Here is a 144,179-nt window from a genome sequence, read left to right on the forward strand (position 1 = left end):
TGATTACTTCCTCATGAGTTTTCATTAGAAGTTAGGCTCTTTCATCATTAGTGAGCTTTGAAAAAAAAAATATGTGAATGGCAAAAAAAAAAGAAAAAAAGATCATTATCACTCATTATATACTCCAATAGGTCGTTTAGGGAAAACCTCTCCTCATCAAACATGAAAATAACTTGATCTACTTGTATGATACAAGCTAAGGATGACCTCAGTCAGGAAAAATGCCTTGATATAATGGAAACATACTTTTACCTATACATGAAAAGAGATAAAAAATTTTATCCTTTAAAGACCTAAGGGGCTCACGGAAGGCAGAAGAGGCTCCCATATTGATAGTTCTTCTGCACCCCCTCACAACCCTATATCCACAGAATAGTTTATTCACCCCATCTTTCTCCTGGACAGGTAAGGGCCACGTGTCCATGCGACTATTTTTCTTATCTTGAAAATGTTAAAAGTAAAAAAGAATTGTTTGCCCTAACCCTCGTCGCCAGGGGATTCTGGAGGAAAGTAAAGCATCTTTTTTGTTTCTTATTATTTTTTGAACTTTTTTAAATGTCCCAAGAAAACCCTGAAATACCACATATAACCCGTTAATAGGTGCGGTTTTTGGAAGACAGCAGCCATGTTTTATTGGCAGACTAGGGGGCTAATAACACTTATGGGAGAACTGTGGCAACCACCAGGGATCGGATAAACAGTTTGGCTCCTTCAAGCTTTGCTCTCAAATTTTCTGGTCTTCACACATGTTCCTCATGTCTTTATAGTTTTGATTCCTTTTTGTAGTAAGTACGGGTGGTCTAACTAGGGCCAATTGCCTGGGAACAGGCAAAGTAAGGGAACTCCCCTCCCCCTATTTGTCACATTTAGAGAAAAGAAAATAATACTTTTATACAACCGGTGGTTTTGGGCAGTAATGGGGTAGAGTCTCTGATGTTTCAGGGAAGTGAAGGTTTTTCTCAGGTTGCTTCTAGGATCCCAGGTTAGCAGGCCAGATTTTTACCCTTCAAAGCCTACCAAGAGACTCATTATTTATTTTATGCACTTATATAGCGCTACTATATTCCGCAGTGCTTTAAGACATCACACTGCCCCCAATGGGGCTCACAATCTAAGGTCCCTATCAGTCTGTCTTTGAAGTTTGGGAGGAAACCGGAGAACCCGGAGGAAACCCACGCAAACACAGGGAGAACATACAAACTCCATGCAGATGTTGTCCTTGGTCAGATTTGACCCCAGGACCCCAGCGCTGCAAGGCAGCAGTACTAACCACTGAACATCTGCAGATTTCCTAAACAATACTCCCTTGTCTACAAAGCAAAAAATTGCAGACAAGCTGCACAGGACTGTGGCAAGAGCTGCTGTACATTCCCACTATTACAGCACACGCTCAGGGAAAGGAGCCGCGTACACCTCGCGTCACCTGGAAGGTATCAGATCCCTCACAGATCAGTGACATCTGTTGTATGAATGGATTGGGTTACCTGCCCCCCTGTGTGAAAGGATTAACATGACTTTAGATTCATCGCTTTGTGCTGCACCTTGTTCTATGGCAGTGTTTCTGTAAATAACTGTGCCTATTGGCATAGGGTTACATGGGTATTTGTGCCACGTGGTGCCCTGTGCGAGACGCTCATGGGAAAACTTTTACTCAACTCCACTTTCATTGAGTGGCCAATAAATATTTGCCACGTGGGACATTGTTGTCGTCACTTAAGGGCCCTTCACACAGGCCGACAATTGAACAGATTATGTAGTAATTTTCATTAGCAATGATATGACGGTGTAAATGCACCGCCGATTACTGGATGAACAAGCGGAACGCTTCTTCTTTGGGTAATTGGATCTTGTGTGCAGCACAAAAGATCATCGTTTCCTAGTGGCAGATCGTGCTGCGTAATCATGATCTGCTGCTGGGAAGCAACGAGATAGTATGGGGAAGAACGATGGCATTAGCGATCGCTCCTCCCATACTCTGGAGGACTTGGAGGAGATCGCTACATGGAAATGCACCAGTCTGCACGCTAGCGATCAGCAGATTGTCGGGAAGGAAGCGTTCCTTCCCGACAATCTGCTAGATCGTCATTCCGCTTAAAGGGACTATTACATATAGTGCATAAATAAAACTTAAAGGGGTTGTTCACCCCTGGAAACCTTTTCTGCAGACCCCACGGTGAAGCTGGATCTGTGGTGGGAATCATACTTACCTGATTCCCGCAGCTGGTTTCTGGCTCTGCTGCAGCTCCTTGGCTTCCCTGTCTCAACATCCAGATTGACACAGGTCATGTGGCCGCTGCATCCTATGCAGTGATGAAGTCACCCATGTGTCATGTTCCTGGGTCACCTGATGCATGGGAGACACATCACTGCTGCAGCCAGTCGTTGCACTGGATGTTGACGCAGGGAGCTGCAGGAGCTGCAGTGGAGCAAAGCAAGTGGAACCAGTTGTGATTACGTAAGTATAATTCCCACCGTGGGTTCGGCCATGCTGGACGGTCTGCAGAAAAGATCTCCAGGGGGTGAAAAACCCTATAAATTGTAAAAACTTCCCACCATTTTCTGAACGGAAAACTAGTTATAGGCTATTAGTGCAGGCACACAGTGCACTAAGATTCCATAGAGTAGCTATAGGGGGTGCACCAGTAGCAGTTGAAAGTCTGAGGGGTGCACATGGAAATCCTTAGGAAAGGTCATCAAAACTTGATTGTGGGAGTGTGACCTCCTGAACCCCTCTCAATAACTAGAAAATTCAAGGGGCCACCCCCTTCCTTGTTTACACAGCAACAGTGCCATATGTATGAGTGTGGTTATGTCTGGTACTGCAGCTCAGTCCAATTATTTTGAAACTTCACTCTCCTGACCAGAGTTGAGAAGTTAAATGTGGTCATGGTGATTAAGAGGACCACATAAGGAGACATCAGTATGATACATGGACAATCCTTAGAATACTTTGGAGGGCCATCAATATTGGACTATCCTCCACAACCCCCGCTGATTAGCAGAATGAAGAGGCCTCCACTTCATTCTTACTGTTTTCACACCTAAACTCTGGAATATTTCCAGATTATCAGGTCTGGAGATTTACCAGAGGTGGCCTTTCACACATGTAGCTATCACCCCGGAGATGTTCCATGTCGGGTGCGCTCTCACTACAGAGGAAACGTTCCAGGTACCTAGGCAAGGAGCGGGAACTTTAGGCATGGCCACTGTGATTTTCTGGAACATTTACTGCTGTTTTCACACATGTGCTCACTCGGACATAAACCGGAGTTAGTACTTGGTCTCTGGGTAAAGTCCGGGACACATATTACGGATGTTTGCATTCACACATACAGTCCCTCTGGGTAAACTCCAGAAAATGTCTGGATTCCACTGTAAGGCCTCTTTCACACAGGAGTTGCGGGTGACTTGCGGGAAAAGATGCGGGAAAATGCACGATTTTTCCCCGCGAGTGCAAAGCGTTTTAATGCGTTTTGCACACGCGTGGCAAAAATCGGCATGTTTGGTACCCAGACCCGAACCCGAACTTCTTCATAGATGGTGATGGGCCATGTGATGAGCGCAGTGATGTCACCAAAGGTCCTTTTCCTCCCAGGTCATCAAAGAAGAAGAAAGAAGAGAAGCTGGGCTTCGCGAATAAGTGGATGAGGTGAGTTTAATTTTTATTTATTTTTTAATCCCTCCATACCTAATGTTCTTAGAATTCTGTATTCAGAATGCTATTATTTTCCCTTATAACCATGTTATAAGGGAAAATAATAAAGATCGGGTCCCCATTCCGATCATCTCATAGCAACCATGCGTGAAAATCACACAGCATCCGCACTTGCTTGCGGATGCTTGCGATTTTCACGCAGCCCCTTTCACTTCTATAGGGCCTGCGTTGCGTGAAAAATATAGAGCATGCTGCGATTTTCACGCAACGCACAAGTGATGCTTGAATATCACCGCATATGTGCACAGCCCCATAGAAATGAATGGGTCCGGATTCAGTGCGGGCGCAATGCGTTCACCTCACGCATTGCACCCGCGCGGAAAACTCGCCCGTGTGAAAGAGGCCTAAGTGTGAAAGGGGATTTAGGCCCCCTTCACACGGGCATCGAGGGTGAAGGCCGGATGCGATGCAGGTGCGTTCAGGGAAAATCGTGCGAGTAGGCACGCAATTTTAGTCAGTTTTGTCTGCGATTGCGTTCAGTTGTTCAGTTTTTTCTGCGTGGGTGCAATGCGTTTTGATGTGTTTTTTTACACGCGTGATAAAAAACTGAAGGTTTACAAACAACATCTCCTAGCAACCATCAGTGAAAAACGCACTTTTTTTTCACTGAAACCCCTTTCATGTCTATAGGGCCAGGGCTGCGTGAAAAACGCAGAATATAGAACATGCTGCGTTTTTCACGCAACGCAGAACTGATGCGTGAAAAAAAAAAAAGCTCATTTACACAGACCCACTGAAATGAATGGGTCAGGATTCAGTGCGGGTGCTGTGCGTTCATGTCAGGCATTGCACCCGCGCGGGAAAGCTCGCTCGTGTGAAAGGGGTCTTAGTTAAGGGGATCTTGAGGGACAGATCTCTTCTGATGAAATATCAATGGTGTATCCAGAGTCAAAGCCAGGCTTTCCTTCACCCAGGACAGAGATTCGGTTTGCTCCCCTAGCCCTGTATCTAAATATTGTGGCCAAGGCTTAGTGGCTTGTTGTTGGTCCTCCCTCCATCCCCGGCACAGGCCACTTGGGGCACATGCCCCGCCAGCCCCTTCCCCAGCAACTATAAAGTCAAAATAATAAGATAATAGACTCAAAGCTTTTGTCTGAAGAACGCTGAGTCGGTTTTCTCTTTCCATTTGATCAATTCTCCGACTCCAACTGCCGCTCCGGAGTACTACAGTGATGGACTGCACAGTCTTTGGGGAGCTTGTGTCAGAATCTAAAAGCAAATTCTTCATTGTGAACGCAAGATCACTCAATGCGGCGCATCCTGGGGGCCCGGGAATGTTGTGAACAAGGGCTGAGGAGATCGCCTGCTGAGAGCAGAACAAAGGAGCAAAGAGCAGACACTTAACAAAGAGCAGACTTACTTGGTTAAATGACGTCCTCATCTCTATTGTCAGCAAGAGGAAAAGCAATTTTACTAGCAGATCATCCAGCAAGTGGGTAATTCATTCACCGTCCACCTGGAAGAAGCTGAAAGGAGATAACACTTTTCATTACATGCAACATGTTGCTGTGAACAACACGCAGAAAAATTTCAAAACAGCTGTGAAATTTTGCCTTTTGTCGGGTTGACATCAGACATGGATCTACTTGTAGACATGGTTCCCTTAGGGGATATGTATACTTTTGCAAACAACCTGCTCCAATGCATGCAACTTTGCAACTAGTTAAAAAAAAAATCCCCTACTGTTTTGTGTATACGGCTTCTGTGAATGGTTATGTGTCTCCATGGTTACAGACTACAAACAGACCTTGTGTGTAGTCTGATCCTGCACTCATTGGGCCAGATCTATCATTACACTTACATCTTACTCCACCTTTACATGTGTCCAAAGTCAGATTTATTAATAGTCCTTTAATACTGGGATAAATGTGGTTTGAAGGTAGCAGTTTATCCTTCAGTAAGCGGCTTTGCAGAAGTCGCACATCTTTACAAAAAAGTCGCATGTTCTATTAAAAAGTCGCATAAAATAAGCATGGTCCTCACTGGAGTGAAATTGCATAAAAAAATTGCGCCTTTTTAAATGGTCGCAATAGTAAATCTGTCTAGAGATTCATTTACATAAGAAAACACACCCACTTTCAGAAAACTGGCGAGCATAGCGCAGAGCCAATAAAAGTCGCAAATTTTTGCGCAGTTTTAGCGATTGCGCAAAAATTTGCCACTTTTTCATTCCATTATTTTGACTTGACCTAATGATATATCTGGCCCATGGACTCTACTCTTTTGTCTTGTCAAAGTACCCTTCTGAGGAGCCAGGACAGTAATCAATGTGATGCTGCAACCTACGGGGCAACCACATTTGCAGTATCACTGCTGGAACATACTAAGTCAACAAGTTGGCTATATAACTGTTTTTAGGCCTTGTTCACACTTCAGTGTTTGGTCAGTGATTTCTATCAGTGATTTGTGAGCCAAAACCAGAAGTGAAGCCTAAACAGAGATAAAGTATAATGGAAAGACCTGCACCTGTTTAGTGGTTTTGACCTACACCTGGTTTTGGCTCACAAATCACTGACCAAACACTGAAGTGTGAACGAGGCCTTATGTTGATATCAAGGGTGTAGCTTAAGCCTAATGCTACCAATGAACATAGAATCTAGAAGCAGGTAGATTCGCCAATTATCTAAAGTCTGGGGCCATGCAGACTCTAAAGGGGGGGCTGACATTGAGGACATATTGGTCAGATAGGATGTCCAGTCTTATTATTCCATCAGGAGATAACTGGTTCCTAAAATACCTGGCAGACCAATAACCCCCTGACAATGCTGGAATAACGCGCCCACTGGGGGTTGATAGCTGTTGGCCATTTAAAGTACATGGTTGCCTCACCGGTCTATCCATGCAAACCCATGGTATATGCAAAGAGGTATCTCCAAAGAAGGAGAACCATCTCGCCAGCGACACAGGCCTTGAGATTTGACAATGGACTATAGCCATCCAGATATCCATCTGTTTTGGGGTGCTTGCCCCTCGTCAGTACGGAGTAGGATTCTGTCTGGCTCCGTGCGATGCCTTGGAAGCGGCTTAGGCTGGTGTGCTGAACCTTTTTATAGAGACCAGTCCAGTATGGAGACTTACTGGAGGCACTCCATGGCATGGAGACTTTTTGGCAATGCTCTATGGGAAATTAATTTTCAAAGAGGTATCTCCCAAGAAAGAGAACCATCTCACCAGCGCCCCCTATTGGAAGCATCTCCCTTTGAGTCAAGATCCATGGGACAAAATTTAAACCAAGGCTACGCAGGCAACTTTCCTTACAACACTGCTTGCCATTGCGGCATTGGCTATAGTTAGTTCCCCAACTTTCTATGGCATGGCCCGTTGATGCCAGTGGTACTTGGGCATACATCCTATTTTAAGGGTAGTGATATTAGTGGAGCCATAGAGCGGGGATGCAGGTGTAGTGAAGTAGGCTACTTGACGTGTAAAGAGTGCATGTGCTTCCAACATAATGCACGCATACCTCCCAACTTTTTGGACCTTCAAAGAGGAACACTTATGGTTCTTGTGTGAAAGATCCATTTTTCGGGCATATTTATACACTTCACTAGATTTCTTTTACTCAATAGCACAAAAATTATCTGAATACAGAAGCTTCTAAAATGCAAATTTCATCAAATAATGAAATAATATACAAGGTGGGGTCTATCATACAGGGAGGAACCAGACAACCCTTTATGGAACTATTATCGATACCCAATTGATACTTTTGTACAGGTATCGATTCGATACTGGGATTTGCCTTTTACCGATACTAGGCGGTGCTAATGTGCAGCCTAGTATCAGAGAACATGGAGCGCGCTGCTCTCAGCGCGCACCAAGTTCTCCTCAGCAGCACTGGGGAGAAGGCAGCAGTCCCTTCCCCCTGCCACCAATGACAGGAGAGAGGGGAGGAGGAGGGGAGGGGCTGTGGCCCCTGTGCCACCAATGATGATAACTAAACCAATAATACAAATACAGGAGGCGGGTGCCGGCGGCAGAATCACATAGCGGGCACCTGACCTCTATGACAGGGAGCTACAATCAGCGGCAGTTAACCCCTGAGGTGCCGCACCTAGGGGGTTAACTGCTGCTGATCGCAGCTCCCTGTCATAGAGGTCGGTTGCCGGCTATGTGATTCTGCCGCCGACATCCACCTCCTGTATCTGTATTAAACGTTAATTATCTTCATTGTTGGCACAGCGCGCCCCCCCAACATTAAAAACATTGGTGGCGCAGGGCGCTCTCCCCCTCACTATTAAAGTCATTGGTGGTGCAGTGCGCCCCCCCTTTCAACCCACCCAGTATTATAATCATTGGTGGCAGTGGCCATAGGGTCCCCTCCACCCTCTTTGGTGGTGCAGTGGCAGTTGTGATCGGAGCCCCAGCAGTGAAGTCGCCGGGCTCCGATCAGTTACCATGGCAGCCAGGACACTGCTGAAGCCCTGGCTGCCATGGTAACCTCCCTGCTGCCTTGTGCACAAAGCCCAGGGCAGCAGGGAGAGTGTGAGGTCCTATTGACCCTAATAGATCTCTATTAGGGTGAATAGTACAAGGGATTAAAAGATCCCAGGTTCTAGTCCCTAAGGGGGAAATAGTAATTAAATAAAAAGTAAAAAAAAAAAAAGTTTAAAAAACCCCCCACTAAAATATAAAGTGTAAATCACCCCCTTTCCCACTTTTACATATAAAATATATAAACAATAAATAAATAAACATATCACATATCACCATGTCCGAAAAGTTCAAGCTATTAAAATAAAATAAAAATCTCCTATGCGGGAAACGCCGTAACAGAAAAAAAAAGAAATAAAAACTGCGCAATTTGCCATTTTTTTAGTCACCTTGTCCCCCCCAAAATATAGGATAGGACTGTTCGATTATGGGCCGGACGTTCCATAAAATGCGGAATGCAAGCAGCATTTTTGGTGTTTTATTTTTTTCGCGTGGTATCGAGTATCGCAATACTTTTTATGGTATCGAAACCGAATCAAAATTTTGGTATCGTGACAACATCGTAAATGTAATACTGCAAATCTAACCTCAGATCAAAAAGAGGCACATTTAAGGAGCAAAGAGGGACAGAGGGACTAAGGTCAAAAGTGGCGACTGTCCCTCCAAAAGAGGGACACTTGGGAGGTATGTGCATGGGAGGTGAATGATCACAGTCACGATCGTTACTCCCAGTTTACTTTCCATAGGTCGGTGTAAATGCCCTTAAGATGAGCACTGAACGACTGGTTTTAACGTCGTTGGGCGCTTGTAATGGCCTTGAATCAGGGTGTGTAAAAGGTCTCTATGAAAGGGGCATTTGCTGGTGGTCTGGAAACTAGTAGACGGAGGAATTTGGAGCTGATTTAGTAGCCTGGGGTGGAGGAAGTGATGCAACATAATTCGGGTGTCCAGAAGTTTAGACCCAAGGTTTAGGTAGATTTGAGCAATTTCTTCTTATCTTACAGGTTGCAGTTTGGGTGCACCGGATGACCTCTGTTGTCTATGTCCTTGGAGAGACATGGAGGCATTTTTAAGCGGAGTATTAAAATGATAAGTTGGTCCTCCTGGTGGTGACTCTGGGCCCCTAGAGTTAGACAGTGCAATATGCTAGAAGACGGCAGCTAATGCAGAAGAAACACCGGAGCTGGCTCATAACCTTCCTTCCAGTCTCTGTTTACCGAGCTCCATCAGTGCTGCGTCGACATGTGACCGCTGCAGTCAGTCACAGCCCATAGAGGTGACACGTCGACACCTCTGAGGTCACCGCTGCGCTCAGTGATGGACTGCAGTGGTCTCATGTCAACACGTCATCACTGGAGTCTGGTGAACAGAGACTGGCAGGGGACCAGGGAAGTGTCCGCACAGGAGCGGCAGGGGATTGGTAGGGTGATAACTACTCCTTTTTATACCATTTTGGAGACACTTGGAAACAATGTCATGGGGTTTTAAAACCTGTCAACAACCCCTTTAAAGAGCATCTGTCAGCAGTTTTGTACCTATGAAACTGGCTGTCCTGTTACATGTGCACTTGGCAGCTGAAGACATCTGTGTTGGTCCCATGTCCATATCTGCCCGCATTGCTGGGAAAAATGAAATTTTAAAATATGCAAATAAGCCTCTAGGAGCAACGGGGGGGGGGTTGTCATTACACCTAGAGGCTCTGCTCTCTCTGCAACTGCTGTGCCCTCTGCACTTTGATTGATAGGCCCAGGCGTTAAGATGCTTTCACTGCCTGGTCCTGTCAATCAAAGTGCAGAGGGCTCGGCAGTTGCAGAGAGAGCTGAGCCTCTAGGTGTAATGGTAACGCCCCCGTTGCTCCTAGAGGCTCATTTGCATATACTAAAACATCATTTTTCTCAGCAATGCGGGCACATAGGAACATTGGACCAACACAGATGTCTTCAGCTGCCAAGCGCACATGGAACAGGTCAGCCAGTGTCATAGGAACAATACTGCTGACAGATGCCCTTTAAGCCACCAATGGCTTCCTCCACTGTATGAAGATTCCTGGTCCTCTTGACCTCAAGAAATAGAAAGGACAAAAATAAATAAATCACACTGCAGGCTTTTGCTGATATGATGTTTAAGCAGATGACATTCCCCGCATGCCAATGTGCTTTCCTTGGAGCATGGTGACACCCTTCTCTCCTAATCGAAACCAGAAGTCCTGTCTCCTAGCACAAGCAGTTCATATTGTGCTCTTAGATCACTTGGCTGACAGCGTAGAGTTACACCCTCCAGGGACGCTGGCACGCTACAGTTTAGAGGCTGTACTAATTATTGGCTAATTAACCAATTAAAGGGAAACCAACACCATTTTATCATTATGACATGACTTCCCCTAGTGTTTGATGGAAAATGTATCCAGCACTCTAATGGTTAAAAATAAAATGTAAATTTTATTCCAACATGGTTGAAAAGTTGTCACAGTGCGTCCATGTACAGACAAACACTATCTATGATTAAGGCCTCATGCACACGGCCGTTGTTTTGGCGGCTCGGATGCGGACCCATTCACTTCAATGGGGCCGCGAAAGACGTGGACAGCGGACAAGAATAGGCAGTTATATTAAAGGCTGTCCGTGCCGTTCCGCAAATTGCGGGACGCACACGGACGCCATCCGTGTTTTGCGGATCCGCGGTTTGCGGAACGCAAAACACACAACTGTCGTGTGCATGTAGCCTAAGGACAATGTTGGGTCGGAAATGTGTCAGTTTGGCGCTGCTTTGTCTGTACATGGACGCACTGTAACAACTTTTTAACCATGTTGAAATAAAAGTTACTTTTTAATTTTTAACCATTGGAGTGCTGGATCAATTTTTCATCAAGTACTTTTCCACGGCTGAAGTGGCTGGGATGTAAGCTGACCGATTGCTTACCTGCGTCTACCCCTAGTGTTGGCAACTTTGGTGAGGACAAGGTATTAATGAAACGAGGCCGCCAATACTCTTCGGCCTTAGAACCAAGGAGTGTTGGTGAAGGAAGACGCATCGCAGCGGGGGGGGGGGGGGGGGGGAAGGGGGCTTGGGGGGGGGGGGTTAAAGGAAAATATGATGACAAATGTTAATAATGATATCTTTATATAACGCTTATTGTTGGATAATTAATAAAGTGTTTAAAAAAATAAAAAATAAAAAACGAGGCCCCATGTAAAAGATGGCAATCTGCTGCCATTTTCCACTAATATACTTTTTTATTTTACTCACTTATACAACGTCTGTCCCCATGAGCTCACAATCTAAGTTCCCTATCAGTATGTCTTTGGGTGTGGGAGGAAACTGGAGAACCCGGTGGAAACCCATGCAAACACAGGGAGAACATACAAACTCCATGCAGATGTTGTCCTTGGTCGGATTCAAACCCAGGACCCCAGCGCTGAGATGATATAAGGGTACTTTCACACTAGCGTTATTCTTTTCTGGCATAGAGTTCCGTGCTAGGGGCTCTATACCGGAAAAGTACTGATCAGTTTTAGGCCTCATGCACACGGCCGTTGTTTGGGTCCGCATCCGAGCCGCCGTTTTGGCACGGTCGTGTGCATGTAGCCTTATCCTAATGCATTCTGAATGGAGAGCAATCCGTTCAGGATGCATCAGGACGTCTTCAGTTCAGTCTTTTTGACTGATCAGGCAAAAGATAAAAGCGCAGCATGTTACGGTTTTATCTCTGGCCAAAAAAACTGAAGACTTGCCTGAATGCATTTTTTTCTATAGGAATGTATTAGTGCATTCAAAATACCGGAATGCCGGATCCGTCCTTCCGGTCTGTGCATGCGCAGACCGAAAAAAAGGTGAAAAAAATAAATGCCGGATCCGTTTTGCTGGATGACACCAGAAAGACGGATCCGGCATTTCAATGCCTTTTTCTGACTGATCAGGCATTTTTCAGACTGGTCAGGATCCTGATCAGTCTTACAAATGCCATCGGATGGCATACGTTTTGCCAGATCCGGCAGGCAGTTCCAGTGACGGAACTGCTTGCCGGATCACTCTGCCGCAAGTGTGAAAGTAGCCTAAGGGAGGTATTAATTAACCTGTGGTCAGTCATTAGTCTCTACATACGTCACATTTGTGCCCTGTTGCGATTTTTTGAGGCTCTTGACACGTTCCCAGAAAGTGAGAGGAGCTTAGCAAGAACCTCAAAACTGGGATCAATTATAGCGCAAATCTACATCAGCTCATAGATGGTATAGAATGAGACTCGGACTGGCCCACCAGAGTACCAGAGGATCCTCCGGTGGGCCCAAGTTCTGACAATAATGGACCCCTTTAAAGGTCCTATACACAAAAAATTTTTTTTTAAAAACAAATAAAATCGGCCAAACTAGAGAACGAGAGATTAATTGCCAAAGAGAGTAAAACTAACCCTAAAATGTTCTTCAATTATATAAATGTTAAAAAGTATAAATCTGAAGGTGTCGGCCCTTTAAAGAGTAATGAGGGGGGAGTCGCAGAGAGCGACGAGGAGAAAGCAAAGCTGTTAAATATTTTTTTCTCCAATGTATTCACTGAGGAAAATAAACTGTCAGACGACATGCAGAATGTAAAAATAAATTCCCCATTAAAAGTGTCCTCTCTGACCCAGGAAGAAGTACATCAGCGACTTAAAAAGATTAAAATAGACAAATCGCCAGGGCCAGATGGCATACACCCCCGTATCCTAAGGGAATTAAGTAATGTCATAGCCTTATTTCTGATATTTGCAGACTCTATACTGACAGGGAATGTCCCACAGGATTGGCGCATAGCAAATGTCGTGCTAATATTCAAAAAGGGTCCAAAAACAGAGCCTGGAAACTATAGGCCGGTAAGTTTAATCTGTTGTGGGTAAACTGTTTGAAGGTTTTCTAAGAGATGCTATCTTAGAGCATCTCAACGGAAATAAGCAAATAACGCCATATCAGCATGGCTTCATGAGGGATCGGTCATGCCAAACTAATTTAATCAGTTTCTATGAGGAGGTAAGATCTAGACTTGACAGCGTCGAATCAATGGCACTGTACCGCATAAAAGGTTAGTATATAAAATGAGAATGCTCGGACTGGGAGAAAACGTCTGTATGTGGGTAAGTAACTGGCTGAGGGATAGAAAACAGAGGGTGGTTATTAACGGTACACATTCAGATTGGGTCACTGTCACTAGTGGAGTACCTCAGGGGTCAGTACTGGGCCCTATTCTCTTCAATATATTTATTAATGATCTTGTAGAAGGCTTTCAGTAATTTATAGTAAAGTATACATTTTCGCAGATGACACTAAACTATGTAAAGTAATTAACACTGAAGACGACAGTATACTGTATATATATACTACAGAGGACAGTATATGGCTGCAGATGGATCTGGATAGATTAGAGGCTTGGGCAGATAAGTGGCAGATGAGGTTTAACACTGACAAATGTAAAGTTATGCACATGGGAAGGAATAATGCAAGTCACCCGTACATACTAAATGGTAAAACACTGGGTAACACTGACATGGAAAAGGATCTAGGAATTTTAATAAACAGCAAACTAAGCTGTAGAAACCAGTGTCAGGCAGCTGCTGCCAAGGCCAATAAGATAATGGGTTGCATCAAAAGGGGCATAGATGCCCGTGATAAGAACATAGTCCTACCACTTTACAAATCGCTAGTCAGACCACACATGGAGGACTGTGTACAGTTCTGGGCTCCTGTGAACAAGGCAGACATAGCAGAGCTGGAGAGGGTCCAGAGGAGGGCAACTAAAGTAATAACTGGAATGGGGCAACTACAGTACCCTGAAAGATTATCAGAAAAAAGACGACTGAGGGGAGATCTAATTACTATGTATAAATATATCAGGGGTCAGTACAGAGATCTCTCCCATCATCTATTTATTCCCAGGACTGTGACTATGATGAGGGGACATCCTCTGCGTCTGGAGGAAAGAAGGTTTGTACACAAACATAGAAGAGGATTCTTTACGGTAAGAGCAGTGAGACTATGGAGCTCTCTGCCTGAGGAGGTGGTGATGGGGAGATCACTAAAAGAGTCCAAGAGGGGCCTGGATGTATTTCTGGAGTGTAATAATATTACAGGCTATAGCTACTAGAGGGGGTCGTTGATCCAGGGAGATATTCTGATTGCCTGATTGGAGTCGGGAAGGAATTTTTGCCTTCCTCTGGATCAACTTGCAGGATAACAGGCTGAACTGGATGGACAAATGTCTTTTTTCGGCCTTTTGTACTATATTACTATGTTACATAGAGGGTGGGCCCTCAGAATCATTTCCTCTGATGGGCTCAAGGGACTTCCGTCCAACGCTGTATAGATTCGCTTTTCAGGTGCCTGGACTGTCAGAAGATAAGAGGCCTGCACCTGTTAATAAATTTGGAGCATCTTCTGATTAAGGCCGGAAAAAACGGATCCGCCAAATATACGGATGATGTCTGTGTGCATTCCGTTTTTTGCGGAACAGAACAGCTGGCCCCTGATAGAACAGTACTACCCTTGTCTGTTATGCGGACAATAATAAGACATGTTCTATCTTTGAACGGAAAAACGGAGATACGGAAACGGAAGGCATACGGAGTACTTCCGTTTTTTTAATGCTGATCTATTGAAATTAATGATTCTGTATACGGTCCGTATACGGAACGCAAAAAACGAAACGTAAATGGAAAAAAAAACGTTCGTGTGCAAGACGCCTAAGACTGGCAAGTGAAACACCAATCTTAAGAAAGCCTTCCTCCTAAGGTTCTCAATGATAAAATAACTTTTACAATTATGACAATTGAGGCCACAGTGAAGGTAGGATGGTGGAGGTCACTGGTTCATCACCCTAGTCCCCTGGCGAGAGAATACCACATTACCACTCAAAAAGCACTCAAAACCACATTACCACTGTTTCAAGTGGAATACATTATATGTGAGTAGTGGAAGGACTAGTTGAGGAGATCAGGCTGGCGAACCTACAGGGTGCATTCGCATCACTATTGGTTTTGCAAAAAACATGGCTGCCGTCATGATGAATAGAAGGTCTATCGGACCGAGGGGCAGATTTATGACAACTGTCTAAAAAAACCTAAAAAAAACTGCTGCCCATAGTGACCAATCACAGCACGGCTTTCATATTTCAGAAAGGAAAAATAAATGAAAGCTGCACTCTGATTGGTTGCTAGGGGTGACTGACTCTCTTTTACCGTTGGACCTTTTGATAAACGAGGCTTATGAACTTTCAGCAAAAAACTAAAAATACCCAAAATATATTAGTTTTACTCTAAAATCGGGCTGTAGGGTTGTAGGAGTCGGCTTCAACTTGTTGTGACAGGTGGATCGCTTATGACACAGCGGGTAGAGTCAACGCACATCATATTCGGGCTGAATTCCAATATAAACCCGTTCCAATCGTTTACATGGAATGATTCATATATTACACGGCAGTAAAATATAAAGATTTGCCTTTGAGGAGAAGCCAGAAAGAAATAAGAGGACGCCATGAGGCTAAGAACCTCCTGAACCTTCTCCTTCCAAGGTGCTCCAGCTCTAAAATCTGACTTTAAAGTGCAGGAAGGACAATACGGACCCTCACTGTAGGCTCCACCTTCGTTTTCCATGTTAATTATAATGGCTAAGCTATGTGTTTATGACATCTGATGGGAGTTTTAGTTGATTAGGTGTCCTTGTGACTTCTGGAAGATCTACTCATATTCGTAAAGCTACTGAAACTTGGCAATAGGGTACTTAGAGAGTGCCAACATGCAGGCCCCATTCATACCGGTTTCTCTTGTTCTGCTCCTATATACACACGTGGACAAATTTGTTGGTACTCAGGGGCATAGCTATAGGGGAAGCAGCTGCTATGGGGCCCTAGCTCAGAAGGGGCCCATGCAGGGGGAGAACTAAAACTTTTTATTGTCAGGGCCCACTCAACAGTATCATACAATGACATTATATACAGTATATACGTGTAGGAAACAGACGGAGCGGCTGCAGCGCCTCATCTGAGAGAGCGATCTTGACTAGTCACAAGAGTGGGGGTAGCATGGGAGTAGGGGGATGCAAAGAAGTTCCTGGGGGGTGGCCCGTTCAAAAATTTGCTATGGGGCCCAGTCATTTCTAGTGACGCCACTGTTGGTACCCGTTAAAGACCCCACTGAAATAACTCAAAACTGACAAAAGTACTAATAAATAAACATTTTACGACAGGTTTGGGGCATTCCCAGGGGTGGGGTTTTGGATGCCTTGATTTTACTAACCTACTAAACGTTGGTAGGTAAGTGTTTTTGACAGGCTCTGCAACAGAGACCCTTAACTGAGCCTCCGATACAGATGTGAACAAGTCGTTATGTAGCCCTACTGTACTCCGGTGGGCTCACAATCTTTTTCCCATAGCTCCCACACCTATTAGGTGGATGGAAAAAATCTGCGTAGGCTCTCACCCGGGCTGAAGATGCGCATGAGCCTTCGGTTTGTTTAGGAAAACTTGCGGCATGTCCTATGTTTATCCATTCTTCACGCAGGACTGATCCATGGGCAATGGGTTGGTGAAAACTGACGGCACACTGACGGCATCCATTTGCGGTTCATTTTTCACTGATGGTGGCTAGGAGGTATCTTATGTTATTCTTACGTTTTTGTTTTTTTCATGCACACAAAAAACGGACGCAATCCAAGTGGAAAAGACTAACACGCTGAATGCAATCACAGACAATGCTGATTCAACTTGCAGGAAAATTTGTCTATTTTTCACTGAACACGCTGACTTTCCATATGGCACGTGTGAAAGAGGCCTTAAAGGCGTTGTCCATTTTCTGTCACCCCCTTTCATTTAATCTACTGTGTGCCCATCTTTTACTTTGTAATGTATTGTAATCACCCGATTGCATGCTATCTCCTAAACTGGAAATGCAGTCACATGACCCTGTCCGCTCTTCCCCTGCAACTTCCCGTGATGTCAAGTCCATTGGTTTCCAGCCAGGTATTCTGCTCTGTGCTGTGCCCTGTAGTGTGAACCCCCATCAAATTAGCATTGGCGGGGCCCTAGGATCCTCAGCATCCTCAAGTCGCAAATTTCCAGCACATGCGCTTCACTAGCAGACACTGTAGAGAAGCAGGGTGCAGCCTCCACCTGCGCTATCAACCTGCCAGCACCAACTATGTCTGTGCCTGCGCTGGAAGACTGACGGTTTGCTACTGAGGATGCGCAGAATCGTAGGATCCCGACAATACTAGTTAGAGTGCCATTCACATTACAGGACAAGGCAGAGAAAGGAAGACCAGGCTGGAAACAAAAGGAAGTGACTTCACAGGAAGTTGCAGGGGAAGAAAGGACAGGGTCATGTGACTGCATTCAGGGTCATGTGACTGCATTACTAATCGGGAGAGAGCATGCATTTGGGTAATTACGATACATTACAAAGTGAAAGATGGGTACACTGTAGAGTAAATGAAAGGGGGTTGATAGAAACTGGACAACCCCTTTAAGCTATCTATCGGGATTTTTAGAGAGAGAGAATAAACATATACAGTGAGCTCCAGAAAAGCCGGAGCGGAGGATGGGAGTGGTAGTGACTTTGGCTGTCACAGTCCTAGTGGCTTTCCACACGTCCTTTCTCCCTAGGGCCGTGCAGTAAAAGGAGGGTGCACCCTTTTTTCCCCTCAGGGCATATGCTGGTCCTGGGGCTCCTGTGTGATGGTAGTTGAGGTGCCCTTGATGTTAAGGTGTTTGGATGGGTGTAAGGGAGGGTGTGTGGAAAGCAATGGCCAGCGTATGGTGTAGGAGTCAGAAAACCAGGTCAGTGGTATAAGAATAAATATCTCTCTTTACTCGAGTGCAAAATGAGAGTTGTAGTACATCCAATCATAGCGGACACAGTGCAATTCTTTCCCAGATAGCAGTGTATGGCTTTAGTCAAGGATGAGAGATATAGTCAAGATAGGATCCTCTCTATCTTGCTAAAGTCTCAGTTTAATCTATGGCTGACAACAGTATCTTGGCAATAATGGCTGTAGTGTCCACTGTGGGATACAGGGTTTTGAAGGCATGGCTGGTCAGGATGTGTCTAGGTGTGAAGGGTGTCTTAATGGTGTCCCTCACAGAAGTTACGTTTTAGCAGCTTTAGGTAGCAAATTACATTACTGACTCCAATGCTTGGCCATACAGATTCTAAGTTCTCTTTCTCTCCTTCTGTAGGTCTTGCAGAGATCAGTAAGTCTCTGTAGCTTTTTGGGCCTGAGAAGAGGTAGCATGAGTCAACAGCTTCCTCTCTCTTCCAAACTCTAGTATGGACTCTCTCAAGCCACCACCTAACCTTCTGCAAGGGCTGAGCCAGCAAACGTTTGGGCAACCCTGGTCAAAATTACTGTTACTGTGAACAGTTAAGCAAGTTGAAGATGAAATGATCTCCAAAAGGCATAAAGTTAAAATGACACATTTCCTTTGTATTTTAAGCAAAAAACTATTTTTATTTTCATCTTTTACATTTTCAAAATAACAAAAAAGGAAAAAGGCCTGAAGCAAAACTTTGGGCATCCAGCATGGTTAGTACCTAGTAGCACCCCCTTTGGCAAGTTTCACAGCTTGTAATCACTTTTTGTAGCCAGCTTGTTTGAGGAATTTTTTATCCATTCTTCCTTGCAAAAGTCTTCAAATTCTGTCAGTTTCTTGGGCCATCTTGCATGCTCTGCTCTTTTGAGATCCATCCACAGATTTTCAATGATGTTCAGATCAGTGTGAGGGCAATAGTAACATTTTCAGCTTGCGTCTTCTGAGGTCGTCTATTGTGGATTTTGAAGTGTATTTATGATCATTATCTATTAGTAGAAGCCATCCTCTTTTCAACTTCAGCAGTTGGTGTTATGTTTGCTTCCAGAATTTGCTGGAATTTCATTGAATCCATTCATCCCTTTACCCATGAAATGTTCCCAGTGAACTTGGCTGCAACACAACCCCAAAGCATGATTGAGCCACCTCCATGCTTAAAGGTTGGAGAGGTGTTTTTTTCATGAAATTTTGTTTCCAAAATGCATCAATCTTGTTTAGATGTTTCTTTTGCAAACTTCTGATGCTGGATTTCCTGGTGGCGATGCAGGAGAGGTTTTCTTATGATGACTCATCCATGAAGGCCCTATTTGTGCAGGTGTCGCTGAATAAAAAAAACAATGTACCACAACTCCAGAGCCTGCTAGATCTTCCTGAAGGTCTTTTGCAGTCAAGCGGGGGTTCTAGCAATCCTACAAGCCGCTGTCTCTGAAATTTTCTTGGTCTTCCAGACCTTTTCTTGACCTCCACTGTTCCTGTTAACTGCCATTTCTTAAATACCTTTCGAACTGAGGAAATGGCAACCTGAAAATGCTTTGCCATCTTCTTCTCCTGCTTTGTGTGCCTCAACCATTTTCAGAGTGTTAGGCTAGTTTCACACTAGCGTTTGTGCTGGATCTGGCAGGGTTCAGCAAAAATGCTTCAGTTACTGATAATACAACCATCTGCTTCCGTTATAAACAAATCCGGTTGTATTATCTTTAACATAGCCAAGACGGATCAGTCATGAACTCCATTGAAAGTCAATGGGGGACGGATCAGATTTCTACTGTGTCTACTTGCATTGTGGGTCATGACGGATCCATTTTGTTCCCATACCAGGACGGAAAGCAAACTGCCGCATGCTCTCCGGTTTGAGTAGGGTGGCCAGACGTCCGGTTTTAGGCTGGACAGTCCGGTTTTCTGGCTCCCTGTCCTCCGTCTGGTGCAGGGCCTGGACGGACACAGGGATGTCCACCCTTGCAGTAGCTCACACTCAGACAGCAGCACTGCGCTATCTGAGTGTGAGCTGCAGCAACTGACTGAGGCTTCTCTCACCCCCAGTCAGTCACTAGAGCCGCAGACATGGCTCCCTGTGGCTGACTGAGGGGGAGAGAAGCCCCCCGGCTGCCCCCAGCAGAAACTTCTTCCCCCCCCCCCGGCGGTGATGGGGATGTGGCTTCATGGGGGTGGGGCGTGGCTTCACGACGATGGGCGTGGTTTATCAGTTTGGGGGCGTGGTCTGCGAGGTCCGGCTTTCTAAGGTGAAGCCAGTGGCCACCCTAGGTATGAGAACGGAACGGAATTAATTTTGGAGCACTCCTTTCTGTTCAGTTACGTTTTGTCCCCATTGACAATAAATAGGGACAAAACGGAAGCGTTTTTTTCCGATATTGGGACCCTATGACGGATCTCAATACCGGAAAATATTAACGCTAGTGTGAAAGTAGCCTTAGGCAACAGCTTAGAAGAACCCATGGCTGCTGTTTTCTGGGACAAGATTTGAGGAGTCTGGGCATTTAAAAAGTTGTGACATTTCCACCATCTGTTTTTTCCTAATGATGATCGTGAAGGGCTCATGCACACAAACGTTCTTTGCGTTCAGTATACTTAGTTCAGTATGCGTTACTTATACTGAACCTTTCATTTCAATGGGTCAGCAAAAAAACTGAAGTGTCTCCGCGTGCATTCCGTTTCCGTATTTCCGTTCCATTCAAAGATAGAACATGTCCTGTTATTGCCCTCAAATCACGTTCCGTGTCTCCATTCAAGTCAATGGGTCCGCAAAAAAAACAGAACACATACGGAATGTACTCCGTATGTCTTCCGTATCCGTTCCGTTTTTGCGGAACCATCTATTGGAAATTTTATGCACAGCCCAATTTTTTCTATGTAATTACTGTATACTGTATATGTCATACGGAAAAAGGGAACGGAACCGGAAAAACACTACTGACTCCAGCGCTACAAGACAATGAGTTACCCTGCATTAGAAAACAGAGCCTTCTATGTTCAAGAAACAGCACCACTTGTGTTATGTATCTGGAGCTGTATTGCTGCTCTGCCCCCTGGCTGCAATACCAGACACAAACAACAGACAAGGGTCGCGCTGTTTCTCAAAAAACTAAAACTAAAAAAGCAGACCCCATTTCCTAATTCCAGACAATTCCAGATTTGTTCTCATGAAGAAATAAACGACAAGACAGGATTTGGATTACGCTACCAGCATGTGGGCAACCAAACATCTTGCAAATGAAGTGGGTATGATTTCTGTAAATTGCATTTATTGACATTAGGATTAGGAAGGTTTCGGAGCACAATAGACACAGATTCATAGATTAACAATGTCAAACAATTAGCATGACAAACGGCTCATTGTAGTGATAAATGTCCTTGTCACGTGTATTAGTGTGGCTTCCCAGTGGCTGCAAAATGACTACAACTGCCAGCAAGCCCTGACAGCTGCTGGTGATAGTGCTGAGCTGCAGGGTTAGACATAGCCTATGGCCCAGAGGGGCGCCGTTTCTGGTACAATTGGTTTCCTATGAAAATGATTCAGTGTGTGCCATACACATAAGGCCTCATGCACACAGCCGTATCCGATCAGGAAAAATGGATCCTTGAAAGATGGATAGCTTCTGTGTGCATTCAGTTTTGTTATTACTTCCATTAATAAAAAGGGCTAGTCTTGTCTGGAAAAATGGACCTGCTGCCACTCTGCCATCCGGGGTGGACATGGACACTGCGTCCCTGCCCTTCAGAGTCCTCCCTGCCTTCCAGTAGCAGAGCTGTCCTCGGGGGTCCCGATCAGAAATAGTGTGGCAGCTGGTGCCCCCATTAATCATGAGAAGTCCCTGATAGGTGGAGATCCTGGGTTCCTCGCCGATCACGAGAACAGAGGCCCATGCTCCCCGGGTCCACCACTCCATTTAACTCTATGGGACTGTCGACTTGTACTCGGCTATCTCCGGCACTCCCATAGAGTTGAAAGGAGTGGTGCTCCATTCAAACGGGAGAACATGGCTCTCCACCCTTGTGTTTGGCAGAGATTCCAGTTGTCAGACCCCCATCAATCAGATACTTATTCCCTATCCTGTAAAGTTGGGATATGTTCTTGTAATGGGACAATCCCTTTAAAAGGAGTTGTCTACTTTAGGTAGCGAGCAAAGAATGGCTGTTGTTTCGAAGGACCATAGATGTTGGGCATGTGAAGCCCAACTCCCACCCCACAATAGCATTTAATCATGGTTGGTCCCAGGATCAATACTCCCAATTCTACTGGACCTGTAACATGGCCAAAGCGGACAACTCCTTTAAGGTCACAGACCTACCCATAGGGGCAGTAGAAACTACTGAGGAGGCCTCACAGATGTACAATAAGATGCCTTGAGCTGGATGAATGAGCGCCCATCTCCACGTCTTGCTGCTGCTTCTACAGACCTGATCCGAATACCTGGGCCAGGTAGGAGATCAGCGCTCACCATCCGTTGTGCAATAGAAATTCTTCACTCTGCCCATGTCGTGGGACATTTACGTATCCTTCCTCCAATGCAGGCGATAAAGCAGATCTATAATCTCCTGTTGTCGTCCCCGGCGCGTTTTGTGTTCTTATCACCCTAGTATTGCTTACCTGCTTTTGTGTAGCAGCAGTCACACTTAATTAGCTAATTCTTCTAATTACCTAATTAACTGAAATTACTAACAGCAACGTAACTTAATTAGGCTTAGCCAGTAGTGGGTCATTTAACTTTACGTACGTCAAGGCAGTTAAGGTAAGGATTGTATAACTGAGGGCGCTATACGGCATTCTTCTCCAAGATTAAGCAAATCAATTGAGTTTGCACAGCAGCAGACCCCGTCCTGCAATATCGCTTTTGGGATAATAAGATTATCTTCGCCAAGGTGTTGTTTTTTTAATAGCTTTAGGTTGATATTATGTAATGTGATTGTTTATGGTACACGCTGGTGCTTCCCGCTCCCATCAGTTATAATGCTGCTATAAACTTCTGGATTTTGGACCACAGTAGATACCGGGGCTTGGGTACCGCCGCAATTTCAGTGGAAAAAGCAACTAGAATGCAAAAAACATCAGCAGTATGAACAGCGCCATTACAGCACCCTCAACCATCTGAAGAAGCCCTCTTTCATTGGCCAAATTTACAGACTTTCAGCTGTTTGCAATGACCCAATCAAGCAAGAACCATTTGGGCACAGCCACCCATTCAGGTTTTCTGATGCCGTTTTTGAAGCCAGAACCTGGCATGGATTAAAAAATATATATTAAAAGTCCCATCTGTCCTTAAAGGTTAGGACATCAATATGAGAGCGGTGGGGGTCCGACTCCCAGGACCCCAGCCGATCAGCTGTATGAAGAGCCTGTGGCCCACCATGAACGCTGAAGCCAGTGATGTCACCATGCATCAGCTGTTAGAGGAAGCTGCTCACCAGAGCTATGGTGAGTGTCACGGCCTCCTCACAGCTCACCAAGAACAGCGCCATCCACTGTATAGTGGCCGAGCTTAGTATCACAGCTTCACTTGAATAGGGCTGAGCTGCGTCTAGGCCATGTGATCGATGTACGGTGATGTCAAAGGCCTAGGCACTCATGGAGGGCCACAGCCTCTTCATACAGCTGATTGCTGGGGTGCCAGGAATCAGACCCTTGCGGAATCTGATATAGGTCATCAATATGTAATTCCCAGATAACCCTTTAATAATTTTGGCTTAAAAAATGGCATAAAAAGACTGATCCCTTTAAATGGCTCAACACAACTAATATAACAAGTGGTTTCTCCAAATTTAACACAAAATACCACTTGTAATGACTACTGCAGTCTCAGAATTCAACCTCTTCCCGACGAACGTCTTTAGTATGTGTGGAGAATCCTTTTGCCATTCTGACCTGCTGCAAACATGATGCATAGCCAGATACCAGCTTCTGGTAGCGTTCCTGAGGAATATTAGCCGATCCCTCATTGGCAATGGCCTCCGGTTCACTAATATTCTTGGGCTTGTGTGCTGCAATCACCTACTTCAAATCCTCCCAAAGGTTTTCTAGGGGGTTCAAGTCAGGCGAATGTAATAATAGCCACTCCAGAATCTTCCAAGACTTCTTCTGAAACCAAGCCTTGGTGGACTTTGAGGTATGATTGGGGTCATTGTCCTACTGGAAGGTCCAAGGACAAGCTTCAGCTTCTTCACAGAAGGCATGAGAAAAGGCATAACAGAATTTCCTGGTACTTGACTGAATCCACCTTGCCCTCCATACACTGCAGGTTTCCAGGCGTTGAATAATTTCTATTGCAACTGTAGGTGTTTTGAATAGAAGAGCCTGACCGTGAAGGATGCTCTGTCACTCAAAAAAAATCTCGGTTATATCTTTCCATCCACGCATGAAGATGTCATCATGAGTCCAGGGGTGGGATTCAAATTTTTAACAACAGGTTCCCTACTCAACGGCAGATACGCGGCGTCACGACACATGTTTACATATAAATACTGTACACCATAAATTTGCAACACACATAAATACACCATATACATGGTACACATACATAAATACACCATGTATACACTACACACACATACCATACAACTTTTAAAAAGCCTAAGGAACTAAACTATTAGTGTCGCACAAAGTTTTTTTTACAGCGCTGGCCCAGACCTCTAACTCCTACCAATGTCTATCTGTACATGTCCCAACCCTGTTTAGTCTCCATTGTGCCCCCCACACAGTAGTTATGCCAGATCTGGGATGGTTGGGAGGTATGCATACACAGACTACATAGACACTACACTCATATAATCACATATACAATATACACCATACAGTATATAAATGACCCCTAGGCTACACTTACAGTAGATTTACCTACACCATATACATTTTATACACATTTCTACCTAGCACTAAATACATATATTATATTCTGTGCTATCCAGAATACAGCACCACATACCTCTGACATCCAGTGACTTCTCCTCTGATGCAGACCTTCTCTTTCTTCATCTTCTCCTTTGAGAACAGACCGCCATGATGATTTTTCACCCATCTCTCGTCTCTGCAGTTTGACAAAAGACATCTTAGGCTTCTACTTTTCCATCATCCTCCTACCTTCTTAACAACTCACCTGCCACCTTCAATAATAATAATAATAATAATAATGTGCACTAGTTCAAAAATGCTCCCGTTCTGTGTGCCAGTACACAAAAAATTCCCTCAGTGCCCCCAGTTGAACTAATGTTCCCATAGTGCCCCCATAATGTGTGCAAGTATAAAATGCCCCTAGTAAATGCCCCTAGTAAATGCCCACATAGTGCTCCTCTCCTCTTCCCCATAGTGCCCCCATAATGTGCCAGTATAAGATTCCCCATAGTGTCCCCCAGAATGTGCCAGTGTAAATGCCCCTTCTTAGTGCCCCCATAATGTGCCTATATAATATGCCCCCAAAGTGTTCTTCCCCCCTTCAACACCATAGTGTCCCCATAATGTGCCAGTATAATATGCACCCATATTGTCCCCCATGATGTGCCAGTAATGCCCCCATAGTGTCCCCCATGTGCCAGCAATGCCCCCAGTAGATGCCCCCATGTGCCAGCAATGCCCCCAGTAGATGCCCCCCCATATACCAGCAATTCCCCCAGTAGATGCCCCCATAGTGTCCCACATGTAACAGCAATGCCCCTAGTAGATGCCCCCATGTGCCAGCAATGCCCCCAGTAGATGCCCCCATATGCCAGCAATTCCCCCAGTAGATGTCCCCCTAGTGTCCCTATGTGCCAGCAATTCCCCCAGTAGATGCCCCCATAGTGTCCCTATGTGCCAGCAATGACCCCATAGTGTCCCCCATGTGCCAGCAATGTCCCCAGTAGATGCCCCCTATAGTGTCCCCAAGGATGTGCCAATAGAAGCCCCTATAGTGTCCCCCATGTGCTAGCAATGCCCCAGTAGATGCCCACAGTGTCCCCCATATGCCAGTAATGCCCCCAGTAGATACCCCCATAGTGTCCCCCATGTGCCTACAATGCCCCCAGCGCTCAACAGAAAAGAAAAAGAACACTTACCTCCACGCTGTCAGCGATGCGATGCAGGCCTCTTCCGGCCTAGTGTCTGCAGCCTATCAGAGGAACAGGGAAGGGAGACGCCTCTCTCTTGCCCTGCTGCAGTGTTCATCTGCATCGCAGTCCTGAGGACGGTGATACACATGAATGTAGGGAGATGAGCACTTCCACAATGCAAGCGCTCATCTCCCGCCGCACCGGATCGGGATTCAGCCGGTAACACAGTTCTCCGATCCGGCTGTAATTTTAACAATCGGATCTGGAGAACCGGAGGGAACTGGCTGAATCCCATGCCTGCATGTGTCATAATTTAGTGGCCACAGCCATTTTTAGATGTTTGGTAGTAAGGGGTTTACCATTTACCAGGAATCTGTGGCCCCAAAAATGACATTGTTCTGTTTTGTTTTATTTGATACTATTTTTTTTTTAAAGAAATGTTGGAGACTTGAGGGCATTTATGGTTTACAGATATCCGAGTAGAGCCCAGTGTATATCGGATCATGGTCCTGAAATGGTGGCCAAGGACAAGCGGACACGTTCCATGCACAATCATTAATGATCTTAAAGCGTTTATCTGGCTCTTTAAAACTTTTAAAGAAAAGCTCGGCAGCAGGTCAACCATGCAGAGCATTTTTTACTAAATTTTAACTGGCCGGAAAACTCCTCTAAGATGGCCATACATCTCAGAAAGCTTCCGGCTCACTCAAGGGAAACTAATTTCTTCCAGCTACCCTATAAAACATTCAGGGTTCATTTCAACAGGAGAAGGTACAGATACTTCTCATCTCCCACTGCAACACTGATTGGGCACATTGAAATCCAAAGTGCTTGAACTCCCGAGCAGATTTCAAGGGGCAACACTATATCAGATCATTGGTCGACCAGATTGATATTAGTTACTTTGGCCAACTTTGATCTTAGGTGTACTGTATATGGCATGACCCAGTGTGTTCTGTTCATGATCCTTGATTTTTCATAGACAACTTGTGTTTTTTTAAATAGAAGTGTGTTTTCCAACCATGGCTCTGTGGAACCTAGTGAGGAACCTCTCAGAGGACACCAGTAGTCACACTATTGATGGAGTAGTTCTTGGAGTTCTACAGGAGATAAAACAATTTCAGGGGTTCTCCCATGGTGAAAATGTTGGGAGTCATTGTACTGGATCAATCAAATTCTTTGGATTGACCAGGATACGGTTTGCTTTATAGTTTGCATGGAAAATAACTTTGGCTTTGCTAGGAGTTCTGAGAAATTCACCTGCTGATAAAAGTCTGGTTCACCTCTAATGTCTCAGTCACCTTTATGCCTCAGACTAAGTGCACAGAGCCTGTACAGAAGTGTATGGCAAAATTTAGAATGGGGGCCTCTCTTAGTCTTCAGCAGAACATAGAAGCTTGGTCTTCAGTGCTTCAATGCTGGAAAGCAGCAGTACAGCCTCTTTAGGAAGAGGAGTGGTGCTGCCACTCCAATGATGGAAGCGTTAGCCCCTAGTTGCCAAGTGTGATATAATATTGGCTAAGCATGTCACTGTTCTGAACAGAGGAAGGACGGCTCTGATAAAAGCCACTGTTTCTGCAGTGTGCATGGCATGTGCCACATGGTGTGATGATGTGATGCCATCCCCAGGCTGGGGGTGGGAGTGAAGTGGGCCCTGTTGCAGCAGGGAAGAGCAGTCACAATGATAAAAATGGCTGCTCTGGTGTAATGGTAGCCTGCCACGGAAGAAAGTATCCCTCTCTGAGAACTGGCACATCCTCCTTCTGGGGATGCACCAGAAGACTAGACCAACTGTTGTGGAAGTGGCGCTGGTGCACCAGAAGAAGGGCACATTTCCCTGCCTAGGGTGCACTGAAGATGAGGTCACAGACCAGGCACAGAAGCGAGCTAGCTGACTAGGACACTGTGGCACTAGTGACCAGAAGATGCCCACAGCGGTGTCTACAGGAATATGGACCAGAATGTCTGGAATGCTGCAGTGAAATAAGTGAGGAGCAGAGCTGGTAACATACCTCTAGTCGGCCCCTCCGGATGCCATAAATAGCTACATGGGGATGGGCGCCACAGAGCAGGGCTGGTGGAAGTGCTGCCGACAGGAACTGCCATCGCTGTATAGGCCATAATATCGGCCCTGAACCAGGGAGATGCCCTTGAGTACCACTATAAGTGTTGTGACTGGAGCTTTACTGTGACTGGAGCCATTGTGTCCGTAACCACCAAGCGTAGGTCCCCTCTATTTGTGAGAGATTTTAACCATTATACATGTGTGCCTCTACTGGAGAAAAAGTAAAGCTTATGTTGTTTGAAAGTGTAGGTGCCTCTGCCTGCCTTTATCCTATATGCCATCAAACCAACTTCCAGTGACCTACCTTTCATATAGTACTGCCCCTATCCACAATGTCCACTTTATGGTGGCCTCCATGTGGCACCATAATCTACCCTTAAAACAATGCCCCTATTGGGAAGATTGCTCCATAATATGGTGTCTGGTTGTCAGATTCATATGGAATTCAAGAGACAAGAACCTCTATAGACCTCCAAAGTCCACGGAAATAGAGTTGAGCCCTATAGATCTCTATAGGTGCCATAGCATGGCTCCAAACTTGGGAATGTGCAAAAGCCCCTAGCCTTCTCCCCTTCAAGCTAATCAAAAATTTCTCAGAGAACGGCAACGTGGGGTATTTCAGACAAATAGGGTCTGCCCCCGAGCGAGGACGTCTTCACTTGATGTCCTATTGTAACCTCCACATGACATTTGATGGCTTATTTCCAGGGCAATTCTGAAATTCTCAGTCACCATGCTGCAGAGGAGCCTCCCACCGCTTAACATATTGTAGTGATTGCATCGGGCATAGGAAATATATTGCCGTTCAAGGTTAAAGCATTCAGGCTCCCTGCTCCCAGCAATCATAAAGCCGAGGCACAATTAAACCTCTTGAATAAAAAGCTTTTTTCCCCCCTTTTTTTCCCTTTCTTTCACCGGCAGAAGGACGGAGGCGAAAGAAGAGAATGTGTCTGACACACACGCTGTCTGGTTGCCACAGAGACAACCAATACTATGGCAGAACCCTGCTCCGGTTCTTCAAGAGCTCCCTAGCTAAGACGCTTATCCCTCTAAGCGCCGATCTGTGTATTTAGCATGCTCAATAGGTGTCATGAACGACAGGTGGCAGGAGATCGGTGAGACTGGCAATACGTGGTTTGATATGACATGTTTTCCATTTGGATCAAATGACGTCTGTGTTGTTTCTCTGGTGCTTGCCGCACCTTCTTTTCCCAGGTGTAGCTATTATGGTCATTTAACCCTCTCTATTTATTGTTGTTTGTCCCACCATGCTGTGCGGTTTGTAGCTTCAGTTTGAGTTGTGGATAGCTGGTGTCTGGATCTCGGCTGAGTTCCTGGTGCTGACATAGCCACTTGAAGTTAAGTTTTTCCTTTCCCTTTTGTATTTTGTTTGGGTTATTTTGTGTGTTGCATTTCCCGGTCATTTGTATTAAGGCCTGAGGGAGACTCCTGTTCGTCCTTACTTTTGGAGGAACAGGTTGTCTCAGTCCTGACATTAGTACCAGGGTCCTATAGGGTGAGTTAGGACATTAGGTATTCCTGTGTATGAGCTCACCTACCTCTGGGGTCTGTTCATACTGATAGTCAGGACTTTGATTAGGGTTTTACTAGGAGGTGTCCATCTCCTTTTCCTAGTTTCCAGGCCTTAGTCCCTCACCCCTTTCCCTCCTATGCTCGGTGTGGTGTTTCCCTCCCGCACCCGAATGTGACATTATAAACCGCCAAAACAGTCTTTTTTTTTTTGCTGGTTTCAGTACAGCCATGGATCCTATTGCTGCACTGGCCGTACAGCTGCAGGGGCTGTCTTTGGAGGTAGCTGACCACCGTACGAATGTCTCACAGATCCATAGACCACAGGCTGCTGGTCCTAGTGGTGGTTACCAGGCCTGTCTCGAACCTAAAGTTGCCCTCCTGGACAGATTCTATGGGGGAAGTGACAATTTCATTTTGTTTAGGGAGGCGTGCAAATTTTTACGTCCACACTCATCTGGGGATAAGATTCAGAGAGTTGGTGTGGTTATTTCGTTGCTTAAAGGGGACGCTCAGTCATGGGCTTTTTCTCTGCCGACCAGATCACAGTCTCTCCGGTCGGTGGATGAAGTTTTCAAAGCTCTGGGTCTCATCTATGATGACCCGGATCGGACCTCCCTGGCTAAGACCAAGCTAAGTGGCCCTCGTCAGGGAGAGCATTCTGCTGAGATCTATTGCTAGAAGTTTAGGAGGTAGGCTACTGATACTGAGTGGAACAATCCGGCTCTCAGTAGTCAGTTTTGTCAGGGATTATCAGAGAGGCTGAAGGACGCTTTGGACTTTCACGAGAACCTGAGTCTCTGGAAGCCGCTAGGTCTCTTGCAGTACACATTGATAGACACCTGAGAGGTCTAGGGGCCCCCACTTTCAGGATGTACTATCACATAACGTATCGTCTTCCTCTGACACTTTGGGTGAAGATACTCCTGGGTTTATGTCTGGGGACGAACCCATGCAATTCGGGAGAGCTACTCCTGGATCTGCTTTTAAGCGTATTAGTCGTAGGAACGGAGTGTGTTTTTTCTGCGGACAAAAGGGACATTTTATCGATGTATGTTCATGCATTAAGTGTCAAAAAGAAAAAAAAAGGGGACATCTAATTCCCATCTGACTCTTGGAGGGGTGAGAGAGGAGTCAGAGAACGTGCATTTGTCTTTGACTAGTAGTACCCGATTTCTCCTGACTGCCGAGGTGGCGCTAGAGTCCAAGACTGTAGGGATTGAGGTGTTTATCGACAGCGGGGCCGGGGTGAACCTGATTGATGCTCAGTTAGTCCGTATGCACGGGTTGTCATCGAGTGCATTAGAGAAAAACATTTCCATTTTTGCTATTGATTCTGCACTTCTAACTCAGAAGTGTTTATCTCAGATGGTCCATGACATCCGATTAAGAGTGAGTGACTTTCACCAAGAATTCATCTCGTGTTTTATGTTGGAGGGTCTCCCTGCTCCGTTGGTTCTGGGTTTACCGTGGCTAAGCAGGCACAATCCGACCATCGATTGGCAAGCTAGGCAGATTCTGGATTAAGGTGATTATTGCATTGACAATTGTCTGAATGCATATTTTTCTGTATTAACCACTAAAACATTACCCTCTTTTATATCTGATTTTGCCGATGTATTTTCTGAGAGTGGATGCCAGGATTTACCTCTGCATCGGGAAGATAATTGTCCTATCAACCTTATTCCCAGAGCTAAATTGCCCAATCTAGGTTGTATAACCTTTCTGGACCTGAAAGATCGGCCATGAGAGAATATATTGCTGAAGGACACATAAGACCTTCCAAATCTCCAGTGGAAGCAGGGTTTTTCTTTGTTAAAAAAAAGGACGGAACTGTCCGTGATCTTTACCCCCTTCCTTTGATTCCTGGTTTGTTTAACCAGATTGTTGATGCCAAGGTGTTCTCCAAGATGGACTTAGGGGGGGGGGGGGGGGGGGGGGGGGGGGCATATAATCTGGTCAGGATCAAGGAAGGGGAGGAATGGAAGATGGCTTTTAATACCCCAGAGGGTCACTTTGAGAACCTGGTCATGGCTTTTGGGTTGACAAATGCTCCTGCGGTTTTCCAGCATTTTGTGAATGACATTTTTCATCACCTGGTGGGGAGGTTTGTAGTCGTATATTTGACGAAATGTACTGATCCCCTAGGGGACAAAGGGGTAAAACTTAGCATTTAATGCTATATCTAAAAAAGTGAAGCACTAACATAAAGCACCAGCCCAGAGGGCCTCTAAACAGACTAACATAAAGACAGCCCAATGGGGCCAGGACACACAAACACTGATAGGTAACACAGATGGGAAGCAAGCAAAAAGAAGGAACGTTCTCACCCATCAGATGCTGTAGGCGTAGATGGTGTAGTCACTAGAGTGCGTGCAGCCTCCCATACGATGGATTACATTGATGTGTTACCATACGGAGATGATTCCAACATAAAAACCTCAGCAAAGGCAGCAGACGGGAGCATGAAATCCCTAATGAACCCTGGTGAAGGGGCAGGGACTAGATGACCCTACCTGCCTATACGAGGTACTTGCCCCGCAAGGAGCGTCCCCGTCCGGATACCTATTCCTAATAGCGGGCGGAATCCCTAGTACACCCTATAAAGGTAGACTCCTGACGTGTCACGTTTCATTCAGGACGAACTCATCAGGGGAGATGAACCAATGCAATGCCAGGTTGAGGGTGAAGCCTGCATTGCAAAAAAACAAAAAGTGGGGGAAAGGGGAGGATTGTAGGAACAAGCATACGGTGGTTAAAGCTGGTATACAAATGTTCCAGCAAATATAGAAGGGGCCAGGCCAGTGGAGCCAAGACCACCAGAAACCACAAGTAGCTTGAGCACAGGCTCACCAGTGGGTGATGCCTGCGAGAGTCCAAATATGACCCAGGATATAAATTATCCAAATCGGCTGTCAGCAGAGGACGCTTACTTGTCAGCGCTTTTGAATACACAGACCAGCGCGCCAGTGTCCCGGACCCGCCCCACTTCTGACCACGTGACTCCGAGTAGAGGAAATCACGCGACCGGTGGAACGCAGGGAGGGGCGGCGCAGGCGCAACGATGCGTTTCAGGGTCCGCAATGCCATCTGGTGACGCCGCGGGTCACGCGACTACATCACGCGATCGGACGCCATCTAGTGACGCCGCAGGTCACGTGACTACATCACGTGATAGGAACAAACCGACCCAAGGGACCCAGCGCCGCAAACAGGCCGCACCCTCCAAGCACATGCGTGCCAAAGCACATGCTTGAATGAACAACTTAATTTTAGTTGTTATATTTGAAAACCTCTTTTTTGTTCCATATATGTATTGCTCTGGGTTCCCCCCCCCCCCCCTTTTTTTGGTGCTCTGGTGGTCCCCATAGTGCATTTCAGCTAACTAGTTTTCTGATTGAGGCTGGTGTCTTCTCAGCCAGCCATTTATAGCTCTGTATCATGATTATTCTATTTTAGTTACTAGGGGCTTTGTTACACTACATGCCCCAATTGCCACCCATGACGCCCGGCTCTGCTGCCTTTGCTGAGGTTTTTATGTTGGAATCATCTCCGTATGGTAACACATCAATGTAATCCATCGTATGGGAAGCTGCACGCACTCAAGTGACTACACCATCTACGCCTACAGCATCTGATGGGTGAGAACGTTCCTTCTTTTTGCTTGCTTCCCATCTGTGTTACCTATCAGTGTTTGTGTGTCCTGGCCCCATTGGGCTGTCTTTATGTTAGTCTGTTTAGAGGCCCTCTGGGCTGGTGCTTTATGTTAGTGCTTCACTTTTTTAGATATAGCATTAAATGTTAAGTTTTACCCTTTTTTCCCTTAGGGGATCGGTACATTTCGTCACTTATTATTGGGATTATTTGTCAAGTCAAGTTACTTGGCGTTATAGATACGGTTTAGTCGTGTATTTGGACGACATTCTAATTCATTCTCCAGACGTGGAGACTTATCAGGATCACGTTAGAGAGGTGTTACAGATCCTAAGAGATAATAAATTGTACGCAAAATTAGAGAAGTGTGTTTTTGCTGTCCATGATGTGCAAATCTTGGGCTACCTGCTGTCATCTTCAGGTTTTCGAATGGATCCAGAGAAAGTCCGTGCTGTATTGGACTGGGATTAACCCGAAAATCAGAAGGCTCTTATGTGGTTTTTGAGGTTCACCAACTATTATTCAACAGTGGTGAAACCCTTAACTGGCATGACTAAGACAGGGACGGATGTCTCTGTATGGTCTGATTCGGCGTTGAGAGCCTTTTCTGAGATTAAGGAATGCTTCTCTTCTGCCCCTATATTGGTGCAGCCAGATGTATCACAACCTTTCATTGTGGAAGTTGATGCGTCCGAGGTGGGGGTAGAAAGCAGTTTTGTCACAGGGCCCGTCACCTGGTAAATGGTGCCCATGTGCATTTTTCTTTAAAAAATCTCTCTCCCGCAGAGAGAAATTACAATGTGGGTAACAGAGAATTACTGGCCATTAATGGCTTTTGAGGAGTGGCGTCATTGGTTGGAAGGGGTGATTCATCCGATCACGGTGTTCACAGATCACAACAATCTGGCTTACCTGGAATCGTCTAAACGACTGAACCCGAGACAAGCCAGATGGTCTTTGTTTTTCACCAGATTTAATTTCATTGTCACTTATCGTCCTGGGGTTAAGAACGTCAAGGCAGATGCCTTGTCACGTAGCTTTCCTGGAGGTGGCGATTTTGAAGATCCGAGTCCGATACTATCGGAAGGGGTGGTGATATCCGCTCTATACCCTGACCTAGAGGTGAAGGTGTTAGAGGCTCAGGGAGACACATCGGAGTCTGGCACCTCTGGGAAATTGTTTGTCCCATCAGAGTTGCGTCATAAGGTTTTTGAGGAACATCACTGTACGGTTCTTACAGGACACCCTCGGAGTAGATCTACTGCTGACCTCATCTCGTAGATTCTGGTGGCCGGGGTTGCGTAAGTGTGTTGAGGACTATGTGTTGGCCTGTAGTATCTGTGCACGCGCTAAGGTGACACATACTCGGCCTTCCGGATCTCTAAGGTGACACATACTCGTCCTTATGGATTTTATTACTGATCTGCCTAATTCGTCTGGAAAAACAGTTATTCTGGTGGTAGTTGATCATTTTAGTAAAATGGTGCACTTTATAGCATTGCCGGGCCTACCTAATGCTAAAATACTTGCGCAAGTGTTTGTTGACAACATTGTAAAACTTCATGGCATTCCCTCTGACGTGGCCTCGGATCGTGGGACTTAGTTTGTGTCCAGATTCTGGAAGGCCTTCTGTACTTGGCTGGGGGTACAACTGTGTTTTTCTTCTGCTTTTCATCCTCAGTCTAACGGACAGATGGAGCGCACTCATCAGAGTTTGAAGACTTACTTAAGATGTTTTGGCTCTGAGTACCAGGAGGAATGGTCCTAGTTTTTGTCTTTGGCAGAGTTCGCCATAAACAATTGTAGACAGGAGCCCACTGGTAAGTCGCCATTTTTTGGGGCATATGGGTTCCACCCGCAATTTGGCACATTCTCTGGTTCGGATACTTCCGGTATCCCAGAGGAGTAACGTTTTTTGTCATCATTGTCTTCTATATGGTGGAAAATTCTAAATAACTTGAATCTGGGCAACAAATATAAACATGTGGCTGACAGGAAACGTATGAATGGTCCAGACCTAAGAGTGGGCGATTCTGTGTGGCTGTCCACAAGAAACATTAAGTTGAAGGTCCCTTCTTGGAAGTTGGGTCTAAGGTTTATTGGTTCATATAAGATCACTACCATTATTAATCCTGTAGCTTTTCGTCTTAAATTTCCTCAGGCCCTGAAAATTCATAATGTGTTTCATAAATTTTTGTTGAAGAGATATGTTGGACCTTTGGAGTCGCCCCCCTTGCCACCCGCTCTGGTCATGGTGGATGGCAGTTTGGAATTCCAAATCGCCAAGATTATTGACTCTCGAGTTCTCCGTAGATCTCTTCAGTATCTTGTTCACTGGAAGGGTTATGGACCAGAGGAGAGGATGTGGGTACCGGCATCTGACGTGAATGCCAGTCGTTTGGTGAAAGCCTTTCACAGGTCTCAACCGGATAAGGTTGGTCCTGGGTGCCCGGAGGTCACCCGTAAAAGGGGGGGACTGTCACGGACGTTCCCGCGACAGGTGGCAGGAGATCGGTGAGATTGGCAACACGTGGTTTGATCGGATATGTTTTCTGTTTGGATCAAATGACGTGTGTTGTTTCTGGTGCTTGCCGCACCTTCTTTCCCCAGGTGTGGCTATTAGGGTCATTTAACCCTCTCTATTTATTGCTGTTTCTCCCACTATGCTATGCGGTTTATAGCTTCAGTTTGAGTTGTGGATAGCTGGTGTGTGGATCTCGGCTGAGTTCCGGGTGCTGCCATAGCCACTTGAAGTTACCGTAAGTGTTTCCTTTCCCCTTTGTATTTTGTTTGGGTTATTTTGTGTGTTGCATTTCCCTGTCATTTGTATTAAGGCCTGAGGAAGACTCCTAGTAGTCTTTCCTTCTGGAGGAACAGGTTGTCTCAGTCCTGACATTAGTACCAGGGTCCTATAGGGTGAGTTAGGACATTAGGTATTCCTGTGTATGAACTCACCTACCTCTGGGGTCTGTTCATAGTGGTATTTAGTCAGAACTTTGATTCTGGTTTTACTAGGAGGTGTCCATCTCCTTTCCCTATTTTCCAGGCCTTACTCCCTCACCCCTTTCCCTCCTATGTTCAGAGTGGTGTTTCCCTCCCCCACCCGAACGTGACAATAGGCGCCGCACCATTCTCTTGTGTCTGATAAGTGGACGGCGAAGGAACGCTTGAGCGGTTTTGAAGATCCTTAGCGTTTTCAATGTTGGGCACTTGCCATTTTCTTTTTCTGGAGATTTTCTAGAGATCATAAGAACAAACCTGAAGAGCAATTGTCAAGTGCAATCTGTGTGCCAGCTGGAGATCGACTTGATGAAGAAATCAGCCTTCCTTGTGTTTTAAGGCATTCCTGTGATGGCCTCGGCCATGTTTTGCTGGTCACTATGAGTAACAGATTGTATACACACTACGGGATCCTCTATGAACTGGGACTGGGTGCAAGGTCGCTATGCCTTTAGGAGAAATGTATATGCATGAGGAAGGGCCGTAGGGTGTGGAGCATGACATGGAGATTTCAAGAACATGAAAGAGACATCCCTGGTTCATGCTCTGCTCACTCCAGCCGTGCATTTGACATAAGACAATGTCTAGTCTCTATGGGGAAACAGTGACTGTTACTTTTATGAGGACACTGAGGGTGGTACGCATGGACACTTTGTGATACTTAATAATTGGGAACCACTGACTGGAACTTGAAGACAAGGGTGACGGACTCATACCAGTGACATTGCAGTTGGCACCTATGGCCAGATTTTGGCTGGCACTCATAGGCACACTGTGGCTGCTAATCATACCAGGGACAATGATGCTGGTACATATGGGGGACAATGCTGCTGGCACATATCAGGGAACAGCTGGTACAAATGAGGACACTGCAACTGGTACATATGGTGGACAATACTGCTGTACAAATGGGGACACTGCAGCTAGTACTAGCAGAGGACACTGAAGACAGTACATATGAGGACACTACCGCTGGTACATAAGGGGACACAGCAGCTAATACATATGAGGACACTGCAGCTGGTACCTATTGGGGACACTGCAGCTAGTATATATGAGAACACTGCAGTTGGTACATATAGGGACACTGCAGCTGGTACATATGGCAGACACTGCAGGTGCTGCTTATGGGTGACATTGCAGTTGACACATATGGGGACACTGCAGTTGGTACATATGGGGACATGGCAGCTGATACATATGGGGACACTGAAGCTGGTAAATATGAGGACACTGCAGCTGGTGCATATGGGAACACTACAGCTGGTACATAAGGGGACACAGCAGCTAATACATATGAGGACACTGCAGCTGGTCCATATGGGGGACACTGCAGCTATTATATAGGAGAACACTGCAGCTGGTCCATATGGGGATACTGTCGCTAGTACATATGAGGACACTGCAGCTGCTGCATGTGAGGACACTGCAGCTGGTACAAATAGGAAAACACTGCAGCCGATGCATATAGGGACACTAAAGCTGGTGCATATTGAGAAACTGCAACTGGTGCATATGGGGACACTGCAGGTTATATATAGGGGGACACTGAGCAGGGCCAGCGTCATAACCCGGCAAACCCGGGCAAGTGCCGGGGCCCATTGCTCCTGGGGGGGCCCACTGAGCTGCTATGAGCACTTCCATTCATACAGATGGAAGCTCTCATTGCTGTCATTTCACTTACGCAGTACCGCTTTAGTGGGTCCTCTGAGTCACATGAGGCTGGCTGCTGCAGAGACTCAGACACGCCCCTTCTACACAGGACATGCTGCCTGAGGAGAGAGACTGGCAGGGCTGGAGCAGAAGTGTGAACATAGGTTGTCAGTGAGTCTGCACTGTAACTCTCTCTTCTCTGTGGGACGGGGGGACGGGGGGGGGGGGGGGGGGACTCTTCGATCTGCTGCTGGATGCTGCTTCATTCTATTTAGTTGTTTTACTGTTTCATTAAGCAGTTTGCCTCCATGACACCTGCCCCCCTTCCCCCGTATCCTGTCCTATCTCATCCTCATGGAGCCCCTTCTGTCTCCTTTCCTCCCCCATGTATCCAGAGCTTCTGTTCCACCCTCCTATCTCCTATTGCTGCCCTGCACAGACCTCCTGCCACTACTTGTTGTATGAATCCCCCTCAGAGCCCCTTCCACCTACTTGCTGTGTCCACCCCTCCTGTACATCCAGGGCCCCTGTCTCACTCCTCTGCCTCTCATTATGGAGGCATCTGAACCGCATTCACCATGAGGACCTTCCAACGTCACAGGGTCATGTGACTGTGCCCCCCACCCAGTACTGTGCCCCTCACCCCGTACTGTGCCTCTTAATACCCTGCATTGTGCCCTCTTACCACACCCTGTGCAGTGCCCCTAGTCATTCCCTGTACTGTGCCCTCTTATACCCTTTTATCCGGTCACTATATGGCGGTTTTAACACTGTATGGCGGTGGTATCCAATATCTGTATGGCCATAACTGTATCCCTTTCCCTGCCCACGCCACTTTTAATAGACCTGGCATGAGCGGGAAAAGATACAGATTGTGGTGCTAAGGACCTTTGCGCCACTTCTGTGTCAGAAATACGCCTAATATAGACGTATTTCTATATAATAAATGAGCCCCTAATTTTATTATTATTCGGGGGTAGGGCTAATATCTTTATATTATATAGATTCTAGTGTATTATACTTTGCCCTGTATTTCCCAATAGATAAATGATCCTTGGGAAACACAGTCCTCATCCCTGACCACCAGGACCAGGTAGCACACATGGCGGTCTCCCCTCTCTGCCACTCCGCTGTGTACTGGTGCTTATTCTGACACCAGGGCTGGGTTCAGATCCCATTTTTGCCATCCATTTAATGTATACCAATGTATGCGCTAACAGATGCCTCAGACTGATGCCGTACAGTGGCGTCCGTTCACCATACAGTTCCATTGTAACGTAACGTATGCGTTTTTTACTGGACTCTGCAGGATAGAAAAACGTGGAGTACTACACATTTGTATACATCAAACCAATAGGAAAAACGTGATGTGAACCCACTGGGGAAGGGGGGGGGGGGAGCGTACTAAAATTTGCTGTGGGGCCCAGTCAGTTCTAGCTACATCACTGCACATCTCCTTCTGTCCTCCAGGCTCGGCCCAGTGACATCATGACGTGTGTCTCACTGCTGCAGCGGGCCTGAGGAGAGAAGGAGAGAAGGAGCGCAGGGAGCTGCAGTTAGTAAATGACAGGACCGCCGACTCCCCTGCGCTCCGGAAATGATAGGTATGTGAGGGGGACACTGCGGGGTCATTACACTGTGAGGGCCCCTTACACAATATAATGACCCCCAGTGCCCCCCATTTAGTATAATGATCCCCACTGAACCTCTATTTGGTATAATGACCACCAGAGCCCCCATTCAATATAATGACCCCCAGTGCCCCCTCCATACAGTAGAACCCCCAGTGTGGGGGTGACTGGGGGTCATTATTCTGAATGGAGGGCAACTGTGGGGTCATTATACTGTGAGGGCCCCTTACACAATATAATGACTCCCAGTGCCCCATATTTAGTATAATGACCACCAGAGCCCCCATTCAATATAATGACCACCATACAGTATAATGACCCCCAGTGCCCCCTCCATACAGTATTCCCCCAGTGTGGGGGCTACTGGGGGTCATTATTCTGAATGGGGGGCCCACTGTGGGGTCATTATACTGTGAGGGCCCTTTACATAGTATAATGACCCCCAGTGTCCGCCATTTAGTATAATGATCCCCAGAGCCCCCATTCAATATATTGACCCGCAGTGACCACCATACAGTATAATGACCCGCAGTGGCCCCTCCATGCAGTATTCCCCCAGTGTGGGGGCTACTGGGGGTCATTATTCTGAATGGGGGGCGACTGGGGATTATTATTCTAAATGGAGGGCCGCTGTGGGGTCATTATACTGTATGAAGGGCCACTAGTGGTCATTATACTGTATAGGGGCCACTGGGGGTCATTATACCGTGTGGAAGCCACAGGGGGACATGTAAATGTAAAAAAATGCCTCAAGGAGGCCCACTGGGATTTATCGCCCAAGGGCCCACATGAACCTGGAGCCGGCCCTGACACTGAGGCTGACATTGTTTTGGGAGCACTGAAAAATAGGCTTATGAGGAATGGGTGGAACTCTGTGTTTCCTCCTTTTTGGTGTGGCATCTGTACATGAAGGACATAAGACATAGAAGGATCTGCTCACACATTAATCATTTGCTCAAGCTGAGTTTCTGCAGTCATACCTAGAAGGTGCATTTGTCCACAGCAACCAATCAGATTTCAGCTCTCATTTTTCTTAGGCCCTTTGGAAAATGAAAGCCGCAATCTGATTGGTTGCCAAGGGCAACTACATCTCTTTTTTCCCTGGTTTTACTAAATATACTCCACTAAAGTGGTGATCCAGGAATTGTATTCAGGAATTTTTGCCTACGCCATTTTTCTTTATGCGTAAGGCCTGAGAGACATATGAGTCCATATATGTATTTGTATAAGGGTTTTTACTATCACTTCAGGGCGTGATATTTAGTGACAGTTGGACCACATACTGACTATAAACGGTCATCTCCCCAACCATGAGGAGATCCAGGTAAGACTTGTATTAAATTGCTGTACATTAAAAGGGTATTCCGATTATAGCACGTTATCCACTGGATAGGCAATAACTATTAGATCACGGGGATCCCCATTCATCATGACAACAAGGCTCCATATCTGGCAGCGCCCCCCAAAATGAATGAAGTGGTAGATTGAGCATGCCCACTACTGCTTCATTTATCTATGGAGTGCAGCACATACCGTAATAATGTCACTAGCGGAGTGCAGCATATACTGTAATAATGTCACCAGCGGAGTGCAGCACATACTGTAAATAATGTCACCAGCGGAGTGCAGCACATACCGTAATAATGTCACTAGCGGAGTGCAGCATATACTGTAATAATGTCACCAGCGGAGTGCAGCACATACTGTAAATAATGTCACCAGCGGAGTGCAGCATATACTGTAATAATGTCACCAGCGGAGTGCAGCACATACCGTAATAATGTCACCAGCGGAGTGCAGCATATACTGTAATAATGTCACCAGCGGAGTGCAGCACATACTGTAATAATGTCACCAGCGGAGTGCAGCACATACTGTAATAATGTCACCAGCGGAGTGCAGCATATACTGTAATAATGTCACCAGCGGAGTGCAGCACATACTGTAAATAATGTCACCAGCGGAGTGCAGCACATACCGTAATAATGTCACCAGCGGAGTGCAGCACATACCGTAATAATGTCACCAGCGGAGTGCAGCACATACCGTAATAATGTCACTAGCGGAGTGCAGCATATACTGTAATAATGTCACCAGCGGAGTGCAGCACATACTGTAAATAATGTCACCAGCGGAGTGCAGCATATACTGTAATAATGTCACCAGCGGAGTGCAGCACATACCGTAATAATGTCACCAGCGGAGTGCAGCATATACTGTAATAATGTCACCAGCGGAGTGCAGCACATACTGTAATAATGTCACCAGCGGAGTGCAACACATACTGTAATAATGTCACCAGCGGAGTGCAGCATATACTGTAATAATGTCACCAGCGGAGTGCAGCACATACTGTAAATAATGTCACCAGCGGAGTGCAGCACATACCGTAATAATGTCACCAGCGGAGTGCAGCACATACCGTAATAATGTCACCAGCGGAGTGCAGCACATACCGTAATAATGTCACCGGCGGAGTGCAGCACATACCGTAATAATGTCACCGGCGGAGTGCAGCACAGACCATAATAATGTCACCAGCGGAGTGCAGCACATACAGTAATAATGTCACCGGCGGAGTGCAGCACATACCGTAAATAATGTCACCAGCGGAGTGCAGCACATACCGTAATAATGTCACCAGCGGAGTGCAGCACATACCGTAATAATGCGCTTCCGAGTCCGTGCCTACATGCCGCAAAAGACAGAACATGTCCTATCTTTTGCCGCATCTTGAGGATCAGGAAGCCATTGAAGTCAATGGGTCTGCACTGTGATACGGGGCACACCCGGCCGGGGCCTGTGTTTTGTGGATCCGCAACACGAGCACGGCTGCCACATGGTCACACGTTCATGTGAATGCACCCTAATACTACATCTCCCCCAGTTATTTTCTAGAAGCAAGACCATAGGTGATTAGCTGATCTGCCCGGCAGCCACATTTTGTCTTTAATGGGACAACCCCATTATTGGGAGGAATCCCTCATTTGGGACCCCTATCAACAGTGGCGTACATAGAGAAGTAAGGGCCCCATAGCAAGGATCAAACCAGGCCCCCCACACAGGACAGAAGGGTTTCTGCCTAAACCCTTTTAATGACCCTTGGGCCATTTTTCCCACTGCTTCATTTTCTAAAAGTTGTTCCTTTATAGGGTAGAGTCCTGACCAAGTTTTCACCCCAGTAGAAGAGGAGATGATCCCAACTGGGCTCCCTCTTGCCCTGGGCCCCATAGCAGTTGCATGGTCTGCCGCTATGGTAGTTACGCCCCTGCCTATCAATTAGCCAGTCCCAAAAAGCTCTCCTCTTTCTGGAGGATCCAACACATCTGTGTGTTAATCAATGTGCTGTCCACATTGGACTTGTGTAATGCTTTGTTTGCCCTGCGGAGGCAGTGCAGGGGAATTGAACACCTGCTGCCAAGTTAATCTGATCGCCAGGGTTCCCAGCGGCGAACTTCTAAAAAAAAAAATTACAAAAAAATTGGGATTTCCAAAGTGGTCAGGCTCTAAACTTCTCTCTTTACTTCCCCCTTAGCTCTTGATGTCTTCTTCCTGTCCAGGCACGTGCCCGGTGATCTCTGCATCCTCTTTTCGTCATCTTATCCATGAGCCTCTCTCATCGTCCTCAATCTATCCCCGGTTCCTGTTCCATCCGCTCACACTTACATCCTCTTTTCTCTGCGTATCCCTTGTAACTTCCTATACCAGTAGTCTCCGCTGCCCTCCAGCATCCTCTAAGGTGTTTTTTTTGCCATGTTTCTATAGGCTTTGCTCACACGTGATCATTTTACATTTCAAGGCAAGCAAGAGAAACCCCATAGCAACCATTCAGATCTTTGCATTATCTCTAAGGTAGTGTTTTCCAACCTGTGGTTCTCCGGCTTTTGCAAAACTACAACTCCCAGCGTGTCCTTAGAGCCTGCAGCAGATAAGCCTCATTATACACTAAGGTGTGAATATGTATGGGTTGGCCGTTCTAGTGTATGGTCACACCCAGTCAGAAAGGGCTCAGTCACCAAACAGTGAGGAGTCGGTGCCGACTCACCAAAATGATATAACAAAGCGCACAGCCAGTATAATAAAAGATACATCTTAATTAAAGAATTCATATTAAGAAACATAGATAGTAATCATACAGACACATAAATAATGCCAGTGACATAAACAGTATCAATATAATATGTCAAATTGGCAATGAACATTCAATAATACGAAAAAAACAAAACAATCAATACTACCAAACCAGTGATAAAAATACAATAATAGTACAAATAAGCCCAAGACACAGTATCAAATAAATACACACCAGTATCGTGGCACACAGAAACACCCCACTCAGGGGTCCTAGGAAATGACTGCAAACCACGCGTGTGTGCCATCTATCATCGGAGTTGTAGTTTGGTGCAGACCCCCCCCCCCCCAATTGTCAAGAAGGGACATAAAATCGGGCTAACCTCCAAGATTCCAAACACAGCAGGTTGAAGGGGTTGTTGGGTGACCCCTGAGCAGGCATTCCTTCTCTGCAGCGTGGATTCCCATTGAAAACAATGTAAGGCCTCATGCACACGGCCGTTATTTGGGTCCGCATCCGAGCTCAGATGCGGACCCATTCACTTCAATGGGGCCGCAAAAGATGCGGACAGCACTCCGTGTGCCGTCCGCATCCGTTGCTCCGTTCCGTGGCCCCGCTAAAAAAATATAACATGTCCTATTCTTGTTCGCGCTTTGCGGACAAGAATAGGCATTTTCATTGAAGGCTGCCCATGCCGTTCCGCAAATTGGGGAACGCGCACGGACGCAACCTGCGTTTTGCGGATCCGCGATTTGCGCACCGCAAAACACACCAAGGTCGTGTGCATGAGGCCCAAGGTGGATTTTGAATGGATTTCGGTGCTTTGTGAACAAACCCTCCAGCAATAGAACATTTGCTGCTGTCTCCAAAACAGCTCCACCCCTGAACACAGGTCTTCTGTGGAATTACAGCTCAGCCCCATATTTCTTACAGCCGTGGACAGGTGCGGCGCTGAAAACGGCCATGCTTTTCTCATCCTGGTTCACACGAGGGATGTGACCACCGCATATCCCATGGCAGAAACCGCTGCGTTTTCTGACGCGGGTTTTCATTTTGAATGACGCGTTCTGCTTAGCTCCACTGATTGGAACTAAGCCGCAAGCAGGGGTCCACGCGGTGACCGTGCCCAGAATGGACCTTAACATTTTGCCGCACAACGAAAATCCTCGGCCACGCGAACTGCGGGGTGGCCACAACGGGAGGCGGTTTCAGCTTCGATTCGGGGAGGTTTTCGGCACAATATCTGCACTGAAACCTGAGCCAAAAAAAACAGCGTGTGAACATATCCTTACAAAGCTGAGGAGTGACCATCACTGATCCACTCTCTTGATGGCTGCCATTATGCTTTGTGTGGGCACTCCCTGGATGGCAGGGGTTATGATAGCCCTTTGTTACTCTTTATGTGGGCGTCATCCTTGGCATAGTTGGGGGTTGGAGAGCTTTCAATTGGGGGATAAGCGGCTGCCAGGCGCCACTGGCACCGTTCATGATGAGTTTGCATGGGTTTTATCCTACACTCCAGGGTGGTAGATGGAGCACGGAGTGCGGACATGTCTGAACATGAATAAGCATTACCTAATTCTACTGCTGAGAATCTGGCATCAAAAGGGTGCACCGGTGTACTGGGACTTGTAGTTCCACAGCTCATGGTAACTAGAAATACTTGACAGGCTGTCTCTGTGTGCTGGGACCTATAGTTCTACAACATCTAGAGCGGTAAAGGATGACAGATCTTCCTAAATTTTCAATAAGAACCTATGGGACAAGAATCCACTGTTGTAAAATGCGGAGACAAAGACTGTCTTTGTATGCTGGGACCTGTAGTTCCATGGAGTCTGGGACAACTTCTAGCTTGGACAGCTGGGTCTTGTAGTTCCACAACATTTAGAAAGACATAGGATGTACAAACTTTCTCCGTTGGCAACAAAAACATTTAAAGGGGCTGACCGAAACTATGAAATTTGAACCCAGAGTTGGTATGTGAATGCTGGGAGTTGTAGTCATACAGTACAGGTTGTTCAAACCTGAGACAAACCTTCTTAAACTAGTAAGGTGTAAACTGAGGCTGGTCAGACAGGTGAGCCCTGACATCACAAACCACCTGTAGCTGCTGCAGAACTTCTTTGCCAGCAGAGCTATCAACCATTCCTCTCGTCTGTCAAGTCCTATGGATCTCATAGCTCCAGGATATTCCAGATCACGAATTGGCTTTGCTCTAGTTCCAAGATGTTCTGTAGCAGCTGATGCACCATAGTCAAAAACCACCTGTAGCTGCTGCAGAACTTCTTTGCCAGCAGAGCTATCAATCATTCCTCTGCTATGTCAAGTGACATGGACCTCATAGCTCCACAAACATCTCCCAGGTCATAATTTTTTCCTGCTCTGGTTCAAAGATGTTCTGCAGCAGTCCAAAAAAACACCACCACCTGTAGTTTCTGCAGAACTTCTTTGTCATCACAGTTATGAACCAGTTCTCTTCATCAGGTCATAGGGACCTCACAGTTCCAAGAACACCCCAGATCACGAACCGCCTGTGCTCTGATCCCAAGAGGTTCTGCAGCAACTGACACTCTATAGTCCAAAGAACCACCTGTAGCTGTTGCAGAACTTCTTTGCCATCACGGCTATCAGTCATAACTTTGGTCTGTCAAGTCATATAGACCTCATAGCTTCAGGAATATTCCAGATCATGGATTGGCTGTGCTCTATCTCCAAGATGTTCTGCAGCAGCTGACAGACCATTGTCAAAAAACCACCTGTAGCTGCCACAAAACGTCTTTGCCTGCAGAGCTATCAGCTATTCCTCTTCTCTATCACGTCATATGGTCCTCATAACTTCAGTAATATTCCAGATCACGAATTATCTTTGCTCTGCTTCCATGATGTTCTGCAGCAGCTGACACTCCACCTGTAGTGGCTGCAGAATTTCTTTGTCATCACAGTTATCAATCATTTCTCTATCCTCATAGCTCCACGAACATCTCCCAGGTCACGAATTTGCCCTTCTCTGGTCCCAAGATGTTCTGCAGCAGCTTACACCCTATAGTTAAAAACCAACCGGAGCTGCTGCAGAACTTCTTTGTCATCACAGTTATCAACCATTCCTCTATCAAGTCATGGGGACCTCATAGCTCCATGAACATTCCAGATCACGAATAGTCTTTGCTCTGGTCCAAAGATGTTCTGCAGCAGCTGACACACCATAGTGAAAAACCACCTGTAGCTGCTGCAGAACTTCTTTGCCGTCATAGCTATCACTCATTCCTCTGGTCTGTCGAGTCCTATGGGCTCCAGGAATATTCCAGATCACGAACCGGCTCTGCTCTGGTCCCAAGAGGTTCTGCAGCAGCAGCTTCCCCACCCACCCTTTAAGCTGCACCCACATGTCCCATCCTCCTGATCCCCCGGCACCCACCATCCAGCCTTGAACCTCATCCAATTAAACCCCCCAAGACATAAAAAGAATCTTTCACCTTCCCCACTTGCTGGACTTTTAAATCCCCCACGGTCGGCGATTGGCTGGCGGTGTCTGTGACGTCACGCCGCCGCGCCCCGCCCTTCCTTCCGTCCCTGAGTGTCTGTGCAGTCTGGCAGCGGATCGGCGAAGGAGAGAGAGCAAGGCTGGGGCTGCTCCCGGACCTACCGAGGAGGACCAGCCAGCCTGCCAGCCTCCCCACCTCTCCCCACAAGCCCACCATACCTTCACAGCTATACCCCCTTCACCTCCAACCCATCCACCTCCCCCCCTGGACCCTCCCTTTAAATCCCTATTTATTTATAGGTGTTGGGAGGGGGGGTTCCCTGCAGAACACAAGAGGGGGGAGGGTGCACCAGGCGTGCAGCAGGATTTTACCTTCATGATTATGGGCGACAAGAAGAGCCCGACCAGGTACAGTGCAGCAGGGGATGGTGTGGGGGGAGGGGGGTATAATAATAATCAGCCTTAAAGGGGAGGGGGTAGGTTTATTTATATACCCCCCCCCCCCCCCATTACCATGTAGACAGATGGAGACATAATCCCCCCCCCCTCTCCCAATCATGTCCCTTTCCTGCAGTGCCCACCACCCTGTAGCCCCCCTCCCCATTAGCTGCTATATTGTCTATGGGACGTATAGATGATGTATATAGGGAGCTGTGCATGCGCTGGGGAGGAAGTGCACAGCTCTGCTATGGCGGCTGATCCTCTCTCAGACACATAACACACACTCCCTGCACAGAGCCTCAGACAAAGAGAATATTTACCAGGAGAGAGAGGAAAAAAAAAAAAAAGAGGGCAGGGTGGAGAGAGAAAGAGACGCCTCCGCTACCCTTAAAATCTAAATAAGTCATTACCCCCCCCCCCAAATATCCTTCAGTATTATTTCATTATTGATAGGTGAACGGGGAGGGAATGGGAGACGGTGGGTGGCAGGGACGTCTTGTGTTGGCCACGGCTTGCTTTGTCTTTTGTGCGTTATTTTCACAGTGGGGTGTGTTGTGTTTTTATAATGCTTTATTCTTTTGCAATCTCTTCCCCCCCCCCCCCCCTTTCCCCCTCTTTCCTTTCCATGATCCTCTCATTGCTATATGTCAGCAGGGCCCTATAGGGGAATGAAGGGTTAAATGGAATGGTGACGGCTGTAGAAGGCGAAGGGAGGGGAGGAGTGTAGGGGGGGGGGGTTTCTGTTGTTGGAATGGCTGCATGTCATAATGGGGGGGGGGGGGGGAGTTCATTGGCGGAGATGCTGTGGGTGTTTTCAGTGACCGGGTGCTGGCACAAGGTGGTGGTTTGAAGGGGGGGGGGGGGGGGGGGGGGGGTAAGGTGAGGGCATAGCAGCTCCCAGTGGCAAAAAGGCTGCCAGGGTAGGAGCCGAAACGCGTGGCTCTCCTTTAGACGTTAGGGGCTGATTAACCCCTTCCTGGACTTGCTTGGCTACGTAAAGGTTAATTTCAAGGGCAGGGAGTTCGATCTCGGCGACGGCGATTCTTGGTGCCCCCTGCAGTCGTCGAATTGACATCCTGCACCGTTGTGCTTTTTTTTTTTTTTTTTTTTTCTTTCTAGATTGTAGAACATTTGGGGTTTTGATACATTTTGGGGGGGGGGGGGGTTCGTGTGTGAGTGATTGACAGGTCTGCAAACATGTGATTCTGATATCGGCTGTCCTTGCTTTCCAGGCCAAAACGGCAAGCTAAGCCTGCAGCGGACGAGGGATATTGGGATTGTAGCGTGTGCACTTTTAGGAACAGTGCCGAAGCCTTTAAATGCAGTATATGCGATGTCCGGAAGGGAACGTCCACCAGGTACGGTACCGGCTGCCAGGTTACAGCACCTTCCTCAAACAAGACAGTGTTGCGTTTCTCCTATGTAAATATTGACTTGATACGTTTTATTGTTTGTTAACTTTTCCTGATACGTTTGCTTATTGTTTACACCTGATGGCGTCTGAGGATGGAGACCTGTCTTGTGGTGCCGCCGTCCACCTTTCGTGCCGCCATGCTGCTTTCTACATGGCGTTCGCCCATCCAAGCCTGCGCAAAAGTTCCAAGAAGTAGCATATGTTTTATGTCTTATAAATTGCCCTTGTCAAGCTGTTCTAATAATGGGCTACACTTGGATGTAGCAGAGCTAAAGTTGTCATTTAACTCTGTCATTAACTTGCTTTTACACGGCCGCATGCGGTCCGTGTGGCGGCCGTATTTCCGGCACGGACTGTGGCCGAACTCACTGCATTGTAGTAATCTAGTTGGGTCAGATGAGTCACTGTCAGACGGACAGCATTTCATTGACCAAATGAAAGCGGCCTAAGGCCTCATGCACACGACTATATTTTCGGTCTGCCTCAGATCTGCATTTTTTGCGTGTCGAATGTGGACGGCACACAGAGGCCACATCTGTGTGGCCGTGCCGAACGTGTCCAATTCTTGTTGGTATTGCGGACAAGAATAGGCATTTCTACTGTGTCTGATGCACATGGTCCGCATTCGTATTTTGTGGATCTGCTATTTGCCGACTGCAAAACGGATACAGAGGTGTTCAGGAGGCCTAAGGCAATGGAGTAGGTTTACCAACCAAATGTGGTATCGTAAATATGTTGTGACATGTGACAAATTCATCATGACTACATCGATAAACCTTGCTCTGCTACGTCAGTACTTCACGGTTAAGGCTACTTTCACATTAGCGTTTTTTGCGGATCCGTCATGCTTCCGTTACAATAATAAAACCTCATGCTTCCATCATGAACGAATCCGGTTGTATTATGTCTTCTATAGCCATGACGGATCCGTCTTGAACACCATTGAAAGTCAATGGGGGACTGATCCGTTTTCTATTGTGTCAGAGAAAACTGATCCGTCCCCATTGACTTACATTGATCCGTTTGGCTCCGCATCACATCATGGACAGAAAAACGCTGCAGGCAGCGTTTTGGTGTCCGCCTCGGAGGCAAACTGATGCATTCTGAGCGGATCCTTTTCCATTCAGAATGTATTAGGGCAAAACTGATCCGTTTTGGACCGCTCGTGAGAGCCCTGAACAGATCTCGCAAACGGAAAGCCAAAGCGCGAGAGTGAAAGTAGCCTTAGTGTGCGAGGTATGTGCTGACATGTTATGGGTCATGTCTGTCTAGCAGCATCTTATGTGACATGTAGAATTTGATGGCAGGTGAGGAGCAGGTGACTTGTCTAGACATTGGAGAGAACTCCCTCCAGACCTCTTCGTCTTGGGGAGGATTTGCTACAAAATGATTATATTCCGTAGGTATTAATGTATCGTTATTACGGTGGAATTGCCTTGCGATATGGGAAAAATATTTTTGCAAAATGTAACTTTTTTATTTTATTTTTTATTTTTTTTAAGTGCAAATATTTACTTTCTGACGTATTTGTTTTGTGTCTGATTTAAGAAGCATTAACCCCATGAAAGCCTGCATTCAGGGGCGTAACTACCATAGCGGCAGACCATGCAACTGCTATGGGGCCCCAGGGCAAGAGGGGGGCCCAGTTGGGATTATCTCCTCTTCTACTGGGGATGAAAACTTGGTCAGGACTCTAAAGGAAGAACTTTTAGCAAACGATGCATTGGTAAAAATGGTCTAAGGGTCATTGAAAGGGGTTTCGGCGGAAACCCTTCTGTCCTGTGTGGGGGCCTGGTTTAATCCTTGCTATGGGGCCCTTACTTCTCTATGTACGCCACTGCCTGCATTGTACAACGCCTGCTTTTTAATAGGTCAATGATGCATGTGTGTAGCTCATTGATACAGAATAATGATGAACTGCAGTATACCATGAGCTGTGGAATATGCTGGGAGTTGTGGTCGTCCACAGTGACAGTCTTGCTTGGTAGAGTTACAGTATATGAGATGGTTCTTGTTTGCCCATGAATCTGCTTGACAATTACGAGCCGGTGCTACTTGTACATAAATATTCTTCCATTACTTTCAGTGCTGGCATTGGCCGTAGATGAGATGGTAAATCACTGGTCTGACCCATGACAGGTGGTTGAGGCAATAATGGGGGCGTCTGAGGTGACGGAAAGATCGTTATTGGATTAGAAACCATCAAATTTCGTTCCTTCAGCACCCCGTGGGGCCCGGGCGTTGCAGCCGCATTGTGGACGCCTAAGTGTTGCGGTGTTATGGCTTTCTGGAGAAGGCTTACTAGAATATGTACGATCGCAGGGGCCAGCGACCTCCAGCACGCCAGCTGTTGTGAAACTACAACTCTCAGCATACACTTCTGGGAGGGTTCCTAGAACAGCATCAAAGGCATGTATGCTGGGAGTTGTAGTTTCACAACAGCTGGAGTGCCGAAGGTTGCCGATCCCTGTCCTAGGCAGTTCTGGGCTGTACTGGTCCTCCAGTAAGGACATCCCACTGGTGGATGGAGTCGTACAGGCAGCTATACCAGTTGGGTCTCCTCTGGTTGTCTTCCTTCTGGAGGAGAGCTAATTTGTAAGGCAACTGTCATAGTGATCAATGTGCCCGTGATTATCTTAAAGGGGTATTCCAACCATAACCTGACTTGGAGGCTGTTTGTGCAGTTGGATTTCAGCATGCCCCATCCGTGGTCAGAAGAGATGAGCCACCACCAGAGACCAGAGGTGTTCTAGCCCCCAGCTTGGCCAAACTTGCATATGTATGGTGGGGACAGCAAAATGACAGCTATCTAATTGTCTGACCAGCCCAGCACTTCTCCATTGGGGGTCTGACAACTTTCATGTTTCGTTGCGCTCTGCTATGTATCTGATGACATTAAATTAATTTTAAAAGAATTAACAACATGGAATTTTCTTTTATGGAACTTTTTTTGTTGTCAAAACAGAAAGCGTGTACTTGATTTCAGTCTTATGTGGGATAGTTCAAAGATGTGTCATTGAGGACAGCGCACCCCTCCCCCCCCCCCCCCATCACGGGCGTACCTCCTCGTGCCTTTTTCATGCTGAATCGTCATAATATCTTGATGTTGCTTGACGAGACATCAGGAGTTCTCTACCGACCGAATGATTCATCTCTTAACGTGAAACTTCCAGTGTGCGGCTAAGAGTTCTTTGAACGTGCGGCGAGTATTTCCTGCACGTGATTGACAGTTAATAATGAACAAGGTGCTGTTTGCGAGCGCTCGTCGGCTCTGAGCGGAGATACCGAAAGTGTGTCAGGGTTGTGTTTGTACAGAGCGACGACAGCGCTCACAAATGTCCTGCCCTTCGTCGCTTAGGACGGTTCTAATTGTTGGGTGTAATGTAGTTGTTTTGTGAGATAATATCTAAAAAAAATTTAAAAAAAATAATAAAAATGATGCAATGTTCTCTCCACTCATGGAGACTGGCGGCCATCTTCCTTTAGGGTATGTTCACACAGCAGCTTTTGAAAGTGGAATTTTAGCAGATTCCATGCCAAAAATGCTGCTGACTGCATGGAACCCGGCTCCCATTGCTCCCAGTGGGGATGGCTTTGTCCACACCAGGAACGGACATGGTTGTCTGCACGGTCGTGGCCACCCATTGAAAACAATGAGAAATGGATTCCGGCGAGGCCGTCTGATGGATATTTGACATGGAATCTGGCTCCCATTGCTTTCAGTAGGATGCCGCACTGCAGTATAGTTTATGGCTTCGTCCACACCAGGAATGGACATGTTGGTTGTCGGGACGGTCGTGGCCATCCATTGAAAAACCATAAGAAATGGATTCTGGCGAGGCCGTCTGATGGATTTTTGACAAGGAGTCTGCTCCGAATTCTTTCCTTGTGTTATTGGAGTATGAGGGATGAACAATGGAGAAATATCAACCACTTGGTGGCGTTGCCTGTCCTATGACTAAAGTTGGATACCAAAGTGATAGCTGAAGTTGGTCTGACCTTATTTTCGGTGTACAACAAGATACGCTTTTCAGGACCCAACCGGTTCCTTCCTCAGGCAATTACACTTCGTGGGGCTGGTTGACAGAGCTGAATCTCCATGAAAGTGCGTTGGCCTCCAGCATGTAGGTTGTTAACCAATGGCCCAAACCTACATGAACTCCTGAAAACATAGTGAAGGTCTATGGATATAGACGGATCCCAGAGAGACCTGATTGTCTCTGTTCCATGACCACCCTAGGCAATGTCAACCAGCCCAACCTATGATAACCTTTCAGGATGTCCATTGAAGAGTTTCCCATGTGGTGCAGTGTAGAGGGTAAAATTGTACTGAGCTTTGCTGTGACCAGATGGATAGAAGAGGTGGTGGTCATAGTCAGCTGGTCAATGTCTTTGGTGAACGGTCACTTTTCTGTGATGGAAGTTGGGTAACGAGGGGAACGTGCCACCCTAGTTCTTTGGGACTAGACTAGAGGATAAGAGCCATCAGGTTTTTGGAGGTCGTTTTGGTAGCTCCTCACCATTCAAGCTTGGTTGTCAGCACCAAGGAGAGCAGGCTTGGGGTATTTGATTTGGGCAGCGAAAGGTAAACGACCTCCTAAACATTGGTTGGTTTTGATTTCCCTCTTTCACCCCCCTTGAATAGAAAACCTCTCCGTTCACTGAAAGACCCCAGGCATATTGAAATGGCTCTCAGTAAATGGGATTCCTTCTCGCGACGTCTTGCTCGGAGGGTAAAGTGTTTGTCTAATGAGTGAAAGCCCTCAGGGACCTATTCATGTTTCAAGGTCATAATGTAATTTTCGAAGCAGGTTTACGAAAATTGACATTTCGGGTTATTTACCAAGATGGGTTGTCCAGAGGGTAGGACTGTTGGTTACAGGTGTCCCTTGTCACCATTTACTACAGTCCATTATTTGACTATGGAGGACAATAGGATTTCAGGTTCATAATCTTTAACTCATTGAGAACTTTGTATCTATTGTGCTTGTGTGGACGAACATTGCCAGATTATAGGGAGGGAAAAGGGGCAGTTGACCAGGAGCTTCCACCATTTTTTTGTTGTTGAAGGCTTGGTATGGTGCTATTTTTTTGGAAATATTACTTTTTCACCATCAGGTGTGCACTACATTTTATTTTTTATTTTTTCCCTGCTCCAAATACCATCATACTTGTAGCACACCAAAGGAAAAACCTGAGAACTAATAGACAGGAACTCCTAGATGGAATACCAGGGGCATTGCTCAGTGTTTCTGTTTGGCGAGTTCCTGGAAAGTGCAGCGTACAGGTTTGGGGCATGTGCCGGATATATTGGCCGCGAAGTGTCCACGTGATATCACGTGTTATAATTAGAGAGGGCCCGTCCCACTCTCCTGTCACTTTTTAGTAAATTATCGTATTCCCCATAGCAAACCATTTCTGGGTCATGTCTTAGAACTCTGCACTGTGCCGTCCCTCTTTTATCACTACTAGAAATGATTATAAAAATGTTGACAACTGGGTGAGGCTACTTTCACACTAGCGTTTTAGTTTTCTGGGGGCTCAATACCGGGAAAAAAAAAAAAAACTCTTCAGTTTTGTCACCATTCATTGTCAATGGGGACAAAACTGAACAGAACGCAGTGCTCCAAAATGCATTCCGTTCCGTTTAGTTGCGTTCCCATACCGGAGAGCAGACCGCAACATGTTGTAGTTTGCTTTCCGTCCTGGGATGCGGAGCAAGACAGATTCGGCATGACCCCCAATGCAAGTCATTGGGTACGGATCCGTTTTCTCTGCCACAATAGAAAACTGATCCGTCCCCTATTTGCTTTAAAATGGAGTTCATGACGGAACTGTCTTGGCTATGTTAAAGATAATACAACCGGATCCGTTCATAACGGCTGCAGACGGTTGTATTATCAGTAATGGAAGCGATTTTGCTGAACCCTGCCGGATCCAGTAAAAACGCCAGTGTGAGTAGGTAGCCCGATACCAGTTGGTGGTGTCTCTAACACTTACCATGTCCTGTCTGTGCTGACGGCGGAAGATTACGCAGGGATACTCCCCTTTGACAGAATAATGGTAACACCTATTCAAAGTTTCTAAGAGGAGTAACTGAGGAGCAGCACTACGTAGAGGCTTAAGACTAGATGCTCTAGGATTGTTTTATGACTAATGCAAGTATTTGCTAAAATAGGTCAGAAATGGTGACAGGTCCCCTTTAAACGGCCTGTTTCATGTTTCTTGGGTTACCCTTGTGTGTACCCATCTCCGCTATTTAAAGGGGTTGTCTGAGATTTTTTATACTGATGGCCTATCCTATCCTCAGGATAGGTCATCAATATCTGATTAGTGGGGGTCCGACTCCCGGAACTCCCGCCAATCAGCTGTTTGACGAGATTGTGACATTCCTGTGATTGCTGTTGTTATTATTTATTATAGCGCCATTCGTTCCGTAGCGCTGTACATATGAAACGGGGTATACATACATAATACAGACAATTGCACTAAGCATAAACCAGACTAGTTACAAACTGGTACAGAAGGAGAGACCCATCCTGAGGATAGGCCATCTGTATAAAAATTCTGGACATCCCCTTTAAAATCCGGAAAAGATGCAGAACAGCAGATTCCTGGGGACATTTATAAAACTGGCGAAAAGAAAGAAAATTGGATCCGATGGTCGTACTCGCAACCCACACAGAATAGTGACTTCGGTGACTATCAAGAATATTGATTACCTGCAGCATTTTCTATGGAATCCTAACCAATAATCAATCGCAGAATCCTCTTTACTCAGGAGTTCTCAGACTGGGCCCTTGCAACCTAGGGGCCAACATGGCGTCTCATGGGTAAAGCTAAGTACTAATGCAAGTGCATCCTATTGATGTATCCTAAATCTGTGAGGTGCAAAGACGACATTTGGACACATGGCGGTTGTGGTTAAATTGCAGGATGCGAGCTGAATATTTCTCTAGACGAGATAGGGCGAGATTGAATGCCAACATGCCCAATCCTTGAAGTGGCCATAGACTTTAGAGGAATGTCAGGGGAACCCGCCAATTTCGATCAAGTCTTTTATGGGTATATCCCGACTCTCCTTAGATGGCGGATCTCGGAGGAAAGCACGGTTCAGTATGTTGGATTTCAACATGCCCAATCCTTTTCTTCTCAAGGGAAATAAGCCGCCATCAGACGAGTCTCGCAGCGGCTTATTCCCTTCTCCCCAATGAGAGGACACGGCCCTCTGCTGAATTTCTCGCTGCAGCTTCTGTGCATTCAGTGGCCAGGCAGCTGTTTCCTTTTGATACATTGTAGCAAGCCCTCAGGTCAGGATAGATATTCATGCTGCGGATGCATCAAATTCACAGAGGATTGTCTAGAATGGATACAATTGTAGCAAACGCTCAGCTGTGTAGCTAGCTCTGTATGGATCTTAAAGGGAATCTGTCACCAGTGAACTGCTCGCATAGACACACAGCTGTGGTTCACTAGAGTAAAACGCAGTTTTTCTTTTGTAGCTCCAAAGCTCTGTTCCCGAGTTATGATACATTTTTTTTCTTAATATGCAAATGAAGCCTTTGGTGCAATGAGGGAGTCACCATTGCTCTTGTTGCACCCAAGTTCCGCTCCTTTCTGTGACTAATCCCTCCCTGGTTGCCTTGCCACTGTCTGCCCCTGCCAATCAGAGCAGTGAGGGAGAGGCTGGCCATAGAAAGGAGCGGAGCTTGGGGGCAGCAAGAGCAATGGTGACTCCCTCATTGCACCAAAAGCCTAACTTGCATGTTAAGAAAAAAATGTTATAACTTTGTAACAGAGACTTGGATAAAAAAAAAAACGGCTTTTTAATCATGTGACCCGCGGCTCTGTGTCTGCTAACAGTTTGATAGGGAGGTCACTGGGACAGGTTCCCTTTAAGCCTCTGGATGTTAAAGGGGGTTTCCAGCTGGAAAAAAAAATACTGTATGTTCATAACTGATCCCGATGGTGTTCAAAAACCGACTGCTATCCCCTCCACTCCTGTGCCAATGTTGCTCAGTCCACCTCCTGATCCAGTGGTGACGCCGCCTGCACGGGGCCAGCTGCAGCATTTCCATAAGTTCCCATTCACTGATGGCAAGCAGAGATCTTAAAAATGATGGCAGATTTATTTAGGAAGACCGTGAACCATAGATGATGATAGATCAAGCAGCTGCCTCCATTGAGTTCTTCCACCGATGGTTTTCACCGATCTTAAATTTAGGATTTTTTTCTTTTTTTTCTTTCCGCCTTGTACATTCGAATTTTTCAGAGTTGTCACAATGATTGATGAACGTTTAGGCTGAGAAGATGCCGCGCCTCAGACACCTGTATGTTTTATTCAGATGGTGTTGCTGGTGGCGTTCGCGGTGTTTGAGTTCCTGCTTGTTCGGTGTCTTGTTAACACTTCGTCTCCCTGTCTAGTTAGATTATGTGTTAATACAGGGATGCCCAACCTGCGGCCCCCTCCAGCTGTTGCCAAACTACAACTCCCAGCATGCCTGGACAGCCTACAGCTATTGGGGCATGCTGGGGGTTGTAGTTTTGCAACAGCTGGAGGGCCGCAGGTTGAGCATCCCTGCGTGTTAAGCCTCTTGCACACAAACATTTTTTTTTTTCCGTTCCGTTTTTTTTTTTTTGCGTTCTGTATATGGAACCATTCATTTCAATAGATCCGCAAAAAACGGAAGGTACTCCATATGCCTTCCGTTTCCGTTGTTCCGTTCAAAGATTTTAGGGGCCAGCTGTTCCGTTCCGCCAAAAACAGAACGCACACGGACGTCGTCCGTATTATTTGCGGGTCCGTTTTTTTGAGGACCGCAAAATACTGAAAAAGCCATACGGTCGTGCGTGTGCAAGAGGCCTTAATCTAAGGCTACTTTCACACTGGCGTTTTGGCTTTCCGTTTGTGAGATCCGTTCAGGGCTCAGCGGTCCAAAACGGATCAGTTTTGCCCTAATGCATTCTGAATGGAAAAGGATCCGCACAGAATGCATCAGTTTGCCTCCGTTCCGTCTCCATTCCGCTCTGAAGGCGGACACCAAAACGCTGCTTGCAGTCTGACGAAACTGAGCCAATCTGGCGCAATTAAAAAACGGATCCGTCTTGGCTGTGTTAAAGATGATACAAATGGATGCGTCCTGACACACAATGTAAGTCAATGGGGACGGATCAGTTTTCTATGACACAATCTGGCACAATAGAAAACGGATCCGTCTTGGCTATGTTTAAAGATAATACAAACGGATCCGTTCTGAGCGGATGCGGGCGGTTGTATTTGAACAGATCCGTCTGTGCAGATCCATGACAGGTCCGCACCAAACGCAAGTGTGAAAGTAGCCAAAATGCAGAGGTCACTCCCTTGGATTAGAGGTTGGGGAGCAATAATAAGCTACTGTTCTTTATGATGGCAATTTAGGTATGTCCCTAAAAATTCGGAGGATTTTCTATGTATTTGGCGGTGTTTGGCTTTTACAAGAATTCTTTAATTCTCTGCACCCCCAGAGGGCGTTGTTAACATCTATGTAAATCTGTCTTTATTAATTTTTACAATTAAAGCCGTCTTTTTTCCATATTGCGTGTTATTAGACTCCGCTTTTGTGCTGCCTTTTACCCTTTCAATCACACGCGCCGAGCCAGCTGCACTTGGTCGCTTCACACCGTCGGAGGTGCTGGCAGCAAACGCTGTATGACAAGGGCAAACGAGGTGATGAAAAGATGATGCATTGGGTGAGACTCTCGAACCATTCTGATAGAAAATCGCTTTAATTTCTTCCAGTCGAGCGCTCCGCTTGTTAATTGATCTGTGGACGCGGCATGCGTCGCCTCCATCGAGTGCTTACCCTTCCGCGTTGGCTGTCTATTGGTTACGATTCCTTTCCTCGGAGTTTGAGCTTTTATGCAATGAGGCTAGGGACCCTACCCATTTCATGAAGGTTGCCCAGGCACGAATGCCTCCTTCCAAAAATTTGTGCAGTATGGCTGGGTCATCCCTAAGCTGCAATATGGGACAGAATCTGTGAACAGGTGTGGCGCTGTTTTTGGAAGGAAGCTGCCATGTTTTTTGTTTTTTCTCTAATCTATACAACCCTTTTAAAGGAGTTTTCCCATCTTGGACATTGGCGGCACATCGCTAGGATAGGCCATCAATGTCAGATAGGTGCGGGTCCCACCTCTGGAACCTGCTCCTATCTTCAGGGTGGGGCTTCCAATGTGAAGGAGAGGGCACCATGCATGCGCGGCCACCTTTCCATCCGCTGTTCTGGAATTTCTGAAAATATCCGAGTGAGCGCTCTTCGTTATTTTCAGAACTCTCATAGCGGTAAATGGAGAGCTCACTGCGCATGCACGGCCACCTCTCCATTAACTGTTATGGGACTGCCGGAAATGGCCAAACCAGTACTCGACTATTTTCAGAATCCCCGTAGTGTTGAAGGGAGGGTGGCCACCTTGCTCAATGTGTTCTCCTTCACGTTATGGAGATAGGAGCGGGTCCCAGAGATGAAACCTGTACCTATCGGACATTGATGGCATATCTTAGAGATATGCAATCTGTGTTTGAGATGAGAAAACCCCTTTAATCCTATCTATCAGTCCTATCTAAAGCTTCGTAAACCTTCATTTAAGGCTCCTCCAGGCTGAATTCTTGCTCCTTTTTCACAAATCCCGTTGATTCTTAAATTTCAGTCTTGGGTTTCTCAGCTCTGTTTTATCTGGCCCCTGGCAAGACTAGCATAACCCCTAAATCCCCAATGTCCTCTTCATACGTTGGTACAACACTCTCCCTTTCTTGACTTGCTCTAGTTAACAGGAATCCTCAATACCTTGTGATGTTCTCCTGTGCCTGAGGGCCTACAAGCCTCATAAGGCCTAAATTCACTTCAAGAGCCAAAGTAGGGAAAGGCTTGAAGGCAACATGGCTTTAACCTGAGATTATTATTATTTTTATTAATTTTTTTGCATTCTGTCAGGGATTGTATTGCTTTCTGTGGTTATTGGTTTAGTCGAGGACTTGGGACATCTGTATCATTTTTAACTTTTTTTTATCCCATGATAAGTTCATTGATCTATGTGTTTTGGGTGGCTTCCAGTCTGCCTCATGACAGTAGTTCAATGGCTGCACATATGAAAACAGCCCTTTGTGACCACTGCTGGCCAGAGGGTTTCCACCCATGGGCACTCATGTAATTAAATAGATTCCAGTGTTTTTTTTCGAAAGTTTGAAGATAACAGCTCTCATCCATGCGATTACTATCTGCAACATGATGTGTCCTGGTGAATTCGAGTCGTGGAGCCCTATAGCAAATCTCCAGAATTGGGCAGCAAGTGACCTCACCTCCTTGATTTTTCAGTGATCTATCTTCAATTTTCTACTGTCCCTTCCACTCTCTTTCCGTCTTCCACAGTGTACCCTGATCCCTAGGGTAGGGTGCGTACTATGCACAGATCTTCCGTAATGTAATATGCTACCAGCTAAGTAGATGAGATTTGCAAAATCCTGTGTACGCGGGGCGGAAATTGACCTGCAGTGCAGATTTTGAGATCTACAGCATGTCAATTGGTTGTGCCGATTTGGTGCGGAAACCTTAGTAAATCCACAAACTCCATGGTTGTGTACAGCACAGGGAGGGGGTCCCCATGTTACAGAGCGTTAGACCCTTAGCAGTGTTCCTCTGGAAGAGTGCATCTGTAAAAGAGCGTGTAATGTGCCTTGAAACCGGCGCTACAACATGGGCCAGTCCTCTTAAATTTGGCCATACTCCTTACATAGCTACAGTGCCTTGTAAAAGTATTCACCCCCCTTCACTTTTTCCGTATTTTGTTACATTACAGCCTTAAGTTCAATGTTTTGTTAATCTGAATTGTATGTGATGGATCAGAACACAATAGTCTAAGTCGGTGAAGTGAAATGAGAAAAATATATAAATAAAACTATTTAGAAATAGAAAACAGAAAATTGTCCTGTGCGTATGTATTCACCCCCTTTGTTAGAAGCCTATAAAAAGCTCTGGTGCAACCAATCACCTTCAGAAGTCACATAATTAGTGACATGATGTCACCTGTGTGCAATCTAAGTGTCACATCATCTGTCATTACATATACACACCTTTTTTTGAAAGGCCCCAGAGGCTGCAACACCTAAGCAAGAGGCAACACTAACCAAACACTGCCATGAAGACCAAGGAACTCTCCAAACAAGTAAGGGACAATGTTGTTGAGAAGTACAAGTCAGGGTTAGGTTATAAAAAAATATCCAAATCTTTGATGATCCCTAGGAGCACCATCAAGTCTATCATAACCAAATGGAAAGAACATGGCACCACAGCAAACCTGCCAAGAGACGGCCGCCCACCAAAACTCATGGACTGGGCAAGGAGGGCATTAATCAGAGAGGCAGCACAGAGACCTAAGATAACCCTGGAGGAGCTGCAGAGTTCCACAGCAGAGACTGGAGTATCTGTACATAGGACGACAATAAGTCGTACGCTCCAAAGACTTAGGCTTTATGGCAGAGCGGCCAGAAGAAAGCTATTACTTTCAGCTAAAAACAAAAAGGCGCGTTGCGAGTTTGCGAAAAGTCATGTGGGAGACTCCCAAAATGTATGGAGGAAGGTGCTCTGGTCTGAGGAGACTAAAATTGAACTTTTCGGCCATCAAAAAAAAACGCTATGTCTGGCGCAAACCCAACACCTCACATGACCCAAAGAACACCATCCCCACAGTGAGACAAATGCTGGGGGGATGGGACTGGGAAACTGGTCAGAGTGGAGGGAGAGATGGATGGTGCTAAATACAGGGATATTCTTCAGAAGAACCTGTCCCACTCTGTGCGTGATCTGAGGCTCGGACGGAGGTTCACCTTCCAGCAGGACAATGACCCCAAACACACGGCTAAAGCAACACTTGGGTGGTTTAAGGGGAAAACATGTAAATGTGTTGGAATGGCCGAGTCACAGCCCAGATCTCAATCCAATAGAACATCTGTGGTCAGACTTAAAGATTGCTGTTCACGAGCGCAAACATCCAACCTGAAGGAGCTGGAGCAGTTCTGCAAGGAGGAACGGGCAAAAATCCCGGCGGTAAGATGTGGCGACTGCTCATAGAGACTTATCCAAAGCGACTGGAGCTGTTATTGCTGCAAAAGGCGGCTCTACAAAGTACTGACTTTAGGGGGGTGAATAGTTCTGCACATTGACTTTTTCTGTTATTTTGTCCTATTTGTTTATTATTAAAAAAACAACAACATCTTCATAGTTGTCGGCCTGTTCTGTAAATTACATGATGCAAATCCTCAAACAATCCATGTTAATTACAGGTCAAGGGGGTGAATACTTTTGCAATGCACTGTACTTCTCCTGACCCACCTCCCTCTCCCCCAATCCTCTATTTCCCAAGTGGGTGAGAGAGTAAGTCATTTTAAGACATTTCTGCAGCTCATCTCCCACAAAGGATTAGGCATTATTGAAATCCAGCATGCCGATCCATCTGTCCCCCCCAATACTTGTTGTTAAGGAGCAGTTGGGACACCCCCTTGAGTGGGCCCCTGCTGTATACTGGATACTTACGAGATGACTCTGTAATATGGCCATGTGCTTTGGCCCCTAAGCAGACCCTGGGGTATGATGATCCTCATTTAGGTAGGTAAACATTTGTAAATTGTTCCTTTCATGATCCCATGGCCGACCATGCATAGGACCGTAAATGATGAAAGCTTGCCTTTGTTTCCTATTCACCCTAGACCATGATGGTACTCCTGCCCTGCACCACAGAAGCCATGGTTTCCACATGAGGACTATCAAGGCTCTGCTGCCTGGGCTCATGACTGAAGATTTATGGCGTTCTGGCTGGGGTCGGCAGTGTCTTCCCTAAGGGCTTTGACCTCCCAGATCAGGTTGAAAGGTCAGGAGAAAATGTTAGATAAGATCAAGGAAACTGCAAATTGAACAGGAAAGATAAAAGATGAGGTTATAACATCCTTTCTACAGCCTAGACCCCTGTGTACTGCAGGTGGTGGGCAGTCAGGTCTCTTATTCCTGACCCCACCTCCATAATAACCGCCGTCTGTTAATTGTGATGGAGATTTAAGAAATTCTGGAAAAATGACAACGACTGAACTTTATAGATCCTTTCCAAGATCCTGGTGATTGACTGGCGATCAACTATGTTGTTCCCCCTTCACGGCCAGCGGTACCTGTGAAGAAATCCATATTTACCTGCTCCCCTCCAGCTCCATGGCTACCAGGCTCACTTCACTGCGCTTCTGGTTCCCATCTGTTAAGTTCCGCATGGGCGGGGTCATGTGCTCCTCTGCAGCCAATGTCTTCCATCTCCTCTGCATTAATTCTTTTGTTCTTCCCTTGTTTCTGTTGGTTTCGACTTCTCTGGTTTGTTCTCACACTTCAGAACCATACTTGGGGGAGTAAGGCTACTTTCACACTGGCGTTTTGGCTTTCCGTTCGGGAGATCCGTTCAGGGCTCTCACAAGCGGTCTAAAACGGATCGGTTTTGCCCTAATGCATTCTGAACGGAAAAGGATCCGCTCAGAATGCATCAGTTTGCCTCCGTTGACGAAACTGAGCCAAACTGATCCGTCCTGGCACACAATGTAAGTCAATGGGGACGGATCCGTTTTCTCTGGCACAATAGAAAACTGATCCGTCCTCCATTGACTTTCAATGCTGTTCAAGACGGATCTGTCTTGGCTATGTTAAAGATAATACAAACGGATCCGTTCTGAACGGATGCAGACGGTTCTATTATCTGAACGGATCCGTCTGTGCAGATCCATGACGGATCCGCACCAAACGCGAGTGTGAAAGTAGCCCAATCGAGTTCTATCACATTTGACTAGTGAACCCCTTTTGGGGTGCTAATCTTTGCAGAGAACTGCCAAATATGTTGATGTTGTGTAGGCATCAGTGGGGGCCCCTGTCCCCCCGCACTCTCAGATCAGTCGGGCCCCAGCGGTAGAAGCGCAGCCTGTATATAGCAGAAGGCGACCATATACGTGAGGTTACATCCAGACTACTCCTATCAAATACTTTTTAAGGAATTTTCATAAGTTTAATCTCTTGAGGAGAACTATTTTCCCATTTCAGGGGCTAAGGGCCACAGCCTTCTGGGGCTGCACAGCAGCCAAGTATCGCAATGTAGCAGTGCACCTATAGAAATGAATGGGGTCACGCTACAACTCTCCAAGAATCCAGCAGGATTGGATTTTTGGGAATTGTGCTCATGATCTCCTCAAACTTGCATGTCGTGCTACACTCTGCCTAATGGCCGCTCTTCATGGTCAATGGTTGCCTCCACTTTTTTAATATATTTTTTTTTAAATCTAAGATATTTCTCTAAATATGAGCTGTGAATCTTGCGTCTTTTATGAAATTTTTTCACCAATGTGTCCCCAGATAACACATAACCATTACACTCATTGCCAGAAACAGTAGATCAGCGTTGTTCGTGCGCCTCTAATTCGTGCTTTTAATGCATCCCTTGCCAGAGACATATTGATCCAAGAAGAGAAGAATTTAAAAAAAGTAGAGTTTGGCCAGACTGCCCTGATTTTTGCCTTTGAATAGGTGTCGTCCAATATAAACACTTCCCATTGTCCTACATGGTGAGGTTACTGTCTGTAAGGTTAATGTATAGCCACCCGGGACGTATGGAGCTGAAATCTGCAGGAATACCTCCACCGGATAGGGGATAACTATCAGATCTGTGGGGTGTCTTACCGCTGGGACCCTCACCGATCATCTGGAGGCCCCATGCCCCCTTCTGCTCCCCTGAAATGACCGGAGCTTCATTCATTTCTATGGGAGTTCTGGAGATAGTGGAGCGCTGTACTCGGAGCAACAAGGTCGGTGCCGTTGCACCTCCTTGCTTCCAGAGGCTCCACTCACTGAAATTATGCTGTGACCCCACCACCAGGTGGTGAAGATATACTCAAACCTGGCCCTTTAAGTCTCGTTTGGTGCACCCACTGTACTGGAATGAAGGCCTTCTGGGAGCACCATCCTTGCTGCTCCTAGGACCTCTTTTGCATCTTTAAGAATGAGGGCACCTAGGAAGATGGGACCAAGACCATGATGCGTAACTGTCAAGACTAGTGTCGAGCGAACTTGTTTTAAGTTCGGCGTCTAAAGTTCGGGTTATCGAAGAATCGCGTTATGGATTCCACTACCATGGACCATAACGGAATTTAGAATCCATAACGTGATTCTTCGATAACCCGAAGACTAACTTTAGACGCCGACCTTGAAACACAAGTTGGCTCAACACTAGTGAAGAGAACATGTCGCAGGTGAGACTGTTTGTTTTATTGCAATGTATCTGATGACCGGACCCCTTTTAATTCCGCAGTGGAACACCGCTCAGGGATTGACACACTTCTGTAGGATAACATGGAGAAAATATTTGTTGTGGATTTTCTGGCGCTGTTTTCTCACCGCGTGAGGGGGACCCTTAGGGGTGGATAACATTACTGTAGACCAGGGGGTCAGCCACTTCCGGCACGCCAGCTGTTGTATAACTACATCTCCCAGCATGCTCCATTCTGAAAACAGCCAACAAGTGTGCATAATTGGGGGTCATAGCTTCTCCACAGCTGCAGTGCCGGATGTGGCTAATCCCTGTATTTCGGGCATGGGGTGCATCAATAAAAGAGTAAGGAGGCTCTAGGGGTTTTGGCTAGTCATTAGTTTGACTGGCTCCATGTAATACTACTTCTTTCCAGTAGTGGCCGCTGCAGGGAAAATGAGCGTCTGGATCTGCTGCGATCAGGGTGTGATCTAGTTGTATTAGTGGACGGTTGGAAAAGACTTTAAAGGGATGAGCTATGTTAAAATTGATAGAATATACCGAATTCTGTCCGTCCTGTACTTTCAGATGGATTGACCTTTTTTTTTTTTTTTTTTTTTTTTTTTTTATAGTGAGTGTTGTGCAGAGAGACGGGAAATATGGCGCATGCTTAATCTGTCTCAATAAAAATGTGTACGGCACTGTAGCCGCGTGCTCCCGGAGCCTGCACCGCATGCCATAACCGAGATACATTTGCAGTGTATGGAGCAATTAGAATAGTGACAAATTCTCACCTCCGCAGCACATTCGGCTCATTTATCTGCGGTTATGTTTGCAGTCTCTAATGCACACTAGATTACATTTTCCACAATTTCCCGATCATTCATCTGGATTAAATTTAAATATATGCGCAGCTTGAGAAGCGTAGATGGAAGCATCCGTGTAAATCCACACCGTGATGCATGAGTGTCGTGTGCCAATAACTCCTAAAGCTGTAGGTTAAAACATGGACTACATGTACCACTCAGACCTCTTCTACTTAAAGGGGCGTCTGGCATGAGGGACGGTTTAAAGGTGGCACACTCAGTCGGTCTAGCAGGGCCTGAGGGGGGGCGGACACATAGGTTCCATTACAATGTCGGGCAGTTTGTGAATACACCTCGTATATCCATTTCTCATGTTTTTTAAGATCCCTGCTTGTAGTCTTTGAATGGTAACCTTCCTTATTTGCTTGCGGAGGGTGAGACTACTGGTCATGTAATGATCACACAGGTGCATGCTATGATAAGGGTCTATTTACATGTTGCCGTTGCTCAAAAACACAGTTCAAACCACGGGTGTGCATATGCGACCCTCTGATGTTATATGGGGGTTGCCGCCCCCCCCCCCCCCCCCAAAAAAAAATTGGGCGATACAGGTAGTACAGAGCTTCTGGGACTCTATATGCATGGGTGGTTTTGCAGCTAGAGTCCAGTTTTGTGCTGCGCCACTACCTCAGCTTCTGCGAATACAGCTGCCGTCAGTATGCACGGTGCTGATTATAGATATGCACCTCTCTCAGCCGCTAACTGACTTCCCTTGGCCAAATTTCCTGGTAATAATTGCAGCTCCATAGAGATGGCGATGAAGGAGTTAACAGACTGTCGGAGTCATTCCTCCCGCTCTCCATCTCTGGAGGACTGAGGCGCAGCATATTATTAGTCTGTAAAGTGCCTCTCATACCATGTAGTGTTTCCAGAGGCCCCAGACTCTCCGTTCTCATCTACAATAGCAGATAATTCCATTTGGCTCGTGTCGCCTATTACTGGGAGACAATCTCGCTGCTCTTAAACTATTACATTAGTGGCACGATCTGTTCAATTACCGGCCAAATCCATAGATCAGCCAAATTGCAATATTGTTAAGTTTATTTTTTTTGGGTTTTTTTTTCCCTCCCGCACCTGTGTAGCGAGCGAGGAACATATAATGTAGAGAGCACGCTGAAGAATCGGCGTCATTATTTGTGGCGACTTTTCCCCACGGGCCCCAGTGACAATCATTCGAAGCGTGAAGCCGGACCGTGAAATGAAATGCGCTTTGATTTCATTAGAAAGAGGCCGCGTCACGAATTAGGCTGAAACGCTAAGAAATGGAATGGAAATAGTTTAGATTTTCCTGCTCCTCTCTCCTGTGTAAAGTGCAGAATAGGCGAAGAAGGGTCATAGTCCTCCTCAGACGTGATTTGGCCGACGCTCCGCTTGGCGGCTGTCTTCGTGGTTTGTCGTCATGAGCTCTGGAAAATAAAAGGGCAGAATCGTTGCTATATATGATACATTGTTGCAAAGGAGTCAGGAGTCCAGAGGATTGACTGGATACAATTGTAACAGAAGCTCAGCTGTTCAGGTCTTCGGCTTCCCGGAGAGGTTGGTGGGCTTCTCCTTAGTAAGGCTACTTTCACACTAGCGGCAGGACGGATCCGACAGGCTGTTCACCCTGTCAGATCCGTCCTGCCGCGCTTTTGCCGGACTGCCGCTCCGTCTCCATTGACTATAATGGGGACAGGGGCGGAGCTCCGGCGCAGCACGGAAGTGCACGGTGAAAGGCCGTCGGACTAAAAGTACTGCATGTCCGACTTTTTAGTCCGGCGGCCTCTCACCGCGCACTGCCGTGCTGCGCCGGAACTCCGCCCCTGTCCCCATTATAGTCAATAGGGACGGAGCGGCAGTCCGGCGAAATAGCGGCAGGACGGATCCGACAGGGTGAACAGCCTGTCGGATCCGTCCTGCCGCTAGTGTGAAAGTAGCCTAAGGTCTTATTCACATGTCCATGCCCTTGATGAGGTCTGTGAGATAATGGACAGTGTTTCATCCGTGAAGATGCCTGTGAAGGGCGAGTGTTTGGTCCATGAGCCCGTTTTTTGCCCTCTGTGTGTCTTCTGAGTTCCACTTAGGCCGAAAAACGGATTTCCAGCGCTACCGATGGTCCGTGACAGAATACGGGTGCTATTAGAGGTTTTTCACGGACCCGTAGACTTCAAAGGGCATGTTTGGTCCACAACAGGGACCAAACGAGTGCATGGTTCCATGATTTTTCCGCTAACGAGCTGTCAGTAGAAAACGACCGACGCGTGGACAGACTCATTACGTTGAATGGATCTGAGTGCTGTCGGTGTTCTCCAGACTTTACTGATGTCTGAGTAAGGCCTCGTTCGCATTTCTGTGTCCGTTTGACGTCTGTGGAAAAAAAAGTGTCCTTTTTTTCATCTGTGAAGGATCCGTGTTTGGTCCATGGGTCTGTTTTTACCGTCTGTGTGTCCTCTCTATTCCACTGACATTGCTCAGCTGAAAATGAATTTCCAAAGCATCTATCGGTCTTCAGTGACAAACGGACGCAGCACGGATGCCATCCGCGTTGTGTCTGCGATTTCCACGGACCCATAGACTTCAAAGGGTGTGTTTGGTCTGCATCGTGGACCAAAGTATGGCTTTTTTGCTGACCCATTCAAATTGTTTGGTCAGTGTTTAGTCCGTGTTTAGTCAGTGATTCTGAGCCAAAACCAGGAGAAGAGCCTACACCGAGATTAGGTAATATGGAAAGATTTGCACCTGTTTTCTGTGTTTTTGAAACCGCACCTGGTTTTAAGTGACAATCACTGATCAAACACTGAAGTGTAAACTAGGCCTAAGGCCGTTTTCACACAGTCAGTGTTTGATCAGTGATTTCATAAATTTATGCATAAAGGTGGATCTGTCTGATCTTATTTGGGTGGACCAGTCCGTTGTCTTCAGTATATTGACCCCTCGGTGCCGCGGTCTTGGTTTTCATGCTGTTTTGTGGTCGCCCTCTTCCGCTTTGTAATGTTACATGAGGTTGTCGGCTGACGCTGTTGCTGGGAATCCTCGCACCTCTCTGCAGCCGCCTCCTTGTCTGTCACTAGAAACAAGCAACGGGCTGGAGGAACGTCTTGCGGTGACGACTGTCATTGTGACACGCAGTCTCGCCGATGCTGTTTCCCTAAATGGCAGTCTCATTTTCTCCGGCTTAAAGGGAACCTGTCACCGGGATTTTGGGTATAGAGCTGAGGACATGGGTTGCTAGATGGCCGCTAGCACATCCGCAATACCCAGTCCCCATAGCTCTGTGTGCTTTTATTGTTTAAAAAAAACTATTTGATACATATGCAAATTAACCTAAGAGTCATATCTTACTTGTGTGACCAGAGAAGAGTCATATTTTCAAGCTCTGACTCATCTCGGGTTAATTTGCATATGTATCAAATAGGTTTTTTTACACAATAAAAGCACACAGAGCTATGGGGACTGGGTATTGTAGATGTGCTAGCGGCCATCTAGCAACCCATGTCCCGGTGACCGGTTCCCTTTAACATCTCATTGGCTGCGCTGTTTCCCCAGCTCAACTGCTTTGCAATGAGGATTCAAAACTGTCAGCTTTTCGGGCCACCCTCTTCACCTCTCCTGACATGTCTGTTTCCCCATGCAATAACCATTCTGGAGCATTTATTCATGTAACTCTGTTGTGCTATTCCTCTGCTATTCCTACTAGAAGCTCATGAATGAGAGGTCTACTGAGTGTCACCAGTTAGGGGTGTCTCTGGTCACTAATGGCGCTGATTGGGTATTGTCAGACGGTGCAGGCACACTCCCCCAACCCAGCTGGCAATTCATTCGTAAGCTGCTAGTAGGAATAATAGAAGCCGAGTGCAACATACTTGACTGGCGGCTCCGTGAAGTTGGGTAGAGCGCAGTGCGCATACCCGTCCAATTCTTAATTCACAAGGGGACTTGTGATCAGTGGGGGTCTGATCACTGGGACCATGAACAATCGTGAAGACGGGGCTGTGGATACATGATGGAGAGATGCCAAGTTTCAATCTTGGACCAATCCCTTTAAGAGAGTTCTTGTTTGCCTTAATTAATTGGCATTTTGGGCTCGCTGGCCTTTTCCAGTTTATATTTAGAAAATATATTGAAGTTTTGGACGCCGGAGCAGAACTCGCTGTACTCTGCACCCAGAGGGTCTAAACAAAGTGAGTCACCCGGGAAAGTTTACATTTTTATCATCGCTTAGTCTTGAGCTGAAAGTGTCTCCAAGTTTGGGAAGACCTCATGCACACAACTGTGTTTTTGGTACGTGTTGCGGGTCGCCCCAGGACGTAATCCGTGCGCTGTCCGCATCCGTTCAAAATGTCCTATTCTTGTCCATTTTGCAGACAAGAATAAAGAGTAGGTGTTTTAACAATGGGGTCCGCAGAAAGTGCGGGTAGCGCGCGGCCAGTATACGCATTTTGTGGATCTGCCGTTTGCTGACCTCAAAATGGATACGGTTGTGTGCCTGAGGCCTAAGGCTGGGTTCACACTTGAGCGTTTTACAGCGCGTTCAAACGCCCTGTAAAACGCTCAACGCATGAAAACCAATGCTTCCCTATGGCCCTGGTTCTCACTTGAGCGTTTTACAGCGCTGAAAAACGCGCTGTAAAACGCCCTACGCTCAAACAAGTACTTGAGCTTCTTTGGGGCGTTTTGACGCGCGTTTGTGGCCATAGGACATTGCAGTCAATCACACAAACGCGCGTCAAACGTGCGTTTACTATTGCAAAAAACGCGCGTCAAAAACGCGCGTTAAACGCGCATATCAAAGACGCTCAGGTCTGAACCCAGCCTAAAGGCGTGTGTGTGTGTGTGTATAGCTCTATATAGATATATATGATAGAGGGGGGGGGGGGGGGGGAGCGATGGAGAGAGATGGAGGGGGGTGGAGAGAGATGGAAGGGGGTGGGGAGCGATGGAGAGAGATGGAGGGGGGTGGGGAGAGATGGAGGGGGGTGGGGAGAGATGGAGGGGGGTGGGGAGAGATGGAGGGGGGTGGGGAGAGATGGAGGGGGGTGGGGAGAGATGGAGGGGGGTGGGGAGCGATGGAGGGGAGAGATGGAGGGGGGTGGGGAGCGATGGAGGGGAGAGATGGAGGGGGGTGGGGAGAGATGGAGGGGGGTGGGGAGCGATGGAGGGGAGAGATGGAGGGGGGTGGGGAGCGATGGAGGGGAGAGATGAAGGGGGGTGGGGAGCGATGGAGGGGAGAGATGGAGGGGGGTGGGGAGCGATGGAGGGGGGTGGGGAGCGATGGAGGGGGGGTGGGGAGCGATGGAGGGGGGGTGGGGAGCGATGGAGGGGGGGTGGGGAGCGATGGAGAGAGATGGAGGGGGGTGGGGAGCGATGGAGAGAGATGGAGGGGGGTGGGGAGCGATGGAGGGGAGAGATGGAGGGGGGTGGGGAGAGATGGAGGGGGGTGGGGAGCGATGGAGGGGGTGGGGAGCGATGGAGGGGAGAGATGGAGGGGGGTGGGGAGCGATGGAGAGATACAGCCTCTGCCTCTCTTGTATGTTTCCGGAGTCGCCGCGTGTAGTAGGCTGGAGCTGCATTTACAGTTCTGCCAGTTGCTACTGGAAACTGTAAAATTCTTGATTTGTGGAATCTTTCCAATTCTGTTATATTTGTGTTATGATCGGTAATTGCAGAAAAGGACCTACAATTCCGCTGTGAAACAGTTTTTTTTTTTTTCGCTTTCCTTATGTGAACGGCCGCCTGTCAAAAAGTGGATAAGAAATTCTCGTTTTTTTCAGCACTTCTTTTTTTTTACGCTCCCTAAAGCTGGAGATGACAGTTTTAATATAAAATGTATTTTTGAAATGGCGTCCGTGTATGGGGGTAATCTTATTTTATGGCAGATGTTGGGGAGAGGAAGAAGGATCAGATATGTTGAAATCTAACAGCCCTACCCTTCTTTCCCCATCATCGGCCATTGCGGGAAAGTTGGGTTACCCCCATACACGTTAGACGGTTCGCCGTTCCCCCTGGCAGGTTTGGTTGATTTTAAGATAATTTGTCCTCAGAGGAGGCAAGCCGCCGCCAGCTTTTAGGGTCTTGTTACATGGGCAGATCAGGCAAACGATTGCTTAATCCCAATCACTGCCTCATGTCAAGGTGCTATTCAACAAATGAGCAAATGTTTGGCGCCTAATCGGCCATGAAAACGATCGTTTGCCGGCAGCACATTGCTCTAGGGCATGTGCTACCGGCAATAATAGGAACAAACAGAGGTGCGAATAATCTATATGTCAGAGGAAAAGAACAGTCGGGCCATGTGGTCGTTGGTTCAGGCAATTGCAGCTGCCCTGGAGGAGTCGGAGCGGAGGATGGGAATGGTAATGGCTCTAGCTGTTAGTCAATCACAGTGGCTTTCCTCACACCATTGCTCCCTAAGGCTGTGCCCTGAAAGGAGGGCCCCATTTCTTCCCCCAGAGCACACTCTGATGTTCGGGCACCTGGAGTGACCTCGATGTTGAGTGTTTGTATGGACGCAAGGTGGGGCGTGTAGAGTGCAATGGCTTGGCTGGAAATCCCGCTTTTGCAATCGTGCCTGTAATTTGCAACTGAGACGTACAGGTTTTTGGATACGACTGGCCAAGTCATGTCTAAGTGTGCAGGGTGTCTTATCGGTAATCTCCTCACTGCAGTAAAGTCTAAATAGCACAGGTAGCAGGATACCTTACTGCCCAGACGTGCACATTTCTTAACCTTCTTGTCCGTTTGTTCCTTTCTGTAGATCATGCAGAGATTGGTGAGTCTCTGTAGCTTTTTGAGGAATGGAGTACATGGAATTGCTTCCTCACTCTTCCTCTACTTGTTGGAACTCTTTAGACTCCAGGATTGACACCCAAGCTTCCTGTCGGGCATTGGGTATACCATAATATGACGAGCATATTTGCAAGTCCCCCCTTCTCTGGGTTGCTATGCAATTATCTGCCTGTGTTTTTAGCGAGCACCGATCTGCTTGATATATACAGGGTCATTAGCGCGCCATGGACACGTTGGCTCTGCTGGCCGGTCATTCTGTCTGATGCCCGGTGTGGATGATCTTTGGCTGTATACCCCTAGGATGACATGTCTCACCTCTCCTGCAATCTACTTCATCAAAACAATTGATTTTAGAGGACAAATAAACCAGTCCGAACTGTCAGGATTACTTCAATCGCTGCTCGCGGCAAAGTTTTAGATATTGCATGACAGCAGAACGCGGCCGATCACAGAGAGCACATGACGTTCATGAAACTGGCGGCAGTAAAACGGACACCGTTGCGGCTTCTTGTTGACAGCTGTAAACATCTACATCTGATAGAAGCCTTTTCTCCAGGCGGTCAGGGAAACAACCCGAAATTCAAACAAATGTGTATCTTCTCCCAGATGAGGAGTCAGACAGCAATCCTCCCCTCCACTTCTCGCTCTGATCTCCGGCAGAACAGCAGACTCGTAACCGGTCACCAGGGGCTGATCCTGACAGCCGCCTGTCACGTTCCATAGCCTAGCATCCTGGAAGCCGCAGAATCTGTGCTCTACCTGCTGCAGTACAACCGTCTTCTGGGTAAACGGAGGATCCTCTCCGAGATGTCTTTACATCTAGTGCCTAAACTTCGGCGGGACGTGAGGAGGAGCGACAGAAGCCATAATACGAGCTGCAGACAAGTCCTAAGCTACTAAGGGAGCCCCTCAGTCATCGCTTCTCCATATCCTGCTGGGTGGTTTATAGACGACATGGACCCTCTTAACACCCCCCGTGGTGTCGTCTTGTGAGCTGCTAGGCGCGTTATTCTTTTTTGTGAGCTCTACGAAAGTGAAACCTTTTTAAAGGGGAAATCCTCTTTAGACTGATAGGAGTGGGGATTTTGGGGTCTAACCATTGACTACCTCCGATCCCAAGGGCAAGGGGGTTCTTATTCTGTGCACATCTACGTGGCTGTGAATAGGAGATATAGGGATAGTCGGCTGGGTTGATAGAGGGCCCCCCCCCCCCCCCCTAGCGTGTGGATAACTGGGGTAAAGAGGCTAGATGAGACAAGTTTGATGGGAGGGTGCAAAGTTTTGTAGCCCCATTTTACTACAGAATAGAGGCTGGAGAGTTACCCTAATTTTTGGTTGTAATGACTGAATAATTGGTGGTTTTGGGGCCCCCTTGAGCCTGTGAATGGTTACTTTTAGCGAAGTACAGTAAAATCTAGAATCTGATGGTCCAGAAACGTTGGTCGTCTGATGCTTGTTACTGGCACTGAACTACAAGGTCATTTACCAAAAAAGAATACCGATCATGGTAATAAAAGGGGTTGTCCAGTTTCAACCCATAGTTATACAGGGAATTCTGAGTTAACAGGTTGGGTTGGGGGTCCTCTGTTCTGGATCCTCATCTCTTGGCCAGAGGGGAGAGCGTCCTTGCTCTGGAGGACCTGTCACATCCTATATTGCAAAGAAAACCCATTGAGTTGTATGGACAATGTGTAATGCTTTTTTGCCACCTGTGGTGGCGCTGCAGCGAAATTAAACACTTACTACCAGGTTTTCCACAGATGATTTCCTCACATGATTGCTGGGGATGCCAGCAGGACGACACTGCGATTTACCGTATCGTCAAGGGATTGTCCAAAGCAGAAAGGACTTGCTTGGTTATGTTACATAAGCCGTAGTTGAGGATATACTGTGACTTATTCTTGGACTCGTGTTTCCCGGTTGCGGTGTTCTGGTCTGTGTCACCATACTTTTGTATAATGGATTGTTTCCGCCGCCTCCCTCCCAGACGGCTAAAGACTCGTGTCTCTGTTATCACACTGATTAAAAAGCTGCTGATATTGGGCAAAAAAGTGGAAACGCTACAAAACATACTGGGGCTGTTCTGTGTCGCTCCTAGCCACGTGAATTTACATAAAAATTATATATAAAATAAATATATGTACCATCTGACTGGGGGGGTAGTCATATGGGCAGTTCATTCAAGGTTGCCCAAAGACCGTTTTAAGCTGTGGTCTACTCAAGAGACCATTTTTGATGGTCAACTTTTAGGATTAGAGGTAGAATTAGGTGCCATCACCAAAGTACACTTAAGCCCCCACCCCGTAGACTGGCCGACACTCTAATGGCTATGGGGAGCTCCTGACTCAACAGAGGATGTTGGGGCAGAGAGGGATCGTGAAAACTTATTTTGCCTGATCCATTTGTTCTCCTTGGAGATGAGCCACCAACAGAGATGTCTTGCAGAGGTTCCCTCCCCTTTTGAAAATGCGCAAGGGCTCGGCCGAACTGGACATGTACATGTATTAGGGAGTTGGGAAGGATAGCCGTCTGTCAAAGGAGCGTTTGCCCAGCAGCTATTGAAAAGGGATATCTGGGATTTTGATATTGATGGCCTGTCCTCTTGGACTCGTGTTTCCCGGTTGCGGTGTTCTGGTCTGTGTCACCATACTTTTGTATAATGGATTGTTTCCGCCGCCTCCCTCCCAGACAGCTAAAGACTCGTGTCTCTGTTATCACACTGATTAAAAAGCTGCTGATATTGGGCAAAAAAGTGGAAACGCTACAAAACATACTGGGGCTGTTCTGTGTCGCTCCTAGCCACGTGAATTTACATAAAAATTATATATAAAATAAATATATGTACCATCTGACTGGGGGGGTAGTCATATGGGCAGTTCATTCAAGGTTGCCCAAAGACCGTTTTAAGCTGAGGTCTACTCAAGAGACCATTTTTGATGGTCAACTTTTAGGATTAGAGGTAGAATTAGGTGCCATCACCAAAGTACACTTAAGCCCCCACCCCGTAGACTGGCCGACACTCTAATGGCTATGGGGAGCTCCTGACTCAACAGAGGATGTTGGGGCAGAGAGGGATCGTGAAAACTTATTTTGCCTGATCCATTTGTTCTCCTTGGAGATGAGCCACCAACAGAGATGTCTTGCAGAGGTTCCCTCCCCTTTTGAAAATGCGCAAGGGCTCGGCCGAACTGGACATGTACATGTATTAGGGAGTTGGGAAGGATAGCCGTCTGTCAAAGGAGCGTTTGCCCAGCAGCTATTGAAAAGGGATATCTGGGATTTTGATATTGATGGCCTGTCCTCAGGATAGGTCATCAATATCAGATCGGTGGGGGTCCGGCTCTGAAGAGGCTGCAGCCCTTAGGCCTATTCTAGGCCGGGGATGTCACTGTACATCAGTCACGTGGCCTAGGCGCAGCTCAGTACCATTCAAGAGAGTGGGGCTAAGCTACGATACCGAGCACAGTTGCTATCCAATGGACGGTGCTGTGCTTGCAAAGCTGCAAGGAGGCCACAGCGCCCTCCGAAGCTCAGCAGCCTCTTCAAACCGACTGGAGTCAGACCCCTGCCGATCCTATCCTGAGGATAGGCCATCAATATTAAAATCCCAGATAACCCTTCGATGGTATGCAGGCATTTTTAAGATGGATCTCGGCCAAAGGCTTATTGGACTGACAACATTCTCTCCTGAGGAGGACCTACACAATGATGAGGCTCCTCTCCGCTGACCCCTGCTATTGTGAACTTCACAGACTATAAAAATAGGTTAAGATTTAAGATCACCCTCTATTTTGTGGTCAGCGTCTCAGACCGCCACTTACAGTTATGGTTATTGTTGGGAAGGAGCCAGCCTACTGGAAGAGGGCCATGTGAAACTAGAGTAAGAGATATTACTTTACTGGTTTCAGTACTTGGATGATCTGATGGAGGTGACAGGCAGGAATGTACCGAGTAATAGACTTTGCTTTCTGTTTCACCACGGTCTGGAATAGAGCTGCTTTACTTGTTCAAGCAAATAATAATCCATTCTCTCCAAAAAAAAAAAATCAATGTCCCTTTTATAGAAAATAAATGGTCCGAGAATACTGTTTCTCCTAATGCAGAGATCGTAAATGATGGGTGGGTGGTGATGGTTGTCCTACAGGGTCACTGACTTTAGATGTTTGCCAATCCAGCATGTCTGTAGCTTACTGTGGACCCCACAATCTCTCAGCAGATGCCACCAAATGTGGCCAGGTCTTCCCAAACATCTAATTTCTAAGGTAACCCAGTGTCCACAGCGACCCCCACAACACGCTGCCTCTTTGCCTCCTGTGGTGGCCCATATTAAGGTAGCCATACTTATTAGACTATAGTGGGCAGGACCAGCTGATATCATCTCCTATTTGATGTTCAGCCTTCCTAATACTTTCATGTACGGCATATGACCATTGAGGCAATGATTGGCTGCATCAGCCACATGAAGGCTGTACCTGCCGGCATTGCTGCAGGACATTAGGGGACTGCGGGAGTGGAGTGATAGGGAGTAGTGTTGAGCGAACTTCTGTTTTAAGTTCGGCGTCTAAAGTTCGGCTTCCGGTTAGCGGAGAATCCCGATATGGATTCCGAATTCCGTTGTGGTCCGTGGTAGCGGAATCAATAATTGGCCATTATTGATTCCGCTACCACGGACCACAACGGAATTCGGAATCCATATCTGGATTCTCCGCTAACCGGAAGCCGAACTTTAGACGCCGAACTTAAAACAGAAGTTCGCTCAACACTAATAGGGAGTATTATAAAGAGGGCTAATGGCTAGTTTTTTGGTTTATACCATTTCTTGCTTTCAGGCAACTTTCTTAAAATGTAAAGGAGCTGAAACTCCTAAACCCTTCATACAATTTTAATGTGGATACCCTCAAATGAAAGCTAAAAGTCTGGACTCCATGTCCATGATAGAACTTGAATAGGTTTTAGTAAACGGGTAAAAAAATTAAAAAAGATTGTGTCAGTGTCCAAATATATATGGACCTGACGGTATGTGAAGAATTTGTAGTAAAGACTAGCCCTATGATGGCTATCCTCCGGCACTCCAGCTGTGGTAAAACTACGACTCCCAAGATGCACACTTGCTTGGCTGTTCTCAGAACTCCATAGAAATGAATGGAGCATGCTGGGAGTTGTAGTTTCCACCACAGCTGGAGTGCCCGAGGTTAGCCACCACTGGACTAGCCTCTTCTATTCTACTGACTGATTTCTATCATGAATATTCATTCATTCCCATCTACCCCGTCCCAGGTGGAGGAAATGTCCCTGAGACGCACATAAAGGGCAGTGCTACGCCTGTGACCAGAGGAGAAATCTGCTGGTATATCAGACAGAAAATCCATGGTCGGAGCTGAGCCCACGGCCCCCGCGCTGCGTGGCGGTAGTATTAACCACGGTGCTCCCCCCCACCCCCGTGCCTCCCTTGTGAGTGACATTTAAATTGCTAGTGGCTGCAGACTCTCAAACCCCGGGGGCTACTCTGAAAGCGACAATGCCTAGATGGACTCCAGCTTCCCAGATGACACACGGCGCTGGCTGCACAATTCCACACATGTCGTGGGTCAGGCAAACCGCCAGCAGTTCTGTGTTTAGCCAGCAGGAAAAAATAAGCATTAGGATTCCCAGTAAGCCTCACATCCGTCTGCGTGTGCCTCACGGTCAGAGCCGCCCGAGCCAGCGCACTGCGGGGAGATTGCCGGTATTAAGTGGGATGGGTAATGAAAGGCTTCCTCCGCTCCAGTGTGACAATTTTTTTCTTTTTTTTCTTTTAGTTTTTGAAAATCACTTTTAAATGCCGCTATCAGGGCGACGTCTGTTCTCTTTCTACCTGTACGGCTGTCTGTGACACAATAGAGGGGCCCCAGCCGCCAGACTGTCGCCCTTTCCCTGGTGGGAATGTAAGGAGAGCTGTCTTTTTTTCTGTGCTATAAGATGGTTTTGAGGGAAAGAAATGCCCCCCTGACCCAGGCTGGTGGGTGTGAGCCTGCACTTTTTGTCTATGGTGGCCCCCATTCCTCTTTTTCATATAGGAGCAGGGCTGCAGAGCAAAAATCAGAATGAAGACTACCCCATCCGCTTTTCAGGTGCGTTGCTCTCCACCAGATTTACGTTGTGTGGAGAGTACCCATGTGCATGGCTAAAACTGGCCTTACTGGCCAACACCTGTTCCTCCTGATTTTACGCCCACCACCTCCCTGTACATGCGTACTGGGCAAGAGAAGGCTAGGGAGTACGCAGCTGCTAGATACTTCTTCTTCTTCTGGCGTCAAATCTCCTCCGAGAACAATAAGATTGGACATGTTGAAGTCCAACTGCCCGATCCTTCTGTTTCCCGACATCCAGCTGGTCAGCCAGTCCCACCAGGTTCAGACGACAATCTAATGTGCATGGCCAACTTTACCGAAATAAGGAACACCCCAATCTTGGAGTTAAGGCGGGCTGTTCTTTTAGACCCCCAGCAACCTGACACATCTATGTGCTGGAAATGTTGAGACCCCACTTTATTAGCTAAAGACAAGGGCATCATCCAGGGCAGCCCCAGGATTTGGAGGGGGCTGCAGGTATCTTTGACATCAAGAGGAAGGAAGGGGGGACTACTCCCAGCCGTGACATCTCTTGGTCTCAGAGGAGTAGGGAATATACATAGCAGTTAATTAGGCAGTAATTAGACTGAAAAGCCCTAGGTTGAAGCAGTGAGTGATTAGCTATGGCCTGGTAAGGGTTAATCAAGCGCTGCATTATCATCGTTTATCCTGAAATTATAAGGCTTTGATTTATTCTCCAATGACTTTTCCGGAGCTTAAACGTGAAATCCTACATCACTAATTGGTTTTCTAGAGAACGCAAAAGTGCAAGAAAGGGAGAAATTCATGGCGGAGATGAAACCTGCAAGTCTCTGCCCGTCCTTTACCCCTCGGGTCCATGGTTAAACAGCCTGTAAAAATAGGTGACTTTTTTTTTTTTTTTTGTGTGTTATCATTTTACAGCTCCCAGTAAATGCTGGCCATGAGTTCTTATCTGTACATGGAGCTATAGACATGGATGACTTAAAATCTTTATCATTCAATATGGTTTTCCAATTTGTCTGTGAAAAATGTTGGCTGTCCGTGATTTTGGGATAAGTTGTCCAGAAAAAAAGAAAAATTCTGGTTGGCAACCCTGCTCGGGTCCGAAAATGTTGGGACAATCACCTGGTGAAATGTGCGTTGGGAAAATGTATTTAGATGTAGCAGAGCTTAAAGTGTGCGTTCTATAAAGTCGAGGGATGATGCACAAATCCCAGTCCCTGCAGGTCTGGATTACTAAAACTCCGTTCACATTCATTATACTAAGATTCATTGCAGAAAAGTCTACAAATCCTCCACGACCAAATGTGGCTAAAGAGGTTGACTCTTGAAGGCAGCCCCCATTGTAAATGGCAGCTGCTCCAGAGATCACCTGGCCCGCCGAGGGTCCGGGCTGGAGGTCCTACTGACCCGCCGAGGGTCCAGCTCCTGTAACTCCCAAGGAAAACATCTAATCACTGAGAGCATGACCTGTTCAGGGGGCGAGCGGGAGACCTTCTTTATTATCTGGATGCCCTAACGGTATGTCAGAATAACATGACTGCCTCTAGAAGCAGCGCCACATTTGTCCATGGGCTGCTTCTGGTATTGCAGCGAGGTTCCATTGAATGGAATGGGGCTTAGCTGTGATTCCCCATGCAGCCTGTTGACAGGTGTGGCGCTGGTTTAGAAAGAAAGCAGCCATGTTTTTACAACCCCTTCTACATTGTCCTCTGTACAGCCAAGAGTAGAACCAAACGACAAACCTACTACATTAGAAAAGCTCTGCTCGCTAAAGCTGCCCATTCTCTGTATGTGGGCGTTTTGAGATGTCCGTTTAAATATTGTAAAGGGGTTTTTACACTTGTATACATTGCATGATGCTCCTGTTGGGAAGGGGTTTTTACACTTGCCTGCTGCCCCCTTTTTTATCGGTACCCTACAAAGCAAATAGGATGCAGGGAGAATTTAGTGAGGTGGCTGGTTCTCTGCCTGAGCTTGTTATACATTGCGTGCTGCCGCTATCGGGACGGGGTTTTTGCACTTATACATTGCGTGCTGCCCCCAAGTGCAAAAACCCCATCCCGATGGGGGCAGCACCCAATGTATAACAAGCTCAGGCAGAGAACCAGCCACCTCACTAAATTCTCCCTGCATCCTATTTGGTTCTTAGGGTACCCATTAAAAAAAGTGCAAAAACCCCTTCCTGATAGGGGCAGCACGCAATGTATATCGGGAAGGGGTTTTTGCACTCATACATTGCATGCTGCCCCTATCGGGACGGTGTTTTTGCACTTATACATTGCGTGCTGCCCCTATCGGGAAGGGGTTTTTGCACTTAGGGGCAGCACGCAATGTATATCGGGAAGGGGTTTTTGCACTCATACATTGCATGCTGCCCCTATCGGGACGGTGTTTTTGCACTTAGGGGCAGCACGCAATGTATAAGTGCAAAAACCCCGTCCTGATAGGGGCAGCACGCAATGTATATCGGGAAGGGGTTTTTGCACTTATACATTGCGTGCTGCCCCTATCGGGAAGTGGTTTTTGCACTTTTTTTAATGGGTACCCTAAGAAACAAATACGATGCAGGGAGAATTTAGTGAAGCGGCCGGTTCTCTGCCAGCGTGCGCTTGTTCTTTGCGGCCTGTGTCCTTTGTCCTTTTAATACCAGAGGTTCTGAATGATTAGCCAGCCCCGGAGCAGCGCTCATCTAATAAGCCGGAGAGCAGATCAAGTAACAGGAAATTCTCCTTCTCTCAGTGTAAGGGTCAGGCGAGGACAGCAGAAGAATACTAAGAGGTTTCACACCCAGACTGCCTGTGTGCAGGATGCAGCAAAGGCCCGGGCTCATTCGGCGTACACGGCCTGCATTCTTCCAGGGCTCGCATGTATTGTGCGCCGCAGCACGCTTGTGAAGTGGTATCGGCCTGCACCCCTCCCCCACGCCTTCCGTAGCACGTACTCAGCCTTTGCAGCACACGCAGCGTAATACAGGTCGGCATCTCAGAAGATTGCCGTAGGAATATTACTCCGCTCTGAGCTGCCACCCCCTATTTGTTTTTTATGTTTTGTTTTTTAGGTTTTTCTTGCTTATGAATGGATCAATCTAAAAATATAAAAACCCCTCCTTGTTTGCATAGACCCTACAGGAAATAGGGTCACGTGACGATTATCGCAGGGCTATGTCCCCCTGATGTTAATTCACACCTCAGTTTAACTGCGTGCAACCGGATTCCATTATAGTCAATGGGGTCCGGTGGTGAGCGGCAGAAACTGGCTCGGCCGGATCCGGTGAACCCCAGCAGGCTGTTCTCTGCCGGACAGATCCGTTTAACGCAAATGTGAACCTACCTTTTACCTGATCAGCAGTGGCGTAGCTAGAAATGACTGGGCCCCACAGCATATTTTTGAATGGGGCCCCCCTCCCCCAGTAATTTTTTCACAACCCCTTCCTTTCATGCCGCCCCCGTTCCTGTAGCTAGTAAAGATCGCTCTCTCAGACCAGGCCCGGCAGCCGTTCCATCCGTCTATACTGTCGCTGTATATCATTTCATTGTGTAATACTGTTGAGGGGGCCCCGACAAAATCTTTTAGTCCTCCTCCTGCTGGATGGGCCCCTTCAGGGTCAGGGCCCCAAAGCAGCCGCTTCCCCTATAGTTACGCCCCTGCTGATCAGCTGTGATCCATGAGGAAACCTGGCAGTAAGGGCTCATGCACGCGGCCGTTTGCGGTCCCCAACATCCGTGTGGCTGCCGCAGATGGATCCATTCAACGTTCGTCGGGTTCCGTGTCTCCGCTCCGCACCGCACCTTCAAGTGAATGGGTCCGCATCTGTGATGCAATGAGCACACGGGCGGTGCCCATTTATTGAGGACCCACTGTTTGCGGGCCGCGGGCATGGGCTCCAAGTGTTCAGTTTCCCTGTAGCGCCACCATAAGGCAAGTTAAGCATTACACTGTGCCCATGCCGGTTTCCGGCAGAAATGCCGGCTTTCAGACAAAGTACTGCATGGCTTATCTCCACTGAGAACAAAAAGGATGGGACATGTTGAAACCCAACTGCCTGATCCTCCACTCACATCTGCTGTTAGCGGCAACCCCATAGACATGAGATGCTCAGCAGTTCTGGCAACATTCAGCTATTGTGTGTGGCCACCTTGTATGATTGGGTGGCTCTGGTGCCTTCAAGCTCTGACATATCAGCAATAATATTTAGGTCGACGTGCGGTTGATATGGATCCTCTCCCCACCAGGGCTAATCTGGTCCGGATTAGAAAAAAGGATGGCACGTTTGTCCATGGCAGTGTCTGGAACTGCAGCTGAGCCTTGTTCCCTGGGTTGTTGCAGTACCAGGCAGAGCCTATTGCGCAAGAGTGGCGCCGTTTTCCCTTTTTAAGCATGTTGGGACAAGGTTGTTTTTTTTTGTTTTTGTTTTTTTCCATTGGTTGGAAACCATTCTGTGTGTAGAGATTGATGCCACCGCCCATACCGTATATATTTCTGTGAAGCACTAAGCAAAGCGAACATTCTCATTGCATTTGCAAATCACTTGTGACTTACCAGTCTGACCTCTGCATATTCCCTTGGCAATCAAGTTTGGAGTCAGTTTGTATGTCGCTGGCCACCTTCATGTATTGCATGCTACAGGTGTATGCTAACCCATCTACAGCAACCTTTATTAGCACTCTGTGGGGAAGTGGTCCTCAGTTATTACTCTTGGAAACTCAAAAAATGTATTGGGACAAACTGTTTGGCCATTAACCATCAGGAATTGATAGGCAACTTTTTTTTCTTTAGTAAACTGCCTGCACCCTGTGACCACTGCTTGGCCGTGCGATCGCTGAACTGCGACCACAGCATGGGACCGCTCCCTGACGCTTGCAGTACTGACAGTACTGGACAGTATCAGACCATGTAGGGACACTCCCTTTAAAGCTGGTCAATAGTAACATGAAGTTGCACACCTATACGTTTCTATGAGGAATAACAGAGGAACATCACAAAGCTTGTCATGCACAGATGTGTTACAGGTATACCCCTCTGCAAGTACGGTACGTAATATTTTATAAAGTGTGAGCGTGTCCTGTACTACCTTCTGCCAATACGTAACTGCACTTTAATGGGAATAATACAATATCGCCTTCTTTGCCGTAACGCTGAAAGAACATGTTTTTTATTAGCCTATTTATCCATTCGCTGGGGATGGCTAATTTCTTGTTATCTTTAAAACGGGCACCAATCCAAAAAAAGAAAAGTTAATGGTCGTGCAGCAGGCGCTCGGTGTAGCTCAGATGTAAAGCAGGGTGTTTGGCTTGGACTAGGGGCCTAGGTTAATGGAGCCAGGCCCGGACCAAGGGGGAGCAAAACTGGTGCCCGGCCAAATCTGCTCATTCTTACTGCTTAGTGCTAGACCTATGATATATTGACCCTGATCAATTTTGCAAAAATTTGGGCGCCTATTTTGGTGTAGTTTAAAAAAAAATAAAAAATAAAAATGTTGCAAACCTTGACGTGTAATCAAAATACCCTCTGTGTAGTTCGTGGCCTGCAGTTTAAATGAACGGGCATTCATGTAATCGAAGTCTGCCCCTCTGTACTGGCTATTACAGGGTCCGGTTCACTATACACATCCCTTTTAAAATAAGCAGGTGGTTATGCAAACAGCAGTCAGTCTTATTAGAGGTTTGTCTTTTTTTTTTCGTGTCCATTGACGGTGTGGCAGCTTGGCCCATTTAAGTGAATGTGGTTGAGTTGCAGTACCGGGCACAGCCACACTTGTATGAATGTCACTGTGCTGATTGATGGCGCTCCAGTGAAGCCACTGCCCCATCGTTCTCCTGATCGTCCGATCATCCATTATTGTAATATCCTAGAAACCCCCTATAATCCTTCCAAATGTGTGTTTCCTGTAAGCTACAGTCCACCCGCCGTAGGAAAGCATGGCCTCTAACCAGAAAGTAGCCATTGAAAGAGATTTTTATTTTATTTTTTGCCGACACATACGCTTCATTTACTGTACAATTTTTCAGACTGGTTCATGAAATTGATGGTCCTCTTAGTTAGACCTGACAGATCTCCTGAGCATTCGTGAAGGATTATCGTTCCGTTCGTTGGCTGTAATGAATGGGCGTGAAGACTAGTTGTCAATCTGTTATTCATGAGCGATTTGTGTAAAAGCAAGTGTTTCTACTAATTGCTAATTTATATTCTATTATAGGCAAATTAGCCCAAACCTGAAAACCAGAGAGGAGTTTTGCACCTCATCAGTAAAAGCAGGGATCATTTACGGGAGCACCATTTGGGGGTTTTGCCCCCTCATCAGGGTCTGTCTATAGATAGTTGCCTCTGGTTTGGTTGGTAGGAGCTAATTTGCATATTTTTTCCCATTGAGCGTGGTTTCTTCATACACCCTCTGTGTCACTTCAGTGACTAGCAATATCCCGCCCTAAACCAAGTATGGGACCGTCCAATTGGGTCCTATGTATGCAGAGATGTTTCCAAGGAATTGTGGAAACAAAAGGCACATTATTGTCCCACAGCACTAACCGTGACCATGAGCATGCTCTGATCAAGAATGCCCCTGGGTGTGAAACCTACATAAACGTTGCCATCCTTATGTAGATCTCTACTCATTCATACCTTCTTCCCTGAAGGTTTAAGGTGTTCTGAGGACCAATTTTACATCTCTCATTTCCCCCTGGGCATCCATTTTTTTTCTATCTTCGAAACCTTCCAGTTAAAGCAAGTAACCAAATGGTAGAGGCTGAGGAGGTCTCCCTGTCATCCGCATACATGACATCTCTTCCAAACCTGAACAGATAAGCAGTACAGATGGACTACTGTCAAGTTATTTAATTGTGGGCAACAATTTTGGAGAGTGACTGTAAACATTTTCAGGGCCTGGACTCCTTGAATATGTAGACCTTTCTCAAATCGAATGAGTCCTCTTCAGGAGTCAGTCCGTAGTGCTGCTGATCTTGTCCTCGTTCACCCTTCCTCCCTCATGTCAGTCATCTCTTGTGAAATCTTTGGAACCATGATTGAGGTTCCACTGACCTTACCAATGGGTCACACAAACTCTTGACTTAGCTGAGTGTGTGTGTTCTCAATAGAGTGAGAAGAATAAGCCACTGCCAGACACTTCTGATGGCAAGTCAACTGCCTTGCGAACGAAAGGGTTGGACATGCTGAAATCTAACTTCTGATACTTCCCCAGACTTGTCATCATGGAAAGTCTGAAGGCCACTAGACACTTTAGATGGTCATGTGGTCCCAACAAAATCGTAAGGTTTAGGTTAGTGAATCTTTAAGCTACGTAGATAGGTGAAAATCATCCATAAAATAGCATGTTTGATTGGACTGAAGGGTCTACATAGTATGTAAAAACTGCTAATGGGTCCCATAATGGTGGCAACTCACGTTGGCCGTAATCCTTTTGGGCAACTGGAGATGCAAAATTATGAAAAGTTGTGCTCAGGATAACCAAAGTTCATAGTGTCCTTCAAGAGGTCAAAGGAGTAGCTGAGCACCAGCACCATAAGTGTGCTCTATGTTGATCACTATGAAGTTACTGAGATCTTTGTGCCTTGGGTTTTAGGTACCACTTTGCCTTAGCACGGGGTACAAGGCTAGGGCAGGGAACTGAATCTTTGCCTCGGGTGGCGGAGAGTCTCGCTTTGGTCAGGTAATCCAGCATCACATTTTTTTTTTTTCTGTAGGCCAGACATTTCAAAAGAAACCATAATCACCGTCCACATGTAAACCATTTCACAGGAGAACTTCTTCCATATGTAGTCAGTCACAAGGACAACGTATGAGGACAACTTAATCCCTAGAAATAGTGCGGGGTTTAGTTACACTGAACATGTGGATGTTATTGAAAGCAGATTGTGTTTGGTTAGGTAGAAATACTCAACAAATTGCATCGAGCCTCTCGGATGGACTTTAACTTGTTAAAATAAGCAAGGATTTTACTGTTCTGCTGGGGACAACGTGAAATGTGAACATTGCTCTAGACTGGTTGCTTGCTCTAAAACATTTAGCACATATTTGACTTGGTTTACTAGAGATCCAAGTATAGAGACAACGTGGATCTAGTTACATTTCCCCTTGGAGTCTTGGGTTTCATTCCATAACTTTGCTGTTCACAAATGTCCTGGAAAGTTTATAGATTGACCATGAATTAAGGTGGATGAGTTACGCTAAATGTGTAATTGGTAAAATCAAAAATTAGATCCTTTAGCATTTTGACTCCACTCCTATTTTACATTGTCCTTTTTTGCCAGTCTGAGAGAGTTTTAGGACTCGTACACGTGACCGAAAAATGGGTTAGGAGGCACAATATGGCAGTGCTTACAGGTCTGTGAACTGTAGGGACTTCATATACCATAATCCAGCTAGGGAGACCTTGTGATGGCTCAACTCTATGCCTGTTTCCTGAGTGCACTGAACCAGACTTGGAACGTAAAACATCTATCACCCTTTGCCACTTATGACTGCAGACCAAGGTGACCATATACCATGCTTGCCAACTTTCCTGAAGCTTCATTCAGGAGGTACAAGTAATTAAACTGTGCACACCGCTGTGTGACTGGAAGTACTTCACGTTGTCTACGAATGATTTAGCACTGGGTTCCCAATGAGAACTACTTCACGGCACTGATGTGTGACAGGAGCTACTTTATGGCACTGCTGTGTGACTAACTACAATACGGCGCTGCTGTGGGATTGGGTCTACTTTTAGGTGCTGCTGTGGTATGGGAGCTACTTTACAGCACTTCTGCTGTGCGACTTGAGCTACTTTATGGCACTGCTGTGCGACTGGAGCTACTTTACGGCACTGCTGTGCCACTGGAGCTACTTTACGGCACTGCTGTGCCACTGGAGCTACTTTACGGCACTGCTGTGCCACTGGAGCTACTTTGCGGCACTGCTGTGCCACTGGAGCTACTTTACGGCACTGCTGTGCCACTGGAGCTACTTTTGGGCACTGCTGTGCGACTGGAGCTACTTTACGGCACTGCTATGCGACTGGAGCTACTTTACGGCACTGCTGTGCGACTGGAGCTACTTTATGGCACTGCTGTGCGACTGGAGCTACTTTACGGCACTGCTGTGCGACTGGAGCTACTTTACGGCACTGCTGTGCGACTGGAGCTACTTTACGGCACTGCTGTGCGACTGGAGCTACTTTACGGCACTGCTGTGCGACTGGAGCTACTTTACGGCACTGCTGTGCGACTGGAGCTACTTTACGGCACTGCTGTGCGACTGGAGCTACTTTACGGCACTGCTGTGCGACTGGAGCTACTTTACGGCACTGCCGTGCGACTGGAGCTACTTTACGGCACTGCCGTGCGACTGGAGCTACTTTACGGCACTGCTGTGAGGCCATACATATTTCTCACAATTTGAGTGACTCTGTGCAGTGGGCACAGTGGTATGGACTTGTCTGCTGACATTACTGTACTGACTCACTGCCTGAGCCCTGAGATTGATGCATTTGCAGACTTGTAGTATCTCCTTCTGCACTTGACTTGGAAGGAATTCTCTCGCTGGTTTTCATTTTTATGAACCCATGAAAGACTTGTTGTGTCGGCTCTGTTTGCACACATCCATCTGTGTTTTTTACTGACGTGCTGGTGACAAAGTTCAGGAACCATAAACTCTGCCGCTGGCAGGCCTGAGCCTTGTGCGTGGTCTTAGGGTGGGTTCACACTAGCGTTGGGGATTCTGTTATGGCTTTCCGTTATAACGGAAAATAACGGAATCAATAATACAGAAGGACGGATCCGTTCTTCTGCCCATAGACTTGTATTATGACGGAAGCCTTTAAAAGGCATTCCGTTTGCTCTCTGTCCTAATAGAAATCTATGGGAATCAAAACGGATCCGTCTGGATCCCGTTATGCAAGACTGAAAACAAAGTCCTGTGGACAGGACTTTGTTTTCCGTCTTGCGTAACGGGACCCAGACGGATCCGTTATGCTTTCCCATAGTCTTCTATTAGGGCGGAGAGCAAATGTAATGCCTTTTAAAAGGCTTCCGTCATAATACAAGTCTATGGGCAGAAGAACGGATCCGTCCTGCTGTATTATGGATTCCGTTATTTCCCGTTATAACCATGTTATAACGGAAAGCCATAACGGAATCCCTAACACTAGTGTCAACCCACCCTTACATGGTGACACCTGCTGTGTCAAGAGCTGTGGGCGTTTACGGGTGAAGGCCCTGTTTGTTCGCCGCACACTTGGCCTAAGATGTTGGATTTGGCATTTGTCTGCGAATATAACAAAAAAATCTTATCTATTAGTTTTTCAGTTTGAGACACAGGGTTAACTCTGTTCTCCCCCCCCCCCCCCCTCCCCCATTCACATGCATAGGGATTGTATAGGAAGCAAAGGTCTATGCCGTTTGTGGGGTCTTCAGACAGATACTGGTGACCCTTTGCATCTTCTGTCTGGAAAGCAGACACAGGGGTGGTTAGCAAAATATGGGTGCTTTCTTCCTAAAAAGAAAAAGTGTGTGTGTGTGTGGTATTACAGCTCAGCCTCATTCACTTAAATGGAGCTTAATTGCAATGCCAGACTTATCCTGCAGACAGATGTGGCGCTGTTTCTGGGAGGAAGCAACCATGTTTTCTAATACTGGACGACATTATAGCATTATAAGGCTATCCAGACCTGAAGATTTACAGTTTGCATTCACGCGGATTCCCCCTGGGTATATCTCCTTTAAGCGTTCTTGCACACGACTGTATGTATTTTACGGATCCGCAAAAATACGGCTGACATCCGTGTGCATTCAATATTTTGCGGACCACCCGGCCTCTAATAGAACAGTCCTATCCTTGTCTGTAATGTGGACAATAATGGGATATGTTCTATTTTTTTTTTTTGTGGAACAGACCTACGGAAACGGAATGCACACGGAGTAACTTACTTTTTTTTTGCGGACCTATTGAAATGAATGGTTTCGTATACAGTCTGCAAAAAGAACCGGAACGGGCACTGGAAGAAAATCCGTTCATGTGCATGAGCCCTAAGGGGCTGGGTAAGCCCGTGCTGCGGGCACCAACCGTAGGCAGTGTCGGACTGGAGTGCCTAGGGCCCACCAGTAAAATGTATTTTGGGGGCCCACCGTACGGATACATTTAAATATTACCTGCTCACACAGCAGCAAGATGCTACCAGATGATTGAATATGAGGGTCCCTGCAGCAACTTTGAGAAGGTAGGTCCTGGGGAGAAGAGGACACTGGTAGCTTTCCTCTATACTAGAAGTCGTCTCAGCTCTGATCGTATCCATAATAATAAACTGGGGAGTTTTTTTTTAATAATCAAGTTTTTTTTATGACCATAGGCTGGTTGAGGTGCTGTACATTGAATATATATATGTATGTAGTGCAGTAAGTCTATTGTGTTATATGCCACTTGTTTGGTACAGGAGGTGGGAGACTAGGGGCCCACCGGGGGATTCCCCTGTACCCCTGTGGGCCAGTCCGAGCCTGACCGTAGGGCCGCCATATGCGGAAGCAGGACCCCATTTACTTGAATAGGGGCCACAATCTGGATCTAACGGTCCACTCTGCAAAAAAGTAGTGCATGCGGCGGCACGGAGAGAAACCCCACGCAAGCACTCCGTTCCGCACCTTCTGGATTGCATCCGTGATGCGGTGCACAAACGGCCCGCACCCGTGTATTGCACAAGAGGTCGGAAGAGTTTGACCCTGTCCTTGGGTGTCACATTTTGCAAAAAGTATGTTTCTTCTTTAACGCCCCCCTCCTGGTTTACCTGTCCCCTCACAGTACTACGAAGGTGCTGTGGCACTTGCACCATAGCATAGCCAAAATTATGTTGCACAGCTTTTGGCACAGGACTTCTACCAAGACGTTCAGCAAACATTGCCACCAGTATAGATGGCGGCAGGTACTTGACAGAACTTATGAGGTGTTCCTACCTGTAGCATTAATATTTTGCGTGCAGGCTAGCTGCTTCCCAGCTAATCCTCTTAACCCAGATGCATAAAGAATCTGAATTATTTTTTAAGTAATCCAGCATGTGCAGGCAGCGGGCATTGTAGTTGCCAGGGTATAGTAGAGGGGACAACATGGCTGTTGCTTCGGGTGTCTCCTGACCACAGTTTTACGGTTCTTTATGAACATATCCTCTACATAGCATGTCACAAGATTCAGGAGGGCAATGCCCATTGTGATCGTTTCTTCCATCCAGACAGTCCTCACAGCTGGCACAGAGGAAACCCCTTCCCGTCAGGCAGGAGTTTTTTTTTTTTGCCTACAGTTCTGTATATTTTACCATGGGCCGTGACATATGCCTTTAGCCACTATTAGGGGGGAGCTTTAGAACTTACTGCCTATTGTTACATTGAAGTCAGCTGCATAGTATGCAGTGAGCTCCCTCTAGTGGTGGCAGTAAGCAATCAATATTTTAGAAAGGGGACTATGTTGAGAGTTTGGAACTCTGTATAACCAAAACATAGCTCCCAATGCTGGAAAGATATATATTAAAGATCACCTGTCAGAAGGATCAACCCTATGAAGCTAGGCATACTTCCTGGTAGGGTTTATCCTGCTAATTAAAATACCTTGTGAAAATCAGTTGAGGCGTTCTGAAGAGAAGACCGTTTTTTTTTTTATGGAAATGAGGGCTGCAGTGTACCAAGGGGTGGGGTCAGCATGGGAAAGATGAAGAGCTAAGGTGCACTGAGGGGCAAGGCCCCGCCCCTTAGCAGACTGAAGCCCTCATTTGCCTAAAGGGTAATTTGTTATTTTTCTATCGGTTACGCCACAACTGATTTTTCAGAAGTCAGTTTTAGTTTTTTTTTAAATCAGTAGGATCACCCTTACCTGGCACTATGCCTGGTTTAATAGGGTTGACCCTGCTGACAAGCGCACTTTAATACATCCTATATTTTATTTTATTTTTTTGTGATATAGAGCTCCAAATCCTCTGCATAAACCCTATTATAAAAGAAAACCTGTTGGTTACCTTCTGCCACCACTAGAGGGAGCTGGCTGCTAACTGTGTAGTTGTTTTCAATGTAACAGTAGGCAGTAAGCTCTGAAGCTCCCTCTAGTGGTGGCTGCAGGCATATGTCACGCAACATTGATCCTGTGGACAGGTGCTCTTTAAGAAATTAATCTGCACAGAATTTTGGACCGAAGGACATGATGGTATAGGGGAGGTGTGTGTTATTTTTGGACTATGGATCTATAATACAACACCTATAGGCTGCTATGGGCCCATACTGTACCCCTGCGAGCCTCAGAATTTCTACAGACCTTCTGACCTTCAATATTTAGTTTTTCTCTGATTTCATATGAAAACAATGGTGGTATGTCCATCGCATTGCATGTTTTGTCGGTCTCTTGACCCTAGGAGGTTTGCTTCTAGGGGAGAGTATGGTATCAAAAAGTGTGTGTGTGTGTGTGTGTGTGTGTGTATATGTATATATATGTGTGTGTGTATGTATATGTGTATATACAGTACAGACCAAAAGTTTGGACACACCTTCTCATTCAAAGAGTTTTCTTTATTTTCATGACTACGAAGGCACCAAAACTATGAATTAACACATGTGGAATTTATATACATAACAAACAAGTGTGAAACAACTGAAAATATGTCATATTCTAGGTTCTTCAAAGTAGCTACCTTTTGCTTTGATTACTGCTTTGCACACTCTTGGCATTCTCCTGATGAGCTTCAAGAGGTAGTCCCCTGAAATGGTCTTCCAACAGTCTTGAAGGAGTTCCCAGAGATGCTTAGCACTTGTTGGCCCTTTTGACTTCACTCTGCGGTCCAGCTCACCCCAAACCATCTCGATTGGGTTCAGGTCCGGTGACTGTGGAGGCCAGGTCATCTGGCGCAGCACCCCATCACTCTCCTTCATGGTCAAATAGCCCTTACTTTCAAAGTTTTCCCAATTTTTCGGCTGACTGACTGACCTTCATTTCTTAAAGTAATGATGGCCACTCGTTTTTCTTTACTTAGCTGCTTTTTTCTTGCCATAATACAAATTCTAACAGTCTATTCAGTAGGACTATCAGCTGTGTATCCACCTGACTTCTCCTCAACGCCACTGATGGTCCCAACCCCATTTATAAGGCAAGAAATCCCACTTATTAAACGTGACAGGGCACACCTGTGAAGTGAAAACCATTTCAGGGGACTACCTCTTGAAGCTCATCAAGAGAATGCCAAGAGTGTGCAAAGCAGTAATCAAAGCAAAAGGTGGCTACTTTGAAGAACCTAGAATATGACATATTTTCAGTTGTTTCACACTTGTTTGTTATGTATATAATTCATAGTTTTGATGCCTTCAGTGTGAATCTACAATTTTCTTAGTCATGAAAATAAAGAAAACTCTTTGAATGAGAAGGTGTGTCCAAACTTTTGGTCTACTCTGTACTGTGTGTGTGTATATGTATATATATATATATATATATATATATATATATATAAGTCCAGAATAGGAACCACTAGTGACTAGGCCATCCATGTGACGCCATACAGGACTTATACATAGGCTTTGTCATGGGCATTGGCCCTTTAGAGATAGACATAGGAAGTGCCTTCTAATTGCAGAATTCCACCGACTTCCTTTTAGAGCAAGAAGTGTCTCCAGCTCAGAGATCGCACTTTGCTCAGGGACGAACGCCACAGATTTAGTTTCTTTTTCCAGAGATGTTCTATGTTCCAGTCCTTATCGGTATCTATAAGACAGCGCTAATTAAAAATGTAGGGTCAAGAGAACAGGCCATCGTAACAAGATTCTTCTGCAGCAAGTTGCTAAGCACTTGGTGACAATTACCCTTGACTCCATGTTTCCTTTCTTTTATACGCCTGGGCTCTGCTTAGAAGCGCACTTCATGCTGTAGACTAGATGGAGGCGATCTGAGGCTTATAAATGGCAGCGTAGAGAATTTCAAGAGTCTCTGAGCACATTTCCTGGGTTCTGAAGAGTTTTTGACTTACGTTGTAGAATTATTTCAATCTGGCACCGGCGGCATAGCTGCTGGATCATCAAACCTTCTGGATAATCAAGCGGGGTCAAGTATGTGTTCTGTATCCATATTCCAGCACTGAACGGCCTACTTCTCTGCTGCTGTAGAAAGCTTGAAGGATCATCTACCTCGCATGTTCGCTTTGTCTGCTCTGCCCTACCCGATTCTCGATCTGATTGTTATACCCTGCTGTAATTTGGAGCCATGGTATGACCAGTTTAAAGGGTTTGTCCAAGAGTAGAAAAACATGACTGTTTTCTTCCCAAAACAGTGCTGCAATTGTCCATGGGTTGTGTCTGGTATTGTAGCTCAGCTCCATTGAAGTGAAGGAGATTGAGCTGCAATACCAGGCGCAGTCCCATTGACAGGTGTGGCACCATGAACCAGCATTGACAACTGCAGTGGGAGACACCAAGGGGATGGACACAATGCTGACATTGGCACTGGTTCATCCCGGGGCAATGGAGAGGATGAGACGCATCTTCTTGAGGGCAATTCCATCGATCATTTTGAATATAAGATGGACCATTTTGGACCAGATGTTGGGAATGGGCACCAAATATAATAAGTTTCCAATTTAGATTTGAGACTGGAGGGTCGTTTTGAGGCCAGGACATGACATCCCGATAAGATGTTTGGTGTCCTTTGTTCGACTAGTTCTGATGGCTGACACAAATCCCAGGATCGGGGTGCTAAAGATTTTGGAATGTTTTTGGAATTTTTGTTAATATTGTCGTTCTCTAAAGTGCCTTATCCTTAGTATCTCTCCTCTGTTTTATTAGCCAGACAGGTTTTCAAAGCATTGACACCTTGCAATCCAATTTCCTTACTTTTCACCCACCATGGTTTGTCTAGTCATAGGTCAATGAACTCTTCCCCTTTGACCTATTGGCATTTTTGATGATTAAGTTTTATTATATCAGCAAGGTACACCGTCCTTTTTCTTAGCACTGCACATGATATATTGTTCATCCTTACTAACCAAAATTGCCCTAGGTGATAAATACACGGTTGTGAGAAAGGTAATTTGACCAGCCATGTCCTCTCTGATGAACAAGTCAACTTGGTTCCTTTAGTACGTCTTTTATATTGCCTAGTTCTCGTCACAGGTCTGACAAGAGCTGAGCCACATATGATCCTATTAGCATTAATATTTAAATGCCGACTATTGCTCAAACATTTTAGGGTTTTCCAAGAGGTTACTAGTGGTGCCTCGATTGGTCGGGCAGATATCGACTGTTGGTGGAGTTGAAATACATTAGTCTGTGGCCAGCTTTGGACATCAACCTCTCTAGAACCCAATCTTTCCTTGGTGGACAGAGTAACATTGCCTAAGTTGTGCCACTCCGCACCAAACTTTTGGCACAAACTAAGCCAGCCGGTGGGTTGTGCAAAGTTAGACAAGAGTCTGAAGCTGTGCCAAATTTATCATCCAGGACATGAACCACTGTGATAAATTTGCCATGTTTTTCAACTGTCTACTCCAGAGCTGGTCATACACATTCGATGTGTGTCGGCCGTGTTGTGCTCAATGTAAAATCACAATAGAAATAATGCTTCAACCAAACAAATATGGCTGCTTTCCTTTGTTTAGGTGTCTGGTGCCCTTTAAAGGGTTACAAACTATTCAAAAAACATTTTATATGTCTTAGAGACGTATCAAAAGTTTAGATCGATAGGGGTCTGAGACCCCACCGATCTTTAGAACAAGAGGAGAGAAGTGCGTGCTTTTTCTCCATGCTGCACAAGATGGGCTCCATAGAAGTCCATGGTCCTGCCTCATTCCATCCTCCGCAGTGAGGAGAGAGAGAGCGTGATATGTGAGCGCTTCTCTCCCCTCGTTCTAGGGATCGGTGGGGATTTCAACACTTAGACCCCTACTGATCAAAATTTTTGATATGTCTTATGACATATCAAGTTTTGGAAAAGTTAATGACCCTTTAGAGAAATAGGAACTATACATGTCCACTAGTTTCTCTGGGTTCTTGCACTGCTACATAGGCAGCATTTTGGAGGGGAGGCGCAGGAAAGAGGATGGGAATGGTGGTTGTGGCCATGGTAGTGGTTCATGGTGGCTGCCCTTACTTCATGGGGCCGTGCAGTGAATGGAGGGCGCACCCTTTTCTCTCTCAAAGCACTCCTTGATGTTGTAGCTTCTGCCTGGTGTTAGGTGGGGTACCCTTGATGTTGGGTAGATGAGTACAAGGCTGGATGCCCTGACGGTGCAGGCAATGCAACGGTTCGCAGCAGTGCAGGTGTCGGGTGCTAGATCATAAGTAGGCCTGTGTAGAGTAACAAGTCCCACAAGCTTTACTGAGGTACTCTTGGCAAATAACAGTTGTGAGGAAAAGGTCAGTCTCCAAATTACACAATCTTTCCAAGGCTGTGTAGTCTGTCAAGTCCAGACAACTTCCCAAATTGACCAAAGGCATGCAAATCAATAATATGTACTGAAGTTCCCACAGCGGGTGTAGATCTTCCAACAGGTAACTAATCTGTTGTAAAAGTGTGGTGGATGCCAGGGGCCATTAACCCATTCCACAAGCGCAGTCCATAGCCATAAACAAGTGTTGCCTTTGCTATCACGCACAGTCCTGTGTGGCCCTATACCATCTGAATATCTATCCTCTTTCTCTCAGGAGTGTGGCACGTCCTTACCATGATGGAGAACCTCTGTAGAAGGCCTCATACTGCACAGACTCGTGCAGCTCCTAACATTTCAGCTGCCAGGGCTAGACTTACTGGATGATGCAATAAGACTACACAGCTCATCCCTTGGAGGGGACAGGGTCCAGCCAGCCTCCTGCCAAGAAGGGCACAATAACTAAGCTCTTTTCCCATTTCAGCTCTTGGAATCGCATTACACAACAGTGGAAATACATTAACCCTTAATAGCCAATGTTAACCCTTGGCAGTGATGCTCCGGGTCACTGCACATATGTTCTCTTTTAGCCAACATGTGGAGGTTTAGACTCGTTCTCTAGGGGCTTTGAATCTCCTGAAACCTTAAACCAAGTGAATAAATAGAGTATCCTTAAGGTTAACATCTTGTCTTTTGAAGACCGTTAGATTAAAGAAGGTTTCTGCTCAGCACTCCTAGCGCCAAAACCCCTCAGCATCCAAAGGCGAATAAAAATTTCGGGGGTTGTAATGAGTGATCCAATTCTCCAAGATCCATCACCGGTTATACTCGTCCTCCCTTCCTCTCTTCTCACAATTTCAGTCAATAAGTATAAAATCTGTCACTCCTGAGACAAAATAATCATCCCGACTCCTTGGAGACGAGCGGCAGCACCTATTGTGTAGAGTAATGCTGTGCCGCGATGGAGGCACTGCTCGAAACTGACGTGCTTTGAATGGGAGATTAGCTTTGGACGCTTTCGCCTCTTCTCAGACTTTAAGTATCTTCTTTCAATTGTTCCACTGATGGAAAGTAGCACAACGCGGCTGATACTTCTCCTAGCCGCTCCCGCTGTCTGACCGTTAATGTGCTGCCGACCATATCCGTGGAATCTTTTCATGACCATATGTATACTGTAGGCAACCCCCCTCCACACACACACATGAAAGCTCAGTTTGGCCAAGTGTGCAAGTGTTCTCCATGAGTAGAGTGGACTAAAGCCTGCATTAGACAGGCAGATCAGCAAGCGATTCCCTTCCGGCAATCGCTTGCTATCTAGAAGAGGAGACTGCAGCTATTACATGCAGCGATCTCCCCTGCAGTATGGGGAGGGGCGATCACCATGCCATCTCTCGTCCCCATACTGTTTAGTGGTTTGCTGTTAGACCGCACAATCTGCCTCTGGCAAGCGCAGATTTTTTATCGGGCAATCGACAGCATTATCACACTGCAAGATGATCGCAGTATGGCCACCCTTTAACGTATAAGTACATAATACTTGGAACCGAACCAGAGTTTGGGAAATTGTTTTTTTTTACAGTACAAATTAATTTGTGAAGTTATTGGGCGAAGTCTCGCAAAGCAATAACTTCGGCTCATCGGAGCCAATACATTCTAATACTGTACGGAGCTCCCTGTTAGAACGAAGTCGATTCACTCATTCCTAGTTGTGATAAGTTTATCCCCTTTCAGGAAAAAATTGCATTCTAGAGCATTTCTTAACATGAATTTAGGGAGCATATAGGAAATTGTCTATGGGAAAGGTATGCAAGTGGTTTCCCAGGGCTTCAGTTTCTGTAAAAAGGCCACCTGCAGTTTTTAGAGAAAAATGGAGCCTTTACTTCTGGATCATTTGACTTTGTGAGCCTATCGTAGCTTGGGGGGAGCGGTTACTTAATCTTATTGAAGACGTGGTGTTGTATGGAGACTTATTTTCAGGCAATGCTTCATGGAGGAAAATAAAAGTATGCAGATGAGCTCAAAATGAACAAAAAATAAAGTAAGATCTGTATCGTTTGCCTTTTTTGAGTATCTCTAATATTTCCATTTTGTGATTCTTTCTAGGAAGCCAAGAATAAACTCCCAATTGGTGGCGCAGCAAGTTGCCCAGCAGTATGCCACCCCGCCACCTCCAAAGAAGGAGAAAAAAGAGAAGATTGAAAAACCCGAAAAGGAGAAATCGGACCGAGAGAAACTAGAAAAGGAAAAGCCGGAAAAGGAGAAACTGGACATGGAAAAGCTGGACCGAGAGAAAATGGAAAAGCTGGACCGAGAGAAAATGGAAAAGCTGGACCGAGAGAAAATGGAAAAGCTGGACCGAGAGAAAATGGAAAAGCTGGACCGAGAGAAAATGGAAAAGCTGGACCGAGAGAAAATGGAAAAGCTGGACCGAGAGAAAATGGAAAAGCTGGACCGAGAGAAAATGGAAAAGCTGGACCGAGAGAAAATGGAAAAGCTGGACCGAGAGAAAATGGAAAAGCTGGACCGAGAGAAAATGGAAAAGCTGGACCGAGAAAAAATGGAAAAGCTAGACCGAGAGAGATTAGATCGTGAGAAGATAGACAGGGAAAAAATGGACCGGGAGAAACTGGAGCGTGAAAGGCTAGACCGTGAGAAGTTAGACAAGGAAAAGATGGACAGAGAAAAAACCGAGAAGGGGAAGACTGATAAAGAGAAACCTGGAAAAGAACAGAAAGTCGAAAGGGAGAAGCATGAAAAGGAAAAGCCGGAGCGGGAGATTACTCCAAGTGTGGTCAAAAAGACAACTTACAAAAAGACACGGTAGGTGCAGGGCATTATGCAGCCACCCATATTTGAGTTTCTGAAGCCCACAAAATCTTTAGAACATCTGATGTCCTCTGGCACTGCCATTTAAATGTCTCAAAAATGTGCATTTGGTATACATTTACATACACCAAACTGAGTTGGAGGAGGCTTCACTGTGTAGATCAGGCATCCTCTAGCTGTTGTAAAACTACCCACAATGCCATGCTGTAGGCTGATACCTGTAGGCTGTTCGGGCATGCTGGGAGTTGTAGTTTTGCAACAGCTGGAGGGCTGCAGTTTGAGGATGCCTGGTGTAGATAAATATGGTCTTTATCAGGTGGTGGCTGTCGCCCAGTCACACCCTCATGTCTGAGCAAAACCTTTCTAGGAGAGATGAACTACATAACGTTTTGTCTAAGTCTACTCTTTCTCATCTTTCTGTGATACAGAGTGGTTTCCCCCATGCAGGTTCACCACCCAAGGGGATAAAACGTAGCCTAAACTTGGTCATTGATGCTACATGTCCCCCATAGCAGGTTCAGGAGTTACATTGATGGTATGTTCGACCTTGCTCTGAAGATGTTGGTCAGATGTGACATGTGAAAATCTTTTTGAACCTAATAGGCACAAAATTGCTTGAAGGGGTTTTCCAAGAGCTGAGCAGTGATACCCATGGATCAGATACTGATGACCAATCCAGAGGATAGGTCATCAGTAAAAATATATTGAAAAAACCTTTTAACTAACTTCCCTGAAGTAGTCCTTCAACCTAACTCATTAACTTGTCTCATTATCTTGTGTTTATCAATACCAACTAAATAGATAGACATTATTTTGGTTATAATGATCCAGGAACAAGGGTTCTCTATAACATTGGGGGTAGAAGGTGTGAACTGGAATATCTATATTTTTGATAAAATCTATGACCGAGTTCCCGAAAGGAGCCTCCAATGCAGATGTGAACATGCCCTTGCCCTAGATCTACATAGACATGTTTATGTTAAAGCATGGGATGCAAATGAGCTCTTAGCCAGCTCTGCCACCAGATTTAAGGCAGCTACCCTATTAGTCAATGTTCGACCCTATAAATAGACAGAACTCTGATATTAAATAAGCTAGTATCTCATCTGCAGACAGCTGTTTCTAAGTGATTGCCCCTCATCTCATCCAGTTAAGCCAGTAATCTCTGCTCTGCACTGTTGAGGAGCAATCGCCTCGGAGCAGATGTCTGCAGATGAGATGCTGGCTTATTTAATATCGGTCATGTCTCAAGGCCTATTTATAGGGTCAAATATTAACTTCTAGGATAGCTGCCTTACGTCTGGTGGCAATAGTGGCAGAGCTTGCTAAAGAGGACCTTTTACCAGAATAAAACATCTAAACTAACTATACAGACGCGTAGAGCGGCGCCCAGGGATCCCCCTGCACTTACTGTTATACCTGGGCGCCGCTCCGTTCTCCGGTTATAGCCTCCGGTATCTTCATAGTTAGGCTCCACCCAGGGGAATTTGCCGGCGTCTCATTCTTCCATGCTGTAGCGCTGGCCAATCGCAGCGCTCAGCTCATAGCCTGAGAGAGAAAAAAAACTCCGGAGGCTATAACCGGAGAACGGAGCGGCGCCCGGGGATAACAGTAAGTGCAGGGAGATCCCTGGACGCCGCTCTACATGTCTGTATACTTAGTTTAGATGTTTTATTCTGGTGAAAGGTCCTCTTTAAGAGCTCATTTGCATCCCTTTCTTCCTAGAATTCCAAAGGCGCATGTATGGCCTATAAGTTTCCTCGCGCAGACGAAGACTCTCTCTCCCCAAGAAGAACTGCCCTAAATTAGCAATAAAGATATATGAATAAATGAATCCACACAGAATGCTGGACCTGAAAACGACATGATTATAAAAAGTGGAGATTCACTTGAAGGGTCAGAAGGGCAGGGAAGGCATATCAATGTTAGGTCATGGTTATCCTCTCCACTAGAGGGGCAATGGTCTGAAATGTAAAGGGATTGTGTCATCAGAAAGTGACCTGCTGTTTAAATCACTTTTTTTTTTTTTAGGTTTAACACATTTAAGATCATTTTTGATATTTTTAATTGTCCTTGTTACTTTTTATATTTAAAGCTAAAACCAAAAATTCTGCAGTTTTCGCACTGGCCACCATGTCTTTATAATAGGCGCCACTTCTTGGTCTGTACAGATCACTTTACTGCAGTTATCTGCTTCATTCTAATCCTGCCTGTAATGATATCACCTCTGTGTATAAGATTAGACATGATCCACCATCCACAATAGGGAATTGTCAAATCTTATCTTCTCTCCTTGCACAACGACCCCTGCACAGGTTACAGAGCATGCCCAGAGAAGTCAATAGGGTCCCCTCCTATCCATTGTGTTTATGGCCCATGGGCAGGGGCGTAACTACCATCGCGGCAGACCATGCGACCCAGGACAAAAGGGGGCCCAGTTGGGATCATCCCCTCTTCTACTGGGGGTGAAAACTTGGTCAGGACTCTACCCTCTAAAGGAAAAACTTTTAGCAAATAAGGCAGTGGAAAAAAATGTCCCAAGGGTCAGTGAAAGGTGTTTAGGCAGAAACCCTTCTGTCCTGTGTGGGGGGGCCTGGTTTGATCCTTGCTATGGGGCCCTTACTTCTCTATGTACGCCACTGCCCATGGGGCTGCAATAAAGCAATTGTTTTTAATGCTGTTAAGAACATCTCAGGCAAGATGGCCGCCCCAATAATCAGGAAATAGAATAAATCTGCAATCAGAAAATAAAAAAAGATTAGAAACAAATTAGAGTTGTGTTGCCATCTGGTTTTAACTAGTAGATAACATTTTTGGTGACACATTTCCTTGAACTGCACAGACCACTCTGGTAGGTCTGATAATGTGTGCCCTGTCCGAGGATAGGCCAAGACAAACGCCGTGCTCTTCTTTTCGGAAAAATCCTATGCAGCGTTCTGTAGCTTCTGCATGAATCTGGTAGGCCCCAAAGAGCAAGGGGTAGGAAATAGCAGGGAAATTGTTTTATCCACAGTAGAAAGCCTCCTACAGAGCGGCCTCTCCTGTCACGTACGCGATGAGAGCAGGGAGCGTGCGCGCGCGTTACACGGTTCAGTAACTGGAAGAATTGCGACACTATAATTTTCTCCTTAGTCCCAAATCGCTGATCGCTTGAATTCTGGTCCCGGTTTATTTAGAAGCTTTTATTAAGGCTGAGAACAGAAAACGGGGCCCCGCTTACATCCCGGACAACAAACATTCAGTTTTCTATAAGTGTAAATTGTGTCATTGTAAACATGGCAGGCCGAGCAGCTGTACGAATTAAGGCGAGGAGTGAAAACCCTTATTGTGCCGAGAATAAAAGTGTCTTTGTTTGCGCTCTCGTGTGAGGAACGTTCTGAATTCGGGGCTGAAGAGCCCATAATTACTTTACATTGGGAGGCTGTGTATGCGCCGCCACGGGTTCAATGGCTAATTTACATTCCAAAACAGAGGAGCCGCGGAATTCTGGGAGATATTGGCCACTGGATATTTGTACGTGGACGAGAAGGATGCTTTTGTGTGTGCGGAGAATGCGCTTGGCTCGGAGCTTCCCTTTTAAATCTAATATTACAGCCCCGTGAGGCGTCACTTCAAAAACTGTCATTGGGCAACAGCCTAATTGGGATTATTAGTGGTGGGGCTATAAAGGGGAAGATAAAGAAAACTCCCTTAAAGGGACCTGTCCGGGATTTTATAACTATGTTGAAAGTAACGGAGCCCTCAACGTGTTCACACTTCTTGAAAGCGCCCATCTCATTCTTTTGTCACGACATGTAAAGAATAGACATAGATTAGGAAGACTAAACCCTGAAAGTGCACACAAAAAAATAAAAAAAAACACTTGCACTTCCTAACTTTTCTCATTCTACTAAAAGTTAATAGGTACACTATTTGCATTTAAAGGGATACTGCATAAAAAATACTAACTAACTGGGATATCCTGTCCAACACTGTTCCTTATTAAAATCTAAAGGAAAAAGTCTTCTCCATTTGTCCTGGAGACCTAATTTTTACTGCTGCCCCTTTTGTTGTGAAATATGAAGTTTAGGAAACCTGTTGGGACAATCAACCATATTCTTTTGGTCCCCAGCTAAAGATGGACATCACCAGGAGGAGACCCCTAGCTGCTCAGTCAGATTTCAAGAACTTTCTAAAAGTCTTTTTAGTTCTGTTCAAGGATATGTTTAGTGTCCCTTTTTTAAGTGGAGTTATTCCCTCAGTGGAAATAAAATTTAAAGGATTTATCTGTCCAAAAAAAAACCTTTCTTTTTTTCTTTTACTTAACTCATCATCAGGTAGGTTATAAAAGTATGTTTGGTGGGGGTGAGGAGGGTCTGACCTCCGGCAACTTGAACATTGCCAAGAACAATTGGCTGAAGATGAAGAGAGCAATTGTCTGGAGAGCAGGGCTAGTAGATGCCTCCCCATAGAGATGATGCTTCCAGTAATCTCTCTGAATCTCCAGCCAAGAACTGGGTTTAGGGACCTAACTTTTTTTTATAATTTCTTTTATCATTGGATTATAGAAGGTAGATTAAAAATGGATGGTCTTGGGTTAGGATGAACAAAATCTGCCTTATATTGCTATGTGATAGTTTTACCTGAGTTGACTTTCTCGCAGTTGATGGGCCATTAGACCAAATGGAACTTCAACGATTATCACGTTTCCTGTGGCGCAGACAGAACCACGCCAGTCCGGAAGCCCGTGATTGGCATTGCACAGCTTAGTCATAGCTTGACACAATGGGCATTGACAGATTCTAACTGCACAATGTTGTTGGTTGTATCCCCACAGACCAAAGCCGGATATACACAGAAACCCTGAAAATGAAATGAACAGTATTCAGTCCGCAAATGCAACAAAGATCAGTAACTTTAACCACACTTCAAGGTGAGTTGGAGGAACAGTTCAAGTGAAGGTGAAAGGATTGTCCAGAAGCCCTTTAAGAGATCAAAGAAGTCCATCAGCAATAGACATCCATGCCGTGTAGATAGATGTCCAGATCCCACAGTGTGTCATAACAATGCTCAGGGCTAGTCACTACGGTGGCCCAATTGCTTGTGTCAGGGCCCCCAAGAACATGCTTGATGTCTCCAGTCATCCACAAAACAAATGTGCTCCCATGCAGAGATAAGCAAACCTTTTCAGATTAGGCTCATTTCAGGCTTGCCAAATTTTTAACAAAATTTTGTTCAGACACGAATCGATTCTGAACACTGTCCTAAAGTAACACAAGTAAAGTTGACTAAGGCTACTTTCACACTCTCGTTTTGGCTTTCCATTTGTGAGATCCTAATACATTCTGAATGGAAAAGGACCCGCTAAGAATGCATCAGTTTGCCTCCGTTCAGTCACCATTCCGCTCTGGAGGCGGACACCTGCAGCGTTTTTCTGTCCGCCATGTGGTGCGGAGCCAAACAAATCCGTCCTGGCACACAATCTAAGTCAATGGGGACGGATCCGTTTTCTCTGACACAATCCGGCACAATAGAAAACTGATCCGTCCCCCATCGACTTTCAATAGTGTCCAAGACGGATCAGTCATGGCTATAGAAGACCTAATACAACCGGATCCATTCATGACTGAATGCATGCGGTTGTATTATTGTAACGGAAGCGTTTTTGCAGATCCATGACTGATCCGCAAATAAACGCTAGTGTGAAAGTAGCCTAAATTCGAAAGGGGTCTATAGGGCACGTTGACCCACAGATCCCCTCCTTGTTACTATTGAAAAGTAGAGGCCAACTGATTTCAGTGCATTCAATGTTGTTCTTCTCTCTGGTCTACATTAGGAACATTCTTGAAGGTTACTTAGGTCTGAGAGCAGTAATTCTGTACTTTCTTTTTTTTACTTACCACAGGCCCAGGCTGAAGAACGTGGACAGAAGTACTGCACAGCAGCTTGCAGTAACGGTGGGCAATGTGACCGTAATTATCACAGACTTTAAAGAAAAGACTCGTTCTTCCTCCACCTCGTCCTCCACAGTCACCTCCAGTGCGGGCTCGGAACAGCAGAACCAGAGCGGCTCTGGCTCAGAATTCACAGACAAGGGTTCCTCCCGTTCCTCAACCCCCAAGGGCGATATGTCCGTTGTGAACGACGAGTCTTTCTGAAAGAAACACAAAACATTGCACATACATTGGGCAGAAGAGACTCTGAATCGTGGTCAGGAATTCCCAGTCACCCGCCTGCCCCGTCTCTTTCTATTCCTGGATTATTATTATTTTTCTTTTTTTTGTTCAGACTGAATTTGGTTTGTTCCTTTCCTGGACCCTAATGAGTGCTCCTCCCAAGACCACTTCTGCTCATCTTGGGAACCTGGCAACCATCATACCGTCAAGAATTGACTCTTAACAATTGCGTATTCCATTATTTTATAGCATTTCCCGAGCAATCAATTGGTAATTGGATGTGCACCTAAATCTACTTTTTATACAGATCTACTGGTTTTCTTTTTTTTTTTTTTGGGATTTATTTATTGCATTGTCAACTCCTTTATTTGCCGAGTCCTATTTTTTCCCATGTTTTGCCCACCTCCAGCTCCTTTCCTGTAATACAGCATATTATCAATTTTTATACATCTATATATATATATATAAAATATATAAATATATATATAAATAAATGGTTATTTAAAACCGATACATAGAAAAACACTGGTGCTTGATACACTGTGAAGTGAAATTTTTAACACGGGCCCGAAAACTAGATCATTGTCGCGTTTTGGTGCCAGGAATTTGTGTTGGTCAGTATAGGATTGAGGGTGTAAGAAGATGGTGACAATAAAAAGTGTGAACCTTCCGCTTTGTTCCAGCCTCTATACCAACTTGTGTTTCCCGTGTTGTCCACTTAGGGCATTGGCGAACTATTAGTGTTTATGGCTTTGTGAAAATAGTAGAAGGATGGTTTGTAATAGTCACAAATATGTATGTGAAAAGAAACGCAAGATGGTGGTCTTTTCAGTCGATGTACATTCGTACTGTGATTGAGTCAGCCTAGGCTTCCATAGGAATGACCACCCTTGTAGACACCATTTGGTGGCATGAGCATCTATTGGGGTTGTAGTGGGGTTGCCAGTTTTCCACTTCTGTACCTCTTTATAGAGTCGTGCAATATGTTTCAGAAACTCTGAGTATGATGGGGCCCATGCAAATTTTTTACGTGGTTAGAAATATACCTTTGGGCTTGGCAATAGCAAGAGCACGTCCCAAGAGTGTCCAGAGCCTGCGTTGGTGCAATATCAATGAGACAGTTGCCCTTGATTGTTGTTTTCCCATTATATTTCTTCTGGGCCAGATGAATAAATGGGTAATCCATCCAGGAACCTGGGCCCAGGACAACATGGTCAACGACCCCGGGTCTAATTTGGTTCAGAACAATTCTTCCAATGTATACCAGACCCTATGGTTGCATTGCATTGGGAGATGCCTAGTGGTGGTACAATCATTTTGTAGATTGACGCTTGGACCTGTCATCTGTTGCTTGAACCAGTATTTACCCTGCTGATTTGTTGAGGCACAACCCGTCATACATTCATGAAACCAATCTTAGAAATATAAGATACCAGTGAGTGTATGATGGTTTAACCAACTGTTTTGAGATGGCAATTGGCAAACCACGTTGTCCCCTGTGGACTGGCCACATTGGCCGTACTGGAAATTCTCTGTACAATATAACCAACCTTTTATTCTAGTTCCTATGCCTCAGACTGTTGTCATGATAGGTGATGGCTCCTGAAGACGTACCGAAACTTTATATGTATTTGTGACTATTACATGTTGCCTTGAAAAATTGGTTCCTCTTGCGTTTATTTAGCGGCCACTTCATTTGAAAGTGCCAGTAACCCAATTTATTCCCGTGTCAGTTGGTAGATATGTGACTTTGCAAGGACTAATTATATAGCCGTATCAAGCCACTATAGAACATGAGTTTAACAGAAACCACAATTTTTAAAAAAAGGTCACTAGAAGATTAGATGTAGACTGGTTTGTTGGTTGTCATGGACAACGGTGCACTTATGAACCTGGTAACGTAATTAAAATCCTACATCTGGCTATTAGTTGAAAAGACGTAACTACTTGGACGAAGACCTCACATCAATTACTTTAATAGGCTGTTACCTAAATTATTGCATATGCAATGTCTTGGATTCAACCCATCACCTACACAGAATGGAGGGAGTCATTTTGAGGACACATTATTTGGTTTATAAGGCCTCAAGATACTTTACTGTGTGTAGATGACTGGTCCATTAAAAGTCAGTCATTTCAAATTCTTGACAAATTCCAAAATTGGACAAAGAAAAGGCTTCTTGTAACATTCCAAAAGTATGTACCATGTTCATCATGCTTGTAAGAAGTCTTATGTGAAGATGTTTTCAAAGTGTAGTTTTGTCAGTGGGGAGATCACTCTTGGGTTAGGTTCTAAAGAGGCTTGCTCTGAGAATGGAATTAATTTAGTCACATTTGACTTATTGCATCCACAAAATGGGGGCCACGGTGGTTTTCATTGTGGAGTAACATCTTCTACAGCTTGGCCATCACAGAAACGTTTGTGCCCCAGAATACACTGTGTCAGTAGAATTCTACTGTACATTTTAAATGCTGAGGAAGTTGGGACCCATAAGTTTTACCAGGAATTCTGCTTCCGTCATTATGTGCAGTTGTAGATTTACTGACAAAGATTGATATATGTGACTTCGTAGGAACAATCTTTAACCAATGTAACCTTGGTTTCTGAAAGCCACATCCTCATTGTCCTCTAAGATTTCTAGTCTTAATTGCACTGGACCTTTCTCAGTCTTTGCATAAAAAACACAGTTCTGCAAGATTTCCTCATCTTCCGCTTGGGCTTATGATTTTTTTTTTTTTACTAGTACTGCTAAGTTTCCTCTATTTCCTTGAGCTCAATATCCAACCTATGACCTTCCAGAAGTCATAGTTGTCCTAACACTTGTCGTGACCATTTTCTTAAGTTGTATGGATGGCTTTGTCATCAAGAGCTTGTCTGCTTCTTGGGGAGATGAAGAACACAGCTCTATGGTAACCATAAATGGCTGCCCATTGTGGATCTCTGGTTAAGAGTTGGAGTTCTGTAGGAGCTGGAGAGTCATGGGTTGTAGTCCACTAATCTTGAAAGTTCCAGGATTTTTTTAGATCAAATAATGAATTAACATTTCATAAGGTTTACTTTCCTTCCCAGCCTTAAAATGGTGAGCTGAGGTGGGCTGGTGGATATGTCTAATTTTACCTTCTTTTTTTATTTTTATTTTTTCAGTTTGCTTATGCTTTGGGTTTAGGCACCTTTAAAATATATATTTTTGTGAATTTTACAAAATGCCTTTTCTGGGAAAAAGTTGTGTTTTATGGTTTACAGCCTTTACTTTTTGTTTGTATCGCAAGGTAAAACATAACTTAGATATTTTATGGATGTGATTTACGCTGTGGTAAAAGTCTGAATTCTTGGAGTTACATATTAAACCTATGCGTGTTTCTCTACCATAAATTTGATTTCTGCTCCATGTCAAGTCATTATAGTTTTTAATGGAACCGTACACCCTGGTTTAAGACAATCGGCACGTGTGTGCGCGCACGCTGCTAACCCATTGTATCCGTGTCAACCTTGTTGTGATGTATTGGCAAATTCAATTGTCAAGTTTCTTTCTGGTAATGGATATATTGACATTTGATAACATGTGGCCTCAAGAGAATACCCAACTGGTTGTCCATCCTCAGATGACTATAATTTATTGGCTTGTGTGATGTTCTGGCAAATTCTTTTCCTCTTAGAGTGGGTAAAGATGAATTATACAAGTTTACCTGTGTTGGTAAAACATGCTACTCAATACATAAATTAAGTATACTTGATAGTACCTCTGACAAACATCTTAAGGTGCTCATATGAACACCTGTTTGGCCATCAGCCATTACTCCAAATTCCCCCATGCACAAGTAGTGAAATCCAACACGCCTTATACTTTCCCCAGACATCTGCCACCTGGAAAGAGTCGAATACACATTAGATAATTAACTGGTCCAGCCAAAATCTGTGGATTCATCCAGCTTTCATCTAATGTGCATGGGCATCTACCATGTCCCAGTCTCTTCACATTCAATTAAAGTTAATTTATTGAGAATCATATGACCAGTTCAAGTAGTAGCCTATATTTTCATGTTAATTTGAAAGTGTGGAGGCGCTCATCATCTACACTTTGGGTCTTAGAGTCTAAGTGGACCACTAATCTACTGTAAAGCAAGAGGGTTGTTTTTGGGTTAAGGTGTCCTGTTGTTGGCCCCTAGAAAAAAGAAGAGGACCCAGCAAACTCTTTTTTTAGACTAGGAATATAGTCATCTTTGGCCTCAAAGAATTGTCCTCAAGAGTAGAAGGATTTGGATGGACATTCAATTTAACAACCCACATTTTTGTCCAAATTGGACATTAATGAGCTTAAGCCAAGGTTACACATTGTGTCCACGTTCTTCTTTAGTTTGGATACATCTATGGCTACGTTAGTGGCTCCAGCTGTTGATCCAAACTTCTAGAAGGAACCTAGACGTTGTAGTGATGTGCACAAGCCAAAGAATGTGTGATCTGTTGGTGGAATTTGCCCTAAAGGGGGTGTGCCAACTTGTAGATATTGATGACCTTTCCGCTGGATATAAGAGCATGTGGGTCCACCACCCGGCAACCCCACCGATCAGTTTTTTTTGACAGCTGCTAGCACTGGAAACAAAACAGTAGATGGAGCCAGAAGCAGAAGTCTTGGTCCACTGTGTAGTGGTGTACTGCAGCTCGGCATGACCACTACACAGTGGACAGTTTCTGCTTCTGGCTCAATCCACAGTTTTCTTTCCAACACCTACAAAAAAATTGCTGATTGGCAGGGGTGGCACGTTTCCATACCCACAACGATCTGATATTGACGAGTTATGCACTGGAAAGGTCACCAAGATCTACAGACTGTAAACCCTTTTAATAAAGGTGTCCTACATAACTAACCTGCAGTGTATGTAACGACTTGTACAGCTGAATAACCGGTTTATATTCTAAATTGTTTCTTGTGCTGTATATTCTGTAAATGTAGAACATGAAATCTGTTTTCTCAAAAGGAACTCTTTAAAAAAAAAAAAAAAACATTTTGAAAATTGTCTTCTTCCTTCCCCGGGTTGGTATTCATTTACAGCTGGTAACAGAACCTTGTAATTGTGGGTAAATATGGCCCTAGGAAGGTCCGCTGGCACAGGGCTATACCACAGAGCACAGTGTTTCATAATTTTTTTTTTTTTTCTTCAAATATCACTGAAAATAGCTATCTTTGTGCAAGTTAAAGCATCACATTATAAAATAGTAAAGCCTTCAAAAATCTTTTTCTTTTTTCCTCCCCCTTCCATCAGAACACTTGGTTTGGTCCAAAACTGTCTTTAAAGTTTTCCCGTTGCCTTTGTTCTCCACATTTAGAGCCACTTCAATTTTCATAACCGCATTTTCCCTAATATTATAATACGGGATTTGCTTCCAGAGTATGCTCTATTAAAGGTCTACTGCAAGCAGAATTTATAGGGTTAAGCCTAGTGCAGGTTCTGCAGGGGCGGGACTTGCTGAAAATGTTTTCAATGCTTGCACCATGTTCTGCCCATGCAGGCCCTGCAGTAGGCATAACATAGTATATCAGTTCTGCCTGTAGTGTTCCTCTAAAATGACTCCAAGATGGAGGTCCTAATACTCGTCTGTCCGTTCACTAAGAATTTGGCCAGTGAACCAGTTCGTAGTGAGTCGATAGGCCGTAGTATCATGCTCGCTTCGGCTATGGGTGCACTTTAAATAATTGACCCCGCTGTGTGTGTTATCACCTGCCTTACTATTTTGTTTCTTTGTCTTTAAGCTTATTGTATCTTAAATTATTGAAAATTTTAATAATTGCTGACTATATAATAAACTTTTTTTTTATTTTTTTATTTTTTTGTGTGTGTATGTAACCAAACATGGTTTCAGAGCCAACATTTAGATAGACATTGAAACGTAGAGGTTTTCAATGCACAATCAATTTTGTTGTTATGTACGACTTGTAACCTTTATTTACTGTGTAAAGCTGGTTACATTCTGTCTTTATTAATTTTTTTTTGGTCTTTTTTCTTTTCTTTTTTTCCGCCAAGTCCTATAGAATGCTTGTTTGTCAGACATGATCTTTGTAAACCTTTTGGCTTGTATTCTGCTTTTGACAGTTCCTACTGTACAGTCTTTGAAGCATCTAGGATTTCTTTTTCAGCCTTCTTAATTTTTTTTGGGTTTTTTGTTTTACTTTACGGTATTTTTTTTTTATATTCATGCTTAAAAGTGTCAGTTGGTGGTTTTTTGTGAAATGGTCAGAAATTCACAGGTCTTTAAATGTTTTCAGAAGAAAAGATTTTTATTAAACACTGCTTTTTGTCTAGCAAAATAAAAAGATGTTAATATATTACTGTTGCTAGCATGTGCACGGCCGTCCTAGAAGCCTCTTTATCTTTTTTCGTTTCCTTTTTTTTTTCCTTTTGTTTCCCGCTTTAATTAGAAATGTCTATTTATGAATCTCTTGCTTGTAGTTTTTTTTTTTTCACAAATAAAATAGTAAAAATTTAATTTTAATAGCCATGTTTTATTGAGTTGCATTTTTTACTATTGGGTCGAAAGGGGGAACTGGATTTAAAAAAACTGCTTCAAACATGGGTTTTCTTCAAATAAGCACCCTCTCTGTCCATTGGTTGTGTGTGGTATTGCAACTCTGCTCCTCAAGTCAATGCGCAATACCACACACAACCTGTGGACAGGGGTGGCACTGTTTTTTTTTTTTTGTTTTTTTTTTGGAAAAAAGCGCCCCTGTTTATCCAAGCTTGAACGAATACTATACGCTTTGGCGGTCATGTTGCAACCAATGAGAGCCCAGGAAAAATAAAAGCTGTGCTGTGATTGGTTGCTATAAGCAACTAGGTACGTTTTTCTGTTATTTCTGTTTTAATTACTTTATACCCAGAGCGGGAGATTTCTAAAAATTTCTTTAAATAAATGGGCAACAATTTTTCTTTTATACATCCCTCAATGTACTAATATGGCTATAATTGTTTCTAATATCTCTGATTGCTGTCTGTCCCTAGGAACATCCATGTTTTAACCCCTTGAGTCCCAGTGCTGTACATGTATGGTGGAAGGAGGGGATTTAAATATGGTACCCGCTCGCGAACGCCATAGCCACCGGGTCTAGGCTGTTTCAAACAGCAGAGGCCTAGTATTAATGTCTGCGACCGGCGATGACGCGGATCGCAAACATTTGACCCTTTTAGATTCCATGGCCAAATTTCCTCGTGCTTCGTGGCAACTAATCAATTTTCTCTGAAATGGCATTTAAAAAAACCTCATCCATTTGAGCAGGAAGAGGCTGCCGTGGCCATCTTGAATAAAGACCCCATGCAAAATCCAGTGTAATGACGTCATCATGCACTGAACGAGATTTCGCACGGGATCTTCAATCAAGATGGCCGCGGCGACCTTCACGCTCAAATGGATGAGGTAAGTATTATTTTAACCCCTGAAAGCCCTCATTTTTAATCTCCGATACCGCGATCAGTGACAAACGTGGCATCTAAGGGGTTCAATGACAGGTGGGGGGGACCTGCTCAATCTATTGAACTGAAGATGGCATATTCTAGCGTCCTCAACACTTTGACAGGGCCAGGCAGTGTAAGGCCTCTTTCACACTGGCGTATGCGGCCCATTGCCGTATTGCACATTTGCGGATCCGCAATACACGGGTGCCGTTCCGTGGGCATTCGGCATCACGGATGCGGACCCGTTCACTTGAATGGGTCCAGAAATCCGGAGATGCGGAGTGGTGCAGAACGGAACCCTACGGAAACACTACGGAGTGCTTCCGTGGGGTTTCGTCCCGTACTTCCGTTCCACAAAAAGATAGAACATGTCCCATCTTTTTGCGGAACGGCCGCATCGCGGACCCATTCAAGTGAATGGGTCTGCGATCCGCTGCGGCTGCCCCACGGACTGTGCTCTTGTATTGCGGCCCGCATTTTGCGGGCCGCACACGCCAGTGTGAAAGAGGCCTAAAAGTGATCACACCTGAACCTGTCAATCAAAGTGCAGAGCATGCGGCAATTGCACACACAGCTGAGCCTCTAGGTGTAATGGTTACGCTCCCGTTGCTCCTAGGGGCTCATTTGCATATATTAAAACATCATTTTTTCCCCTCCCCACGACAGCACCTTAGAGAGATGGCTCCGCCCCCAGGACAGGAAACCTGCAGCATAAAAAGGTGGAGCCACTCTCCCACCTCAGTGAGGTTTCCTGTCCTGGTGCGGGAGCCTGCAGTTCGGTTGTCCTGTCTTGGAAACCCTGGTAGATACCGGAGGGTCAGCGACAGCTTGGTTGATTACCTGCCTTAAGTGATTCCTCGCCCATAGGTGTAGGGTGATAGGAAGGATGTGGCAAGGATCGGAGTCCACAGTAGGCAGAAGGTGCTGGTCCCTCAGGCGAGGAGGACCGCACCGTCGTGGTGAGTGTGGCCAGAAGGCCCCAGTACAGAGCACAGACCAGCCAGGACGCCACCGGATGCAGACGCGGTGTAATGGCGTCATACAGGAAGTGCTTGCGTTCCATGCATTCCACAGCCGTGCGCTTCCGGTCAGGTGACCGGAAGTTCGGCATCCTTAAAAGTTTTTTCAGGTATGACAGTGTCCCGGTTTGTTCGGATCCCCTGCTACTGAATTCAGCGTGTTAGAAGGAGGTGATTGTGCAAGTACTGTCCCAAGTGGTGTCCGTGGCTTGGTGGGTCTGCAGGATTCGGTGTATCACTCAGGTGAGAAGGGCACTCGGTGGCACATGGTAACTATTGCAATATTTAATAACATGTAGGATTACCTACTATTATGGATGAAGAAAAGATGTCTGAAGGCGCAGACATTGAGATCCTGCTGCCGGTATTGTGAGTTCGGATGTTTGGTCCTTAAAGGGTTAAGGCTGTTTCCTTAGATATGGGTATGTTTCCTTTTCTTAGACTGTGCTTAAGAAGGTGGTGACCAAGAAAAAGAACAAAGAATGCCCTATCTGCAAGTGTTCGCTGACATCTTCATACTCTAAGAAGCTCTGTCAGCAGTGCATTGAGAAAACGGTGGCTGAAGAGACTCCGAGTCTTCTGAAAGATTCGAAATCTCTTATGTCCGAATTTAAAGTGTCCCTGAAAGCCGGTAGGAAAAGGAGAAGAGCGGTGAGGCAGGAGTCGGATGTGGAATCAGAAGATAGTGAGTCTCTCTCCGTGGATGATTCCTCCTCTTCTGAGGATGATGCAAGAGAAAGGAAGTTCCTATTTCCAGCGGAAGATACGGACAAATTATTAAGTTATTCGATCTACCCTGGAGTTAGAGGATACCAGGGAGGATAGATCAGTGGAAGATGCCGTATTTGAGGGGCTTAGGGAAAGGAAGCGAAGAGGTTTTCCTGTTCATAAATCTATTTTAGCGGTGATAGAGAAAGAATGGAAGAAGCCAGATAAGAAGCCGTTCGTTTTAAAAACCTTTAAACGGAAGTACCCCTTTGAGGAAGAGGCTTCTACATCCTGGGATAAGGCCCCAAGACTTGATGTAGCCATTTCAAAAATTTCGAAGAGATCTTCCTTGCCTTTTGAGGATATGGGATTTTTAAGGGACCCTTTAGATAAGAGGATAGATTCTTCTCTTAAGAATTCTTGGGAGTCTTCTGCGGCTGCTTTCAGGCCTAGTATAGCTGCCACAGTAGTTGCGAGGTCTATGTCACTATGGTTAGATAGACTGGAGGGGCAGATCAGGGACAAATGCCCTAGAGAGCAGTTGTTAGCATCCATACCCACTTTCCAAAAGGCCGCAGACTTTATTGCGGATGCCTCGGTGGACGCGGTGAGACTGGAAGCCAGAGCCACATCCCTTTCCAATTCTGCACGTCGGGCTTTGTGGCTTAAAAATTGGAAAGGGGGGGGGATATGCCGTCCAAACTGAGGCTATGTAGCATTCCCTGTGACGGCCAATTCCTTTTTGGGTCTGAACTAGACTCTTTGCTTGAAAAAGCTGCAGATAGAAGAAATTTCCCCAGGAGTCCTTTACTCAGTTCAAGCAGTATAAACGGCCCTTTCGGAACCCGTCAAGATTTCAGGATAAAAAGCAGACGGGAGATAGAGAGCAAGGAGCAAGGCTTAGATCTGGGAATAAGGTTTTTTTGTTTAGATCAGCCTCAGCCCGTACAGAAAAACAGGGAAAGCAATGATGCCATGATCCCAGTAGGAGGAAGATTAAAATCCTTCCTTCCTGCTTGGGAGAAGATGGCAGGAAAATGGCTGGTAGGTCTTCTGCAGGAGGGTCTAAAATTGGAATTCTTGAGATATCCCGCGGAAAGATTTGTGATTTCAAGGTCTTCTCTCGCAATTCTGCAAGAAATAAAAAGATTAACAAACAAAAAGGTGTTAATTCCTGTCCCAGAGTTAGAGCAAGGGAAGGGTTTCTATTCTACCCTATTCCTAGTGAAGAAACCAGATGGGTCATACCGGACGATAATAAATCTCAAATACCTGAACAAATTCCTGAGGGCCAGAAAATTCTAAATGGAAACTATCAGGTCAGCAACATATATTTTATCTCCAGGCTGCCATATGGCGGTTCTGGATCTAAAATATGCCTACCATCATATTCCGATACATCCAGACCACCAGAGATTCCTCCGGGTGGCTGTAAGAACAGATTCCGGTGTTCTTCACCTTCAATTCCAGGCACTTCCCTTTGGCCTCTCTATGGTGCCTCAGATCTTTAGTGGCGGAGATGGCTTCTTTCATCAGAAAGGAGAACATCACGTTTATGCCTTACCTGGACGATTTTCTGGTGGTGGCCCAGTCTCGGGAGGCGTGTGTCAGGGCGCTGAATCAGGTGATGGAGGTACTTCAGTCTCTAGGGTGGCTATTGAACTTCCAGAAGTCCAGGATGCAGCCATCAACAAGTCAGGTTTTCTTGGGTCTGGTATTGGATTCCAGACAGGAGAAAACTTTCCTCACAGAGGAGAAAGTGGCTGGGGTTCAGGAAGTAGTTCAGGGAGTTCAGTCAGGAGAGGCCCTATCCATAAGGAAAGCTATGTCCCTTTTGGGAGTTCTGACATCCTGTATGCCAGCAGTCCAGTGGGCTCAACGACACTCTACAACTACAGGGAGAGATCCTGGCTTCCACGAAACGGGCAGGGACGTCCCTGGAGTCGATCATAAAATTATCAGACTTAACGCTTTCATGTGGAGGATCGGATTTTTCAGGGAGAATGGTCCCAGGGTCAGAGACCTTTTTCTTCAAATCGAAAAGAGCTACGAGTGGTCTTACTAGCCTTGAGAGCAGCTCTTCCAATGATCCAGAACAGGCATGTGAAGGTAATGTCCGACAATCGAGCAGTTGTCTCATATCTCAATCATCAGGGAGGAACCAGGTCAGATTCCTTACGGAGAGAGACGGAATGGATTTTCGAGGAGATAGAAGAGAGAGTGCTACATCTCTCAGCCATTCACATAAGAGGGGTCGAGAATTCTTGAGCAGATTTCTTGAGTCGCCACAAGTTACGTCAGGGAAAATGGTCTCTGAATCCAGAGGTTTTCTCCCAGATAGTGGATTTATGGGGTCTTCAGTCAGTAGACATGTTCGCCACAAGGGAAAACAGAAAGGTAGAAAAGTTATTTTCCCTCAGTCCAGAGGAGTGCCCATCTGGAGTGAATGCCTTCCTCCAGAGATGTGACTTCCCTCTAGGTTATGCCTTTCCCCCTCTACAGTTGATTCCGCTAGTGATAAGGAAGATCAGGTACGGGGAATCAAGAGTGATCCTAATAGCACCCTTTTGGCCGAAGAGGGCTTGGTTTTCCCTTTTGAGAGCCATGTCAGTTTCGGACCCATGGATCCTGCCAGGAATTCCGAACCTATTGTCACAGGGTCCAGTGTTCCACCCGGAAGTAGAGTCCCTACACCTTTCGGCATGGAATTTGAAAGGTCATTTCTAGCCAGTCAGGGATTCTCAGAGGAGGTCATTTCCACTCTAATGAAAAGTAGGAAAGAGGTGACGAACGTTATCTATGCGCGAGTCTGGAGAAAGTTCCTGTCCTTTTATAGGCGTAGAAAGGGTTTCTTGGCCGTTAGAATTTTCGGCGGTTCAGGTTTTAGAATTTCTCCAGAGAAGGTTGTCCCTCGGGTTAGCAAAAAGTACACTGAAAGTGCAGGTGTCAGCATTGTCGGTCTTAGGGAGAAGGAGTTTAGAGCCATGGACCCATGGGTCGTTAGGTTTTTTAAGGCAGTCGACAGAATTATGCCGATGAAGGGCTCTAGATTTCCTCCCTGGGATCTTAACTTAGTGTTAAATGCCCTAACCAAACAGCCTTTTGAGCCACTAGATTCTTGCTCCGTTAAATTGCTTACCCTTAAGCTGGTTTTGTTGGTAGCCTTAACGTCAGCCAGGAGGGTTGGGGAGATTCAGGCCCTCTCCATTAACCCCCCTTTTATGTCTGTTAGAGAGGACAGGGTAGACCAGATCCCGGTTTTATGCCGAAAGTCCCTTCTAAGTCAAATAGGGCTCAGGAGGTAGTTCTTCCAGCTTTCTTTTCAGAACCAAAAGATGACAGAGAGAAGGAGCTGCATTCCCTTGATGTCAAGAGGTGTATTTTGCAATATCTGGAAGTAACTAAAGATTGGAGAAAATCTTCTGCCTTATTTGTACTATTCGGTGGGGCTAGGAAAGGTAATACAGCCTCTAAGGCGTCTATTGCCCGCTGGATCAGAGAAGCTATATCCCTGGCGTATTCGGTATCTGGTGTTTCTCCTCCTGTTTCTGTGAGGGCTCACTCTACGAGGGCGGTGTCCACTTCCTAGAACAGATTTGTCGTGCAGCCACCTGGTCTTCTCCGTCCACTTTCTATAAGCACTATAGGCTTCAGCTTGATTCTATTTCTGACCTTCTCTTTGGCACCAAGGTCTTGAGCACTGTCTCCTACCCTAAGGATGATCTCTGAAATCTCTCTCTAAGGTGCTGTCGTGGGGGAGGGGAAAAATGATGATTACACTTACCGGTAATCAGATTTTCCTGACCCCACGACAGCACCTCTTTATTCCCTCCCTCTTGGTGTAGGGCTGTGTGTTCACGGGTGTCGCATAAAAAAATAAAATAAAAAAAAATGTATGTATAAGAATTAAACTAACGTAAAGGGGAGTCCCTCTCATGCTCTGGAAACTCACTGAGGTGGGAGAGTTTCCTGTCCTGGGGGCAGAGCCATCTCTCTAAGGTGCTGTCGTGGGGTCAGGAAAATCCGATTACCGGTAAGTGTAATCATCATTTTCTCAGCAATGCGGGCACATATGAACATAGGACCAACACAGATGTCTTCAGCCAGTGTCATATGGCATCTGTCAGCAGTTTTGTACCTATCTTCAGGATAGGTCATCAGTATCTGATTAGTGGGGTCTGACACTTGACGCCACTGTCAGTCAAGCTATTTGAAGAGGCCACCTCATAGTATACCGAGCACGGCGCCGTATAGTGGCTGTGGTTGCGTCTAGGCCATGTGACCAATGAAAGTGAAGTCACTGGTCTAGGAAGAAGCCGCAGCACTCGCCAGAACTCTACGGCCTCTTCAAACTGTTGATTGCTGGTCGGACCCCCACCAATCTGATATTGATGACCTATCCTGATACCTTATCAGTAGTGTTGAGCGAAGCGCGCTTCGGACCATAGATCCAAAGTCCCTTCGTTTGAATGCTGTACAAAGACCTGTCTTCGTACAGCATTCAAATGTATGGGCTTCGCGGTGGTGAAATTCGTTATGTCTGAAGTTTGTTGAAACTTCGTTGAACAACTTCGGACTTCTATTATTTAACCATTTTAAAACTGGGATCCGAAGTCGGCTTCGGTACCAGCTGGTACCTGGGTACCGAACCTGACTTCGGATCTCCAGTTTTAAAAAAGTAAAATAATAATAATAGGCCCAAAGTTATTCAATGACGTCTCGCGAGACTTCGGACATAACGAGTTTCACCTCCGCGAAGCCTATACATTTAAATGCTGTACGGAGACTGGACTCCGTACAGCATTCAAACAAAGTCTAGAACAAAGAGACTTCGGATCTACGGTCCGAAGCGCGCTTCGCTCAACACCACTGATCCGTATTCCATTCCTAGAAAACCCCTTTAATGTATTGCATTGCTATGTTGGAGAAAAAAAACTGGAAAAAAAATAAATAAATCCTTTGCCGGCAGCAGATTGGAGCTTGCTCGTTCCTCCACCGTCTCTGATTTAATCTTGTCTCTAATGTGCCAAGCTGTGAAACGCGATCGGTCGCCTACACCCAAAAATGAGAAGAAATGCGTTAAGGCTTACCGGGCCTTTAATTCAATAACCCGCGAAACCTCACGGCATCGGCCCGGAATCCTTTAATCAATACACTTAGCTGCAGTGCAATATGAGCTTATCACAGCAGGTAGCCATTCTGGGGACTGCGGGATCACATGTAGGCCATGAAACGCACACGCCGATCGCTGGTAGTTATTGCCGGGAGCTGTAGAACTTAATTAGATATATATTTTTTTGGTTAAAGAGGTTGAATGAAATCAGAAAACACGGCTGTTTTTCTTCTGGAGAGAGCGTCTGTCCGTGGCATTGCAGCTCATCCACATTCACTTCAACTGCAATACCAGACACAACCCACGAAGAGGGGTGGCGCTGTTCGTGGAAGAAATGACCTTAAACTCTAGTGGTCACTTCGCTATGTCATTGGAGCACATAGGAGGTGTACAAGGGGTTGTTGTGGTGTTTGTAATGATCTTAAAGGGGTTTCCTGACTCGTCTGTCTCAGTAAATACTTGTATCCCCCATGTAATCATAATTCTAAAGCATCTTCTCTTAGAACACCATGTTGTGCCATTCCTCTCTTATTCCTCCTAGAAATTTAGGAAGATATTAACAGCTGGGTGTTACCAGTGTCCCGACACAGTCTCACACTGACCAATCGGTTCTGCCAGTGTCGGACTATGGAGGGATACACAACCTTGGACAAGGGGAATGGTAACATCCAGTTGTCAATGTATTAATAAATTTAGGATGAATAACAGACGAACGGCACAAGGTACAGTTATAAAAAGACCTGAAATTTTATAATGTCCAAGTTTTCTTATGTCACTTCAATAGGAAGCCAATTAACCTATACATGTCTGCATCAAACAAAGGTCCCCCTCTCTACGTTTTTCATTTTCGCATCATTTAAAAAGCTGCATACATAAAATAATACCGCCATACAGTTTCCAAGGAGTATTACCCTATAATGCCTTCATAATAGTGTCATTCGGTGCCCAATAAAACTGCCATATATTACCCACATAAAACAGTCATTCAGTGCCCAATAAAACTGCTCTATAGACATGTTCAATTACTACCGCCAGTTTTCAAAGCATATTAACCTATAGTGCCTTCATAACGCTGCCATATATTACCCACATGATACTGCCATTCAGTACCTAAATAAACCTGCCCTATAGACATGTCCAAAAAATTCCACCATACAGTTTCCAAAGCATATTAACCTATAGTGCCTTCATAACGCTGCCATATATTACCCACATAATACTGTCATAAGGTGCACAAATAAACCTGCCCTATAGACATGTCCAAATAATGCCACCATACAGTTTCTAAAGCATATTAACCTATACTGCCCTCATAACGCTGTGATATCTTGCCCACATAATAACGCCCTTCGATTTACAAATAAAACTGCTATATGGTGTCCAAATAATACCGCCATACCGTGCCTAAACATTCAATTCTCCCATACAGTTTCTAAATATTACAGCACACAGTACAGCCACACTGCTAGAACTGATAGTAGAGGAGAACGGATTTGTACGCCACTCTCGGGCTGCGTCTGGGGGTCCCGTCTACCCCCCCCCCCCTAAAATCAGCCTTGAGAGATGCCTGAGGTCTGAACGACTGCAGCAGCTGTAGATTTTTATTATTTTTTTTTATTCTTTTCAAGGGGTATCTATTTCCGAACGTCAGAATTTATGGTTTTCATTCATGGAAATATCTGTTGAATGCGATGCAGATGCGCAATGACCTTGCCGCTCTTCCTCCGCAGCCACCGGGAATAATTGGGGTGTGATAAGCAGACGCAGCTGACCTCTTATTTCCCTATTAGAAATAAACACCCGTAGAGCGTGTCCTGCGACGCGCGCCCTTGTTACAGCGATCTCATTTGTATTCCTCAGACACCTGCCTTGATGAAGTGATTTTGGCCGCAGTCCACGGGAATGCTCTGCCCGCAGCAGAACGGGGCCTCCTGGACTTCATTCATCTTCCTAAATTTACTGTTTACCCTGCATAATTGTCCCCCATCTGCGGGGGCGGGTTAACCCTTCGCTGCCTGATGGCCATGCCTACTCAATATTTAAAATGTCATTTTTCCCAGCCTCCCCCCCCCCCCCCCCCCCACCCGTTCTTCAATTTTCCTGCTTCATTATATTTGTACATACAAGAAATTGGGTCGCCGAGTTCACCCCGATCCTGTTCGGCACGAGACACAAGGTCAATAAGTTTAATTAATTAGAGGCAGCATCTCAGAGGAATTGACTCTCGGAGCTGCAGGAGGCGGTCAATAAATGACTGATCCTTGGGCCGCAATCTTGTAATGTTCTTCAAGGAGAAAAACGCAGGTTTACGTGATCTGTGAGATGTAGTCACCGAATCTTCTGGAGGCCAGGCCAGGTGTCACCGCTCACCTCTTGTTTTTTGGGTCCCTTTTTTTTTAGATCCCTCTTATCCCAGGGATCAGCAACCTTCGGCACTCCAGCTATTGTGAAACTACAACTCCCAGCATGCACCTTTCACTTCTGTGGGAATTCAGAGAACAGCCAAGTAAGTGTGCATGATGGGAGATGTAGTTTCACAAGACCTGGAGTACCAGAGGCTGCTGATCCCTTCTCTATCCCATCAGGATAAATGCCGAATTCTTAAAGGGGTATTTCCGTATGGATTGGTTCCCCCGACAAATTGCTTCTGCTTCCCCTTATATTCTCCACATTACGCATTTTTAGGCCTCTTGCACGTGAACGTGTGCTGCCTGTGAACGTGTGCAATGCATGGGCTCCAACCGTGGGACAGCCGCATCCCATTCACTTGGTCTGCGATCCGTCCGTTCCACAAAAAGATAGGACAAGTTCTATCTTTTTGCGGAACGGAAGCACGGAACGGAACACCACAGAAGCACTCCGCGGTGGTTCCGTTCCCTTCCGCACCGCATCTCCGTATTTGCGGAACCATTGAAGTGAATGGGGCCGCATCCGTGATACGGAATGCACACGGCCAGTGTCCCATGTATTGCAGACCCCGCCGTATGCGGGCCGCAATACAGCCACGGAGGACACGCGGTCGTGTGCAAGAGGCCTCACTTAGATCCTATTCTTGGTAATATCCCTGGTGGTCTAGAGGTAATAACTAAAGTCTTTGGTGGTCTACGGTGGTGAAGGGTAAATGGTAATATTGGAGGTGCTCTTAGATAATAAAGGTAAATCCACCACTAGGGGGAGCTTAAGAGCTCACTGATTTAAAGGGCATCTGTCAGCAGTTTTGTACCTATGACACTGGCTGACCTGTTACATGTGCACTTGGCAGCTGAAGGCATCTGTGTTGGTCCCATGTTCATGTGTGCCCGCATTGCTGAGAAAAATGAACTTTTCAGTATGCAAATGACTCTAGGAGCAACGGGGGCGTTACCATTACACCTAGAGGCTTAGCTCTCTCTGCAACTGCTGCGCCCTCTGTGCTATGATTGACAGAGCCAGACAGGCATGATCACATTTACACTGCCTGGCCCTGCAGAGTTCGCAGCAGTTGCAGAGAGAGCAAAGCCTCTAGGTGTAACGGCAACACCCCCGTTGCACCTAGAGGCTCATTTGCATATATTACAACTTCAGTTTTCTCAGCAATGCGGGCACATATGAACATGGGACCAACACAGATGCCTTCAGCTCCCAAGCACACATGCAACAGGTCAGCCAGTGTCACAGGTACAAATCTGCTGCCAGATGCCCTTTAACTCTAGGTTGCCCATACATAACCATAAGGGATTCACAGTGCTCAAGTAAAAAGAGAATACGTTAGCCTATCAGTGCTCAGACAGTAAATCACAACATCTAACTCTATATTTGAAATTAACTCTTTCGCAGTAATCCACTGGGTCACTGCATTAGGTTCCTAACAGCACAGTCCTCCTCCAGTGCATCCATGGGCAGGTCGGCAGCGCATGGAAAGCTGGCATCTCTAGTTTGGACTGGGACCACTACTTGGTGACAACTGACAAGCCCAGTGGGATGTTTAATTGTGAGCACACTTATTATTTATATTACTCATTTACATGGCGCTGACATATTCCGCAGCACTTTTCAGACATTATCATCGCTCTGTCCCCGGGAGCTCACAATCTAAGTTCCCTATCAGTATGTCTTTGGAGTGCGGGAGGAAACAGGAGAACCTGGAGGTAACCCATGCAAACACGGGGAGAAGTCCGTGCTGCCCCCATTGGTTGTCACCCAGCTTTTCCGCAGCCCTGAGGGGTAAATCTTCATCGTTAGTCAATGACCAAGAAATTTTTAATACCATTCCGGAATCTAGTAAAGCTTGGTGACAACCTCTGCGGAAGCTATACTGGTGTTTAGATCAGTGAAGTGTCACCCATAACACTTTGTAACAAAACAGATGGGCTTGATGGGTGCCGCCCACAATTGTAGCCATGTTGGTGGCCACCCATCTTTCCCAGGATCAGATAAATGTATAAATCCATCTGAATATCAGCCTGTAACATCGATGACATCAGAGCTCAGAGCGAAATGTTCTCCCAACAAGACACTGAACAATTGAAATTGAACGCAACAAGCATGCCAGAACTGTACGCGGCGGCGCTGGGGGATCATGGGATACAATGTGACACTGATTTCTATCTGCCGTCATCTCCTAGTGTTTAGGAAACCTGTCACTTTATTGTGCTAACAATTTACCCGCCACAATGAGACAAAATCTTCATTGTGCTCGGCTCAGCCGCTCATCTATCTCATTCTGGCGCTTTCTCCGTATCCTTGTCAAAATCTCTTCTAATCAGGCCAAGACTAATTAATGCCGCTTCTCCACATATTCAGCAGGGAAATTGTCCTTGTAAGTAAAGCGAAAAGTATTTGCAAACAACGCAACAGAATAATGAATAGCAAAACCCATCGTCTCCGGTCTGGCCGACCGCGAAAGACCAAAAAAAAAGTAAAATTCCCTTTAATTTGGCACATGATAGTCCAGAAATTTGGACAGTCTGTCACTTACTTCCAGCACACAATTTTACTAATTTTTACAAATTTTAAGTAGTGACTGTCCAGTAATCCAGTTGATGCTGGATTAAAAGAATTATGTCAGCAGGATTAGACCTATTAAACCAGACATGCTGCCTTGTAGGATTGATCCTGCTGATTAAAATGATACCTGTCTTGAAAAAATCGGTTGTGGGGTTCCCGAGAAAAAAGGCTTTCATTCTTTATCCAAATGAGAGCTTTAGTGCACTGAGGGGCGGGGCCTAGCCAGTGCTGGTCACGCCCCTCGGTGCACTGAAGTCCTCATGTGCATAAAGAATAAAAATCTTTTTTCTCGGGAACGCCACAACCGATATCCACAAAAGAGGTATTATTTTCATCAGCAGGATAAACCCTACCAGACAGTATGTCTAGTTTAAGAGGGTTGATCTTGCTGGAAGGTGCACTTTAATTATATGTTGTGATATTTTGCTGAGAATTTGGCCATAAATATTTGTTGAGATGATGCCTCTGCACCTCTGGCTCCACCATAAACACTGTGATTACAGGATCAGCGGCAATACATCTAGGGTGACGCTTATCCTGAAGGAAAATATGGGGTTGAATGGGTTAAAACTTAGCCTGACTCATCTTTGTTTTCCTGATGACACAAGTTGGGGAATGGATTTGCCAGATTATTGACTCTGCTGAAGTCAAGGATGTTTCTCAATGTCATAAGTCATCTTAAAGGGGTTTTCTAATGTCATAAAATATTATAAAGTATATAATTCCGACATACGGTACATTGAAATTTGATATGTGACAATCCAGAAAGTCCCGCAATCCAGCACAAAGCAGAAGCCGAAAACTGAAGACAACTATAGTGACAGCAGATTTACTGCATTTGTTACATGCAACGGAGAGCCCCTTTAATTTTCAATTATTTTTTTTTTGGGGGGGGGGGGAGGGGCAGGGATAGATTGCACCAGTCTCTACAGATTGCACTGAATCCATTACTTTGCTGTGGAAAACATCTGCCTTGGAATGAAATCTTAGTAAAGGTTCTGACAGTAAATCCCGGGGGGGCCCCTGCCTGCGGCCCGAAACCACAAGCTGTGAGAGGCCAGCTCGCATGGCTGACATGTATTCTTCTTAATGCAGAGTCAAACCAAAGCCCGCTCCCCCCAGGGCTGTGGTCTGCGCTATTGATTTAGGTTCTTCTCTCCAGGCTGTAAAACACCCAAAACCCACGTATTAAATTGACGGCCTCAGAAAACATTTGTACAACGTAACAGTGCAAGAATATTGCCCATAAAATATTTACGAGCGCTGCCGCTCGGATCCAGAAGGGAGCGGAATCCTTGGTTCGGCCCTTGCTGACAAACTGTTACAATGTAACAGTAATGGATACATTGCTCAACCTGTTCAGGGGCCCAGGAAAGCTGGGTGACAGGTATGAATGCACCATATGGGTTCACATACTTTCCCAGAAACAAATATAATTAACAGCTGGGGTACCCCTTTATATATAGGCCATGCCCCTAAATGCCCCCACTTAATGATCTTGCTCGCTCAGCACCTGAAGAATAGCAGGGGGAGTAGCACACAGTACCATTTTTCAGTCCTTGCTATCATTCGGAAATCTGTCTAGTGACCCCGTATTTATAAACAGGAGTCAATATGAACAATCAGAGCTGCAGTGTAAAGCAAGAGGGATAGTCAAAAGCAATAGCCCGAAATATTTGGTGGATTCCAGATTACGTCTGACTCCAAAAGTCACTGATCATAGAGGCGTCCTAATTTATGGGGTGCATTTAAGGGTTTCCATAATTAGAAAAAAAATGGTTGCTTAGCTCCATAAACAGCGCCACACCACTCCTCGGGTTGTGCATGGTATTGAAACTCAGCTCTATTAAAGTAAATGGGGCTGAGCTGCAATACCATATGCAACCTGAGGACAGGTGTGGTGCTGTTTCTGAAAGAAAGCAGCCATATTTTTCGAGTCCTGTACAATCCTCTAAGACAGGGGTCAGCAACCTCCAGCACTCCAGCTGTTGTGAAACTACAACTCCCAGCATGCTCCCTTCACTCCTATGGGAGTTCTGAGAACAGCCAAGCAAGTGTGCATGCTGGGAGTCGTAGTTTCACCACACCTGGAGTGCCGAAGGTTGCTGACCCCTGCTAAAAGATCTAGAACTAAACAATAACCCCACATCATTTATATGGGGGAGTGGAGAGCAGCTACGTAGACCATCTTTTTTTTTTTTTTTTTTTTTTTACTAAAGGACCCCTAGATATCTGCCTTACCTAAACAGCACATTGAATTCAATAGGAACTGTGTAATACAGCATTTCGCCTGTGGTGGCGCTGCAGAGAATTCGACCACCTGCTCTCATGTTACCATAGAGTTTATAGGTTATCTCAGCAGCATGATCAGAGACTCTCTTGTCGAAAGTGGACAAGCCCTTTAAGAACTATACAGACTTGAAAACCATCTTGGTCAAGCAGCTGGCTATAGCCTATCATGACCCACCATTATAAAGGAACTTGACATATTAGACTTTTGGTTTTAAAAGATACATTTTTTCCTCTTATTAACTTCAAAGGAAGCCATTAAACCGTTTTTTACTTCTTCTCCTGAACGCGTGCTCGTTACACCATCATTTTAAGTAATTAAATCAAAATAAGTGGTTCTACAAATCTATTTTAATGCATCGTCTAATTAAATGTGACCTAGACTGCGAACTCTAATCATTAGTTACATGAACTGTGTAACGTCGTGCGGACCACTTTAATCAGTTCTATGGGGTGTAATCGGCCGGCTGACATTACTATATGTTCTGTACACACCTGCAAAAAACCTAAATTAAGCGACGTCCGTCCAATAAATAATTGTATCTGCATCAATGTTATTTTACTACAGAGACACAGGGTGGAAAAAACTTCCATAAAATCAAAACTATATATTTTTTTAAACTTCTATTCAACCCATTCTTTAGATTTGCTGTCAGATAGCTGAGTGACCACCGATGTGACTGCCTTTCAGAGGTTCTCATAAATGGTCACCTAGCTTGTTTTGAGGTTGTTTGTCAACTTTTCTACCCCAAAAATTAACATCTGGGAAAAAAAAAGGTAAGAGATTTTGGGGAAGTAGTTTCAGGTAAACAGGTTTTATTTTCTAATATCCCTGTGGACTAGGGTTTAACAGCACCCTGGTGGTCTAGGGTAATTAGGGGGCCAATGCAAGCTTTCCTGGTGGTTTAAGTCCTAAAGGGGTCAATGCCAACGTCCTTAATGGTCTAGTGCAGGGCTGGCCAACCTGAGGCTCTCCAGCTGTTGCAAAACTACAACTCCCAGCATGCCAAGACTGCTTACAGCCATCAGCCTACAGCAGGGCATGGTGGGAAATGTAGTTTTACAACAGCTGGAGAGCCGCAGGTTGGCCAGCCCTGGTCTAGTGTATCGTGGAGAGTTATGGAGCTACGGAGTTAATATTGGCATACCTGTTGTTTTAGTTCATTAAGGGGATTAATGTCAGCTTCTCTAGTGGCCAATGGCAGGGAAGGGGTTAATGTAAGCATCTCTGGTGGCCTTGGGAAGTAAAGGATTAATGTCAGTATCACTAATGGTCTAGGGCAGTAAGGGGTTGATGTTAGCATCCCTTGTGGTTTAGTACCACGAGAAGTTCATGTCAGCATCCTTTGTGTTCTAGGGCAGTAAGGGGGATGGGCACACATCCCTAGTGATCTTGGGAAGTAATGGGTTTAATGTAAGAATCCCTTGGTGGTCAAAGGCAATAAGGGGATTAATGTAGGTATCACTGGTGTTCTACGATAGTAAAGAGTTAATGTCAGCATACCTAGTGGTCTAGGGGCTTCATTTAGGCATCCCTGGTGTTCTGAGGCAGTAAAAGGTTAATGTGAGCATCCCAGAGGGCACTAGTTCCTTGGACAAGATGACCAATGACCAGGCAGGGACATTCAGCCTAGACAGGAAGTGGGCAGAGAATACTGCTCCAGTGTTTGCACTTGGGTGTTTAGAGTCTATACAGAGCCATGAGTAGCACTGGTACCACATGGTCTTAGGAAGTAAAGGGTCAATAGAGACATCCCTGGAGGTCTAGGACAGTAAGAGGCAATGTCAGCATCCCTGGTGCTCTATGGCAGTAATGGGTAATGTCAGCATCCCTGGTGCTCTAGTGCAGTAATGGGTAATGTCAGCATCCCTGGTGCTCTAGTGCAGTAATGGGTAATGTCAGCATCCCTGGTGTTCTAGGGCAAGAAAAGGGTCAATGTAAGCATCTCTGGTGATTTAGGGCAGCGAGGGATCTGGCTAGCTTGGGCTTGTGTCTGCCATCCGTATACTAACATCATCACATGACAACCATAACATTTAGGAGTAAAAAAAAAACAACAATCTGGTAAAATTGGGCAGTTTTATAAGATTCAGGCTCTGGGTAACAAGAAGAGTAGCCCACGCTATCCCCAATTACATAAGTATCACACATGAATAGGAGCATTTTGTCTATGTTCATTACCAAATACTGCTATACACTGCCTAAATAATACGTCTATACGGTGTCTATATAACATACAATACATAACCCATATAATACCACAATATAGTGCTCAAAAATTATACCACCACATAGTGCTAAATAATACGTCTATACGGTGTCTACATAACATACAGTATATAGCCCACATAATACCACCATATAGAGCAACTGATCCCCCCCCCCCCCCCCCATATGTACATCACTGGGCCAAAGCAAATAAGTCTAGATGGTGGAAAATATTACAAATGTGAATACTAAGACGCTGGTCGGCTTCATCGCCGTCACGGTTGAGTTATTGCTGCGTCGTCCCAAAGAATAAACAATACTTTGCAGAATAAAAAAAGAAGCAAAAAAAAACTCGAGCGTCGCCGTCGTCTCTGCAAGAAAAGGTTTTCTTTGTTTTACGGAGACGCTAAATGTTTTCATTCTAGATGGATTATGTCGATGCCAAGGCTTCTTTATTCTGCGTTGCGAGATCTTTTATTACACGCTCCTCACATACACGTTGTATGCCTGTGCCAAGTCGCTGCGGTGACCGTACAATGATTTCATGTCTAGGATGTGTCGCCATAACAACCACAATGGAGGTTTCTTTGTTCGGAGGAGATAAGTGGAGCTGCCGTGAAGGTAAGTAGTCAGAGCTTGGAGCTATCGGAACTTATCTTTTTATATGTAACCAAAACACCCGGGAAAATGACCACTAATTGCGTCATATAGTCCCATAATTAGGACCACGATGAAGGATTTTAACTTTTAGCACTCTTCTCCAGTCTCTGCCGGGGGCTGCCACTAGGGGGAGCTGGTTGAATATGTATTTATATTGCTACCATTCATTTCAGTGGGAGCTGTAGCAAGTGAGCTCCCCCTTGTGGTGGCTGCAGGCAGCCAAAATAGTGTTCTTTTTGGCAATTTTTATGGGAAGGACTCAAAGAGACATACATTAAAGATTTGAATATATCAACCATGTTTAGATTGTAAGCTCCTGCAGCAGGAAACGCTATTCATTGTTCGTCCTTATCCTGTCTGCGTAAAAATGTATAATATTCAATATTCGTGCGGCTAAACACAGATCTTACAAAAATGATTAGAAGTGAGGGGGTTAATGTCACGTCTCAGCAGCTCGTGTCTGCCCGTTCTCCCCTGTATTAGGTACCTTAAATGCTGAACTGAGCTGCTAATAAGGGTAATGTGTTCTCGCCATCCGTCATCTCACCACAGCTGGGTATTAAGTGCGCTCGGTGCAGGTCTTATAAATAATCTACTATCCACAGAGAACCATTAAGACGTTACACATTAAATCCACAAGGAACGTAAAGCGAGTCCGCGGCTGATTAAAACATGTTGCACTTGGCTTGTGTAGGAAGAGGTGAGGATCGCATCTAGTGATGGCTTTGACATCTCCAAGTAAGTGAGATACATATTTAAAGGGAACCTGTCATCAACGTCACGCTACCCATACTAACGGCAGCATAAAGTAGAGACAGGTGAGTTGATTTCAGCGGTCTGTCGTTTAAAAGGTAAAAGTAAGTGGTTGCCAAGAACCAACATCACAGTCCTTGCAGACTGGGCCTGGAAAAGAGTCACGGCCACCTGAGAAGAGTCCTGGTTATTCATGAATTCCTGCTCTCCTCCTGATGACTGACAGTCTTCTACCTAGTTTTCCCTCTTTCTGTCTAGGAGAGAACTGCCAATCATCAGCAGATGGACGAGGAGAGCAGGAGATTATCAATAACCAGGACTCTTCTCAGGTAGATCTGACTCTTTTCAAGGCCTGGGCTGCAATGATTATGATGCTGGTTCTCAGCAACCACTTACTTTTAGCTGATCAGTGACGGCTGAAATCAGCATTTCTGTCAGTATTTTATGCCGCCGTCAGTGAGGTCAGCATAACGTTGATGACAGGTTCCCTTTAAAGGCTATGGACACTTTTCTTATTGGTCTTTATTAAAAATGTTCAGCCGTTTTTGAGATGCAAGGGTTAAAAATCTGTCTGTTTGCAGGGTATCACTTTTAAGACTTATCTCTGATCTCCTGACCCCATAAACATTCATTGTAACTAAACTCTTATCAAACTGATAAGAATACTCTTAAAGGGGTTATCCTGTGATTGACGGAAAAAAATGAAAATCAGACATCATACAGTACCTTTCTAACAAAGCTAGAACCAGACCTGGACCTCACATGGATCCAGAGATCTCACCATCCATTTCTCCAATTGCTCTACCACCTTATCTTCAGCCTGGCAGCTCAGGGAGGGGCATGTCCTTTCTGCTGCAGCTCTCTCCCTCTAACTGCCACAGCTTCTAACAGAACATATGGCTGGTGAAAGTTGAAGATTTAAAGAGAGCATGTCTGACCAGCTCAGTAAGACGGAGAAAAAAAATAAGGAAAAGGACAAACAGCAGGTGGCGCTATACAGATAGATTTTATTGAATAGCTCATTGGCTATACAGAATTTTTAACTACAAGCAATCACAAAAGTATTCAGATCCAGGGGCTGGTTTGAAAAATGTAGAATATGTTTCTTGATACAACCCCTTTAAATGAGAGTTTATGAGGTCAAGAGATCAGAGATAAGGCTTCACATGAGCTGTCAGCCGATGGGACTGAGAAATGATACTCTGCAAAGAGACCAATATTTAAACCTTGGCCCAAAATAGGTAAAATCTAATCATAAAAAAATGTCCCAAAAGTGTCCATAGTCTTCTGCTATAATAAAGAAGAGGAAGGATTTTGTCAAGGTGAGGGGTTACAGTTAAGGACACACATAGACAGGATAGACGCACAGGAGCTACATAGTTACTAATGTCACCATACAATAACAATGTACTCCAGAGTGAAGATTCGAATAAAGATTTCTTTTCATGCGGCTACAAATCTGACTCTACTGTCCAAAGGGACCCTCATTAAACTGTAAGAACATGTTTAGGCTACTTTCACATCAGCGTTGCCCATTCCGGTTTTGAGATTCGGCAGATGATCTGAAAACCGTAGTTTAATGCGTACATTTTTTTAGACATTTATATTCCAGACTTCTTCTCACGCTTTAGGGCCCCTAAAATGCCAGGGCAGTATAAATACCCCACATGTGACCCCATTTTGGAAAGAACGCACCCCAAGGTATTCAAGGAGGGGCATGGCGAGTTCATAGAAGATTTTTTTTTTGCCACAAGTTAGCGGAAATTGATTTTTTTTTTTCTCACAAAGTCTCCCTTTCCGCTAACTTGGGATAAAAAGTTCAATCTTTTATGGACTCAATATGCCCCTCAGCGAATACGTTGGGGTGTCTTCTTTCCGAAATGGGGTCACATGTGGGGTATTTATACTGCCCTGGCATTTTAGGGGCCCTAAAGCGTGAGAAGAAATCTGGAATATAAATGTCTAAAAAAATTTACGCATTTGGATTCCGTGAGGGGTATGGTGACTTCATGTGAGATTTTATTTTTTGTCACAAGTTAGTGGAATATGAGACTTTGTAAGAAAAAAAATAAAAATTAATAAATCAATTTCCGCTAACTTGTGCCAAAAAAATGTCTGAATGGAGCCTTACAGGGGGGTGATCAATGACAGGGGGGTGATCAGGCAGTCTATATGGGGTGATCACCACCCTGTCATTGATCACCCCCCTGTCATTGATCACCCCCCTGTAAGGCTCCATTCAGACATCCGTACGTGTTTTGCGGATTCGATCCATGGATCCGTGGATCCGTAAAACACAAATGGACGTCTGAATGGAGCCTTACAGGGGGGTGATCAATGACAGAGGGATGATCAGGGGGTCTATATGGGGTGTTTCACCCCCCTGTCATTGATCACCCCCCTGTAAGGCTCCATTCAGACGTCCGTATGTGTTTTGCGGATCCGATCCATGGATCCGTAAAACACTTACGGACGTCTGAATGGAGCCTTACAGGGGGGTGATCAATGACAGGGGGGTGATCAGGGAGTCTATATTTCGGTGATCACCCCCCTGTCATTGATCACCCCCCTGTAAGGCTCCATTCAGATGTCCGTATGTGTGTGATCAGGGAGTCTATATGGGGTGATCAGGGGTTAATAAGGGGTTAATAAGCGACAGGGGGGGGGTAGTGTAGTGTGGCGCTTGGTGCTACTTATTACTGAGCTACCTGTGTCCTCTGGTGGTCGATCCAAGCAAAAGGGACCACCAGAGGACCAGGTAGCAGGTATATTAGACGCTGTTATCAAAACAGCGTCTAATATACCTGTTAGGGGTTAAAAAAATCGCATCTACAGCCTGCCAGCGAACGATCGCCGCTGGCAGGCTGTAGATCCACTCGCTTACCTGCAGTTCCTGTGAACGCGCGCGCCTGTGTGTGCGCGTCCACAGGAAATCTCGCGTCTCGCGAGATGACACGTTTATGCGTCCAGGAGGAATGAATCGACCGTCGCCAGGACGCATCCCTGCGTTAGGCGGTTGGGAAGCAGTTAATACTTGGTTGCAAATCCTTTGCAATCAATTACAGCCTGAAGTCTGGAACGCATAGACATCACCAGACGCTGGGTTTCATCCCTGGTGACGCTCTGCCAGGCCTCTACTGCAACTGTCTTCAGTTCCTGCTTGTTCTTGGGGCATTCACCCTTCAGTTTTGTCTTTAGTAAGTGAAATGCATGCTCAATCGGATTCAGGTCCGGTGATTGACTTGGCCATTGCAGAACATTCCACTTCTTTCCCTTAAAAAAACTCTTTGGGTGCTTTTGCAGTATGCTTTGGGTCATTGTCCATCTGCACTGTGAAGCGCCGTCCAATGAGTTCTGAAGCATTGGGCTGAATATGAACAGATAATATTGCCCGAAACACTTCAGAATTCATCCTGCTGCTTTTGTCAGCAGTCACATCATCAATAAATACAAGAGAACCAGTTCCATTGGCAGCGATACATGCCCACGCCATGACACTACCACCACCATGCTTCACTGATGAGGTGGTATGCTTAGGACCATGAGCAGTTCCTTTCCTTCTCTATACTCTTCTCTTCCCATGACTGGTACAAGTTGATCTTGGTCTCATCTGTCCATAGGATGTTGTTCCAGAACTGTGAAGGCTTTTTTAGATGTCGTTTGGCAAACTCTAATCTGGCCTTCATGTTTTTGAGGCTCACCAGTGGTTTACATCTTGTGGTGAACCCTCTGTATTCGCTCTGGTAAAGTCTTCTCTTGATTGTTGACTTTGACACACATACACCTACCTCCTGGAGAGTGTTCTTGATCTGGCCAACTGTTGTGAAGGGTGTTTTCTTCACCAGGGAAAGAATTCTTCGGTCATCCACCACAGTTGTTTTCCGTGGTCTTCCGGGTCTTTTGGTGTTGCTGAGCTCACCGGTGCGTTCCTTCTTTTTAAGAATGTTCCAAACAGTTGTTTTGGCCGCGCCTAATGTTTTTGCTATCTCTCTGATGGGTTTGTTTTGTTTTTTTCAGCCTAATGATGGCTTGCTTCACTGATAGTGACAGCTCTTTGGATCTCATCTTGAGAGTTGACAGCAACAGATTCCAAATACAAATAGCAGACTGGAAATGACCTCTGGACCTTTTATCTGCTCATTGTAATTGGGATAATGAGGGAATAACACACACCTGGCCATGGAACAGCGGAGAAGCCAATAGTCCCATTACTTTTGGTTCTTTAACAAGTGGGAGGCACATATGCAAACTGTTGTAATTCCTGCACCGTTCACCTGATTTGGATGTAAATGCCTCAAATTAAAGCTGACAGTCTGCAGGTAAAGCACATCTTGTTTGTTTCATTTCAAATCCATTGTGGTGGTGTATAGAGCCAAAAATGCTAGAATTGTGTCGATGTCCCAATATTTATGGACCTGACTGTATATATATGCATGCAAACACGGGCATGCATGTATAATATATATGCATACATTAATAGCCACATTATAGGATGATGTGCGCAGATGTGCCCTTAGTGGTCCACAGGGACTCATTGCGGCCCCTGTGGGGAATATGTGCCCCCTCATATGTTCCTTTATGTATATATATATATATATATATATATATTCCCCTATGTGTCCCCTCATAGCCCAAAATCCTGTCCATATGGTATATACATGTGTATGGATGTGCCCCAAGCATCCATATACATATATATTATATATGATGTCCCCTTACCACCTAAAACCAGAGGTATCAGTGTGAATGTGCCCCAAGCATTCACACTGATGCCATCTGGTTAATGGCATCAGAATGACCGGACAAGAGTCCGGTCATCCTGTATGCTTCAATGAACTCTGATTCAATAGAATCGGAGTCCTTTGTATCAATTATCTCCAGCGCCGCTGGAGATAATTATGCATAATAGGAAGAGGGGAGAAACCTCCTCTCCTTCTATCATGCGCATTCCGGCAGCGCGATTACTATCGCGCTGTCCGGAATGGGAAGTGTTACAGGCGGGAGATCAAAGGATTCTCCCGCCTGTCAGCAGGCAGTGCATCCCCGAAGCGCTCGTGCAGGGACGCGCGGGCTGGCGCAGTGACGTCATCTCACTGCGCCGGCCCACGTGCCCCTGATGGTGTGGGCGGTGCGGCAGTGCGGGCCGCCAGACATAAATATCCGTCGGCCCTGGCACTAGGGGGAAGAGGGCCGAGCCGCCCCCCCACAGAGGACCCCCCTGGACAACGAGCGTTCCCTGGATGGGCTGAGTATCCACTATCCCACCAACGATACCTCCCCATATTAACCCTTATTTAACCCTGTGCCCCATATCCCTATCCCACCAACGATCTACCCTCTCCACCATCCCACCACAACCATCCCTCTCCCTGATCCTAACCCCCACTATTCCACCAACGATCACCCCTTCCTCTACCCACTCTCCCTGATATAAACTTATCCCTGTACCCCTGTTAACCCCTACTATTCCCCTGTACCCCAGCATTCACTTGCAGGGTATTAACCCTTGCATTGACCACCAATCCCCTACCCAAACCCTGCAGGAGCATCCCTGATCCCTATTCTGTACCCCTGACTGTATTTCTGGGTCAGTGGCCTGCATTCATCCCTTAGGGATAGGATTAGAACCGGGTGGGGTGGGCTGCTAATATTGTGTGTGTGTGTGTGTGTGTGTGTAATAGTTAGTTTGTGGGTGGAACTTGGGATTGTGTAGCGTAGTTTAGTACTGTGTATTCAGTGCTGTATTGTTAGTGCTGTATTAGTGCTGTATTGTTAGTGCTGTATTGTTAGTGCTGTATGGTTAGTGTATTGCGTGCGTTGTGCACTGTAGGTGTAATAAATATTGTGTATTATTTGTATTATCCCTACTGTGTAGCGTGTGGTTACTAGCGGTAGTTAGTTCAGTAAGGCGCATGCAGCTAGTCTAGCGGGTAGTGTGAAGCAAAGTGAAAGTATAGTGTTATTAATATAAAGGTATAAATAGGCGGAGTCATCAATAGACGAGTCCTCCTATTTATGAATATTAATTATTGATATTTACATAAATATTGGTAATTCATATTCTCCCTTTACAACATGTCACTCTACAGTACACAAATACTGCCATATTGTAACACATAATGTTCCCATACAGTACACAGAAACACTGCCATACTGTACTCAATGTCACTCTACAGTACACAAATTATACTGTCATACTGTACTCCTACAATCATTTTACAGTACACAAATACTACCATACTGTAACACAATGTCAACATACGGTATACCGTACGTAAATACTGCCATACTGTAACACAAAGTCACCATACAGTATACGTGAATACTGCCATACTGTAACACAAAGTCACCATACAGTATACGTGAATACTGCCATACTGTAACACAAAGTCACCATACAGTATACAAGAATACTGCCATACTGTAACACAAAGTCACCATACAGTATACATGAATACTGCCATACTGTAACACAAAGTCACCATACAGTATACATGAATACTGCCATACTGTAACACAAAGTCACCATACAGTATACATGAATACTGCCATACTGTAACACAAAGTCACCATACAGTATACAAGAATACTGCCATACTGTAACACAAAGTCACCATACAGTATACATGAATACTGCCATACTGTAACACAAAGTCACCATACAGTATACAAGAATACTGCCATACTGTAACACAAAGTCACCATACAGTATACAAGAATACTGACATGCAGTATACATGATATCACCATAGAGTATACATAAGTAATGCTGACATACCATGCTCACATACAGTACACAAATAGTGCTTTCATACTGTCCTCATGTCACTAGTCAGTACACATAATACTGCTATATTGTAACAATATAAAGTATACATAATGCATATACACATGCTACTATACAGTGTACATAAACAATCCTGCCATACTGTACACACAGCGATCGGCAGGTGTTTGTGGCCAGCTCTATCTCACAATAGTGGCATATAAGAAAATATAAAGCATAGTAATATAAAATGGAAATAAATCAGGAGAGGTCTGTGTGTATTTCTTTGTCTGTCGCCAACATCCGAGTGCGCAGCATTTAAAAACACTGGATCAGATCCAAAATCCATCCGTGTCTGATCTCTTTTTATAGCTGCCAAGAATGAAGCTGGAGAACCAGGCTGGCAGCCTGAACAGACGCACGGGTCCTCCGCAACCCGCTGCGGACAAGTGTAAATCACAGACAATAAGAGAAGGTCGATGTCCGTCTTTCTTCATGGATCGGACCATCTGTTGTCATAAGAGACAGAACTGAGGAGGAGGATGAAGACTTCGGCTACTTTCACACTGGCGTTTTGACTTTCCGCTTGTGAGATCCGTTCAGGGCTCTCACACACGGTCCAAAACGGGTCAGTTTTGCCCTAATGCATTCTGAATGAAAAAGGATCCGCTCAGAATGCATCAGTTTGCCTGCGATCAGTCACCATTCCGCTCTGGAGGCCGACACCAAAACGCTGCTTGCAAACGGTATTCACTGACACAATATGACACAATCAAAAACGGATCCGTCCTCCATTGACTTTCAGTGGTGTTCAAGACGGATCCGTCTTGGCTATGTTAAAAATAATACAAACGGATCCGTTCTGAACGGATGCAGACGGTTGTATTATCTGAACGGATCCATCCATGATGGATCCACACAAAACGCGAGAATGAAAGTAGCCTTAAGGGGAAAGTCAAGTATATGGGCAATCGTCACACATCAGGTCACTTATCGTCACATCAGGTCACTTATCGGCACACATCAGGTCACTTTCACAACAAGACGTATGCAATTCAGGACCTCCATCAATTAGAGTGGCTACAAAGAGCGTCTCTCACCTTGGAGGACCCAACATGTACATGGTCATCCTATTGCTTCCAATGAGCACAGTGTAATGCCTCATTTCTCCAGTGGCGGCACTGCAGGCAAATCGAGCTCTTGGTCCCTCCACGGATGACATCTGATTACTGGGACTCCCAGCAGCAGGACACCCTGTGATCAGCTTATTTTTAAGGGATTATGAAATGGACAACCCCTTTAAGAAAATGTTTATTATTAATATAACTATTTCATGGAACCCGTCTGTCTCCAGCACAGATCCTTTTAAATAAGGGCACCAACTATAAACAAGTATCATTAAAGCAACTTGTAGGTCAGATGACCTCTAATGTTGACCTTAATGGCCCCCTGCAACCTTCTCACTCTGGAGGACTCAACATGTCCATGCATCACATTAAACAGCAACTGATTTCATTGTAATACCTCATTTCTCCTGTAGGAGCGCTGCAGTAGAATTACTCACCTGCTGTCAGGTTCGCGCACAGATTACAGTTAATCGCTGGAGGTTCCAGCTGTGAACAGCTTATTTTTGAGGGACCCATTTAAGAAAGCAGGATTGTCTGAAGTGGACAACCCCCCAAAAAAACGGTTGATTGAAGGAAACAAGAGAAAAGGAGCCGCAGGCAGATAATGGACCCCTCTGCACTTATGTTGGTTATGCTTTGTATCTTTCTCTCCCGCTTACAGATACAAAAGCCGATAGGTTTTTAATAGACTAGATTAACCCCCCACCGCGCCATTTCCTTCTGAAGAAAACGCCAGGGTCTTGATGTACTCTTGGCCATCTCGGGAGACCACCTGTGGACACAGCGGTGTCAAGATGTAATCATTGTCCTTTGGACTATAGAGCAACTTGAGACCTTCTGGTGCCTGTCCCTCGAAATCATCAATCACTGCCTGCATTAACTCTGCGCTCGCTGGGCTATAGCTTATATTTTGCATATATTACAGGAGAGCAAGAGTAATGAGGCGCCAGAGGGGGAAAGAGCTGCATCCTCTCCGGAGACTTATTAGGATGCAATCACTTGTCATGCTGGTCCCATGAACGATGCCCCGGAGAACTGGAGAAAATATAACCTGGGGTAAATTAGACCCCAGGTTATATTTTGATTTCGCACAACCGTATCCATACGGAACGGATGCATCCTGATGTACAAAATCATTTAATTCCGGTATTGCGATCCTTTGCCGGATGTCAATACCGGAATTACCAACGAACGTGTGAAAGTAGCCTTAGCAATGCCCCTCTCTCCATCTGAGGGGTTTAGGAGGAGAGTCAGCCCTGTTTTCAAAAAGTAAATAAAAATAAATAAATAAAGCCTTGTGTGCAAAAATAAGTTCTCATATATTCCTCTGTGTTTTCAGAATCTCTGCATCCAGTCAATGAATGGATACACCCTTGTTTGCTTTGAGAGGCTGAAAACCTGGAAGAGGCAATATCTGTCGGGCAAACCAAACATGCATTTGCATAGGTATTGTCAAGAGGAACAGTGTCACGGCGCGGTGTGGGTGGTAAACTCCACACCGAACACAGGAGGGAAGGGAAGAGGTACTAGGCCTGGAAACTAGGGAAAGGGGAAAGGTCACCACCTAGTGAATCCCTAAACCGAGCCCTGACTACTATCAGTATGAACAGACCTCAATGGTAGGAATGTTCATACGCAGGAACCTAGAGCCCCATCTGACCCTAAAGGGCCCTGTAAATAGTGTCAGGACAAAAGATGACCTGTTCCTTCCCAGCTGAAGGAACAGGAGACTCCCTCAGGCCTCATACCAAAAGATAGGGGAATACAACAATCTAGAAATAGGAAAAAGACACTTATCTCCGAAGTACGCGGACGAGCAGGAACTGGAGAACCAACACCATCACTTCCACAACCAGAAAGGAGCTATCAACTGCATAGCATGATGGGTGAGACCAGACTAAATAGAGGAGTTGGAATGACCACTTAAAGGGGTTGTCCGGGATTGGGGACATTAGTGTAATAGTACTACAGTGACATACTTATTACATACCTGCATGTCCTACCTTTGCCACATATTTATGAAGCCCCGTTTTTTCTTATACTCGGTGATGTACTGGGTCCCTTGCAGGCAAGCGAAGCCTCTTCTTCTGGCTGCTCAGGGAGTCCGGTGACATCACCGGCACTGATGGGCGGGCTTTAGCGCTGCTCTAGCCTGTAAAACGGCTAGGGCAACACTAAAGCCCGCACATCAGAGCCAGTGACGTCACCGAACACACTGTCGGACGGAAGCTTCTGCCCGGCAGTGTGTTATTATAAACAAAAGAGCCCTTGCCCTGCGCGATCTAGCACAGGGCGAAGGAGAGCATTGGAGCATGAACTGTCAGGGGGGCTGCCTGGGTGAAAATGGAGGTTTGACCGGGTTCAGCTCTGAACCAGGACAACCCCTTTAAGGCTACTTTCACACTCGCGTTTTTGGCAGATCCGTCATGGATCTGCAAAAACGGATCCGTTACAATAATACAACCGCATGCATTCGTCATGAATGGATCCTTTTGTATTATCTGTAACATAGGCAAGACGGATCCGTCTTGAACACCATTGAAAGTCAATGGGAGACTGATCCGTTTTTTGCCGTTGGGAATGACTGCCGATCCAATTGGGGGGGGGGGGGGGGGATTCTCGGAGGTGAGTGATAAGGCCCCCATTCTTGAAATAGATGCTGGTCCCAGAGGTGGGACCCTCACCTATTGGAGGTTTACGGCATATTCTATGAATATGCCATAAATGTCCTGATGGTAATACCCCTTTAATGCCCAGATCACTCTTATCCCGCCCCTGCACAATTAACAGGTAGGGTTAAACCCCTTTTCCATTTCCATTTTCTTTCACATTCAAAACCCTCCCCAAATTTACAACATGAGCCCTCTACAATACAGAAAATCAGCTCAAGCAGAGAAAAGGAAATTGCAATTTTTGCAAAACCCATTCAGCCGTATCAGCTTGTGAACTCATGTAGGAAACGTCCTGATCGAGAGATGAAATAGCGGAGCTGCCTGCTTCCAACGCTCGCTAACTCTTCTGTATCATGTTCTCCAGCGCAATCTCCTCTGCTGTGAATGCAGCTCTCATGGTCAGTGATAGGGGAGGACTTCAGTCCAGCCTAAAACTACGTATAAATATATATATAGAAAAGCCAGGAGCGTTCACAGAAATCATAAGACGCAGAATAGGCCCCTTTGCCGGCTGACAGCTACACCAAATGCACCACACCTTCATAAAAACTTAAAAGGGTTGCCTGAGATATAAAAAAGAAAAACGTCAGGGAGCCAGATCATTAAATTTTTTTATATTTTCCGTCACGAACCCCCTCTGCGCCACCCCTACTGCTCTGTTCTCCCTGCCAGGCTTTGTTTTCCTAACTGCAGGGTTGGCATGCCCATATGCCTCCTGTGAGAGTTAAGGACAGTCTCTGGCCTCAACGGTCTTATGACGCGTGCCACCGGGGGAAATCTGTTTTTTTTCTCCTGATTTTAAATGCTATAATTCTAAGTACCTGAAGCCACCACTAGGGGGAGCTCACTGCAAATAGAGTTATACAGCTAGTACTGAACTCAATGGGAGATGGATAAATCTGCATGCAGTGAGCTCCCCCTAGTGGCAGAATTTATGCTATAAAGAGCAGCATTGGAATTAGTCCATGGAGGCAGGCCGTATGGTCCGCTATGGTAATGTGCTGGATATATGAAAATATGCATTCTTTTCATTATACTGTCTCTTTAAGAAAGAGGTCAAAGGGGTTGACCCATTAAGACAACTTATCCCCTATCCACAGAGTTTGATGGAAGGGGGTCTGACAGCTGGAGCACCTGGGGGCCCATGCACCCCATTTGAAGGGAGTGGCAAACACATGTGTAGCCATTCAACTCTAAGGAGTGCAAGCGCTCAGCTATCTCAGCCCCATAGAGCTGAACGGAGCGACCGCATACATAAGGGACCACCACTCCCTTCAAACTGGGGAGCAGGGGCCCCTGTTCTCAAGATCAGCAAGGGCTCCAGCAGGTGGCGTTGCATATGAAGTGTGTGAGTGAGTGGCCAGATGGGAGTAGTAGTAGTAGTAGTAGTAGTACTCGTGGTTCTGTTGCTCCCTGGTCCGGCATGTAGTGATGGGAAGGGGGGCGTTGGTTCTTCCTTTAGGGGCACACTTCGGTTCTGGGGTTCTCCTGCCACATGACGGTTGAGGTGCTATGGGTGGTGAAGGTTTACAGGTGCAAATGGAGAGATAATTGCAGCAAGGATGGAACAATTGTCAGCGACAGATTAGGGGGTACCTGCTGCACACAGACTGGGGGACGTGAGGGTCCACGACACCTCTTTATTCTGTGCACCCTCTTATGCTCCTTTGTGCACTGAACTGCTAAGGGAGGGTTAATGGCGCTTGTGAAACTCCTTGCAGGCAAATAGAAGAGCAAACAAAAGCAGAGGCCACAGCATGGAAGTCAAATTTACAATGTGCAGACTGCGCGCTGACAGATCTCCCTCTGAAACACGACGGCGCATTCCTGATGAAGGGTGTGCGAGGTAACCAAACAGGATCTGGCGTCCTCCAAACATCCTGAAGCCGCTTTATACGTTTAGCTTCAATTAAATAACCGTACGATGTCACAATGCGGCCAATGTATCCTGCTCGTAGGAGGACACCAGAGAAGTCAGACGTTTTAGGAAATGCCAACGATGGGCAAAGACCTTAATACGTCCATCAACCTTCATCTTGTATCCTTCTGCCTACATTAGGTGGACACGTTATAACGATATTTTCTCATGAGCACAACTGTGAGACCCGCAGCGCACAGGTAGTAAGCCTACGGTGGGGGTGGGGATGGTACTAATTGGGACATTTACACTAATGGGATCTTATTGGAAACCAGTTTTGGCACATTATAGGGCATTTCATTGTCTAACTGTAAGGCCTCTTTCACACGGATCGAGATTTCCGTGCGGGTGCAATGTGTGACGTGAACGCATTGCACCCGCACTGAATCCGGACCCATTCACTTCCATGGGGCTGTGCACATGAGCTGTGCACATTATTATATATTTTTATTTAACCCCTTCAGCCCTATTGTACTAAGCATTTTGTATTAATGATGCTATTATTTTCCCTTAAAACCATGTTATAAGGGAAAATAATAAAATTTACACAACACCTAACCCAAACCCGAACTTCTGTGAAGAAGTTCGGGTTTGGGTACCAAACATGCCGATTTTTCTCACGCTTGTGCAAAACGCATTAAAATGTTTTGCACTCGCGCGGAAAAATTGTGCATTTTCCCGTGACGCACCCGCATCTTATCCGGCCCAAAACCATGACACCCGTGTGAAAGAGGCCTTAGTATGTAGCTCCCATGCAGCGACTGCTCCGTATTGGGGAGCCCTTTGATAAATCTGCACCTTTATTTGACCGGGCACCTTATGCCTCGTTTCCACTGAGTGGATCGGTTCGGGTCGGTACGGTACAGTTTGCTATTTTGGGTGTTTCCACTATGAAAGCGATCCATACAAGCGAACCGTACCGCACCATTCAGGGTCCTGCTTCAGATGTAGGGCCGTAGAAAAATGGAACGGTTCGGTTAGGGCGGAGCTACTTGCGTCACACAATACATTCTCCTGATTGGCGGCCTGAATAACGTCAAACGTAAGCGCAACATAAAACACGAGCTGCTGGATGACCTCCATCTTTGTTGTTTGTAGCGTCGCGTTTGTTGTCGCACTAGTGTGACGTCACGCTACGCATTTTTTTCTAAACCACGTATGGACCCGGCGGCCCGAGTTGCAGTGGAAACGCTCAC

The 144,179-nt window shown here is 45.7% G+C and overlaps 1 protein-coding gene across 1 annotated transcript; it reads left to right on the plus strand.

Moving 5' to 3' along the window:
• The first annotated feature begins 47,189 nt into the window (after positions 1–47,189).
• Positions 47,190–111,771, plus strand: LOC120978619 (RING1 and YY1 binding protein). The gene is made up of 5 exons (XM_040406872.1): positions 47,190–47,502; positions 48,768–48,893; positions 98,440–99,156; positions 103,979–104,074; positions 105,047–111,771. The coding sequence occupies exons 1-5, from the start codon at positions 47,471–47,473 to the stop codon at positions 105,297–105,299; spliced, it is 1,224 nt and encodes a 407-aa protein (XP_040262806.1). The 5' UTR covers positions 47,190–47,470; the 3' UTR covers positions 105,300–111,771.
• The last annotated feature ends 32,408 nt before the right edge of the window (positions 111,772–144,179 follow it).

This window comes from Bufo bufo, chromosome 9, assembly GCF_905171765.1.
Source record: "Bufo bufo chromosome 9, aBufBuf1.1, whole genome shotgun sequence".
Lineage (NCBI taxonomy): Eukaryota > Metazoa > Chordata > Amphibia > Anura > Bufonidae > Bufo > Bufo bufo.

Excerpts from the sequence above, each read along its gene's own strand:
- LOC120978619 (XM_040406872.1), top strand. The coding sequence starts at position 47,471 with ATGATTATGGGCGACAAGAAGAGCCCGACCAG. Across the intron at positions 48,894-98,439 it reads CGGAAGGGAACGTCCACCAG|GAAGCCAAGAATAAACTCCC; the intron begins GTACGGTACCGG and ends GATTCTTTCTAG. Across the intron at positions 104,075-105,046 it reads AACTTTAACCACACTTCAAG|GCCCAGGCTGAAGAACGTGG; the intron begins GTGAGTTGGAGG and ends TACTTACCACAG.